General features: G+C 42.7%; 4 protein-coding genes and 2 pseudogenes across 8 annotated transcripts in view; 4 read left to right on the forward strand and 2 right to left on the reverse strand.

The window, feature by feature from the left end:
- Positions 1-836: 836 nt before the first annotated feature.
- Positions 837-17,568, reverse strand: Ckap2 (cytoskeleton associated protein 2). Of its 3 annotated transcripts, none has more exons than XM_052162181.1 (9): positions 17,431-17,567; positions 9,427-9,508; positions 7,792-7,864; positions 6,914-7,704; positions 5,932-6,136; positions 5,190-5,360; positions 4,418-4,487; positions 2,106-2,346; positions 837-1,228 (listed from the first exon to the last, which is right to left on the reverse strand). In XM_052162181.1, the coding sequence occupies exons 1-9, from the start codon at positions 17,537-17,539 to the stop codon at positions 985-987; spliced, it is 1,986 nt and encodes a 661-aa protein (XP_052018141.1). In that variant the 5' UTR covers positions 17,540-17,567; the 3' UTR covers positions 837-984. The 3 variants fall into 3 exon arrangements, with proteins under 3 accessions (XP_052018141.1, XP_052018142.1, XP_052018143.1); XM_052162182.1 differs by lacking the exon at positions 17,431-17,567 and adding an exon at positions 17,134-17,247; XM_052162183.1 differs by lacking the exon at positions 5,190-5,360 and having other exon boundaries at positions 17,431-17,568.
- A 5,935-nt stretch (positions 17,569-23,503) lies between these two features.
- Positions 23,504-49,501, forward strand: Vps36 (vacuolar protein sorting 36 homolog). 2 transcript variants are annotated; one of them, XM_052162234.1, is made up of 14 exons: positions 23,504-23,654; positions 30,036-30,104; positions 33,235-33,305; positions 36,975-37,089; positions 38,069-38,158; positions 39,107-39,193; positions 41,527-41,559; positions 41,647-41,724; positions 42,581-42,715; positions 45,016-45,081; positions 47,027-47,091; positions 47,634-47,718; positions 48,698-48,774; positions 49,310-49,501. In XM_052162234.1, the coding sequence occupies exons 1-14, from the start codon at positions 23,559-23,561 to the stop codon at positions 49,401-49,403; spliced, it is 1,161 nt and encodes a 386-aa protein (XP_052018194.1). In that variant the 5' UTR covers positions 23,504-23,558; the 3' UTR covers positions 49,404-49,501. The 2 variants fall into 2 exon arrangements, with proteins under 2 accessions (XP_052018194.1, XP_052018195.1); XM_052162235.1 differs by lacking the exon at positions 23,504-23,654 and adding an exon at positions 32,278-32,410.
- An 8,055-nt stretch (positions 49,502-57,556) lies between these two features.
- Positions 57,557-87,904, forward strand: Thsd1 (thrombospondin type 1 domain containing 1). 2 transcript variants are annotated; one of them, XM_052162580.1, is made up of 5 exons: positions 57,557-57,774; positions 66,270-66,412; positions 68,655-69,614; positions 78,639-78,797; positions 84,980-87,904. In XM_052162580.1, the coding sequence occupies exons 2-5, from the start codon at positions 66,355-66,357 to the stop codon at positions 86,356-86,358; spliced, it is 2,556 nt and encodes an 851-aa protein (XP_052018540.1). In that variant the 5' UTR covers positions 57,557-57,774; positions 66,270-66,354; the 3' UTR covers positions 86,359-87,904. The 2 variants fall into 2 exon arrangements, with proteins under 2 accessions (XP_052018540.1, XP_052018541.1); XM_052162581.1 differs by lacking the exon at positions 78,639-78,797 and having other exon boundaries at positions 57,558-57,774.
- A 38,462-nt stretch (positions 87,905-126,366) lies between these two features.
- Positions 126,367-126,832, reverse strand: LOC127668529 (ubiquitin-40S ribosomal protein S27a-like; annotated as a pseudogene).
- Positions 126,833-137,635: 10,803 nt separating this feature from the next.
- LOC127668976 (non-histone chromosomal protein HMG-14-like) lies at positions 137,636-137,987 on the forward strand (annotated as a pseudogene).
- Positions 137,988-140,620: 2,633 nt separating this feature from the next.
- LOC127668977 (phosphatidylinositol 3,4,5-trisphosphate 3-phosphatase TPTE2-like) overlaps positions 140,621-144,179 on the forward strand; it is a 79,183-nt gene continuing 75,624 nt past the window's right edge. Inside the window, exons 1-2 of the mRNA XM_052162869.1 lie at positions 140,621-140,628; positions 142,952-142,999. Coding sequence (XP_052018829.1) covers positions 140,621-140,628; positions 142,952-142,999 — 56 coding nt within the window. The remainder of the gene's footprint in view (positions 140,629-142,951; positions 143,000-144,179) is intronic.

The raw sequence follows: 144,179 nt of genomic DNA on the forward strand, positions 1-144,179 counted from the left end.
CAAACACGGAAAGATACACAGAAAGTTAAGCGTGCTTGTTAAGCAATTGCATCCATTTTCCTCTTTAAACAGCTCTTAGAAGCTGTGGACATATGCCTATTTTTAAAAACCCCTTTCTTTTCGCCGAAATCAGCTCTTACGAGCTTTGGGCAAATGCCTACCAAATTCCTTCCCCATATTTCCCTATCTTATCAACCCAAGCAGTCCTGCGCTGGGTCCACGCAGTATGCTTGAAAAACTGTATCCATTCCTGCACTCACAACCATAGACACGAATTCACTAGCGCTAGTTTTGCCCTCTATGTTGCTTACCGTGCGGACACCATTAATTTTCACCTTTTCCACGAAGCTTCGCTGGATAGGGCTACCTCAAGAAATTCTCTCGTGCCAGGTCGTCCCACGTTCAGCGCCACTATGTAGCCGCCAGCAGCTACATGTAAACTGGGTTACCTGTTGAGAGAATTTTGGGGTCATAGGGAAGAGCGGCGAAAAGACCGTACGGCTAAGTCAATGTTCACTGATCAAAGCCGTAAACTTTAATGGCGCCGGACCTTTTAACAGTTTGGGCAAACCCTCCCCCCAGACTCCAGGCTGAGTTCCGGTGGAAGTTGTCTAGCTTCTCTTGGAGGTCTTCGTCTTGACTGCTCCGGCAGCTGGGTGGGTCACCTGTTTAATTCAGGAATCCCTATGCCTGGAAGAACAATGAACTTAACCTTTACTACGTGCACTCCACCCTAGGTGGAGCAGGATCCTGGCATTCTGGGAGAAGTTAACCTTGACCAAAGTCAAACTCTGACCAAGTGCAAGACTGCCCCAATATGGCTCTGTACATGACAGCTAACCTTACATTTTAAAAACACAATAAACAAGCTAATGAAGTTCACCTGTGCCATTCTTAGGCCGTGGACAACCTGAGACCTACTATGAAGCTGTCCACATGCACGGCACAGGAGTAATGACCGTAACTGCTCAGGATTTGGGACTGCTACTCCTCTTCTGCTGCCTCGCTCTCAAAGACCAGCGGGCACAGTGCAGCATTAGGACGGCAAACAAAAGCATCGCCCCCCAACTCAGACAACTGCTCCAGGGACGACACAGAAGGGTCATGGTCTTTTAACATGGCTGGCAGTTGCAAAGTCTTGTCTTGAATGCGCCGTGAACGTCTCACTGGTGTCAGAAACTTTAGCTCTTTAAATGTGGAATTTTTACCATGTTGCATCTTTTTCATACTGAAAAAGAAAACACAAAATTATTCAAAAGCATGTTCAAATTTATCTTACACTTCTCATAGGGTACTGCTATGTGGGACCCAGTGACAGGCTGTCTTATAGAAAGGGAGAGGGACTACTACAAGTCCCTAGAAGTAAGCAACCCTTCTATTTGCTGTTACAATCTGTGTTACAATCTGGACATGTGAGAAGCTCTAAAAAAAAAACCGTCTAATTTCTTAATTCCAAGCCCTCCATCCATAACTATACAGCAACAAATATAAACCAAAAATGTCTTAATCTTGAAAATGTCTGCAGGGAAGGACCCAGGTTTGAGTCCCAGCCACGACAGAGCAGCTCAAACTGTTCACTCCAGTAGCAGGGAAATTCCACACTCTTCTGGCTTCTGTGGTCACATCATTCATATGGTGCAAAGACACACACACACACACACCAAAATAAAGATACACACCCACAGGCACACCCACACACACACATCAAAATAAAGATACACAGGCACACCCACACACACACATCAAAGTAAATCCCAAAAAATTTACACAAAGCAATGCCTGGGAAAAGTGTTGGGTGGCACAGATGGCACATGGTGGGAACCCAAGGCTGGCTTTTGCAAAGGGACACCATGCAGGAAAGAACGAAGTCAATGCAGTAAGGGAAAGGTCAGGCATCGACGGCCTTTTCTCACACTGAAGCACGGTGGTCTGGGTTAGACTTCCATCCACAGCCATCTGCCTGCCACAGTCTCCCAGTGTGATGCAGTTACCCATGAGCCATCATATTCAGGGATCTGAGTTTGACCCTTAGCATTAACTTTTTTTTTAAAACAAAATTATCACTGGAGCATGAAGAAAGATGGCATTCTATTTTAAACATTTACCTTTGCAGCAGTGGTGTAGAAGATACATTATATCGAATTATGCAACCTGCTTCAGTTTTTGAGTCTGGGGTTGTTAAACCATTGGTTGGATCTTCTGTTTTGTTATCTTGATTGTCTTCACAAACCTCAACTTTTTCATGATGTTCACTCTCCCCTTTTGGTTTTCCTGATCCTGGATTAGCTTCAACATTTACTTCTTGGATATGTTCCTTGGTTGTATGTGCCTCTTCAATATTTTCTCCTATAGAAAAATTGAAGATTTAAACTATTTAAACACAATGTCAAAATGTCAGAGCCAAACTACATTGCCTAATCATTGTTTCCTATCTACACACTTCTGCCAACAATTTAACAAATATTTAATATCCCTTGTGCAGATACAAATTTAAGAATGGAACCATTCCAGTTCTTAAAACTATGCCATGAAAGACACAGATGAAGAACAATAGCCTATTAAAAGAGATAAAACCGTGTAAGCCAAATAAGAACAAAGGGTTGCTGGAACCTATAAAAAGGAATGAACGAGGCTAGTTTTATGTCATTTTGACACAGGCTAGAGTCATTTGGGAAGAGGAACCTCAACTGAGAAAATGTCCCCATAAAACGGGTCTGTGGCAATTAGGATGCAGTGAGAAAAGACAAAGTTTAAAGTGAAGCAGACTAGATTTAAAATTAGAGCCTCACTATTTAGCCCTGGCTGGCCCAAACCTTGCAATTTAGATCAGGCTGGCCTTTGTTTCCCAGGTGCCAGGATTATAGGTATGCGCCACCATACCCAGTTACACTTGAAAATCTGTTTGATTTTCATGGGTTTTTTTGTTTGTTTGTTTGTTTGGTTTGGTTTTTCAAGGCAGGGTTTCTCTGTGTAGCCCTGGCTGTCCTGGAACTCACACTAAAGACCAGGCTGGCCTTGAACTCAGAAATCCACCTGCCTCTGCCTCCCAAGTGCTGGGATTAAAGGCGTGTGTCACCACTGCCTGGAGATTTCCATGTTTTTAAGATTTACTTTTTATTTTGTGTCTGTGTGAGTATGTATGTGTCTGTATATATGTACATGCATATGGAGTTGCCTGTGCAGGCCAGAAGAGGAGTCAGATGCCCTGGAGCTGAAGTTATAGTAGAACTGAGCCACCTGACATGTGTGCTAGGAACCAAACTCAAGTCTTCTGTGAAAGCAGCTAATGCTCTTAATCGCTGAGCCATGTCTCCAACCTCAAGATGTAAAATTCTTAAGAGATATTGTATTGAATTCACTAATATAAAAAGACCTCTGGCCTTAATTATCAAGAAAGTTATTAAAGGTTCTATTCAAAGATATGTGGCATGCTGTGTCGCTAGTGTTTAGGAGGTGGACACTGAAGTAGGGAAAGGGACATAGAACTCTGAGACACTTGTACCCAGTACATAGCAGGCACCGCATCAGTACATAGACACAATGGTCAGGAATATTAGCCACTGCCTTTGCCCAAGTGCTGGAGCTGGATGGAGAGAAAGTCAAGAGAGAGAACATGATACCAAATGTGCAAGAAGGTGGGAAGGATCTAGAAGGAGGTGGGAGGGGAAGCCATGAAAGAAAAACTAGTCCAATATTTCTGCTGTATATATGTGTGTGTGTGTGTGTGTGTGTGTATGTATATATACACATATATGCATATATATAATATACACGAATATATATATACATATATACATGCACACATATATACATTCATATATATACATGCATACATACACACATGTCCTATAATGGCTACTGATATATGGATATTAATATACATGTATATGAGCAAACATATTCATATACATATACATTATTGATATGCTTGTATTTGGGTTTCTATGACTTCATGTTTGTAGTGCATTAAATTTTACTTATATTTAAAGTAGCCGATTACATACTTATTTACATTTTCTGTAGTAATACAGACATTATTTAATCACTATTTTAAAATCTTTTATAAAGCAACAGGAAGTACATGGTAGAAAGTGCAGCCATACTGAATTGGAAAGCACTCATACAAACCCAGTTGGGAATGCCTTGGGAAGAGGAAATCCAGGTGAGTTAAGAAATTATAATCAGGCGGGTAGTGGCGGCACACGCCTGTAATCCCAGCACTCTGGGAGCCAGAGGCAGGCGGATTTCTGAGTTCAAGGCCAGCCTGGTCTACAGAATGAGTTCCAGGACAGCCAGGGCTACACAGAGAAACCCTGTCTCGAAAAAAAACTAAAATTCAAAAAACCAAAAAAAAAAAAAAACCAAAAAAAAAAAAAAAACCAAAAAAACAAAAAACCAAGAAAAAAAAAAAACTTACCCGAATTGACTTTTTCTTGATTCTTCGTTGTTAGAATATCTATGATTATATGTCTCATTTCTTCAATAGGCTTAAATTTTTAAAGTGTTTTTAACAAAGAAAGAAATTTACATAGTCAAAATTTAGGTTATACAAATATTACAGTGAAAAGTTTTCCTATTTTAAAACAAACATTTGTTGTTAAGGTTGAAAATGGTTATGTCTTTCAACTTAATAGAGAAAGAAAAATGAACTTAAAGGACAGAATTTCAGTAACAATAAAAGTCTCATAATTTTTAGGCCCTTGATAACTAATAATGTTTGCTCAATACAAACAAAGGTAATGAACAGATGGAACATTATCATACATTCAATAGCTATTCATATTATCTAACAGGGTCTTTTAAGTTCTAGTTGTATTTTATGTCTCATACTATTCCTATTAAATTCCTATCTGAATATCTTTTTTTTAAAATGTATTTGTATAAGTACTCTATCTGCACATACACCTGCATGCCAGAAGAGGGCATCAGATCACACAGATGGCTGTGAGGAACCACATGGTCACTGGGAATTGAACTCAGGACCTCTGGAAGAGCAGTCTATGCTCTCTTCTATGGTCTCAGAAGACCATGTGTCTTCTGCCCTACTACTCAAGTCCTTCTGTTTCCTTTAAGTAGTCATTAGAACCACACATAAGATCACAACTGCATCAAGCTGCACTATTATGTGCTCCAAAATAACTTGGAATTGTAAAACTGAAGATTTTGATCAAAAGACATTTTGATCTTACCTGAGCCCCTGCCAGAATGGCCTTCTCATAGATTGAGATAATATTTTCAATAGGACTTGTGACTGGTTCAATACGTACAAGACATATCCAATACTTGACAAGTTTTTTAGCATCTGGAATATTATGAATCAGGTCATTCAATGTAGCTAAAATTTCTTCTTTGGGGCATCCCTAAAATACCAAGAAATAAAATGTGAGCTACAAACTATAAATAACTAATAATCTGACTATAACCAAGAATAGTGAACAATATAAAAAGCTGACAGAAGGAGCTGGAAACAGGGCTCAGCAGTCAAGAGTACTTGATATTCCACGACAGTAACCAAGTTGGTGGTTCTTACCACCCACACTGGGCAGCTTCACAACTGACATTATATAACCTCCAGATTCGGTGGACCCAACACCTTCTAGCCTCTGCTGCCATCTGTATATATGTAGTATACATAAACTTATTTCAGTACATAAATAAAATAATAATAATGTTAATTTAAAAAATCATATGCAAAGATAAAACTCTACCAAGAGGGCTGGAGAAATGGCTCAGCATTTAAGAGCATTAACTGTTCTTCTAGAGGATCTGTGTGCAATTCCCAGCAAACACATGGTGGCTCACAACCATCCCTACTTCCAGTTCCAGATGCTCTGACAGTATTTTCTGGCATCTGCAGGCACCAGGAATGCACATGAACAAAAAGCCAGAGACAGTAAAAACAAACAAACAAACAAATGAAAAAGGCTCTACCTTATTAATGAGGTTCAGGCATTCAGAAATTGTTTGGTTTACTTTTTCCGTAAATAATCTCTGTTCATCTTCTTCTGCCATGGTAGTCCAAAAGGACCCAACTGGGTTTTCATTTTGTCCCTTTGGCTCAGCCTGGGTGACCACTGAATGAGGAGGCCTTTTTAACACCTTTCCCTTGCCAGTTTTCCACTCGGTCATCTGAGCTCTACAACCAGAAACAGCACACAAGCATTCCTTAGATTCTGAAGACAGCATTCTGCTAAGAGGTGGATAAATATAGTTCAAAGCCGGGGCTGGAGAGGCAGCTCAGCAGCCCCAGCCACACTTCCAGAGGCCCTGGTTTGATTCCTAGCACCACATGGTACATTACAACCATTTGTAACTCCAGTTCCGGAGGATCTGACATCCTCTTCTGGCCTCTGGGAGCACCAGGAACGCACAATGTGCAAAGACACACATGCACATAAACCACCCAAGTCAATACATAGTTGTAAACGGGTGGAACCTATTTGTTTGCAGTGGTGAACTCTTGAACAAAACAAGACCATATGTTGGAACTGGGGAGACGGCTAAGGGATTAAGAGTGGTTACTGCTCTTGCCAGAGGAACAAGGCTTGGTTTCTTACACCAACATCAGGAGGTTCACAACCACCTGAAACTCCACCTCCAGGGCAGCCAATGCTCTCTCACACATATACAGAGGATAATAAATAACACCTCCAAAAGAAGTCAAGAATGTATTTTTAAGTGAATAAATTTTAAGTATTTCTCAACTATTTTTAATTGTCCAGCTGAGATCAAAAGCAACCAGTAAACCACAATTAAACACATAATTTTTTGGTCTTGCTGTTGCATACATAAATCTGCCTGTGAGGCAGAAAATAATACAGAAATTCTAATACGTTCAAGGAAGCTACAAGCTAAATTCACAGATGGTATTCTAGTGAAAACTAAGAAAACAAAGTGAGCTTCATCTACTCACTTCCTCTGTGCTGTGGCGTCTTTGGGCAGAGCCACTCCTGCGATGGTGTATCTGCGCTGGTCAGTATCTTTTGACTTTACAATCTGTCTGGTATTAGATGAATTAGTCCTGGTTACATCTTTAGATGTTATGCTTCTTGATGGGGCCTTGTTGTCTCTTTTTGTGTCCTGAGAAGAACCGGTTTTGACAACAGACACAACTGGTTCGGATCGAAGTGACCCTCTGCTGACACTGGCCAGGGGCCTGCTGAGGCCCTGTTTCGCAGTGCCATGGGTCCCACTGTGGAGGCTTCGGATAGGTGGTCGCACAAGTGCGCTCTTTGACGAGGTGCTCGCAGACTTAGTGTTGGCAGACTTGGTGGCAGCAGCTGTATTTGAGGCTCTCACACTGACAGCGTTTGCAGGCTCACACTGAGCCTTTGTGGCTTTAGACACAGTAGTGGGAAGTTTCTTGGTTGCTGTAAGAGTCTCGCCTTTGACATTTGGAAGCTTTCTAAATGAGTTAATCTTAGACTGAACAACCTGGCCATGATAATAGCCAAGCACTCGTTTTTTAGACATGTCAGTGTCTTGTTTTGGCTTCTCTGCAGTCATTTGCATCTTTTTATTGTCTTTATGGTGACGTGCCTGGTCTAAAGTCACAGTCTGGCCTGAGGAAGCATCTCTCGTTGACAGTAACTGCACAGCTTGAATATTATCCTTCAAGTTATGTATTTCCGAGGTGGTTACTTCTCCAGCTTTTAATGGAATGCAGTTTTCCTCAACTATACTTCCAATATTTTCTTTATCAGCCTAAAAGAGTTAAAAGAAAACAATATCTGAGAACCCATCTCTTCATAAAGAGTGTTGGAAGGTCTGAGAGCTAGACACATATCTTACCACTTCTGTTTTGAGTTTCACAACTTTTTTCCCTTCTTGGACCTGATCCTCAGATGTAATCATTTTCTCATCTCTATTGTTAAAAGAAAAAAAATTATTTCAGTACAAAGGAAATGTGCTTTTAGGGAAGAGGCAAGAGTATCTAATAACTAATTTCCGAGCCCTCATGAACAAACTAAGCAGATGTCCATTACTAAGCTCATTCAAGGCCCCATAATCTTAAATTGTAAATTGAAGCATAAAATAAATTAAGATTTGGTTATTCTAAGCAAAATATAGTTAATGGAGTAAACAAGATGGGTCTTAGCCCAATTTTTTTAAGCTATAGACTAGTATAATATCTGACTAACCTTAGCAAAATGATACCAATTGTGCATAAAAATCAAGGTAGGAAATAAAATTCTGTCAATTAGACACTCCAGTAATTCTAAAAGAGTCACAAATTCAGTGTATGCTAAAATGTGTGTATAGTGTTACTTGGTAGAACTGATAAAAGCTGTTATTTTTATAACTAATAAAACTTTAATTCCTACTGACTACAGAGTAAGATTAATATCCTCAAACTCTGCTTTTCTATTGGATGAAATCTACCCACACGGAGGGTTACCTGGTGTCCTCAAAGTCACTGATTCAAATATTTGTCACACCTGAAAGATTCTTGTTTTGTTTTGCTTTGCTTTTGTTTGTGAGACAGGGTCTCTCTATTTAGAACTCAGCTCTGTAGACCAGGCTGGCTTTCAGCTTACAGAGATCCTCCAGCTTCTGCTGAGTGCTGGGATTAAAGGCAAGTGATAACCACTCCAAGCCTTAAAAGATTCTTTTGCTGCAACATCTACACTACTGCTTGACCAAACAACTAGGCAATGTAGCCTGAGAGACACATGGAATTATCCATCTCAGCTGCAGTGATGCCACCCCATGATCTGTACTTGGGGAAAGAAGAAACTCAAGTTTGAGACTTGAGTGTTTAGAATGCAGACTTTCAAAACCAAACACCAGTGTTGACAGCACAGCATAGGTCCTAAGTCAATATTTCAGTACACATATATACACTTTGCTCTAAAACTCTTTCCTCTTGGACCTGTGAGAGGGCTCAGCAGAGGCAGGTGACTGCCACAATTGCATTCACCGAGCACACACACCTGAAGGCTACTTTGGCCTGCACATGTGTACAGTACCTTGAATACTGGTAGTATTCAAGTAGGTGAACAAAAATTAATTGCTTCCCTTTAAGAGTTTGAACCTATATGCAAAACAATGATCTAGTGCATCACCCACATAAACTAGCCATTGGTACAAACCGAGATGTGCTCAAAGTGCTGTCACACACCAGAATTTTGAAGACTTGATACGGAGAGGGAGGGCATAAGGCCATAATACTTTTTCTTTTGAGGTGCCGAGGGGTAGCAAGCATTCTACTACTAAAATACATTTCCAGACCAATTAATACTTTTAAATATCACATGTTAAAAATGATAATATCTGGAATCATAACTGGGTTAAGTGTTAAAATTTATTTCATTTTAAAGTTAAATATGGTTAGTAGGAAAGTCAAAATTACAAATGGGGTGCATGTTAGGTTCTTGGTCCACAGCTCTAATGGAGTTCTCCAGAACTAATTAAACTTGACCTCACCTGGATATCTGATTTTCTTGTTGGTATGGAAACATTGTTTTTCGTATTAACAGATATTCCTTGAGTTTTTGTTTTCTTTGTTCTAGAAAGGAAGGAGTAACAAAGTCAACTTTAGTTAAAACATCAACTATTGTTAAGTAAAAGGTTATTTTTCTTGGGAAAATTATTTTGAGGTAGTGTTTTCTATATTGATATTGGTGAAGAGAAAATTCAAAATAATAGAACTGATGTTATAAGGATTTCTAATGGATTTGCTTAGGAGACATTAAATCATACAAAGTCCTGGTCTACCACACAAGTCCCTTGTCCTCTAATCCGTGAGAACATAATTCTGCCAGGAGGGCAAGACGACTCTCGGTAACAACTATTGAGAAAAAAGAAAAAAAGCGTACTTAAATAGTTCTAGCAAACTCTTTGCTGTATCAATCTCCCAGTAGGCAGACTTACAGTCTTTCAGTTGTTAAGCTGGAGCCAAGACCTGAGCCAGATTTAACAATGACAGCATATATAAAATGCACTAGCCTACAGGGTATTTAAGTTGTTGAAATCTTCTCTTCAAAGCCAGTTCTTCTTTGGACATCAGTCAGAGCTGGACAAGTGCTATTAAGAAGCATTCTCTTCATTAGTCCCTAGGTTAGTACAGAGCGATTCCTCACTGGGAAAGCAGGTTATTTCTATAACAAATATGCAGGTTCCCAGTGTGCCCTTCTACGCCACCCTCTGTGCCACTGGAGAGGAGTCCTGGGAGAGTGCTGCCAACCTGTTTCTGCACTTCCTGAGGGCACTCCAAACTCTCCAGACTCTGATCTGCAGCCCAGGCTCTTTCAGAGACAAAGCTCAACAGGAAGCCGGCAGGATACGGTAAAATGGCAAGACTGGCCCCCAGGTCTCAACCAGGCCCCAACCAGGCCCCGCCCTATAGGGGAGAAGAGGGCTCAGAAAGCCCTAAGGAAGCTTCCTAAGAGGGCTGACGGTAAGGTTTCCCATTAAGAAAACAGTGGAGTGCTTTTCAGATGGCACTGACTGCTCTTCTGAAGGTTCTGAGTTCAAACCCCAGCAACCACATGATGGCTCATAAACATCCTTAATGAGATCTGATGCACTCTTTTGGAGTGTCTGAAGACAGTTACAGTGTACTCACATATAATAAATAAATAAATCTTAAAAAAAAAAAAGGAAAGGAAAGTTAACAGTGAGAGGGAATGGTGTGCCCTTGGATTGACTGTGTGAGGGAAAGGGCTGCCTCTTCTGCAGCCAGGGGAAGTCTCCTGCAGAGACCCACTTTTTCCCCAGGCAGGGGAAGAACTTTCTTTGACAAAATCAGCTGCCTGTTCAGCTGGATTGTGCCACATAACTAGACTGCAAAGCCGCCTTCATCCTGGAAGCCTGCTCCATCTGTGCTCCCAGATAGGAGCTCCTTCCCGGCCCCTCTCTCTGGCACAAAAGGTGCATTTAAAACTTGAGGCTCCCTTCATAGAGAGGAAGGAGTTCTGAATCTTGCTCAGAACAAGAAAATGGCTCTGGGTTTTTTAAAAAGAAAAGGAAGGGCTCCATTGGTAGGTTACTCTAATGGCCCTTATAGTCTTCTCCACTGAGCCCTACCCGGGCTAAATACTGGCTAAGACCCCTGGCAGCCTTGCCAGCCAGGGCCGCCCATCTCAGAGTGGTCTCTCCAGCTTTTCTGCGCTGCAGAGCCCTTTAGCTGTGGTCTCCAGAGGGAGACTGAAGGTCTGAAGGCACTGTCCGCTGAATCTCCAAGCCTGCTTCCTCTGTTTTCTACAGACACCTACGAAGTCCTTATGGGTATAGAGTTCACTGGGCTCCTCTGGCTTAGAAAGAAATACCTTTTGGGTATGGGTAACGTTGGAAAAGTCCCAAACTGGCTCTGGGGGGTGAGATTTGGCCTGCGCACTTCAGGCTAGCCTCTGACTCTGTGACAGGAACAGGGCAGCCCAGGGAAAAGTCACTGTGTGCTTGAGAACAGCTAAAAGGTAAATTATGTCCCAAAGAGGCTACTATTATTAATTAGCTCATGGTAGGAAGGTACCTATAATGAAATAGATAATGGGAAACATACACACGGAGAGGATCTCTCACTAGTAACTCCAGCAAGACAGAGCTCCCTCAGCTCCATTCTGTCAGAGGATGTGAACATGAAATTAAAGCCCTGTATACTGTGTGAGTCATAAAGGCTTTACGTCTTATGTTTTCTGTAAGGTTTGCCTGGAAATTTACGGGGCCTAATGTCTTAACAGCATGCTCACAGGTAGCATTAATTTATTGCATTCTCTATGTGTGTAGTTTGGATTCAACTTTCCTTTATTAAAGTGATGATGCATAATGCATTTTAGCTAAAGGACAGCCATCCTCAGAACTCCAGCTGTGTCTATTAAAATAATCATGACTGGACTTGTTAAATGTTAACATCCCTTCAAGAAGATGGTCAAGGTCAGTGTACCTCCCCTGAGTATCCAGGCCAGAACAGCATGAGGCCTGAGGTTTCTGGAGATGGGGTATAAGGACTGGGAAAACCTGTGGGGGGGGGAGGCGAGGGGGGCACTTAAGGAGCTTTGGGAATGCTGCTATATTTAGTGGGTAGGCCTCAGGGGAAAATAGACACCCACACATACACACACCTCTTTTAAGGAAATTTTCTCAGAGCAAATGATAAGTTTATTTGTTATGATTATGCCTCACGGTAATTTCTTGCTTGTTTCTTTTTTTTTCTTTCTTTCTTTTTTCTTTTTTTTTTTTTTTTTTTTGGTTTTTTGGATTTGGTTTCTCTGTATAGCCCTGGCTGTCCTGGAACTCACTCTGTAGACCAGGCTGGCCTCGAACTCAGAAATCCGCCTGCCTCTGCTTCCCAGAGTGCTGGGATTACAGGCGTGCGCCACCACCGCCCAGCTGATTACAATTTCTTAACTCACCTGGATTTCCTCTTGTTTCATTTTGATACAGGGTTTCTCTGTGTAGCTCTGGCTGTCCCATAAAAGTCCAGGCTAGCCTCAAAATCAGAGGCCTGCCTCCACCTCCCAAGAGCCAGAATCTAAAGGTGTACACCACCACGCCCAGCCTGAGGTTTACATTTTTTTAAATTGTCTAGTCTAGGTGACAGGTATGTAAGATTTAAGATAACTCAGTGTTCCCAATGACTGTAAAATGGTTTGCAGTCTAAAACTACAATCACAAATGCTTAGCCCTCTGAGAACTCTACCCCCTTGTCTGACATTATTTATAGAGAGTCTTCTCTCATTCAAGGTTATGGCTGTCTCTAAAATTCTTTCTCAGGATCAGTGAGATGATAAAAGAAAATATATAAATTTGAAGTTATATCTCTAAGAAAAGGTTAAATTCTTTTAGATAGAATAAGTCAAATAAATAAAAAGAGACAAACCATCAAAGCTTAAAGCAAAGTCACAGTAGGCCTGACTATGTTAAACCGGACTTATAAAGGATGACTTAAGACAGGATACTCAATGGTCACAATGACTGCTCCTATAGACACAACAAGGTCTACTCACATTAACAAAAGCTGACTTAGAGCTGCAGGTCGTGTCCCGTGTGTCTCTGCTCGTGTGTCTCTGCTAACTTGGTTAAGCTTTAGATATCTGAAGAAGCTGTGGTAAAAATTAACTGTACAACTTTTATTCTCTTGTGACAACCAATCCTCCTGTTCTCCGCTATAATTACTTTTGTGATAAAATAAGTTTCTTAATATAAACGGCCTTATAAGTTGACTTAGATTTTTTTGTTTGTTTGTTTTTTGGATTTTTTGTTGTTTTTGAGGCAGGGTTTCTCTGTATAGTCCTGGCTGTCCTGGAATTCACTATATAGACCAGGATGGCCTCAAACTCAGAAATCCGCCTGCCTCTGCCTCCCAAGAGTGCTGGAATTACAGGCGTGCGCCGCCACCACCCGGCTGACTTAAAAGATTTTTTTAAAACTACACTATACAGTTTCTCCATGGACTGTACTTATCATATAAAGTATGTTACCTTGGTATTTATTTAAAGGGCTTCAATTCAAAAAATTGTCATTTTTAAGGCTCAGAAACCTTAACAGATAAATTACCTTAGCTTACAAACCCTAATTTTGTGAGAGTTGCTAATTTATTATAAACTGTTAAAAACAAAAGTAATCTGGACATAAAAGTCGTAAGAGATTAAATGGCGGGGTCATAACACAAGCCTTTAAGCATAGTGTTTTGGTGAGGCAGGAGTTCGGTGATCAAGGCCAGCCTGGTCTCCAGAGTAAATTCTAGAACTGCCAGGGTTATGCTGAGAGGCTGTCTCAAAGTAAAATAAAAAATAAAAAAGTGATTAAATATCTTTTATGTGTGCAAAATTGTGTTTGTAGTCACACTAAATACAAATGTAATTCAGTACAGAGACAAAAGGGAGGGACCAATTTATATCCCACATTACAATATCCCACATTACATACGCTTCTGTAATCTATTTTCAAAATTAAACTTGAGCAAGTAAAGCAAAGAAAGTTTAATATAAAATATTCAAAATATGTACATAAAAAAACAAACAAGCCAGGCTGGTGGTGCACACCTTTAATCCCTGCACTTGGGAGGCAAAGGCAGGCGGATTTCTGAGTTCAAGGCTAGCCTGGTCTATAGAATTCCAGGACAGCCAGGGCTACACAGAGAAACCCTGTCTCCAACCCCCCCCCCCAAAACAAACAAATTAGTTATGGAAAATTAAATGCTCAAGTAAAATGGCTTAAATCGAGCGGACACTTGCTGGTCAGGTTTGAGGGGACTTACTGTGAGGGTGGTCACAGCAGGAGTTGCAGGCTAACCTCATCACCGAATATGGATGCGTGGGGAAGTAAGACGTGCCAGAGTCTGCAGCTCACATCTCCCAGTGTGCACACCAGACCAGGAAAGTCTCCTCCCTATCTACTCCACATGCCTCACCTGACAGGCAGATGAATTCTCTCACCCAAAGGAGGGTCTTAAGAGTCTGCACCTACATCCTAACTGTGTCCAGCAAAGACGACCACATTTCACTCACTGGCTCCCGGACTGACAGAGGGTGCTGAGAATGGGGGATCTTTTACCTATGCCAGCCGGCCAACTGGCATGAGACCCGCATGCTAGGTCAATCTGCCAAGTCTTCTACCCTGGCTTGCCGTTCTCCTCTTAGCAGAGGTTGAGAGGCCAGGCTGAGAGGCCAACGCCTGATTGTGTGAGGTGTCCCCAACCCCAGGAGAGTTTAAGATAACATGAGGCAGAGCCTCTGTCACAGTCAACGCAGCAGGCTGAACGCCGGGCACTTATTTAAACAGTAAGTTGCAGGTGCGGATCCATGGCGCCAGGGTAAAGAAAGCAACACGTGGCTGGAGAGATGGCTCAGTGGTTAAGAGCATGGACTGCTCTTCCAGAGGTTCTGAGTTCAATTCCAAGCAACCACACGGTGGCTCACGACCATCTGTAATAGGATCTGGTAATCTCTTCTGGTGTGTCTGAAGATAGATACAGTGTACTCATATACAAATAAATAAATCTTAAAAAAAAAACAAAACAAAAACAAGCAACAATGTCAAACCAGCCTCTCAGAGCTGACAGAAAACAGCTCTTCAGCCCAGTTCCCACTGCAAACCCGAAAACCAGGACACACAGTAGAAGCCTGAGGAATCCCACAGGAGACTTCTGGAGATGGGAATCACAAAGCCCTGCCCTCCTTCTGGATTCACAATAATACTGGCCATAGGTTTCCCCCAGGGCTAGCCACCAAGGCTCCCCAGGACTGAACTCTGACACAAAAGAGTTTTACTAGCTCTGTCATATCCGGTAAGAATAGGTTTGTAAGCAGTTTTCTGATTTCTTTAGTGAGTTACTAGTTGATAGTTCTAGATGACATCAAATTTTTCTGAAAATAAATAGAGCTTTACAACTCTGTAAAAGGCCTAAATCTACACACTGCAAAGGGGGCAGGTGTCTATCTCTCTATTTGAATAAAGAGTGCTGTTACCACAGTAACAAGCCAGGAATAGTTAGAAGCACAATAAAACAGGCAAAGTTTCAAATGGCTACTAGAATTAAAAAGCCTGGTTTATGCCTTTAACAGCCCTCTTCCTTCTGATCCTATCAGGCCTATCATTTCGACCAGGCATTCTGAACTTTAGAGACAATTTGCTGCCCCTCAGGCAGTGGCCCTGGGCTGGGTGGTAAAGACAGGATGACCCTGAGTGCTCAGAACCCTGTGACACAGAATTTTATTTTCTTTTACTCAGGTTTTCAGAGACAGGGTATCTCTGTGTAACCTCGGCTGTCCTGGAACTCACTCTGTACACCAGGATGGCCTTGAATTTAGAGATCTGCCTGACTTTGCTTCCAAGTGCAGGGACTAAAGGTGTGTGCTACCACGCCTAGGAAAACAGAATTTTAAACTGGAGCTTTAATAAAAGATTCTTAAAAACTCTAGCAGGTAGGGTGTGTGTGTGGGGGAGGGGGGGAGATGATGAGCAACAAATATTCTGAAAAGAAAAGCACTGGTAATAATTCTGACAATATCTTTGCTGTGTTGACCACGTGGCCAGACTTACTAGTCCTCCATCTCTGTTTAAATTGTTCAGCGTGTAGCCTGGGGTGGGGCCTAAAGGAGACTGAAGGATGAGAGCAGTGTGAAATGCACACTGCCTACCTCAGGAAGCAGAGGCAGGCAGATCTCTGAGTTCGAGGCCAGCCTGGTCTACAGATCAAGTTCCAGGACAGCCAGAACTATGGAGAAACCCTGTCTCAACACAGCAACAAAAAAACAGACAACACAAAAGCACCAGTCTACAGTGCATCTAGAGCTATTGAAATCCTTTAGCCAAGGTTAGCCAGAAAGGACAACTGCCACTACAGAGCTTTACCTCCAGGAACCACTAAGGGTGTGGAGTGACTCCTCCCTGGGAAAATATATTATTTCTCTAATGACACAATAGGAAATGTCTCAATTTAGAGAAATGTTCCCATTAATCAGGAGTTACACACAAGGTGCTGTTCTAGGGTTACTATTGCTGTGCTGAAACACCCTGACCAAACCAACTTGGGGAAGAAAGGATTCATTTACTCACAGTTCCATACTACAGTTCATCATCAAAAGCAGTCAGGGCAGGGACCTGGTGGCCATGAAGGAGCGCTGCTACAAGGCTTGCTCGGTCTGCTTGTTTTTTTTGTTTTGTTTTGTTTTGTTTTGTTTTGTTTGTGTTTTTTTTGTTTTTTGTTTTTTTTTTTAGCACTCAGGACCAACAGCCCAGGGGTGGCACCGCCCACAATGGGCTGGGCCCTCCCGCCCCCATCAATCACTAATCAAGAAGATGCCCTACAGGCTGGCCTACAGCCTGCCCGATCTTATGGGAAACATTTTTCTCAATTTAGGTTCCCTCCTCTCAGGACTCTAGCCTGTGTCTCTAGTCGACACAAGTTTGGCCAGAGTGACGCTCACAACCGCTCTGCAATAAGAACGCTGAGGCTATAGCTCAATGACAGAACATTTCCCTAGCATGTACAAAGTCCTGAGGTTCATCCTCTCAGATAAATAAATAAGTACATAAATAAATAATCAACAAACAACAAGCATCAAACGTCCTAATCGTGTGAAAATCGCAAGGAACAACATTTCAATACATGGGTCCAGAAAGTCGGTCTACCAGAAACAGCTGTGTAGAGATGTGATACCAGTCACAACCGAATTCTGACCAACTTACAGAATTAGGTTGGGTGAGAAAGTTTTCCATATTATTGCTGCAGACCATTCAACTCCAGTTTTCCAAAACGTCCAGGACATCATGCAAACAGCCCCAAGCCTCACCTTCCGGTTCCAAGCTCCGAGAAGGGAGAACCGGCGCGCAGGCGCAGTCGGGGGTCCGGGCAGCCCCGCCCCCGCCCCATCAGACCCCGAAGATAAACCGCTGCCCCCGTAGGAGCCGGACCGCGCGCTACCCTCGGCAGCCACCCAGGCTCTCAAAGAGAGTTAGCGGCCGAGGCCCCGTGCCGCCGCTCACCTCTGAAGGCCGGCTGGTCTCGCTTGGTCGGGGGCAGCTGCAGATCCCGGGGCACCGGCAAGGATTTCCTCACAGCCCGGCCAAGACAGCGTTTCCTGGACTCTGCCATCTCTTAAGTCGCGCGCCTCAGCGCCGGCGTGGATTGAACTGGCCAATGAGCGCGGAGGGGCGGGGCCTGGCCGAGGGGCGGGGCTGTCCCAGAATCTGTAAAGTTGGCAGCCGGCGAGAAATTTCAAAATCAAACGATGCTATTCCAACTGGATGGATGACGCCGTTGGAGCGGGCTTGTTGAGTCCTCAGGAAGTAGCCGGACTAGAGTTGACAAGTCAGGACATGTCTGTCTTCAGACACAGCCCAAAGGAAGCCAAAGGACAGCAGATGGCTGCACCTGTCAAAAAGCTGGTGGGATCCTTAGGGATGAGGCTCAGCGCGTTCCAGAGGACAAGTTTCCAAATGATCTTTGGCGCTGTGTAACAGAATTAGGTTGCGATTATATCTCGCAAGCGAGATGATGAGCTCAGATGTCAGGTGTCTCATGTTTGCACAAAATCTTAAGTTGAGATCTACCTTTGTGCTGTTTTTATTGTATTGAAAATCTAGCTATGTAGCACAGGTAGGCCTAGAACACGCTTACAATATTCCTTGGCCTCCTGAGTGCTAAGATTACAACTCTCTGCCCAGATCTTTCCATGCATTTATATATGCATTTGTGAAATGCAAACAAGTGTAGGAGACAGTAAAAGAAAACTGAGGATATAACCCTCTGCTCTTTCAAGGCAGATATAATTCTGTGAAGATAAACCTGTGGTACTTTATAAAAAGATAAAGGAGAGAAGGAATATGTTTTGGTGGATGTGTCGTCAGGTATGGGGGAAGGGGGTGCCTCCGCGGGCCCATCGTTATAGAATAGAATAGAATTTATTCAGAGGATGGGAGGGGAGTTAAGAGAGTAATAGAGACAGAGAAAGGCAGAGAGAGAGGAGAGGAATAGAGGAGCAGAGGTTGGCCATGAGCCGTGAAGAGAAAGGGGGAAGGGGTGAGAGGAAAGAGCAGGAGCAAGAAGGCAAGGCGAGCAGCCCCTTTTATAGTGAGTCAGGCTTACCTGGCTGTTGCCAGGTAACTGTGGGGCGGCGCTTAGACAAAATGCTAAGAAAACCAACTCTCGTTGGACAATTTGCCCTTGTTTGTATATTTAGGTGTGCTGCCATAATCTTTCACACCCATCATTTAAACATGTCACCAGCATAAAACCCAGACACACTGACAGTGGCGGTTCACTCCTGTACTCCCTCAGAAAGATGACCTGTGCGAAACATTTCTAGGAAAAAGATACATCTTCAAACTGATTAACTCATTGGAACCTCAAAGGTTGTGGAGAGGTTGGGATGTTGCAGGACCAGGGCCCAGATACAATTTATCTTGGGCTATCTGTAATCCATTAAATAGCCATCTCTTGCCAATCTCAAGATAGCAAACTATATCAGCCAAACCTCACCCCAATCCCCCACCTCAGACTTTAGGACACCATATTGGAGGCCATGCTTTTTTTTTTTTTTTTTTAAAGTAAGGGAGAAGAACTGGAGGTTGGTCTGGTGCTGCTAGGTATTCGAATGCTAAATACCAGCTCCCAAGATCTGGTCGTACCTAAATGTACACCCAGAGAGGCTATGTAAATCTTGCTCCCCAATTTAAAGTTAATAAAAGACTAGAGCCTGTGATTGGGCTGTAGAGAGAGAAAGACGGGATATGAGGATCCCGTGAGGGGGTGTAGTCTCAGGAGAGACCAGGAGAAGGAGAAAGGAGACAAAGGGAGGAGCAGGCCACCTTGAGAGGAATGGCCCGTGAGGACGTGGCCAGGAGAGACAGCAAGTGACAAAGGACATGTGGCTGGGGTGTAAGTTAGAATAGCACCAGACCTGCCCAGGCGCACAGCCTGCAAAGAAAACACCAAGACTTCGTGTCTTTAATATGCTGGTTAGAATGTCTAATTCATTTTACAATATCTACTTCCCATTACTCAGGCCAGAGGGCTCTCAGCAGTGAGCAGCTTTTCTCCGGTTCTCCCCTTTCTTTTCCTCAGCATATTTTGCTAATGTTTTTTTTTTTTTTTATTCTGTGCCAGGGTTGGAACCCAGAGACTTATGAACAGGTGCTCTACCTCTGAACTACAGCCCAACTCTTCCATGGGGTTATCATCCTTCCTTCCTTCCTTTCCTTCCTTCCTTCCTTCCTTCCTTCCTTCCTTCCTTCCTTCCTTCCTTCCTTTCAACTTTTGAAATATTATATTTTAGTGTAGCTTTGCCGACTTCGGGAGAAGCCACAGGTAAAGAGCTCTCCTTTTTAAAGGCATCACTGCTGCTCACTCACTTGCGACAGACAATGCAGCTGCTTGCTAAGGTCCCCTCAGTAATGACTCATCTTGGTTCTTGGCTTGACTGCATCTGGAACCAGCTAAACCCTCGGCAGCTGGGCATGCTGTGACCGGTTTTCTTGTGTAGTTCTTCTGAGGTGAGAAGCCTGACACGTTTGGTGGTAGTTCACATGAAAGCACATGAAGGGACCGGTTGCTTTCTGCCTGGCTGCCCTCACTCCCATTGGCCAGTTCATCTGTCCCGCTGCTGATGGCATTCCTTCCCTGGGATTAGAATTCCAACGTAGACAGGACCAGCAGCCCTCTAAGAAGCCTCCAGGACTCCAGCACCAGGTCGAAACTGCTGAGACACAGTCTCACGGGCTGATCAATGGCCAGATTTCTTGGACTTTCCATAGGGAGACCCTTACTGATATTCGGCCAGTTATGTTCTTTAGAGATATTTTGGAGGGGGGTGTTTTCAAGACAGGGGTTCTCTGTGTAGCCCTGGCTGTCTTTAGAGAATCTTGATGGATCCAACCTGACAGTTAATCTGTGATGGTGGGGGTCGGGGAGGGACATAGTTTGCCTTGCAAAGATGAGGACCTAAGTTTTGATACTTAAAACCCAATTAGTTTTATGTCTGTAAAATTCACTTTAATAGTTTTTTTTGTTTGGTTTGGTTTTTCGAGACAGAGTTTCCCTGTATAGCCCTGGCTGTCCTGGAACTCACTCTGTAGACCAGGCTGGCCTCAAACTCAGAAATCCGCCTGCCTCTGCCTCCCAAGTGCTGGGATTAAAAGCACGTGCCACCACTGCCCGGCTTTTAATATTTTTTTTTTAAAATGTCCATAGTTAAAACAAACAAAGCTAGAACAAAACACTAAACCATGGCGATCTCCATACACTGACACAGGAAGGAAACCTTTTTCGATTACTAATTTTTTTCAACATGGCAATTTCTCTGAAATTTCCAGATGTGCCCACTTCAAGAACAGCTTTTTTTCTTTCCCTTTTCATTTCTTTTTGAGATAACAAAATCACACAATTCTCCTTTCAGACTCTACCCTCTGTCTCTCTCTGCTCCATTTTGGACATGCCAAAGCGTATGGTAGAAAGCCCAAGAGGTCCCAACCCTGCACATAAACAGCTTCTTTTTAAACACATATCCATATGGTGCAATCATTCCACAGTGTTGGGATGTAAGACAAATTCCTTTCTAAAAGTCCAAAGAAGACTTCTTTCAAAACAAGTCATTGTCAACACAGCTGTCTATAAACTGTACACATATGATCATTGTTGTCAGCTTTGCCTGTGGGTACATGACACAAGGAACATGCTTGTGAGAGAACAGGTGGGTCAGTCCCAAGGACACAGTTATGAAGGGCTGGGAAAGAAAGTGACACACAGGGGTGACCCTGCAGAGACCCGGCAAGGTTGGTATTGAAAAGAATCTCACAGGATTCAGAACGTAGGAGGCGCTGGCAAAAACACTCAGTGGAAGAGCATAACAGAAATTGCAGGAACTAAAGAACAATATACGCTTGGATCAGAAGGCCCTATAATGTTATTCCAACGACAACAAAAAATGCAAAGCATCTAGAGTCAGCAAGTCAACCGTGAAAGAATATCAGGTTAGAGCAGGAACCTGGGTCTGTTTACAAGACGTATAGAACCATGATGACTGAGACAGAGTCTCATAAAGACAAGCAATGGAATACAGCAGATTTCAGATTGACCCTGCCTTATCTCCCCCGCTGATGTTTACAGTTTCCAAAAACAACTTTTGACAAACATTTGTGGTAACTGAATTTCAACACGCAAAATGCTAACTTGATCTTTACCTCAACTTTATACAAAACAAAACCTAAGGTGAAACATATACCTGAGATGATAACGAAAACTACAGAACAAAAGAAAATACAAGGAAAATGCTTTGACTGGCAAAGATTCCTTTTTTAAAATTATTTTTTATGTGTATGGGTACTTTGCCTGCATGTATATCTGTTGCATTAAATGCATGTTCGGTGCCTTCAAAGGGCAGAGGCGACTTCGAATCACCTGGAAATGGAGTTTCAGACAGGTCTGAGCTGCCATGTGGCTGCTGGGAATTGAACCTTGGGTTCTTTGGAAGAGCAGCCAATGCTCTTAGTTGCTGTGCCATCTCTCCAGCTCCAAAGGTTTCATCAGTAGAAACCAAAAACAACAACCGTAGTTCTCCTACCCCTCCCCACCCACTTCTCTCCTTCAATTCTTCCTTTCTTCCTTCCTTTTTCATGCGTGTTTTTTGCTGTTTGTTTGTTGGGGTTTTTTATTTTGTTGGTTGTTTCGAGACAGGGTTTCACTGTGTAGCCCTGGCTGTCCTGAAGCTCACTCTGTAGACCAGGCTGGCCTCCACCACCTGCCTCTACCTCCCAAGTGCTGAGATTAAAGGCATGCACCACCACAGTTCCACTGTTTTTTGGTTTTTAGGGTCTTACTACATATCCCAGGCTGACCTGGAACACTCTCTTTGCCTTAGAGTTGGGATTACATGTGTGTAATACCTGGTTTAAAGAACAAATTATGTAAAAAAATTACATTAGACAGAATAATAATTAAAGCCTTTTGCTCTGCCTGAGCAACAGGCACGGATCCAGTGCACAGACATACGTGTAGGCAAAACAGCCATACACACTGAAGGGTTAATGACCTAAAGGCCTCAGGTGGGCTGAAAGACTGTAGACAGAAAAGTTGACCAATGGCACCTGTGGAATGCCGGGATGGAGGAAGTCTCAGATATGATCAGGAAGTCAACCTCCATTGGCAATCATCACAATGAGACTGCAAGGGAACACGCCTTATGATGGACTCTTTCATCCCAAAAATTCCCTCATTTCATCCCTATAAAACACCCCTGTACTATGTGCGCAAAAAGACTGATCCCTTCGTTATCCATTGTAAAGGTCAGTATACTTGAAGCTGGTTAATGCTTTATTTCTGTCTCGTCCATCGATCTGGAGCTAATTTTAAAAAAAGATTTATTTATTCATTTTCTGGAGCTAATTTTAAAAAAAGATTTATTTATTCATTTTAATGATGTGTGTGAGCTTTATTTATTTTATGTATATGAGTACAGTGTAGTTGTGTTCAGACCCACCAGAAGAGGTCGTCAGATTCCATTACGGATGCTTGTGAGCCACCATGTGGTGGCTGGGAATTGAACTCAGGACCTTCGGAAGAGCAGTCAGTGCTCTTAACCACTGAGCCATCTCTCCAGTCTAGCTAGTTTATTTTTTTAGGGTGGGTGGGTAGGTGGATGAGGTGGTGTAACTGGTTAAGGGCGTCTGCTGCTAAGCCTCATAACCTGAGTTTCATCACCAAGATCCACGTGGTCAAAGGAGCCGCTCTCATTAAGCTCCTCCCACAGGCTAGCCCTTGCATGTTCCCCGACCCACACACTCATAAAATAAATAGAATGTAATAAAAAAAATTAGACTAAAACAAAAACCGGAGAAGAGGGTATTACATAATATACCGGTTAAAAATATATTAAATAAAATTCCTGCTGTCAACACTTATTTGGGAAGGAAAAAAGTCCTTATTTACAATTTTTAACAAGCATGTCAAGTCTGGCAGTGACAGGGAAATAAATGTGCACGCGTATAGCCGCCGCCAGGGGACGCTCCATCACGCCGCCTGTCCGTGTCGGGGCGCCCCACCCCCGCCGGCCACCAGGGGGCGCCGCTCCGCAGCCTGGGAGCACCGGCGAGCGGCAGAGGCCGGCCGGGTGGCGGCCATGGACCGCTTCGTGTGGACCAGCGGCCTCCTGGAGATCAACGAGACCCTGGTGATCCAGCAGCGCGGGGTGCGCATCTACGACGGCGAGGAGAAGGTAGGGCGGAGGCCGCGCCGGCCCGCGGGCCCTCGTGCCGGGCAGGGCCTCACCCTCGGCCCTGGGCTGCCGGCCTCGGCCCGCCGCTCCAGCTGCACAGTGGACGGCGGAGCCGGGGCGCAGGCGAGCGGAGTCCGGGACAGCGCAGTTCCGCCTTGTGGCGAGCGCGCCACCGGAACGCCGTCCCCACCCTCCTGCTGGACCGGTGATGATTTGTTCTGGGCTGAGCCGGGGTCCGTCTCCCGAAAGGATTTCCGAAGGAGGCAGCAGGGTCCAGCCCCTTGGGGTTTTCCGTTTGCTTTGTAATTACTTTAGGAAGTGGGCTTGGGGCTTCGTTTTTGGTCTATGAAGTAATGCAGTAAGCCCTTGCCTTGGAATGCAAGCTTAAATCTTAAGAGCAGGGCTCGCAAAGGATAAGAGAAAACATCTAACGCAAGCATTCTGTACCTGGAAACCACATACCATCTTGTTCTGAGTAAAATGTGTGTGCGACCTGAAATCAAGAGTGGGAATAGAGCTCGCGTCCCGAAAAGCACTTTTAATTTCCAGTTTTCACTTCTTTCTCGCTGCTGTGGAAGTGAAGCCTTCCTCTGTAGTATGATACACTTATTCCTGGTCCGTGCTTAAGGCTAACCCAGGTCCCCAGACTTCAGGTATTTTCCTGTGGACTGTGCTATTGTTGTTTTTTGAGGCAAGCTCTTATCCGTGTCTGCTTCAATAAAGTTTGATTTACTTTTTAAGTAAACTTAGATTGTTCTGGGTTTGAGTCGTAAATATAAACCAGCCTAACTAGTCTGTCGGGTATTATTGAGTTAATAATCCACAGGAGACCCCAAAAAGGAACGACTGAACAATCTCTTCACCACAGCAACAGCCTCTCACATTTCCTCTTGCTCCTTGACACAGCAGTGGTATATGCTCTGGCTTGAGCCTTAAATGTATAGCTTTGATTTCCAGAAGGTGCAATGGTTCTTAGCCAGAACTGTGTGATCTAAGGGAATGTCGTGCACTTTCAAGTTAACATTTGTTTTGGAAATGTGAATTTTCACTAATTGACAAAAAAGGAAAGTCTTACATTTAGTCCTTTGGTTTTGTGTAAATCAGATGGGCCGAGACACTTAAAAAGTTAGACCAAATTACATGCTAGAAACACTTGAGCATCACTTCTGTTTATTTTAAGCATTTTCCTCGTTTTTTAATTACGCGTCTGCATATGCGTCTGTAAGAGCAGGTGTCAGCCTAGCCCAGAGGGCTCAGACTCCCTGGAGTTGGAGTTAAAGGTTGTTGTTGTGTGTTGCTCTGTGCCTGCTGGGTCCTTTAGACCAGGAAGCAAATGCTCTTAACTACTGAGCCATCTCTCCAGCCGCCCTCATCCCCATTTTGAGACAGGGTCCTTGTATGTAGCCCTGACTGTCCTGGAACTCTGTATGCAGACCACGCTGGCCTCGAACTTATAGCGATGCAACCTTTGTTGCCTCCCAGCGCTAAGGTTAAAAGATAGCCTTTTACTCCTGACCCATAGGAAGGACGACACAGGACTTGGAAAGTATTTTCTCTGATTTGTCTTAAGTGTTTTGATAGAATATGGTGCTGATCTGGGAAGAGGGAACTTCGATTGAGAAAAGACCACCATCCGATGACTCTGCCTCAAGTCTGTGGGGCATTTTCTGAACTAGTAATGATTGATTGGGAGGACCTGCCCACTGTGGGAGGTGCTGCTCTTGACAAGTGGTCCTGGGCTGGTATAAAACAGCAAGCTCAGTACCCACAGGGGGCAAGCCAGTCAGCCAAACTCCATGGTCTCTGTCTCGGTTCCTGCCTGTAGGTTCCTGTTATGAGTTCCTTTCAAGATGGAGCATAAACTGTAAACGGAGAGAAAACCCTTTCCTTTTCAAGTTTCTTTTGGTCATGGTGGTTTTGTCACAGCAACAGAAACCAAAGTAGGAAAATATTCTTCACAGAGTGCATTTAAACTGATGATAGATCTTGTTTTTAGAAAAAAATATGTTTAAAAATGTGTGTCAAAGTGTCAGTTGTTATATGTGGTTTTAAAAGGGTATGTTACTGTATATGCTTGGTTTAACATAAAAAGTGCATATACTTCAGCGTTGCAGGAAGTTATGTATGTCAGTGGCAAGTTCTTTTGTTCTTTTTCCAAACAAGTATTGGTTAAGTACAAGTTTAAAAAGTAAAAAAAAGAAAGAAAGAAAGAAATTTGAAATAATCATTAGCACCACTATCCAGAAGACTTTTGGCATAGTACATAGATTTGATGTAAGCATGATATGTGAAAATGTAATTTGTTTTGTTGGAGAGATGGCTCAATGGTTAAGAGCACTGACTGTTCTTCCAAAGGTCTGAGTTCAAATCCCAGCAACCATATGGTGGCTCACAACCATCTGTAATGAAATCTGATGTCCTCTTCTGGTGTGTCTGAAGATAGCTACAGTGTACTTACATATAATAAATAAATAAATCTTTAAAAAATGTACTTTGTAGTGTAATAAAATATTATGGATACCTTATGGTGTTGTTAAAACAATACATAATTTTAACTTCTATTTAGAATGATCCAAGACACAGGCAGGTGGGTCTTTGTGAGTTCAAGACCAACCTGGTTTATAGAGTAAGTTCTAGAACAGCCAGGACTACACAGAGAAAGCCTGTCTCAAAAAGCCAGGATGGCAGGGATGACACAAGGCCAACAGAGTAACTCAGTCAGGGAAGGCACCTGTCAACTGCAACCTCAGTTTGACCCCCAGGTCTCAGATGCTGGGAGAATCAACTCCTGGAAGTTGTCCCAACCTTTGGCTGCGTGCTGTGGCCATTGGCGTATCCACACAGATGTACACAGTAAACAAGCAAATATGTAGTAAAAAAAAAAAAGGTTCAAAGTGTTATAGAATGATACTTGATAAGTCTCCTGATGGCTACTTTTTTAATACGTGTTTTCCTGTTTGAGAATTTCTTGCATGCATGTAATGTATTGATCAAATTCCCTCCCCATCCATTCCTTCCCTACTCCCACTATCACTTCTCCTTTCTCATTTCATGTTCTCTGGTTTTTTAAACCCATTGAGTCCACTTAAATGCTGCCAGTATGAGTATGGTTATAAGGCCATCCACTGGGCCTGTGGGGTCATCCACTGGGGCTGTGGGGTCATCCACTAGGACTGTGGGGTCATCCACTGGGCCTGTGGGGTCATCCGCTGTGGCTGTGGGGTCATCCACTGGGCCTGTGGGATCATCCGCTGGGGCTGTGGGGCTGTCCACTGGGGCTTTGGGGCTGTCCACTGGGGCTGTAGGACTGTCCACTGGGGCTGTAGTTCTGTCCACTGGGGCCGTAGGGCTGTCCACTGGGGCTATAGACTAACCCATCTACTGGAGCATGGGTAGCCTCTCAGGGGCCCAATCCCTGGAGAAAACTACTGGCCCTCTGCCTGGAGCAAGTTCAGCTAGAAGATACCAGCTTCCTGGTCCCACCCATGGTCCCACCTATGCCACACCCATGCTTTGATTTTGTCTGGGTTATGACAAACATTAAAGCAGACATTCTCAACCACATAATCTTAAACTGAGAGGAATTCTGTCCTTATCTGTAATGAATGAATCCTTACTAAAATCTTTCTTCATAAGTGTGGGGTGTAAGATAGCCTTGAAAATAGGTCCAGCCTTGTAACTTTAGTGATAACTAAACACTCCTGGAAATGATTCAAGCACGCCTTATTTTATAGCAAATTCTGATCTCTAGTGTTTTGAGGAATAATAACCTCCAGCATATATACATATGAATATATACATGTGTGTGTGTGTATATATATATATATATATATATATATACATATTGTGTATACACTTATTTTAACATAATTGAAAGGATTTGATTTATTAATCTCTTGAATCCTAACTCTAAATTGGTTTATTGTCTAATTTTCAGGAATAACCACCCATGAAATTAAGACTTCTGTCATAAAGACATAATGACATCTGTTTCATGATTGTATAACAGTATTTTTATTTTTTGATTTTGGAGGGAAGTAGGGAGAGCAGGGTCTTATGTGGCTCAAGCTGGCCTCGAGCCTTCTGCTTCTGCCTCCAGAGTGATGGGCCCACAGGCATATGTATCCACGACAGTCTTCGTGATGCTAGGGGCCAGCCCTGGCTTCATGCGTGCTAGACAGCTAGCTAGCTTATCAACAGGTACATCCCCAGCCCACGGTACAGTTTTTAAAACAGCTCAAAAACTCCGAAGTGTATCTTATTCAATTGGGTTGTTATAATACGGCTACAGACTTGGTGACTTACACACAGAGGCCTAGGCTCAGAACTTTCTTTCTTTCTCACGGTCTGAAGATGGACTGTCCTAGGTAGATGCTGGGAGCTTTGGGGCTTTGAAGCTCCTCTTCTTGCCTTGCAGACAACCACTGTCTCGCTGCGTGCACCCCGGCCCTTCCTGGTTTCCTGCCTGCAGAGAGAGCTTGCATCTGTTGTTCGTACAAGGACTCTGCTCCGTCACTGGGTCCCTATGCCATGACATCTCCAAGCATAGCGCTTTCCAATGGCTCTAACCCAAAATACCATCACATTGGTGGCAATAAGCACACACACACACACACACACAACCAATATATATGCATATGTTATGTATGTATGCATGTATATATATATGAGTTGAAATACAGTGTATAATTTTCAACTTTCTTTTTTTATTTAAAAAGTCAGTCTAGAGACTCTGTCACATTTATTGGTTCTCTGTGTACCTTTCACATTTTTACTATTTTGAAATCTGGCTGACTAGCCAGGCATGGGGATGCATATTTTTGATCTCCCTCTTGAGAGGCAGATCTCCGTGAGTTCGAGGCCAGCCTGGTCAGCATATCAGGTTCCAGGACAGCTGGGGCTACATAGTGAGGCTCTGTCTCAAAAACAAACAAACAAACAAACAAAAACCAAGAAAGAAAGAAAGAAAGAAAGAAAGAAAGAAAGAAAGAAAGAAAGAAAGAAAGAAAGAAAGAAAGAATGAATCTGGATGATTTCTAGTCAATGACATCCTATCAGATATGCTTAAATGCACAGTTGTTTGCTTTATTGAATACTATAAGTACACAGTCTCCTTATTCATTTTCTTTAAAACCTTTAGATTTATTTAGTATATATACATATATATACATATATATGAGTATACTGTCACTGTCTTCAGAGACACCAGAAGAGGGCGTCGGATCTCATTACGGATGGTTGCGAGCCACCATGTGGTTGCTGGGATTTGAACTCAGGGCCTTCAAAAGAGCAGTCAGTGCTCTTAACCACTGAGCCATCTCTCCAGCTCCCTTAGTTAGGGTTTTACTTCTGTGCAGACACCATGACCAAGGCAACTCTTCTAAGGACAACATTTAATTGGGCCTGGCTTACAGGTTCAGAGGTTCAGTCAAGGTGGGAGCATGGCTGCATCCAGGAGGAACTGAGAGTTCTACATCTTCATCTGAAGGCAGCTAAGACAAGGGTATTAAAGCCCATGCCCACAGTAACATACCTCCTAATAGTGCCACTCTGGGGGGCCAAGCATCTTCAAACCACCACATGTGTTTACATGTATTTCTGGATTTCCTTTTATACAGATATTTTAAAAAATCTAGTCTCATTGTAAAATCATCCACTCAGTTTTGTAGAACAAAGCGCTCGGGGTGTGGAGGGGGGCGGGGAATGGTGGAGAGATGGCCCAGCAGTTGATAGCACACACTGATCTTCCCGACCAACCATGACCAACCGCTTGCCACGTAACTCCAGCTCCAGAAGATTCAATACTGTCTTCTGGCCTAGGCAGACACTGGCAGTCATGTGCACATGTGCCACAAGGACACACACTCACACGCCCACATTAAAATAAGTCCTTTAAAAATGGACCCTTTGCCTCTTTCCCTCCCGTTTCCTCATCCCTTTCCCACAATACTCACTGTTAACCGTGCACTCGTTTTAGACTGGTTTTGGTACTTAGATATAGATGTGTATACACACGCATAGAAAACACATTTTGTTGAAGAATTTAATTCTGTGTAATATATTGTAAATTCTTTTTTACCAGCCAGTTCTGTCTTAGCATTCCATGATGACATATGTAGCTCTACCTCGTTCTAAATTATGTTTTTTCATAGAATTTTCCATGGCTCTATACTATATATATGTATATATGCACATATATGTATATATCTATTATGGAATTATATATAGCTTATATTTATGAAGTGTATAGCTTTGCTTTTTAATTTGTGATAATCCTCATTCAAAAATGTTTAATAATTTCATATTGTATGCTTATTGAGTAAGGAAATCTGGATATTATGGAGTGATATTGATATTTTTGTAACGATATTATCGTTTTAGATAAAATTTGATGCTGGGACCCTTCTTCTTAGCACACACCGGCTGATTTGGAGAGACCAGAAAAATAACGTAAGAGACACGTTCAGCATCTGCTCCAGGCTTTGTTTACTCATCAGTGCAGAGTGCCAGCGAATCGGCACTGAGTGCGAGCGAATCGCCACTGAGCGCCAGCGAATCGGCACTGAGCGCTGTGACCCGGCCGAGCGAGCGCTTGCTTCATCACGCAATAACCACTTAGCTACCCCCCGCCCCATTCAGGATTTTCAGCTTGTTTTCTCTTGTTTGTATTTGTTTTGTTTCGAGACAGGGTCTTACTCTCTAGCCTAGCCTGACCTTGAACTTGCTATATAGACCAGTTGGGCCTCAGAAGAGATCTGTCTGCCTCTACCTCCTGAGGACAACGGTGCTTGATTCGTATGCTTTCAAACACCAGTGAGTCACTTTCACAGCGTGGCTCAGTGTAGGGGAGAGAAATCCTCTCATCAGCCGTGAGGATCCTTAAAAAGATAGTGTGCCTTCTGAACAACCAGTTGTACCAGGTTCCTCGGAAGCTGGAGCGTTCAGCTGCAGGGGAAATGCATGTCTGGCTGCTGAGAAGGCCTCTCCTATATCACTCGGGCAGAGACTCCTCACCCTGACTTTATAGCTTTTAGAGAGAGTAAGGTGTATGTGTATAGAGCTGATGTCTTCATTCCAAAGAGGTTTAACTTGGAAGTTACAGCTGTCAGCAGGGTAAGATGTCTAGTCTAGAATCTAAAATAATCTTATTGTTATTTTTCCTAATCATTCCCCGGCTCCAGCTGTGTTACGGGTTTTGAGTGCTTAAGTCTGTGCCATGTGTCTTTAGTACCCACGGAGGTCACAAGAGGTCTCCGATCTCTTGGAACTGGAGTTATAGGTGGTTGTGAGCTGCCACATGAGTGCTGGGAATTGAACCTGGGTCTCCTGAAAGAGACCTAGTGCTCCCCGCCACCCCCGCAGGGAGTCCTTGGGGCCGCGCTTCCCCGACTCTTAGGCTGTTCGCTCTTGCATCTCCAGCTCTCATGACACATCTTCCTGCCTCCCATGGCTGCGATTCTAAATCCTTCTACTTCCGGTGGTTTCCTTGCCCAGGAAATCTAAAGTTCTACCTCTCCCTGCCCAACCACTGGCCCCCAGAAACTTTATTTACCAATTAGAATGAGCTGGAGACAGGGACCCTCAGCATCTCACAGCAGATGTGGGAATTCCAGTGTAATTTGGGAACTCAGTTAACCTAATATAAGCAATAAACGAAATCTACAACAGAAGAGTGCCCACTGCTGCAATATCTGCCTTCGTCCTTTAAGAACCATTTTCCCCTCGTGAGGGTGATATTGCCTCCTTTGATGCTGCATTCATTAGTCTGCTAATGTTATATAATGATTTTTAAATTATGTGCAGGAGAAAAGTCTTTAGATGATGATGAGGTGCCCGGAAAGTGGATATTGATAAATTAATTTTGGTGTAACCCTTCAGTTACCACATAAAGAGGCTGTTTAGGCAGGAAAGGGAGGAGAAGGTTGCAGGGAGGGAAGGTGGGCATGATTGGTAAGTGATGTGTGCACATATGGAAATGTCAATGCGAATCCCTCTGGGACCATTGAGATGCTCAGTCATGAAGACGCTTGCCTCCAGAACTGGTACCCGACCTCCATCCCCAGACAGCACGTGGGAGAACCAGAGAACTCGTGTTTGCCGTCTTGACCACCACACACAACCATGGGGCTGCAGCATCCTTGTACATGCACGGTAGTGCACACGCATGCAAAATAAATTGTAAAAAAAAGTGAAACCTATCAATTTGTACAATTAAATATTAATAGAAAAGAAGCCAGTTTTGAATTCTTAGACCTATTATATATCAGTCAGTATAATGACTTAAATTAAATTTAACTAATTTTTTTTACAAGGTTTTATTGTGACACCTTGCCTAACCTTTAACTCAAGTCTTCCTTTTTATTCTCCCAAATAACTAGGATTATAGGCGTGTGCCGCTACAAGTGAACTTATAAAATATTGTAAAATTTGTAGTTAGTAATAACAAAGCTACATTAGTATTTTTTTAAAAAATGTGTGCACATCTGTTCATACAACCTAGCTAAGGTAGGGAAATTATAAAGAAATAGAAAATCACTCATATAAAATGCATTCCTTAGAACTGTTTTGTTTTTATTTTTCATATAAGAAATATTTTTTATTTTTTCATTTTTTTTCCATGCAGCTTCATTTTAACTAGAAGTTTGAACAGTACAAATGGTGAATTTACATTGGCTATGGATCTTATTTTACAAAAGAGATATTCAAAATTTTTCATAAATATTACTTGAAAAAATAGATCAACAATAAAAACAAAGGTAGTTTAATTATTTTATTTTACTTATAAATAATTTATTATTAGTTTATTTCTTTACACGTGTGTACTCACATGTCTGTGCATGTACTCATGTGTATGTGCATGTGTGTGCAGATGCCCAAGGAGGGCAGAAGAGTGCATTGGATTCCCTGGAACTAGACTGACAGGCTTTAGTTGTCCAACATAGCTGCTGGGAACTGAACTTTGGGCTTTTGCAAGAGAAGCAAATGCTCTTAAGTGCTGAGCCTTGCCTGTAGCCCCACCCACTCATATTTTTTAAAACAGGGTCTTGCTGTATAGCTCAGGCTGAAGTCTGTATCCTCCTGTCTCAGACCCGCAAGTACTGAGGTTACAGATGTATCACTACCTGGGTAGTTACATCTTATGTATTGTTTGTGTGTGTGTGTGTGTGTGTGTGTGTGCACCACTGTGGACACGTGGAGGCTAACCAGCAGATGGTTAGCTTGCAGGCTGGTTCTCCCTCGCGCCACATGAGTCCCAGGGACTGAACGCAAGTTTAAGCTTGGGGACAGGCACTTCTACCCACTGAGCCATCCTGTCAGTCCTGCCCTTGCCTTTAAAACTCTTCTGTCTTCCCATGCACCAAATGCCAGCATGGAATTTGATTTAAATTCTCCTGACGGTTATTAAAGCGATTGGAGGTGTAGCTGTGGTAAGCGATTGCCAGGCCCGTGCCTTCCCGTCCAAGCAGAGAGGGAGCAGTTTCTTTAAGGATTACAGCGTTGTTTTTAAGTACCTCACAGGGAGCAGCTCTCTGTCTTCTGATGAATGTGACACAGCTCTTCTTCTGTTGGTTTCCTCTAGGAGTGCTGCATGGCCATTCCCCTGTCTCAGATTGTGTTCATCGAGGAGCAGGCGGCTGGAATCGGGAAGAGGTGAGGTCTAACAGTCTTCATTCTTAAGCCATTTCCTGTCACAACCCTGGTCAGTAGGCCCCCTAAGGGTGTGTTTCCACCTTATGTCCATTTCGAAGTCTGAATAAAGTAGTAAGGCCTGCTGTAATATCCTTGTCATAGTAAATAATGTGGCCCTGCTCTTGCCGTATGTATTTCCACAGAACACTTGTGTGTGCATTATTCAACATTTAAACCCAGGACCCCTCATCCGAGGGAAAGAACTGTTGTTGATGTTGATAACTTGCAGATAACGCAGTTCCCTTAGGGTTATCATTCCTTGTTATGGCTCCTAGGCTAAGAAGAGCTGGGTAAGGCTATGGTTCTCAGGGCCAGAGCTGGGTAGGACGATGGTTACTTCCTTAGAATGTCACCTCTGGACCATGACCTCAGTGGGAAGGAGGTTTTAAAGTCAGAACCACCTTGGATCCTCCAGATTGTATGTCTGAAGTGTGTGGTGTTCTCAGCAATAGGGACTTAACCTTTCACCTCTGAGAGACAACCAAGGGCAATGACAATCGCCTAGACTGTGTGGAGTCACCAGGCAGCCCTGAGCAGCCACCCAAAACAGAGCTAACAGGGCTTCTCAGGGCCGGAGTTGGGGTTTTTGTTAGATCGTGTGTGGCTCTGGAGAGGAGAATTGTCACAATTTTCTTGTGACTTTTCAGACATCCTTACTGGTTTTTTCGTACCCCACCATCACCTTTTTTTAATTTATCTTCTTCTACATTCCTAATTAAAAGCCACCCGTCTCCCCCTCCCCCACCCCCCATGGTCCCTTTCGCTTTCCTGGTTTCTGTGGTTACTACAGGAATCATCCTCGCACTAGAGAACCTGAAGAGGTTAAGAGCCTCAGATGAGAGAGCACATGTGACATTTGTCTTTCTGGGATTGAGTGTCTTTCTGGGATTGAGTTTCCTCCATCAATATGATCATTTCTGCCTCCGTCCACTTACCTGCAAAGTTCCCGATTTCCTTTATCCTTCCAGCTAGAGTACTCCACAGTGTGTGTGTCCCACGTTCTCATTACCTGTTGACTGACTGAAGGGCGTTTGGGTTGTTTCCATTTCCTAGATATTATGAAGAGAGCAGTAATGAACACGACTGAGCAGGCGTTGGTGAAGTAAGATGTTCAGTCCTTTGGAAATGACCCGGAGTGATGTATCTGGGTCAGATGGTAGATTGGTTCTAGCTTCTTTAAGGATTTTCCACTGCGCTGGATTGCAATCCCGACAATGGTGACCAAGGCTTTCTTTGTCCCTGTGTCATCTCTAGCATTAGTTATTGGCTGTTCTGTTACCTTTGCCAGCCTCACTGGAGTAGGATGAATCTCAAAGTTGTTCTAATTGCATTTCCCCAGTTGCTAGGGAAAATGGACGTTTCCGGAGGGTATTTCTTTGGCATGTTTTTTTTCTTCTTTTGAGAATCTCTGTTCGGATCCCAAGTGTGGTTTTTGAATGGGTCATTTGTCACTAGAGGAAACATATAGAGAAATAGAGATATGTGGAGATAGATTGTATCCCTCTGTCAGGTGTATAGCTGGCAAACATTTACTCTCATTCAGTGGGCTTCCTGTTCACATGAGCGATTCTTTTTTTATTTTGCTTTTTTTTTTTTTTTTTTTTTTTTGAGACAGGGTCTCTCTGCTTAGCCCTAGATATCCTAGAACTTGTTCTGTAGACCAGGCTAGCTTCGAACTCAGAGGTGCGCCTGGTTCGGCCTCCTGAGTCCTGGAATTAAAGGCATGTACCACCACCGCCTGATTCTTTAGCTGTGCAGAAACTTCTTAGTTATCAATTGTTGGCCTTGATTCCTGGGCAGTGGAGTCTTACTCAGAGTCCCTCACTATGCCCATGTCACAGAGGGCACTGCCTATGTTTCATCCAGCAGTTCACGTTTTATGTTTAGGTCTGTGGTCTGTTTGGAGCGAGTTTTCTAACAAGGCAAGGGATGTGGTTCTCAGTTCATTCTGCCTGTGGAATCCATGCTTCCTAGCATTGTTTGCTGAAGATGGTTTCTTTCTTTTCTTTTTTTTTTTTTAATGTATATGAGTACAGTGTAGCTGTCTTCAGAGACACCAGAAAGAGTATTGGATCCCATTGCAGATGGTTGTGAGTCACCATGTGGTTGCTGGGAATTGAACTCAGTACCTCTGGAAGAGCAGTCAGTGCTCTTAACTGTCCAGCCATCTCTCCTGCCCCTGAAGATGTTTTTTCTTTTTTTTCTCCAACTTATGGTTTTATTTTTTCTATGTTTTTTTTTAAAACATCTTTGTCAACTATTTAATCACTGAAGTTATATGTACTCATGTTGGGGGTCTGCAGTTTTGTTCCATTGGTCTACATGTCTGCTTTTGAGCCAGTACCGTAATATCTTTCTTACTGAGACTCTATAATATATATTGAGATCTGGAATGCTAACCTCTCCTCTCCAGAAGGCTTTTTTATCTCCTCTCAATATTTTTTTTACTATCTGGGGACTTTTTTGGTTCCATCTGAATTTCAGGGTAGTTTGGTGCTTTTGTTTTGTTTTTCTGTTTCAGTGAAGAGTAGCATGTGGATTTTGACTGGGACTTTGTTGAATCTGTAAATAGCTTTTAGAAAGGTGGTCCTTTTCACAGTGCTACTTCTACCAATCCACAGACATCGATGTCTTTCCTCATCCTAATGTCTAGGTGTGGAGCTTGCGGCAGGGTGCATGGAAGGGAAGACCAGGTGTCCCAGGCTAGACCATGGTGAGGCAGGCCTGGGAGTATATGTAATGTGCTGAAGGCGATGCTATTCACGAGCATGATGGGAGCTCAGCTCCCCACGGCCGCTGTATTTTGGGAGCGTTTCTCCTCTCAGGTCTTCTAGGTCATTGCTGCCAGGGTGGTGGTTTCCAACCAATGGCACTGTAGAATGCTAGATTTGGATGGGTTTTTACAAAATGGCAACCAGCCGGTGTTGCAGATAACTTTCCATATGTTGATCTCAAGTAACTAAGGCAGCGTGCTTCGGGAGAAATCATCACACCCACATAAACTCAGGGGGTGACTGTGTAGGTGGGAAGCCTTAGCCATAGCTATACACAATGTCAAGAACTTACTTTTAATTCATTTCTAATAGCTGTAAGTTTGTTTCATTTATATTGCCAGTAACGGCTCATTCTTTTTTTTTTAACTTATATAGGAAAGGGTTTATTTGAGACAGGAACTCATACAGGGCAGGGGCCTGGAGACAGGAGCTGATGCAGAGGCCACAGAGGTGCCACCCACTGCCTTCCTCCTGATGCCATGCTCAGCCTGCTTTCTTTTTTGTTTATATCTTATGAGTTTTATTTTGGCTTTAATGATCCTGAATATAAATTAGAAAAGAATGGTCTTTTAGGAAATTCAGTGTTTTTACATAAATTTAAGAATCACTTGAAACATAAAAGAAGCTTTAAAGACAGTGCCTGTTGTAGCGGCTCACACTTTCCATCGCAGCATGCGGAGGCAGAGGCCTGTGGATTTCTGTGTTGGAGGTTAGCCTGGACTACAAGCACGTTCCAGGCTTGCCAGAGCTATACAGTGAGATCCTACCTTAATGCATAAATAAGCAAGTAAATGAAAAGTTATAAAAAACAGAATTAGAGATTTTAAAGTGCCTAACATATTTGCTGTTTCGTTAGCGCCAAAATCGTGGTTCATCTGCACCCAGCTCCTCCTAACAAAGAGCCCGGTCCGTTCCAGAGCAGTAAGAACTCCTACATCAGACTCTCCTTCAAAGAGCATGGCCAGATTGAGGTAAGCGCCCTCCGCAGCGCCGCTGGATCTGAGAGTCCGTATTGTGGGTTAGTGTGTAGTGTGGCAGAAGACAGTTTATGAAGCAGAGCAGATCTTGTTTAACAAAACAAAGCAAAATTTGTGTTTCGATCCTTATGAAAACTGACAAGCAGGAGGGTGTGGTGACATCTGAAGCTGGAGGCCGACTGAGCAGTGCCCTCCACTGCTAGTGGAGATTTCAGTGGTTAGTTGATGAACGTGTCATGGGAAGATATTAAGTCGACACACCTGAAAGCTCACCAGCAGGCAACTGGTGTGGTTAGCTCTATACAGAGAATGAGCAGTAGGAGGCCCCAGTGTCAAGGTTTAGAGGATCTAATTAGGAAGTTGCTGGACACTTGTTTTTAAGGCAAATGCCTCAAGTGACTTCGCCAAAGTTGTTTTCATTGTACTGAGAAAATATATTTGATTTTTTTTTTTGAGCTTAGCCACATTTTGTCCCTGATATTGGTTTTGTTTTATGGTTTTTTTTTTTTTTTTTTTTTTTGAAATAGAGTAGATTGTGACCCATAGTGGCCTTGAATTTGTTATATAATTGAGGGTAACCTAGAACTGATCCTCCTACCGGGATTTTAGGCGTGTGCTTCTGCATCTGGCTTGTCCCTAATTTTGACTTTATCTCCTCTACTGTTTTTGTGGGAGAATGGTTGAAAGTGTTCCACATATGCAGGACTGCTTAAAGCGAGGGCGTTCACTTCAATATCTCCCGTGTGAGGGGAGAACCCCCGCTCTGTGTAGAAGGCTAGTTCCTCTGTGTGTGTGTGTTCTGATTTCTTTGTTGTTTCTGAAGCTCATCCTAGAAAACAACTTTTGACTTCCTTTGGTGTCTAAGGGTCTAGTCCTGTTCCTGATGACTGAACAGAACCTTGTAGTAAAGGAGTGTTCACAGTCTGTGTGCCATGGCTGCCACGTGACTCAAGTGTTTGCATTCTCATTGCAGTTTTACAGGCGTTTATCAGAAGAAATGACACAGAGAAGATGGGAGACCGTGCCCGTTTCCCAGTCGCTACAAACAAATAAAGGACCCCAGGTATATTTTTAAAAGTTATTTGTAAGTGTGGTATCTCCCTTTTTGTTTGTGATCTTAAGACGGGGCGACCTAGAACTTGTGCATAGCCCAGCTGGCCCGGTCTCGAGTGGGGTCCTTCTACCTGAGCCTCCCAAGTGTTGGGGTCATGAGTGGGAGACACAGGCTCAGCTGGTACAGTGTTTTCATCTCTGGACCTACGTGGACCGTAAGATGACTCTGGCCATGTGGTGGCATCCACCTTCAGTCCTAGTGTTTGCGAGATAAAGGCTGGCGGATCTCTCTGAGTTCAAGGCCAGTCTGGTCTACGTGATGAGTTCCAGGAAAGCCAGGGCTACAAAAAGAGACCCCAAAAGAAAATCCAAAAAAAAACAAAAACAAAAGCTTGAAGAGGAGCAAGAAGAGGAGGAGGAGGAAGGAGAGGAGGAAGAAGAAGAGGAGGAAGAGGAAAAAGAGGAGGAGGAACAACTAACTCTCTGTGATCACAAAGTTGCCAAAAACAAAACAGTAGAGTTCTAATTGTAAAACAATGAATTTCCCTAAAAATTAGTCTGAACCAATCACCCAACTATGGACAGTTAAGAGCTTGTCAACTCTCAGAATTTTAGCTACAGTTTTTTATACATTTGATAAATTCTTAAGTATCTACTATATGATAGATCTCCAAAGAATAAAACAAATGAATAAGAAATTTAACTAGATACCTAAAATACAGAGAAAATATGTGTGCCATTGATTAGAGATTTAGTATTCCCTTTAATATCTGAAGGTCATTATGTGCATCCAGCGGGAAACACGAGTTCTGAAGGGAAGGGAAATGCAGCTGCTCGTTGCCTTCTTTGTGGGTCTTTCCCACCTTTGAAAACTCAGTGCAGCTTACAAAGGGTTTTGTTTCCTTCCCGTTTTGTGTGTTTTATGAGCTACTTGTTTTTCTATTGTTTTAATCCCCAGCCAGGAAGAGTAAGAGCTGTTGGAATTGTAGGTATTGAGAGGAAACTTGAAGAAAAAAGAAAAGAAACCGACAAAAACATTTCTGAGGTAATCCTTAAACATCCTCTTAGGGCTTTGACTGGCTCCATTCCGTAATTTGGAATATATTTAGCTTGCCTATGGCTCCGTGGTCTCCCGTTTCCTACAGCAGAGCTACCTCAGCTTGGCGTACTGTAACATTGTTTTCCCTTCACGGTCACGCTTACAGAGAGGGTTCGGAATAGTGAGCTGGTTTCTGTTCTTTGATTTCCTTTTTCTGAAGGTTATTGGGATGCTCAAAGTTCTTAATTTATGAAATAAATTATTCCATTTCAAGAAATAATTTCCATTTTCATGGATTCTCACACCTCAACAAATTCTCCACAGACATCATATTCTGTGCAGAGCCTGGTTTATTTAGGAAACAGTTCTTGTTATCCACACTGCAGACCTATATGAGGAGCTATGGTTACTGTGAGGGCAGAATGGGTAGACGGGCAAACTGGTGTATTGACATCAATACACATCTTTTGAGGAGAGAACTCTGGATCCAGAAGGGACCCATGACATGGCCTCTAATGTGTGTGGGGATCAAGGAAGACTTGTTAACAGCAGGAAGAGGAAATTGAAGACCCGAAAGATGAGTAGGTGTTGGTGTCACCAGGGTGGGTTAGGCAGACACCTCCAGTCTCCAGTACTGAGACAGAAAACTCAGACATGTTCGGTCATTCATGAAATGAATAAATGACCAGAGCAATGGCCACAGTCAATGCAGACGAGCACACAGGTGTCTGTGCCTTCAGACAGGTAACTTTTCTACACAAGCAAAATGGAAATTTGTGGTGTGAAGGTAGAACGCTCTGTAAACTAGAGGACATAATCCTAGAATAGGTGTGTGCGTCTGTCTGGCTTAAGTTTTTATTTTACATGCCTACCCACATTTTTTATAGTTTGTTGATTCTATAGTTTATAATAATAATAGAAATAAAAGTAAGGAATCGTTTGTGCTTTGTAGTTACTTAAAATGTTTTATAGCCAATTCCTCTAAGGCACTGTGATATTTATAATTTTTTATTGATTACAACTGATAAAGGATGTAATCTATTTACACTCAGAATTTTAGTACTTTTTTCTATGAAAATATACAACAGTAATTTCTCATACTGATTTTACTTATACGAGAAAAATAAATCTATGAACAGTTTGTGTAGTCAATAAAAATCCAAGATTGCACCATGTGTCTTTGTTCTAGTTTTGAAAACTAAGTTGGTGTGTGATTTACATGTTAGAATGGACTCCGTTTCATAGCTGGTGCCCGGAGCCTCCCACAAAGGGCTTCCTGTGTCTGCTGGCCCTTGCTGATAAGAACCCAGTGTCTAAGCCTTTGTTTATCTGAGGAAATTCCTGTGAGGTGTGTGCACGTTCCTTTTGTTTGCAGTGTTAGTTTAGTGAGCTGCCTATAACGATCTTACACAACTATTATTACACTATTCTTTGAGTAAAAGAAAAAAAAATAATCTTCAGGCGGGGGAAGTTTCCTGCAGGTTGGCAAAACTGATCAGAACCAACTATACCTCTGCATGTTAGAGCACTGTGTGGATTGAGTTTTCAATTAACGACAACCTCTTAATTGGTTTTCAAAAAAACATAGGTATTTATGCAGATCACTTAGTTGAGAAATCCTGAGGGTATTTTCAATAATCTGAAATAACTTATTAGACACTTACCTGATTGAGTTTGAAGAAGCCCTTGGAGTAGACACTTACCATAGTGATTTTGTTTGGGCTGTTTGGGTGGCATTTGTCTGCTTTTTAAAGTGCAGTAGCCACTGCATGCAAAACTGTAAGCAGCATGGTCTAATATTTGGAGGCTAAGGCTCAATCAGGTCATACCTGCTTATCAACCAAAGTAATTATGTCCAAAAATAAAAAATAAAAAGTATTCCTGCAGTTGGGTATTGTCATTTTCAACCTGGAAAGCTTTTTATGGTTTGTTTGTTTTTATCTCCTAGCAGGAAAAACAAAAAACAAACAAACAAACAAACAGACAAAAACAGTGACTTTTACTCGATGTGTGTCTGTGTCTTTGTGTATGTGTTAGCAATGGTACAACCCAGGACCTCACAGATACCAGAAAAGCATTCAGTCACGGAACCACACCCCAGGTCCAGATTTTCTTATGTGTCCAAGAGCAGTAAATAATAATCTATGAAAAGTTTGGTTGTAGTATGAGGAAGTTTACAGTTTCTTAAAGTAGATTTTTAAAATGAGTTAGAGGTGTTGCTTACACAACTAATAATAAATTGATATTTGTAAGAAAAATTTATGTTTACATTATTGCTTTAAGACATCTTTACTTCCTTAAAATGACTGCTGCATTGCAAACCTCATTTCTCATTTCAGGCCTTTGAAGACCTGAGCAAGCTGATGATCAAGGTATGTGTCGTGTGTCCACTCACGCTCAGTCACGATGATCTCGAAGGTATATTTTCTTAGGAGGCTCTTCGTCTTTTCTCTGCCCAGGCTAAGGAAATGGTGGAGTTATCAAAATCAATCGCTAATAAGATTAAAGAGAAGCAAGGTGATGTCACAGAAGACGAGGTGAGAGAGCTTATTTTATCTTTATGGGATTAAACACCAGATAGAATGCAGTGATGTTCTTGAGGTCGACCAGTTCTCTTCCCCTTCCCACTGAGCCTTGTCTGTGGTTTCTCTCACTTTGCTGTCTTACACATTTCTTTATGATTATTATTACCTTTATTTATTTATCTGGGCAAGCTGTGCCACAGCATACAAGTAGTGGTCAGAGGACAACTTAAAGAATTGGATCTCCTGATTCCAACATGGAGGTCCTGGGCATTGGGCTTGGTGACCAGGTTTGGTGGCAAGCACAGCTGCCTACTGAGCCACCTCAATGGCCCTGCTTTGTCAGTGTCATGCTTTTATTCCTCACAGGTGAAAGTTCTAAGGCAAAACCAGGTCTTACTCTTTTTTTGCTAGTTCTACAAGGACTATTTCAGTGCTCTTACTTATGGGGTAGAAAATAAAGGTATTGAAATGTCTAAAGAGTAGCTGTTTCATACAAATAAATCTGTTTCGGATGCCTGCTTTCTTAAGTTTGGCCATAACCTGGTCATATCCATTTCTCCTTTGTAAGTTTTTAGTGTTAGCATTTGGTTAGCATTAAAAATAGCATAATTATTAACTAATTTTCCTCTCACATAAAACTTTGAAAATAAATGGTCTGGTAGACTGGGGTAGAAGGAAGGAAGATAGCGATTTGTTCAAGGCACAGATGGCTAGGAACTTCACTGCCTTGGAGTTCACAGAATGGAAACAGTAGAAGACAGTTATACAGAGAAATAATCAAGCTATGTTGAGTTTATGATGAAGAATCTTGAATGTGGTGAAGAGATAACTTTATAGTCCACTGATGCATTCCTCTCCTCTCTTGTAGACCATCAGGTTTAAGTCGTACTTGCTGAGTATGGGAATAGCCAACCCAGTTACCAGAGAAACCTATGGCTCAGGCACTCAGTACCACATGCAACTGGCCAAACAGCTGGCAGGAATATTACAGGCACCTTTGGAGGTAGGTCCAGCCAAACCCCAGCATACTTTCAAAACTGTGCTAAGTTATTTTTACGTCATTAGAATCTCAAGAGTCTGTGTTTTTCATGGTGTGGTTAACATTAAATGACATTTTTTTTCTTCCAGGAATAATAGATTAGTAAACTTATTAATTAGCTTTTGATCATAATCTTCCAAATAGTTTTCAATTTCCATTTCAGATGTTTATATATGTTCTTAAAGTCTGTTTGACTAGAAGCTTTTCCTGTTTTCAAAAGATCCTTTTCTGTGTCTCTCTAGCCTATCTTGTTTGTTTTCGAGACATAATCTCATTTTGTAGCTCAGGCTGGCCTTGAACTCACCATCCTCCTACCTCTGACTCTAAAGGGTTGGGATTGAAATGTAACCACCATATATGACTATATCTAATCCTTTTTAAAAACAGGATCTTTATAGTCCTTGCTGTCTTGGTGCTCACTCTGTAGACCAGGCTGGCCTGGAGAGATCTGCCTGCCTCAGCCTCCTGAGAGCTGAGGTTAAAGGCATGCTCCACCATGGTTGGCTCCATATCTAGTCTGTATAATGGGCTGCTGATGCCATGCAGTATCCTTTGTTTAAGAGGTGTTTTAAACATATGCCAAAATAAGCCATATAGCACATCCCTATGCGCCCGCCATCTGGCTTCATCAGTAAATCAGCCTCTACTGGGAATTACTTTAAAGCAGATTCCAGGTCATCTTACATGTAAATATTCTAATACCTATAGTGATAGAGGACTCCTGTAAATAAACACAGCTACGGTCCTGCTTCTCACTTAAACACTGGAAATCCACAGTGGCAAGGACCTGGCTACTGTGCACGTTCGTTCGTTCTGTTTGCCTCTTCACATCCGGATTCTTTCTTTACCCTTGCTTCACTGTCTTTCAACTTCTGTCTCTCTTTTATTCTTTTTATTTTTTCCTTTCTTCCTTTCTTCCTTGCTTTTTCTTTTTCTTTTCTTTTTTTAGTGGTTGGTTTGGTTTTAGTTTTTTGTGCTGATGGTCAAATGCCAAAATCTTGTGTACCCTAGGCAAATATTATCTGCCTAAGCTACACCCACAGCCCAAGGGTTTTTTTGTTTGTTTGTTTTTTGTTTTCATTTTAATTCCCATCTCTTTTTGAAAAGGAAAAAAAACCTCGTAGTTTACCTTACAAGGTGTAGTTTGACAGGTTTCTTCCTTTGCTAAGTAAATGAATTAAAACATTAATTATACATTAAAATTTGTTGGCATCTAACAACCCTTCCTCTGAGCGGCTTCAAGCCACCAGGCCACATGGCTTCCAGTACCTTCTGCTCTCTTCTCAGCTCTCATGCTGACAACTCGGGGAGGTTCTCCAAAACTTTGTCACAGCCTCTGTCTTAGTCAGGGTTTCTATTCCAACATCACAAACATCATGACCAAGAAGCAAGTTGGGGAGGAAACGGTTTATTCAGCTTACACTTCCACACTGCTGTTCATCACCAAAGGAGGTCAGGACTGGAACTCAAGCAGGTCAGGAAGCAGGAGCTGATGCAGAGGCCATGGAGGGATGTTCCTTACTGGCTTGCTTCCCCTGGCTTGCTCAGCTTGCTTTCTTATAGAACCCAAGAGCACCAGCCCAGGGATGGCACCACCCACAAGGGCTCTCCCCCACTTGATCACTAATTGAGAAAATGCCCCACAGCTGGATCTCATGGAGGCACTTCCCCAACTGAAGCTCCTTTCTCTGTGGTAACTCCAGCCTGTGTCAAGTTGACACACAACCAGCCAGCACAGCCTCCGAGCACTTGCCCGTAATGGGGCAGCTCCAGGCTTATCTCCCTGCGTCTGTTGACCGACTGGTGTCACCAGCTGAGACTGGCAGACTCTCGCTCCTTCTCTGCCTCCCGCGGCTCTGCCTCATCCCACTCTTCCTGAGTTCGCCCGTGCCATGCTTATTAAAGCTTACCCAATAGACACCCATGCTGTTACTCTGGCCTCTGGGGTGCTTCCAGGGCTTATCAGTGTGGCGGTGGGGGTGACACTCAGTGCTACTCCCGGCCCCTAAGTTCTCAGATCCCTCTTGAGCTGAGTCACATGTCTGCAGCCAGAAAGACTAAGTACGCTTTTTGAAACATACTTCCCTTCTTCTCATTTAAATGATTTAAAGTCCATATATGGAATTTGAAATACAACAAAGTCTGTCAATAGGCTCTCTGTGTGTAAATACAGCTTTTTAAAGGAAAGCGGTGTTCTAATTTGTGATTTCACTTATCGTGATATCTGTTAAGAAGTGCTTAACGCCGTTGTTCTATTGAAACAGGAACGAGGAGGAATAATGTCACTCACAGAGGTGTACTGTCTAGTGAACCGGGCCCGAGGAATGGAGGTGAGGGCACATTTAGGTGATCTTTTAGCTAAAGCTCCCTCTCTAGTGAGTACGCTCTAAGGAACGGTGTGAACGTCCAAGCTATTTTCAGAAGCAAAGCGGTGAGAAAAGAAAGGTTGACCCGGGGTCCAAGGAATAGACTCTGTTCCTGGTTTTGCCAGTGACCCCCGAGCGGCCCGGCATGGTGCGCCTTGCTGTCTTGGACCTCGGTTCTGTTACCTTGCAGAGAGTGATGCCCGTCTGGGACGAATGGAGGTTTTTCTCTGCCTCCATTCTCTGCAGGGTTAACTCTTTGGCAGCTAGGCTGGACTCCGTAGATTTCCATGTAGATGGTGCAGAGACAAAGCCCCCTCTCTCCTTCGCACGTGTGTCAGCTAGAGCTGTTCTTTAGCTCCCTTAGCCAGTCACACCGGGGGCATTGGCCTCTGACACTCTTCTCTGGTCCCGTGCAGACTTGTGTAAGCAGGCATTTCATATGACTCATGGAAGTCCCATGAGAGGAGCTGTCCTCATGCCACCAGACACTGGGCTGTCCGTCGGCACATCCACCTGTTTCTTCACTTGCCCTCAGTGACTCAGTGACTCAGTGACACAGTGACTCAGTGACACAGACACGTTTTCCATCCTCACTTTGAAGATAATTTGGGGATGAGGAAATTAAGGTGTAAATAATTCGATTGAGGTCACCTGGAGACAGCGGTTTGACCAGTATTGTCCTCAGGCTTGGTGGCTCCGGAGCCAGCCCATGTGACTCAACTCTCTGCTAGTGTCGACCACAGTGCAGATTCATTCAGGCCACGTTATCTCAAAGGCCGCGGTTAACTGTGAATCATACTACTAGGATAGAGTAACCTGAGGTCAGCATCCATGCCAAAAGGTTTCGTTGTTACTATTTACTGCAGAGCCGGAGTGTGAGCCCAGAACCGACACATGCTACTCAAGGCTTCTGCTGCACAATTACAGCCCCAGCCCTTTTCTGTTTTGATGTTTATGTGGGTCCCAGAGATTGTGAACTCACACATGCGCCTGTGTTGGACAGTACTGCTGCAGTGGAGTCTTTGGCTTCTTTGTTTATCCTTCCTGCCTTATGATTGAGTTACCTGCAGTACTGGAGGAATAACACAGTTTTCTTTTTTACTTTATAAAAAGCGTTTTAATTTTTGTAATTAAAAAAATAACTTGAAAATAAAACATCACATACCAAAATGAACCAAATCCAAAGCTTGTACACCTCCAAGAGCTTTATAGTTAGAATTGGCATTCAAGATGAAAGCTGTGAGGCTTACATTAAATGTTACATTTTCAGTAGCAAGGATAGTTTATATACTTATCCACCATCAAAACCAACAATCCCAAGACAGAATTATAACTAGAAATAGTCAGCTTTTTATAACTTGTGTCTGTCACCTGCTTTGGCTCCTCCTCATCCCTTACGTTAGCCTTTCTCGTTCTTTCTCCTCCTGTTATATAGTACCCACATGTACATTTCCTCACACACACACACACACACACATACCTAGCTTCCACATGTGAGAAACCATGTAGGGTATTTTTTTTTCTGAGAATGTATGACTTCAATTAATATTTATACATTCTGGAAATCTTTTACTTCATTTTCTTTAAAGCTGAATAATATTTCATTTTAATTCCAATTTAAGTACACACACACACACACACACACACACACACCAATGTTTCATTATACACTCGTCTGCTGATGGACAAGCAGGTTGAGTCCAGTTTCTTGCTGTAGTCAATAATAAGCAGCAATGCACCCTGGGATACCAGTGTCTCGTGGAGGGTATGCAGATCCCTGGTTCTATGCTCAGGAGTGAAATGACCAGGTCATATGTCATTGCGTTCTTATCTGCTCTGGTGATTGTTACAGCTATGTACGACAACTCTGTTGATTTTCGGTGTAAACTGGATTTCTTTTCCTCACTAGTTGCTCTCACCAGAAGATTTAGTAAACGCATGCAAGATGCTGGAAGCGCTGAAATTGCCCATCAGGTAAAGGAATCTTCCCGGAAGTTTGCGAACTGTAACCATGGTGCCTCACAGAGCAGACCCGGGAGCCCACCCAAGCTTGCCACCATGCACGGCGAGCCAAAACGATGGCCTCCTGAGGTCATGCTGTCTGTGACCTGCGCTCACCTGTATCACAAGTGTCTGCTGCCCTCTTGCTTTCATCCTGTCAGGATCGGTGTGTCCTGGGACAGATCATACTCACACTCTTGCGATTTCACAGAGGGAACTCAGGACCCTTCAGCAGTACACATGCTCAATTCCAAATTGCATGTTCCTTCTCCTCAGACTGATATCACCCCAAACCAGAGAAACCTTGTCACAGAGATTGTAGCTCATGGGTTTATTGTCTGTTAATTCTGGAATTCTTGAATTCTATCATGGTTACATGTGTTCTTTATGACTTAAACGTTGCGTGACTGTCCTCAGGCCCAGGCATAACATAGAGTAGAACATGGCTTGCTTCTCCTTTGTGGTTGGACATCATAGATGCACCCACACTTTGTTCTTGCTTCTGTGTTTTCCAGGCTCCGGGTTTTTGACAGTGGCGTCATGGTAATTGAGCTTCAAACTCACAAGGAAGAGGAGATGGTGGCCGCAGCCCTGGAGACAGTATGTGGATCCCGTTTCCCTCAGTCCTTAGAGCTTGTTACAAAACTCCAGTTGCTTAGCAACTTGAGAAGCAGGATTTACTGTTGAGTTTACCTTTCCTAAAAAGTCATTCAGAGGCTTAATGGCTTGTGATTGATAATGAGGTGCTCATTTTATCGGCATCCACAGTAAGGCAGAGGCAGGCAGATTTCTGAGTTTGAGGCCAGCCTGGTCTACAGAGTGAGTTCCAGGACAGCCAGGGCTACACAGAGAAACCCTATCTCAAAAAGAAAAATCCAAAAAAAACAAAAAAACCCAAACAAACAAACCTCACAACTGCCAAAAGTACTTGCTTTTTTGTTGAGCCTCAGCATTGGGAACAGGTTCTCAAGTCACATTCTTTCCTTGACCTGATTATCCCCTCCCAAAGCATGTGATGCACAGAGTTTGCTGTGTTCCCTTTTTTTTTTTTAAGATTTATTTATTTATTTTATGTATATGAGTATAGTGTAGCTATACAGATGGTTGTGAGCCACCATGTGGTTGCTGGGATTTGAACTCAGGACCTTCGGAAGAGCAGTCAGTGCTCTTAACCGCTGAGCCATCTCCCCAGCCTCTTTTCTAGGTTTTCATAAAGGGCCTTCTTACATCGGGAACAGCCTCGTGGTGTTATGTAGCCTCTGCTCTACCTGTTCTGAGACCGTCAACTTCTACAGAATTGATCACTTTAAATTTTGTCCTGTGGAACTGGAGAGGGTTAAGAACACTTACTCTCTCCAAAAGGCACCAGGTACGAATGTGGTGTACCTCCATGCAGGCAAAATACTCATACACACACAAGTAAGTCTAGAAATAAAGAGAAGCCAGGAAAACACTTCCTGCGTGTGCTGGCGGCGTCTTCCTTTAAGTGTACCAAGCTGACCGCGCTTGCTCTGTTTGCTTGCTCCTTTGTTCATTTGGGGTTTGTTCTGCTTTGTTTTCTGCTGCATGTTGCCACTAGGTTTCGGAAAGGGGATCCTTGACATCAGAAGAGTTTGCCAAGCTTGTGGGAATGTCTGTCCTTCTGGCTAAAGAAAGGTAAGTGTTGCAGTATTTTTCCAACCCACTTACCAGGTAAAAGAAATCTAAGAAATCTCAACTCAATATAAACACAAGCTACAAGTCTAGAATTGGCGGATTTCCCACTACACTACTCTGTTCCCATCTGTTATCCCACATAACTTGCAGTTTCTCCAGGCCTCTCTCCAGCTTCTCTCCTTCCTCTCCCTCGACCCCACCCCACCCCTGTAGCTCCCTCCCTTCCCGTCGATCATCCGTAGCTCCTCCCCTTCCAGTGTATCCTTTTCTCCTCCCCCAAACTCTCAGCTCCTCCTCCTTCCTCCTGCCCAATCATTGGCTCTAGCCTTTATTTGAAAATTATGGTGGGGAGAAGGTTCTCAAGGCACCAGTATACATGATTAACTCCTCTTAGTCTGCAGCCCCTCCCAGGAGGAGTGGAATTAGCATCAAAATACAAGCCAGGGCTATACACTACAAGTAAGGCCTTGCCCCTCACTATAGTGTGTGTTTCTGAAAGAGCAGATCACTCTGGGGTTTTTCTTCTTGTTCCCAGGCTGCTTCTTGCAGAGAAGATGGGCCACCTTTGCCGAGACGACTCCGTGGAAGGCTTGCGGTTTTATCCAAATTTATTTATGACACAGAACTAAGAACTTTGTACCTGAAATACTTTTTGCATTTTGCCAAGGTCTCACGACATTGAGCTAAGAGATAAACCCAAATAAACCAAGAATGTGTTAGAACTTCACAGTATAATATAAAGCTCCTCATCTCTCCCAAAATACGGTCTCAGAAACTTACCTAGGGTGCATATAGGAAAATACAGAAAAATGAGTATGACTGTGCATTTAAAGACATGCCATACCGTGTAGAACTCCTGGCATATAACTTGAAACATAGCAGATATTCATTTGATCCTGAGTTCAGGTCCTTGGAGGAAGAAGATGTGGAGGTGCATGTTTGGATAGATCAGGAAATCATTTTACCACGCCTAAACCTCATCAAATTGTAAATGTTTTCCTCTGCATCCAATGTGCCCATTCTTGGGCTGCACATGAAGGAAGCAACGGCTACCCTGTAGCTCAAGAACCAGCAGCACTGAAATAAAAAACCAAACTGCAGAAAGCAGTGCCAGGCTCTTCCTTGGGGACCCCTCTGCCGGATCATGCCTTTGGAAAAGGAGAGGGCCAGGCCCAGCTTACGTGGGGAATGGGGAGCTCGCAGAGGATGCAGAGGCCCTGGGCTTCAGCCCTGCCACCCACGTGATGGGAGGAGGGAGTAAGGAGACCTCACGCATTTACTCCGCAGGTTCCTTTTAGTTTCTAAGTGATAATTTCATGACTGGCATTTTAAAAGCCTGCAGCAGTATCATTTTGTTACGAAATGTGGATTTTGAAATGGAATTAAAGAGCTGTGTAGACGCGCCCCGAGTTGTAATCACAGGTGTGAGAGTTGGAAAGGTGTGGTTCTGGAATGGCGTGAAATGCATAGGACCTCAGGAACGCTTCTATGTGGAAGCTAAGGGCGTGAAGTAGGAAACGGAAAGGTTAGCAGATATCCTTTCGCTTCTCACAAGAAGTCTCAACACTCGACCAGAAGCACATTCCCATCATAGGCCAGCCACGTTCCTTTTTTCTGTGCCCTACATGTTAACCGTTGTGTAGAGAAGGCCCCTGACTGTAAGTATTACTGATAACAGAACCTGTCTAGTACCACCTCCCAACTGCTGGAGCTGTTGGTAGGTTGCCCGGCTTCGTGTATGTGTATGTATATATATATATATATCTCATAGTGACATTACCTCAAACTCAGGGAGCCTGTAGGACGGAAGTTGACCGCCTCTTGGAGGCTGAGGGGGGAAAGTGGAAAGGCAATGATAGTGTGGCCTTGGAGCCACAGGGAGGGAAGTGCAGACACAAGTCTGGGAGTCTGAGGACACTTTGTCTGGACGAGGTGGAGGCTACCGCAGGCACCCTGTAGAGAAGTACCAGTGTCCTCAGCAGCAAACCAGGGAGCCCCACCCCGACACCTTCCTAGAAAGTGACAGCCACTGTCCTCCAGTATCATGAGACGGCTGTGGCCAAGGCTGCTTCCTTAATGTGTCTCCCAGTCTGACACTGATTGTGGTGACATTAGGTCTCCCCTAATCACCTCATTATTTATCTCAGGGTTACTTGAGGTTTAATTCAGTGTTGGCTACCCAAATCTTCTCGGGATTGGGTAGACCAGTGTCAGTGTGTCTCGGCTCTCTATGGGATGCACGTAGTCTATCACATGGCCCTGATGTGATAGACATGCTCACCTTGTCAAACTAAGGTTCTTAAAATCCACACGTCACTGATATCTATCTTAGCCCTTGGATTGGCTGTGAGGTTGTTGGGTTGTAGGGGCTGCTGGATCTAGCTTAAGGACTCGGCTTCACCACAACAAACACACTACATACTACATTCAGTGTGACAGCAGGTTAACGAAAGTGGAGCAGTCTGATTTGTAGATGCGGATAAAAGATGAAGTGACATAAACATACTTTGAAAAAGTCACATTGATTTAAAACAAAAAGAAACACCTTTTGGGTTTGTTGTTGTTGTTTTTAAATCACGACTTCCAGACTTTGGTTTATCCTTCTGGCTTTTCTTTTCTTGCCCAGTGTGTCGCCTTGGTCCTTCACTGTGTTTAAATCCAAACCAATCCAGCCCTGGATGCACAAAAGTCCTGCTCTTGGTGCTCAGCACTGTAACTTTTGTTGTCCTGACTTAGCTCTTAGGAGCACGAGTATGTAAATGTATGATAACAAGCATGCAAATGTATGATGTGTATGCAAATATATGATAATGAGTGTGCAAATATATGATAATGATAGTTTAGTCACTGTCAAGAAAATTAACTTACATTGTATAACTGAAGGCTGTTTTCAGGGTTAGATGGTTCGTATTGACGTATATGTAGTAAAATTATTGTAAAATTTTAAACTGATTTTTCTTATCTTTTAAAACCTTCTGTAAAATACATGAAAGTGATAAATGTTTAGTCACATTAAGCCAATATGGGAATTTTTCTGTTTTATAATTAAGAATTGCTTATTGGTTTGTCTTTGAGATTTTATAATTTATTTATCTTTAAAAAAATGGGAAACGAGTTACGAGCTTTTTTATAACTCTTGATTCAGCTGGGCGGTGGTGACACACTCCTGTAATCCCAGCACTTGGGAGGCAGAGGCAGGCAGATTTCTGAGTTCGAGGCGAGCCTGGTCTACAGAGTGAGTTCCAGGACAGCCAGGGCTACACAGAGAAACCCTGTCTCGAAAAACCAAAACCAAAACCAAAACCAACCAAACAAAAAAACCTCTTGATTCAGACCTCACTGTGGACCAAATGTGTGTGTGTGTGTGTGTGTGTGTGTGTGTGTGTGTGTGTGTGTGTGTGTTACCTTACGTTCCTGGTCACTAGACAAAGCTGGCCAGGATGTGTGCTCATCATTCTCAGAGGCAACAATCTCTGCATCTTTATGTTGGTACAGTGGAATCACAGCTTGTTAGGTGACAAGGTTTTGAAAACTTTGCCTGAGGTCAAAATCAAGCATGCTCCGAAGGACTCGAAAGGACTTTTTCATTGCCAATAGAGTTGCTTCTATGGTCGTACAGCGTGAGTCCTGGGAAATGATATGTAGGTATGAATTTATTATGCATACAGTAAACACAGCCTATGATGGTGCGCATGCCAACAGTGGACATTTGACAGTACTTATACTGTTTAGATGTGTATAGTGCCCTTTTGGCCAATAGCTGTAGTTAGACTTACATAAATCTGTTGTCAGCCCTGTCCTTTAAGATAGACCCAAAAGGCAAACTTAACAAACATGGTTTTCCTGACTTGTTCATGGGGAATATCCCAGAGTCAGGACAAGGTTTGGCACACTGTAAGCATTCAACAAATATTTACTGAATAAATGATCTTGATATATATATATATATAATGTTTGTATGTATATATACATATATACACATACATGTGTACATATATACATTTAATGATAACTAAGCTATACTTTATCTTTCTCATTCTGTTTAGTTAAAGGCTTTATTCTTTATAATTCATTTTATAATTTTATGGAAGAAACTCCAAGAAGGTGACCTCATTAGAAAAACAGCCATGGAAGCAACTCTCAGTAAAGGTAGAGGTTGCAGGTATGTACTGTTATGCCTGGTTTCAGGAACCTTCTAATTTTTTTTTGTATTTTTTTTCTTATTTTTATTAGTTCTGTGAGAATTTCATACAGTGCATTTCCATCATATCCCCCTTCTCCTACTCCTCCCAGATCCAACCCCCTTTTCCCTTGCCTTCTCTCTCTCTTTAAAACCCATCAAGTATAGTTTCTGTGCCTCATATCCTCGTGGATGTACAGCCCTTCCTGAAGGGTGATTAACCCATCAGGGGCTGTGATCTTAAAGAAAACTGACTCTCCTCCCAGCAGCTATAGATTGACAGGGGTGGGGCCCGATGCCCAACTCCCATCCCCATGCAGAGGTCTGGACTGTCTTGAGCTTGTGCAGGTCTTGTGCATATGGTCTCAACTGATGTGAATCCGTATGTGCAACTGCCCTGCTATGTCCAGGAAATGTTATTTCCTTATATCCGTCCTCTGCCTCTGGCTCCTACAGTCTTTTAGAGCCTCCCCCCTTCTGCTATGACCCTGTAACCCTGGGAGGAGGAGATATGATGTAGATGTTACATTTAGGGCTAGGAATTCCACAGTCTCTTACTCTCTGCACCTTGAACAGTCATGGGTCTCTGTTAATTGCCATCTACTTCAAAAAGAACCTTCTCTGATGAGGGCTGAGAAATACAGTAATCTACCGGCATCATGATAAGTCATTAGGAGTTCTTTAATATTGTGCCCGCTTAGTAGAGTAATAGTAGTAGGTTCTCCCCTGGGGCCAATGACCTGTCTAGCTACAGGTTTTTGAGAGTGATAACAGCACCAGGTATGGGTTTGAACTTATAGAGCAGGCCTTAAATCTACACAGAAGGTGGTTGGTTACTCCCAAGACAGTTGAGCCACTACTGTGCCAGTGGACAGGCCTTGCCAGGCCTGCAATTCTTACAGCTCTCGGGGGTCACAGCTCAAGGAGACCGGTGATTCCTTTTCTCAGGTAGCATGCATAGAACATTCCAGCGTTATGGAAGTAGGGATGAAGCTTCCAAGTAAGCGTCAGCTTGATGCCTCCCTGTTCTGTGACTCAGGTGTGTGGCAAACACCACAGGATACCAAACAGAAAGCCGAGGCCTAGAATGGCTTACCTCTTTTGGAGTCATTGGCAGGCGAGGTCCCATAGATGCCCAAACATGTCCTGTTGCCAGTGATTGCTCCCTGGAGCCCACTGCATGGATGCCAGGCTCTGGAGCTTTGTAGAAGAACTTGATAGTGATAATCTCATCTCAAAAGGCAGAACTTGCCCAGTAAGCTGAAGAGGCAGGCCCCTGAAGGCTAGCTTGTTTCTGTTGTGTGCTGCTCTGTCCAGATTTCCATTCCTTACTGATGTACCCATGATAGTCTAAATCCTGCCCAACCTTGAACCATCCAACCTGCCATAGAAAAACCTGTTTCATATATATATGTGTGTGTGTGTGTGTATAATATATATACATGTATATATTATATATAATATATTTTTAAAGCTTGTAAAAGTTGCTGTCTTTCCTATATATTTGACTCTATTTTGTCTTGTTTTTTTTTAACTTTTGCTTTGAGACCATAAGAAAATACTGAATTTCTTTAAGTTTAAAGATTGCCAATTGTCACACCCCAGGCGGCTCGGGTCCCAGAACCCTGGGTAGGGGAGGAGAAGGAATGAGGAAAGGAGACACATGCACGGATAGCATGTCCTATGAAGCACACATGCTTAGATAACATGTCCCGTGAAGCACACATGTCCAGATAACATGTCCCATGAAGCACACATGCTCAGATAACATGTCCCGTGAAGCACACATGTCCAGATAACATGTCCTGTGAAGCTGAGATCAGCTGGAGCTCTGTGTCCACTGCCACCGTCACAACCCCAGAACCTCAGAATGTGTGTTAGCACAGGAGGAGGAGTTAGTCTCCAGTCTCATCTCTTAAAGTTCAGGAGGAGGAAGCTACAGCGGCCGGTCTTGCACACGCTGCTCAGTTATTCCCAAGTCCTCACATCCGGGCTCCCGTGGAAAGCGTCGTTGCCAGTCCTCCTGAGCCTGGCCCAGATGGGTAACAGCTTTGCCAGTTTATCAAGGCCGGTGGTTTGGAGTTGTTGACAGGCTGTGCTGTCAGAACACACATTCACCCACCGCCTCTCTCCTGCCAGTCATGTGGCCCTTGCTTTGACCCCTCACTGTCCAACATCATCAAACACACACAGCACACTTCTGATTGTTAAATTCACTAAGTGACTTTCTGGTTAACAGGTCCCTCCTTCCAGGAGGTTTCTCAACCAGCTCAGCCTGTCTGAGATCGGCCCTGCCTAACTCAAATGCTAAGGCATGAGCCATACCACAGCCTGAGAGGCACTCCTGAAAAGTCCGATTGCGCACACGTAAGATCCTGATTTCTCAAGCTGTTATTATAGTGTGAAAATTGGGTCATCTGTGTTCTCCCTTGTGCCCTGATGTGAAATCGTTATGATTTCCAGACCATTGCTTATTAAAATAAAGAACATTTGTATACAGGTGGTTGTTAAGTGTATAAATTTTATAGTTGCACAGGCCACCAGAATATTTGCTGACTCACAGAGAGTTCAGTGAGTAAGGGTTAGAGTCTTGGGCCTGCGTATGCTAGGTTAAGTGCTCTTCCACAGATCCATATTCCTAGCCAGAATTCAGTGGATGGTAAAAGCCAGTTTGAGTTCAGTACTGAGGTCATACCACTGTCTTTCAGGGAGCTTTTCCTTCCTCTTATGTTTTATTTCAGGAAAGATTTTTATCATGTTTGTCTCATTAAGACTGCAATACAGGGTCTTTGTTGCTGTTTTTATGGCCGTGATAAAACACCACAACCAAAAACAGTGTGGGAAGAAAAGGGCTTATTTCAGTATGGCCCATCACTGAGCTAAATCAGAGCAGGAACCTGGAGGCAGGAGCTGATGCGAAGGCCATGGAGGGGTGCTGCGTACTGACTTGCTCCCCCTGGCTTGGTCAGCCTGCTGTTTCACAGCACCTAGGAACATCAGTCCAGGGGTGGCCCCACCCACAATGGGCGGGGCCCTCCCCCATCAAGCACTAATTAAGAAAAACGAGCTACAGGCTTGCCTATAGTGTGATTTTTTTTTTTATGGAAGCATTTTTTTTTTTAAATTGAGGTTTCAGATAACGCTAGCTTGTGTGGAAGTGGCATAAAACTAGCCAGGAGAGTCGGTTTGTCATGAACTATAATTAACATAAAAATGATGGGGCGTTTCAATAAAGCGGCTATTTTTAAAATGCATGTAAGAGTTAAGTCTTACGACCAAAGAAAGATTTTTTTTGTGTGTGTGAGAGTGTAGTTGGGAAGGTTACTACAGAGCAAGCTGCTTTTCATGTTTCACTGAATCCCCACAAAACTTTAACTATCATAGACCCTTTATAGCCGAGAAAAGCTGGGATTGAGCAGCTAAGGGCTACCTGGGATCGTCAAACATGGCGCTGAGATTTTACCCGCTGAGCTCTCCACAGGCCCTTCCATTGAGCTTATTTTATTTTATTTTCAAAACCAATTGTCCCAGTAACTATTTGATACTCACATACCAGGCATGTATTTGAAAGGATTCCTACCTTGAGCTGATGAATGAATATCTGAGCAGATTTTTTTTTTTTTTTTTTGACAGAAGCGAGAACAGATGACAGCCGGGAGCTTCCTTGATCACTTGGCTAATCACTAGACAAACTTGACCTTTGATGACATCTAAGTGACTATACTGTCTTTTAAGATCAACTTTCTGCAAATGGCATATTTCAAAACTTGAGATGAAATTTTATGAGCAAACTATTAGCTCCCCCTCACCGACTTGCTAAGCAAGCGTTCTGCTGCTGATCGGTATTGCCTCACCCACCGTCTGCTTTCAGAAACAGGCTCTCGTGCATACAGCCCGGGCTGACCAGATGCGTGAAATCCTGTTTCCCCAGCTGCTGGGATTACAGGCACATGCGCCCAATCCACCTCTTCAATCTCCGGGTTTGGCACATGCGCAGTAAATCCACGCAGCCCAGTCTTCACAGGCTTCACTCCAGGGTTCCCTGGGACCTCTTGCCAGACGCCGTCCCTCTAAAGGCTGTGCTCTGATTTCTATTACTAAATTTGTCTGTTAAGTGGTTGTTATACGCAAAAGAAAGCCTCGTTGCACATCGCTGGATGACAAACACATGTTAAACTGTGTGAAACGTAGCCTCCCGATCCTTCAGAAAGAAAATTCTTGCAGAATAGACCTTTTAAAATGTTTGTTTTTAATATAATTAACCAAGTTTTGGTTCAGAGGAAGAGAACCTGCACTTTACCTGAAGTACATTCCTTTGAAACTCCAGTGACATTTGGGGGAGCACGTTTACAAATTACCCATGCCACCTTTTGGCTCTCCTCGTGACCCCCTTCAAAAGAAAATGGGGGAGAAGCAAAAGGTTTAAGGGCAAAGCTGCTGGCTTTCCCTTAAAGCGCTGAGTTTTTGCAGCGGGAGGTGGACTGTGGGTGTGCATACTGCCCCAGCAGCGACCACACCTCCTCGCAGGGCCTCTGGACCCAGCGTTTCCTGCAGGTTTCCTCTCTGGTGGCTGCAGGGCAAGCTAGGGGCTGGCAGGAAAGGAAGATGCGCTGCCCATGAGTGAGGGCGGGGCGGACCTCTTGCGCTTGACCCCCGCCCTCGGAGAGCCCGCCTCGGGGCGTGGTCCCAGGGAGCCTGGGAGGGTGCCCGAGCTCTGGACTCGGGCGTGCAGCTGCGGGACGGAAGATGCTCGGCCAGTCACCCCGTGCCCGCTGAGGTTCCCCTCTCATTTCCGCCGTGCCAGCCAGACCCGACCAGAGGTAAGGATCCGAGGGCGCAGGTGGCCCACGACCAGGGCAGGCACCTGGCGCGGGCGTGGCCGAATGAAGGGACTCACATAGGCAGGAGTTCAGGTTGGAACCTTTGGAAACTCAGCGTTGCGACATAACGTTTGTGGCTTTCCAAAAGTATCTTTCTGGGCTACTAACAATAAGCAATGACCTCAGTAACAAGTTTTATGCTGTCTGACTACCACTGGGCTGGGTTTGCACGCGCGAACTTGAAGCACCTTTGGAAAGTGAGTTGGTGGGAGAGCAGGACTTCGCGGGGGAAGCACCACCCACCCAGCCATCCTGATAGAGAAAGCTTGTGAACAAACGCAGCTCTGGAATCAGGATTTTCCTCCTAACAAACGTTATTCCTGGATATACACAGAAGCTTTGCTTGTAAAATCACTTTGTTTCTCCTTCTATTCTTTTAGTTTCCTCCTTTTATTCTTTAATAATGTCCTGTGAATATAAATTAATTTTCCTTTATTGGCGGCTATGAAACATTTTCTTAGCTACTTTATGAAAAACATCTTTTTAAGGGGAGGCGATGCTGTTAGCCGCTGAGAATAAACACACATTCTTTTCTCCATCTTCTTTCTCAGCTGGGACTTTTACAGTTTATCTGTAAACCTTTGTGTGATGCCTCTTAGCTCCGAAGATTCAAAGGCAAGGTCTCACACATACTAGGCACACCCTCTACCACCTAGCTAAACCCCAGGCCCTATACAAGTATTTCAAACATCTTGAAACTGTTCTCAAATTCTTATTTTCTTGAAAGGATTCTCACACCAAACATTCTACTCAGCAGTTACTCAGCAGGGAACAGGGGACATGGCAAAAAAAGTAATAATCAGGTAGCGCCCCCTCCCATTTTATAATTATCATAATGCAAGTCACGATGTTCAGGTAGACTGCGTTCTATAATTCCATCTCTGCTTGGCTCTAAGTACAGATCATCGCACAAGTCTGTGTTTAACCGCCCATCTTCATAAGCAAGAAAATGTAATCACAGAATCAGTTCTGAGAAAGAGTTTTAAGAAGAATATTATCTGGGAGAAGCAGGCCATCCGAGAAAGCTGAGCTCGCGTTTCCGGAGCTTGCTGCTCGGTGGGGTCTTATGATGTTGCCTAGGCTGGTCTCAGACTCCTAGGCTTAAGCCATACTCCTGCCTCAGACTTTTTTGGGGGGAAGGGAACTACAGATGCTGGGGCACCATGGGGTGCTTCCTCTGAGTCTTTCATCTGTAGTCTCAAAGCCATGTTCCTGATCCAAATTCGAAGTAATGATTAGATCAAATCCAGGATGAGTTTGACTGAAACAGAACTTTCTTCTTTGCTGTGCTGAGGAGGGAAGGGAGCCCAATCGCTGGCATAATTAAACTGCACCCCCACCCCTTCGTCTTCAGGAAGTGCAGAGTTTCCTTTGTTCTACTAGTTCTTACTGAACAAAAGCTAATAGAGACACACCAGTTTCCTTCCCACTCATGGTGGCTTGTTTCAAGCCGCCCGCTTAATTCTGTCTTCTGTCAGAGCCTGTGTTCGCAACATTATACGCGGGCAGAGATGCGCCTCAGTGGTAGAGCGCTTTCCTGGCCCAGAGGAGGCCACAAGGAAACTGTTATCTATGAATAACAAGGGACAGTAAGCATTAAGAAAACATATATTTGGTTACACTTACTAGAACAGTTGGCTAGATTTTAGTACGAAAAAGCTGCCCTTATGTGACCCAACGCTTATTCTGTAGTACCCTAGTATTTCTATCAAAGTACAGTGTCCCTTCCTATGATTCACCGTGAACCCCAGGCCAGTAAGGTCTTCCCTTGCCCACCTACGTGGTCCGGGACGATTACTGCATGAATCAGCCATCCCCTGATGCATATCAACTCCAAGCGTTGGAGGACTGACAGGGGAGGGTAATTTTTATTTGTCTGTTTTCTCCTTAGACTACCCAAACAAGAAAAGCAGAGTCAGATGGAGTTCACATTACATTGCAATACACCGAGTATCTGTTGTTTCAGGTTTTTCTCTTTTTTAAAAAAAAACTTAAAAACATTTTTTCTTTTATTGAATATAGATTTTTCCCCCTCAAACAATGAATTCTGATTACAGTTTCCTCTTCCCCCTACTCCTCCCAGTTCCTCCCCACCTCCCCTCCCACCCAGATCTACACCCTTTCTGTCCCTCATTCGAGAACAGGCAACCGAGGAATAATAATGAGATAAAATGCAGTAAGATAGAGCAAAAAACAAATCAGAATATGACGAAACAATCAAACAGGGAAAAGGGCCAAAAAAAAAGCACAAGAAACACATACAGACAAAGAGACACACACGTTCACATTCACAGGGATCCTCTCAAAACTCAAAACCAGAAGAAACACTATATATATATATATGTATATATATATATATATAATTTTATCATACCATATGTGTATGTATATGTGTGTGTATATATATATGTATATATATGCAAAGGGACTATAAGGTTAAAAATAAAAAGAGCCATGATTTAGCATAATGAAATAGAGAACCTCCAAAGATACCATTGAGTTCATTTTGTGTTGGCCATCTTCTGCTGGACATAGGGTCTTGCCCTTAAGTGTGTTTTGTTTCCCCGGTGAGACTCCCTTGGAGAAAACTAATTTTTCATTTGCAAGCAGCTATCAGTTGGAGATAGCTTCTGGGTTAGGGATGGGGACATGTGTCCACTTCTCCTCTCAGCTCTAGAACCCCATCCAGTACAGACCTGTGCAGGCCCTGTGCATGCCGCCTCCATCTCTGTGAGTTTACATGGGCACCATCCCTCTTGGGTCTAGAAGGCCTTGATTCCTTGATGTTCCTCATCCCCTCTGTCTTTATAGTCTCTCTGTCTCCTCAAACCAACAAAATCAAAAACAAAAATCAAAACAAACAAGCAAAAAATAAGTGATAAAAAATATCCAAAAACAAAACAAGAAGCGCACACAACCCATGGAGTTTGTTTTAAGAGCAAGGGTCAGTCCTAGAGTATGGCTGATATATCCAGTGACGCTCCATTGGAAAAACCTGATTTTCCTCCTCCCGGCAGGTAGTAATTGCTAATGGTGTCTTGGTTAGCGGCGAAACTTTGTGTCCACTTTGTCTGCCTTGGGCTTGTGCAGGTTTTGTGCCTTCACAGCCTCTGAGTTCACATGTGTGCAGACCCTGTTTGAAAGACACCGTTTCCTTGGAGCCTGGCACCACCTCTGGCTCTTACATTCTTTCTGCCTCTTCTACATAGATCCCTGAACCCTGAGGGGAGAGACTTTTTTTTTTTTTTTCAAAAGGAGCTCTGGCAAACTTTTATTAAAGGAAAACTTTCTTGTTTACTTCTTCCCAGTCCGAATCACCTGGGGCAGTGATAGGCGGTGTGCATACTCTGTAGTGTTTTCCACATGCTGGGCCAATGCAGTATTATTGCCACTGTAGTGACGGACACCAGTTTTAGCCAACACGGCATAGCACTCTATTTCAGATTTCCTCAAAGCTGGGCAGTTGTTGGTGAGGATAACCAACTTCGCTTTGCCCTGTCTGATCATCTTCAGGGTCTGTTGGTACCCGGTGTGTACTGTCCACTTTTCATAGCAAGCTGGAGCCTGGAGTTGATCCACTCCAGAGACTTTTTCTGGGCTTCTTCTTCTTCTTCTTCTTCTTCTTCTTCTTCTTCTTCTTCTTCTTCTTCTTCTTCTTCTTCTTCTTCTTCTTCTTCTTCTTCTTCTTCTTCTTCTTCTTCTTTAATAATTTTTTATTTTCAATATTCTTTGTTTACAATCAAAATTATTTTCCTTTTCCCGGAAGTTCCCTAAGCCCTCTTCCCTCCACCCATTCTCCTATCAACCCCCTCCTACTTCTCTGTCCTGGTACTCCCCTACAATGCTGGAACAAGCATTTTCAGGACCAGGGACCTCTCTTTCCTCCTTCTTGGGAGTCATTTGGTATGTGAATTATGTCTTGAGTATTCAGAGTTTCTGAGCTAATATCCACTTATCAGTGACTGTATTCCATATGTGTTCTTTTGTGATTGGGTTACCTCACTTAGGATGATATTTTCCAGATCCAACCATTTGCCTAAGAATTTCATGAATTCATTGTTTTTAATTGCTGAGTAGTATTCCATTGTGTATATACACCACATTTTCTGTATCCATTCCTCCATTGAGGGACATCTGGGTTCTTTCCAGCTTCTGGCTATTATAAATAAGGCTGCTATGAACATAGTGGAGCATGTATCCTTACTGCATGCCGGGGAATCTTCTGGGTATATATATGCCCGTTTTCTCGTCTTCTTTGTGGCCACCATCTTCCCATCTGCCTTAAGTGCAGGACAACCCCCAACCAAGATGGCAGGGGAGCAAGAAAGGCGAGGGGGGAGATTCAATATGACATCCACCTAAGGCTGAGTGCTTCAATGCCTCTCACTCTTCGCACACTGCCCAGTCGTGAGCCTCAGTCTTAATTCTCTGATGGGAGCCAGCAAATCACTGATCTTGGTCACAGCAATATTTCATCAGAAATAATTCTATTGCTAGATTTCTTCAGCAGAATAATAGGTTTTTCCTTAAGACTCATGACCTATCTAGTGTTAGATTCTTGGTCACTTTAGCAGTGTCACATACGTGTTCCATGTCATGGAGAGTCCTTAAATCTAGTCAAAAAGAGATTGGTCACCCCCATAATATTTATGCCAATGTTGTACCAGTATATACTGCAGGCAGGTCACAGATGAAGGTCAGAGGGTTTGTAGTTGGGAAATATTGATGACTGATGATTCTCCTCTAGTGGTGTGCACAGTACCATAAACTCTAGTCAGAAGAGGTGAAGCTTCTGGCCAGGCACCAACTTGAATTCTCCATGTTTGATGGCATATGTAAGTTGTGCCTTCAGCAATGAGGACTCACCAGCAGGTTATGGGGGGCATCCGATAGCCTTGATAATAGTCTGTGATGTTTGGGGGACTCCTTTGGCCACAGCTTAACAGAATGTAACCTGTCTTGGCATCAGAGGTTTTACTTGGTGGCAAAAGACAATTGGCCATTGTCTCCTGCATTAGAGGGTAACTCCATTTAAATCCTTTTCATATAGGTATATAAGGAAGCATCTGCAGTAGTAGGCTTCATACAACTTCTCAAAAGCTCTCTAGTATGAGTGGTCCCTCCCTGTATTCCTCTCTTTACCCTGTTCTCCCACCCCCCTGCACATTCAAAGCTCCTACCTTCCCCCTTTATCTCTTTATAATACTATATTCTGCTTTCGATTTCTTGGAAGATCGCCTCCTCCTTCTTAGTCCCTCACTAGCAACATAAGCTTGTGGCTATTCTAAGTGAAACACATAAATCTAAACCTTAGACGCTAACGTCCACATAAGAGAAAACATGCACTATTTGTCTTTTGGGGGTCCGGGTTACCTCACTGAGAATGATCAACTCCATCCATTTGCCTGCAAATTCCATTTTACTTAAAAGGTTAATACTATCCCATTGTGTAAATCTACCACATTTTCATTATCATTCATCCGTTGCTGGATTATGCAGACTGTTTCTAATCTCCGGCTATTAGGAATGAAAGCAGTAGTGAACACAGATAAACAAGTGCCCCGGAAATAAAGTGCAGAGTCCTGTCTTAGTTTAGGTGGCCGTTGCTCTGACGAATAACGGTCAGAAGCAAGCTGGACAAGAAAGGTCTTCTATGAGTTACGTTTCCACATCCGTAGATGACCAATGACTGAAGTCAGAGCAGGAGCTCAAACAGGGAGGAACCTGGAGGCAGGAGCTGCCGCAGAGGCCACTGGGAGTGCTGCTTACTGGCTTGCTTACCATGGCTCCACAGCCTGTTTTCTTGTAGGACTCAGAACTACCAGCCCAGGGATGACATCACTCACCGTGGGCGGGGCTCTCCCCCTTCAATCACTAATACCCTAAGGCTGGATTTTTATGGAGGCGTATCTTTTTCAACCAAGGTTCCCTCCTTTCAGGTGACTCTAGCTTGTATCAGGTTGACATAAACCTAGCCAGCACAAGTCCTGGGGGTCTATGCTCAAGAGGGTGTAGCTAGATCCTGTGTTGATCAATTTTCAGCTTTTTGAGGAACTTCCACCCTGGTTTCCATAGTGATCTTCCCAGTCCACACTCCCGCTGGTCGTCAGTCAGTGAGCGTTTCCCTTCCCCTGCACCCTCTCCAGTACGTGCTGCCATTTGTTATATTGGTCTTGGCCACTCAGATGGAGCCAATCAAAGCAGTTTTAATTTTCATTCTTTGATGGCTTGGGATGTTGAACATTTTTAAAAGCGTTTTTGAGCCATGTGTATTTCATTTTTAGAGAACTTCCTGTTTCGTCCTATACCCCATTTTTAATTGCTTTGTTTGTTTTCTTGATCAGTTTCTTGAATTCCTGGAATATTCTAGATACTAGCCATCTGTAAGATGTAGAATGTGTAAACATTTCTCCATAGTCTATAGTCTGCTGCTTGGTTCGAATGATGGTATACAGAAGCTTTTTGGTCATTTATTAACTGTTGGTCTTCTGACATTTGACAAAAATTACACACTGTTAAAAGAAAAAGACAGCACCTTCAACAAACGGTGCTGGTCAAACTGGGTGACTGCATATATAAGAATGCAACTATTTCCACATCTATCATCTGCACAAAGCTCAACTTCAAATGCAGTGAAGACCTCAACATAAGGCCAGAAACCCTAGATCTGATGGAAGCAGAAGGAGGGTGACAGTCTTGAACTTGTTGGCACAGGAAAGGATTTCTGAGCAGGGCACTGATAGCATAGGCACTACAACCAACAATGAACAGGACCTCAAAGCTGAAAAGCCTTGGTAAGGACACTGTCTTAGTCAGGGCTTTATTGCTGTGAACAGACACCATGATCAAGGCAACTCTTATAAGGACAACATTTAATTGAAGCTGACTTACAGGTTCAGAGGCTTAGTCCATTATCATCAAGGCAGGAGCATGGCAGCATCCAGGCAGGTGTGGTACAGGAGGAACTGAGAGTTCTACATCTTCATCTGAAGGCTACTAGAAGACTGGTTTCCAGGAAGCTAGGATGAGGATCTTCAAGCTTCTGTATACCATCATTCAAACCAAGCAGCAGACTATAGAATGTAGAGAAATGTTTACCCATTCTACATCCACAGTAATACACTTACTCCAACAAGGCCACACCTTCTAATAGTGCCACTCCCTGGCCCAAGCATATACAAACCATCAGTGACACCATCCTTTGAGCAAGGCAGCAGCCTACAGAACAGGAAAACATCTTTACCTGTTATACATCTATAGAGAGTCAGTATCTAGGATATATAAAGAACTTAAAAAAAAAAAACAAATGATCACATGGAATGCAATCTCTGATAAGTGGATATTAATTAGCCCAGAAGCTATGAATACCCAAGGCACAAATTCCTTAACAAATGACTCCCATGAAGAAGTATGGAGAGGTTCCTGAACCTGGAAAGGATTGATCTAGCATTGGAGAGGAATATAAGGACAGAGAAAAAGGAGAGAGGTGATTGGAGAATGGGTGGAGAGAAGAAGGTTTAATGGGACATATGGGGAGGGGGGATCTGGGAAAGGGGAAATCATTTGGAATGTAAACACAGAATATAGAAAATAAAAAAAATTTAAAAAATTTAAAAAATTTAAAAAAAAACAAATGATAAAATAACTAAGTTAAAAAAAAAAAAAAAAGAGGCACTGAACCAACCATGAATTTCTTAAAAGGTGAAATGCAGTGGCCAAAAAATACTTTTTAGCCATTAGGTTCCTCAGGAAACTGGGAACTGATCAACCCCATGATCCAGGGCATAGCCAAAGGAGTCTGCCTTATTAGACACTTCCTCAGCCATGTTCACTGATGTTCTAGTCACAATAGGCAGAAATTGGAAGCAATCTCGATCTCCATCCACTTCTGAGTGGACAATGAAATCACGGTACATTTAAACAATCGAGGACTTGTTAAATATGTTTTGAAAAATGGAATATCTGTTAAAAATCCATAATTATGACATTCCCAGGTAAATGGATGAACCTAGAAAAAAAAAATCATCCCGAGTGAGGTAGTCCAGACCCGAAAAGACAAATATTATATGTTTTCTGTTATATGGCACTGATAGGTTGGAAGCCTTTGGAATGTGCAACAATCTCACTAGCCACAGTGGCTAGGTGCTTCCACCTTTAATCCTACTTCTCTAGTTTTTCCTTTATCTCTGCAGAAATATCTTCTACTTCTTCTTTCTGGGGAGAGTGGGGTAAAAGGGGAAGGGACAGTGAAGTGTTATGGATACCTTATACTATAGAAGCTCCTGAAAATATAAACATATATAAAGAAGAATAAAAATCACTCAACCAAAGCCATCTATCCAGTCCCTGGCTTTGTGGCTTTGTGAACAGATGCCATTTGTCTTTTTTTCTGGTTGTATGAATCAGATTCTTCAATTTTAAGTTTCTAATTTCAGGTGCTTTGGGAAAAAAAAAAGACCTACAATTTTAATGTGAGAAAGGACATGAGGAGTCTACAGGCCTGGGATCTTCCAGATCAGAATGAAACCCATGTTGAAAGACTTTTCAAATCTCTTGCTGGTGGTGCTCTGTGACTATGGTGAGTATGGTGGAGAACACATTGGTATCCATGGGAACCAAAGGCACTGTGGGTGGTGACCCTGCTTGGGAGAGGTGGAGTGGATCAATTGAACTCTTTCAAAGCCACAGCCTTGGTGCCCTGGCCTCTCTGGAAGTACTGTACCCTGGGGATTTTTGCCTAATTGATTCAAATTTCAATTTAAATGTATTTTCAACTTATTAAAAAACTCACTACTATGAAGCAAACGAAAGCAAACATATTACACTTTGGTTTCCCTCCCTTGCTTTTCTCTAGAGACAGAGTCTTGCCCTGGAACCCTGGCTGGCCTGTAATGTGCAGCTTATATTTCCTGATATTGGGTTAAAGGTGTATACACCATCATGCCTGGCAAAAAGAAAAAGACATTTCCATAATTTTTTACCCTTTCTTTGTTTTTATTAGATATTTTCTTTATTTACATTTCAGATGATATCCCCTTTCTGGTTTCTCCTCCCAAAAAACCCTATCCCATCCCCCCTTTCCCCTGCTTACCAAGTCACCCACTCCTGCTTCCCTGTCCTGGTATTCCCCTATACTGGGGCATCAAGCCTTCTCAGGGCCAAGGGCCTCTCCTCCCTTTGATGTCCTACCCCTTTCAAATTTAAATTAAAATGACTTTAGTGGGGCTGGAGAAATGATTCAGCAGTTAATAGCAAATACCAGAATATGTGCTAGGTGTCTCAAAACCTCCTGTAATTCCAGCCCCAGGGGAATGCAATGTGTTTGGCCTCTCTAGGCACCTACATACATACATACATACATATACACATACATACATACATACATACATACATACATACATATACACATACATACATACATACGTGCATGCATACATGCATTCTTGCTCTCATTTACATACACTTAAACATTTTTTGAAAAACAAATCTTTAAAATTTCTTTTGCCACTTAATTCCTTGTCTAGTCTGAGACAAGTGTGGGAGCCAGTCTCTTTGGTCACTAGTGGGCACCTCCCTCAACTCACATTGTCTACAGGTGCAAGGGCATCTTCTTCACCTTCTGTTTCCCCTAAATGGACAAACAAAGCAAACTTTAACCTGTTATGACTTTCAAGTAAGCATGATCAAGGATTCAAATCTATCCGAGTTTTATATATCTTATATCAGTCTCAAGGAAGAAATCGATGAGGTGCTAACCGACCTTTGTGTTGATATTGATTACACATAAACAAGGGGAGTTTAAAGATGGCAAAGACAAACAAAATTACATGAGCCTCTTTAGACATGTGCAGTGTGATATGTTTATACTATCTGCAGATAGGTATATATAGTAAGAATAATAAATTTTTAATTATGCAACTTTTTTTCCAAACCAAAAAAGGATCCTGGAAGTTCTTTTATTGCAGAATGATGTCTTACCCTACCATAGACCAGCCGATTGTTGCATTGCCAAATTCTGCCTGCTTTGATATGTATTTGGATCCTGTTCAACAAAGAAACAAAGATTCTTATGTGTCTGCAGTCTTTGTACCATTTCAGCTGCTTTGCTGGGTCTCTTCTTAAAAGATATGGTTGATCATAACTGAATGGTACTTGGGAAATTAGTAGTCATCTGTCCTATTGATGCCAGTACTGGTCACTGTCATGTCATTAAAGTTGCTAAGGATATGCCTAGTTATTTGAGAAATGTTCATGCTATTATGGGTGAGTGACCAACGAAAAATAAATAAATAGCATCTCTCATCCACCTGAAAATTCCCTAATCATACAAGTGGAGAACACTGGTAAAATTTTTTGAATGCTTATCTTTAATGTTGAACAAAGGGAAGTGAAGTTATCTTACATTTTAAGTCATCTACAGCAGTTTGAATTGAGCCATTTAGATCAAACATTCTCTAACTGTTGTCTCTTTCTCCAAATACCTGAACACCAGAAAATGATTCAAGTAAGAAATGTGAGGGACTGAGAATTGTCAATTATTCTTTTATCTTCATCGTCATTTACTGCGGTTAGAAGTGAATGCTGTGAGCTCAGAGTACCTATCACCACTCACCATTTTAAGCATGAGGGTGAGGAGAGACCAGAATACTTAGAAAGCAACAAACCAGGGGCTCAACCTCTTAGGGGTTGTGTGCCGTTCTGTCACATCCTTGGCTTGGCCGCACGTTCTCCGGTGTCTGATAACAGCTATTATTATTTTATCACTAATAGTCCTGCCCAAATGCACCCTTTAAAATCCAACTCTGACCATTTCCTTTCAGTCCTTGGAGAAGCAGAATACCTCTTCTTGCAAGAGCCAGTCCATGTGGCACTGAGTGACAGAGCAGTGTCAGTGGGTTTCCACTACCTCGGTGACATCAACGGGACACTGAGGAATGTGTCTGTCATGCTGTGGGAGGCCAACACCAATCGGACTCTTACTACTAAGTACCTCCTGACCAACCAGGCCAAGGGAACACTCCAGTTTGAATGCTTCTACTTCAAAGAGGCTGGTGACTACTGGTTTGTAATGATCTCGGAAGTGACAGACAATGGCACACAAGTTCCGCTCTGGGAGAAAAGTGCCTTTCTGAAGGTAGAATGGCCTGTCTTTCACATCGATTTAAATAGGACAGTCAAGGCAGCAGAAGGCACCTTCCAAGTGGGTGTTTTTACCACCCAACCGCTCTGCCTGTTTCCTGTGGACAAGCCAGAGATGCTGGTGGACGTCATTTTCACTGACAGTCTTCCCGAGGCAAGAACAAGTCTGGGACAGCCTCTGGAGATCAGAGCCAGCAAAAGGGCAAAACTCACTCAAAGTCAGTGGGTCGAGTTTGGCTGTGCACCCATAGGGGTGGAAGCCTACGTCACGGTCATGCTGAGGCTGTTGGGTCAAGACTCAGTCATTGCTTCCACGGGACCTATTGACCTGGCCCAAAAATTCGGATACAAATTGATGATGGCACCGGAGGTCACGTGTGAATCTGTGCTGGAGGTGATGGTACTGCCACCTCCTTGTGTCTTCGTCCAAGGAGTTCTGGCTGTTTACAAGGAGGCCCCCAAACACCCGGAAGAGAGGACTTTCCAGATGGCTGAAAACAGGCTGTCCCCAGGAGAGAGGAGAACGCTGTTTAACTGCACTTTGTTTGACGTAGGAAAGAACAAATACTGCTTTAACTTTGGAATTTTGAAGAAAAGCCATTTTTCTACAAAGGAATGCACGCTAATTCAAAGAAATATAGGTTGGTATTGAGATTTCATAGTCTTTAAACAAATCAAATCAGTGCCTTCATGTAATCAAAATTGATCGGATCTAGGTGAGTTGTGGTATTTATGATTTGTTCATTTAGACAATACCAATTAGTGTTATTGTCTTTTTCTGAAAAATTAAGAGCATATTCATCTTTCAGTTTCTGTGAGAGATTGGTTTGGAGATTCAGAGATACCAACATTGCATAGTATTCATATAATCGACACACCACTTCCCGTAAATCCCAGGTCCTCTCTAGGTTACTTATAAACCATCACAATGTAATTCTGTGTAGGTAGTTGCTATTCTGCACTGTTTCCAGAACAATAGCAAGAAGAGAGTCTGGACATGTTCGGTAGAGATGCAGTACTTTTCCTGAAGGATTTCTTTCCATAGCTAGTTGACCCTGTGGATATGGATTGTGGGATAGGTCGGAGGCCAGGGAGCCATACAGGTACCCTGGTCGTCAGATTCACATGACCTCTCCAGGTTTTCTCTTTCCCTCCAAAACTACTAACCATCAGAAGCTCTTCAGCCAGTGATGGAGGCTCATGAGCGCCCTCCACTCCATGCTGCCCAGGTAGCCACAGCTACTGTGGGTTCCTGAGTGCAGAGGTCTTGCACATCCAAAAGACACTGTCTCACACCTGTCCTCCTCACTACTGGCTCCTACATCCATCTTCCGTCAGGATGGTCCTTGACCCTTGGGGGTGACGCTATAGTTTCTTTTATTGAAAACAGATTTTTTTTCTCATATGATATATTCTGATTACCATTTTCCTCTTCCTACTCCTCCCAGTTCCTCCCCACCTTCCCTCCCATCCGGAGCCACACCCTTTCTATCTCATTAGAAAACAAACATGCATCCAAGGAATAACAATAATAAAATAACAAAATGTAAAACAAGAACAAACAAATTGGAACAGGAAAAAAACCAAAAACAGGAGAGCCAAAGAAAAAGACTAAGAGATGCACAGATGACCAAACATGGGAATCCCATTGGAACATAAAATTGAAAGCCTCAAGGGACCCCATGTAAGGTTAAAAGAAAGACCTCAACTTAACATTGTGAAACAAAGACCCTCCAAAGATGCCACTGTGTTCATTTTCTGTTAGCCATCGACTGCGGGGCATGGGGCCTGTGAGGCTTCCTTGGAGAAAACTGATTCTCTATTTGCAAGCAGCTATCAGTTGGAGTTAGCTTCTGGGTTAGGGACGGGGACATGTGTCCACTTCTTTCAGATCTGGGACCCCGTCTGGTGCAGACCCATGCAGGTTCTGTGCACGCTGCCCTAGTCTCTGTGAGTTCATATGTCTATCCATCCTGCTGTGTTCCTTGAGTCCTCTGTCTCCTCTTCCGCAAAGTTCACAGCTCTTCAAGGAGGAATTTGATGTGAAGATATTCCATTTAGGGCTAAGTGTCCCAAGGTCTCTCACTGCCTGCATATCGTCTGGCTGTGGGTCTCTGTGTTTGTTCGCATCTGCTGCAGGAGGAAGTGTCTGATGGTGGCTGAACAATGCCCTGATCTATGAGCATGGCAGAATGTCTTTAGGAATCATTTTATCGCTACAACCCTTCCTCCAGCCCACCCCGCCCCCCCACCAGGTTCCTGGCCTATCTAGCCTCAGGTTCTTGGTGACAGCATAAGGTATGGTTTCCATCTCATGGTGCAAACCTTAAATCAAATAAGATACTGGTTGGTTCATCCCCAACGCCTTGTGCCACTCTCACGTAGCAGACTTTGCAGGTGGATCGCCACTGTAGCTTGAAGGTTTTGTAGCTGCCTTCCTCCTTTGGTAATGTGCAAGGTTCCTTCCAGCCCCGAGAGCACTAGCTAGTCTGTACCAGTGAAAACCTGCAAGGCATAAACATAGGGATAGATCCCTGGGCCTTGCTGGTCAGACGGTCTAGCCTAATCGAGATGACTCAAGACCTGGTGAGGAATCATATCTCAGACAAACAAACAAAAAAAGATAAGTGGTTCCAGAGAAATGCGTTTTCAGGTTTTCACATGGATGCTGGGAAGAGGGCCTCAGGTAGCAGTACTCTACCCATAATTCCCCCCAGCCTCCTCTCAATCTCATTAGTCCTTTACTTTCTTTTATTTAAAGAGTTATTTATTTATTATATCTAAGTACACTGTAGCTGTCTTCAGACACACCAGAAGAGGGCGTCAGATTACATTATGGATGGTTGAGAGCCACCATGTGGCTGCTGGGATTTGAACTCAGGACCTTTGGAAGAGCAGTCAGTGCTCTTGACCACTGAGCCATCTCTCCAGCTCCTGTTAGTCCTTTACTCTTTATAATTGGAATAACGTGCTTATTTCTGTCTCCTCTTCTAAATATGTCTTAGGATCCTAGGATACGGCACGTTTTGGATGTTGCCAAAAGGGACTTACGGTCTTTACATGATTAGTTTGACCCTGGCACTGTCCTCAGTGCCTTTTGCGACTATTAACCTGCTCCGGCCTTACAATCCTGTAACTTAGGGTAATTGTAGTGTCCATTTTAGAGATGAGGATGTAAAGGCACAGACGACTGGGGTGATCTGCTCAGGATGGTTGGACGAAGAGTCAGAGCAGCAAACTGCATGGACCGGGATCCGGCTCAGTGGTGGCATGTCTGCCCTGAGTTCTGTTCCCAGCGCCAGGAGACAGGTGAAAACCAGGTTAAGCAGCCTGACAGTAGCTCTACCACGCTCCTGTGTCACCTTCTGTACCGCCAGTTGTTACAGAAGACAACAAGAAGGTTTTAGCTTGGAAACGATCCTCGTGGTTTTCTTCCTCACTCATCCCGGACTGTGAGGCCCTTTCCGAAGACCTGTAACTGTCTCTATGTCCTGGGGGTGGGGTAGGGGTGGAGCACGATTTGTTTAATAGAAGTGAGCCTTGCTCTGTGCAAAGAAAATCTGTCTGCTTTTCCCGGGCATCCCGGTTTTCACCAAAGTTTATAGGGTTTTCTTCTAAGTATGTTTTGTTTAGTTACCTTGGTCCCTGGAGCACTGTGTCTTCGAAATGTCAGTATTTCATCGCCATCAGTCCTTCAAATAGTCTTAGAAACAAGAATACCTTTTCCTTATTCCATGCCGGACAAATTCTGCTCATTCAGAATTGATTTCTCTTGTGGCGGTTGGAAAGGTGTTTTACCTGGCCAAAGTAGCTTGTTTTAAGTATACATGTCTCTATAGACACCTAAAGAGGACTGAATAAAATGACCCTGGATTCACAAAGAACAGCTATTTGGAGTAACGGTCATCTTGGTCTTCATGTGTGATCTGTGAACTATAGATGTGTAAAGAATTCCAATTTTAGAGAATTTTCTTCAAAGTTGTTTAATATTTTCAGGGAGCTGAGGTATAAGGCATTTAAATATTTTTCTGGGTAAATTTGAGCATTGCTTTAGTTGAGCTGAGCTAATTCCCATTTGGTTATTCGATGAAGAAATAGATTTAAGGGGGCTGGAGAGATGGGTCAATAGTTAAGAGCACCATGTGATCTTCCAAAGGTCCTGAGTTCAAATCCCAGCAACCACATGGTGGCTCACAACCATCCCTCATGAGATCTGAGGACGCCCTCTTCTGGAGTGTCTGAAGATAGCTACAGTGTACTTAACATATAATAAATAAATCTTAGGGAAAAAAAGAAATAGATTTTAAAAAAATCTGCATGGTGGTGGCACACGCCTTTAATTCCAGCACTTGGGAGGCAGAGGCAGGCAGATCTCTGAGTTTGAGGCCAGCCTGGTCTACAGAGCTAGTTAAAGGTCAGCCAGGGCTATACAGAGAAACCCTGTATCTCAAAAAACCAAAAACCAAACCAACCAAAGCAACAAAAAAATAGTTTAAATGGTTTTTTTTTGTTTTTGTTTTTGTTTTTGTTTTTTAACTTTGAGCCATGCCTTTTCTTTCAAGGGGCACAGCACGGCATCTGTATGATGGATGCCAGCGTGTGCCTCACATGTGTGTGAGGGCTGCTGGGTTTTATTAGAAGGCGCCTCTTTCTGGAGTTTTCCTCTCTCACTCTCTACCTTCTTCTTCCTGTTCTTGAACTAGGGTCTCTTACTGAACCTGGTGCTCAGTTTCAGCTGGGATGGCTGACCAGGTTGCCTCAAGATTTGCCTGCTTCTACCCATGCCAGTACTACAATTACAGGCAGAGGATCATGCCTGGCTTTTACATGGGTGCTGGGGGTGGATTTGGAGTCAGGCCCATTAAGCTCCAAACCCAGCATTTTAAAATTGTGTGTGTGTGTGTGTTTGACATTAAGATTCATGTTTTTATCAAATTGATTTTCTTTTTCTGGTTTCCACTAAGGGAACTGTTGGGTTTATCTCACAAGTGACTTTTTGTAATTAAAGAAATTATACTTATATCTACAAACATTTAAACATATTTCTTAAAACAGCATCTAGCTGGGTCACGTTTTTTGAATCCAACTTGACAAGCTCGGGCTCTTCATTGGTATCCTTAGAGAAACAAGAGGATTATTGTCCTTCGTAATTTCCATTGCGTGGTGTTAATCATCAGCACGCGAAAAGGATAAATCGGCTGTACGTTGATCGAATTTTCTGTCAGATCTTATAGTAATAGAATTCCCAGTAGATTTTTGGCGAGTAAATCCCATGAGGTGAGCACAGAGAGACTTTCATGGGAGATTCCCAGAGCTCTACAGGCACGAGGCGCTCAGTGAATAAGCAACTCCAGAGCTTGGCAGACAAAGCCTCAGCATTGTTCTTCTCCCGGACGCACTACAGTGTGATCTGAGAGGCACAGAACCAATATTGTGTTCAGTTGGACCTCTGTATGGAAGATCATTACCACATCGCAGTTGATGTTGGTCCGTGCTGCTCCTTTATAACGCTCGTACTCTTGTGAAAAATCCTCAGAGACTTAATTACCTGAAGGAACTCAGATTCCATGACTCACCCCTTGGCTCTCCTGAGAGCACACCTGCCCTACAAATTTTCCTTGTGTTTTTGTAGTGCTTTGTGTACCTGTGGTTGGGTCAGAAGCTTTTGTCCATGATGGAAGAAAAGCCATTCGGAGTACTTATAGTGCTAGCATGATCTGATAGACTCTGGGGTTGTGTGCGTACTGATAGAGAAGAATCTGGATGACTTCTCAATAAGAAATAAGTTATTATGTGTGGCAGTGATTTCGTATCTGCTTCTAAGAGAACTTTGAATTTATCAACAGCTTTTTGGTAGAGCAGTTGCCTAGCATGCCAGGGGCTCCAGGTTGTATTTCCCAGGACTGCAGGGGTGTGAAGGGAGCAGTTTGGGGGAGGATTATGTGTATTGTGAAGTTTTGTTTGTACGTGGCTCTGCCTTTAGGATTGTTAGGAGTAGACCGACTCATTTCTCCAGAGATGTTCCTCTGTATCCACACATAACATCTCAGGTTCTGTAGCCAGTTTGTCTTTGGTTACTATAGACACTCGTTTTCTTTCAGTGTTCACGGGGTTTATTTTCTTCTACACTGTTACTTTAACCTACATGCTTTTATGTATGATGCTATGATGCATATTTACATATGTTTATATGAATAAAGTTTTTGGTTTCAAACAGTACACACATGTATATGTACACATACTTATATACATGCACACACACACACACACACACACACTTGGGTCTTGTCAAAATTTTAATCCAATCTAACAATCTGTTTTTTTTTTAAATTGGCATGTTATATTATTTATGTTTAGTATTATTATATGCTTGGATTAAATTCTGCTTTTCTGGGGTTATGCTTCTTCTATTAGCTCTTTTTTGTCCTTCTCCTTTTGATTTGTGTAGATTAATTGAAAATTTGTATGATATGCTTTAACCAGGCTGTGAGTTTATGATTTAGACCTTAAAATATTTCTAGTGGTTGTCCTAGAGATTGCAATATATATCTTTATCCCAAGTCTACTTGTGGGAAGTGGTTTGGTCTTTTCTTTAATAATGTTATTTTAACTGAAATATAATTACTTCATTTCCCCCATCTTGGCTTTCCTCTCGTTAAACCCTTCTCCTTCCCCCGTACTCTGGCTCAACTTAATGGCCTCCTTTTCTTTATGATTGTTACATGTGAATACACATACCTACACATACACACACACGCGCGCACACACACACACACACACATAATAAAACCTACTGAGTCTGTTTAATATTGCTTATATATATGATGTATATGTATATGATTTCAGGGCTGACCAACTTAGGGGACTTGTCTGTGGGAAAACTAATTCTTCTCTTAGCAGTTAGTTGCCTTTGGTCCTTTTTCTAAGGGTTGGGCCCTTTAACATTTCCCCCTTCACATTACCATATGTATTAGGATTTTCATTGTTCTGGTCTTGTTTAGTCTGCAATGCTGCTGATATTGTGGCTGTGGCTTCCCTGTCTTTTCTGGGAGATTCAATCTCAAGAAGACTTCCTGGTCCTACAGGCTTTCTGCCCATCTTCCATGGTGTTTCCTGAACCCCAACAGGGGTTGTGTTGTAGATGTATCTGCTGGGGCTGGGTACCCCAATGGTTAGGTGTTGTCTGTATTTTGACCAGTTGTGGTTTTCTGTGAGGATCTCTATTTGTTACAAGGACAACTTTCTCTGATGAGGTTTGAGGTCTACACTTCTCTGTGAGTGTAAGGATAAATGTTTGGAACGCGGTTAGGAATTATTCTGTCTTACCTAAGTGGCAGCAGGAGGTTTCCTCTAAGATCCATTATTTCACTAGCTCAGGGTAACCCAGGTTAGCCCAGGGTAGGTTAAATTTCCAGTACCAGGTATGATTTCCCTTCTAATGATCAGGCCTTACATTTAATTAGACAGCCGTTGGTTACTGCCGAGATGGAGAACCACTACTGCACCCTTGGGAGCACCTTGGCATGCTGGTCATTGCTGTGGTCCTCAGTCATCACAGCTGGAAAGCGCTGGTTGCCTCCCTCTTTGGAAGCAGCGGAACACTTTTTTGGTATTCTGAAACCTAGTCCTCCGGGAGGAGCAAGCTCAGAGATAGCTAGGATTTTCCAAGTTTTCTGTCTGAAGTTCATGGTGTATTCAGCTCAAGTTATCAGGCTTGGCAGCAGGTGACTTTCCTGGAGTCAGAGCCAACTCACAGCCCTTAAATTATATATATTATATCATACCATCTCACACACACACACACACATATATATATATGTGTGTGTGTGTGTGTATGTGTGTGTGTGTGTATATGTATATGTGTATGTGTATATGTATAGTGTGTGTGTGTGTGTGTGTGTGTGTGTGTGTGTGTGTGTGTGTGTGATTGCCTGGGAGCCGGGACCCTTGTATATGAGTTCCAGCCTCCAAATCTGTTCTCTCCTTCTCTCCTCCCCCAGTGTGGGGGTTGGAACACAGGCTTCCAGGTTTCACAACAAGCAGTGCCTTTGTCCATCAAGCCACGTCAGTGACCCATGTTTCTCTGTTTTGTTTTGTTTTTCCTTTCTTTTTGAATATTTTCCTACTCGATCTTTTCTGGACATCTTGGATTTGTCCTCTAGTATCTGTGTTCATTTTGGATAGTTTTTAAGACATATCTTTTCAGGTGACTTTTCTCTCCTATTCTGTCGTAGCCTTCCAGAATTCCACTTACCCACGTGAGTGTCTGATAGCTCCCGCTATCCACAGTTGTTTGGGTTTCTCTCACTCACATCATCCCGCTTGCTATCGTAGTGCATCTGAGTCTGGATAATTTATAAGAGACTGAGGTTTGTTGCTAATTCTAGATCCTGGGGAGGCCAAAGTCAAGGAGCCTGCATCTGGTGAGGCCCTTCCATCTATGACATCAGGGGAAACAGCAGAAAAGGCGAAAGAGTGTGCATCCCAAGTCCTTTGTATTATATTGAAATTAATTAGCATCGTTCCTGTTGGCAGAGCCCTTAGGACCTAAATACTTTCCATTCGGTCAAACCTCCCAACATGTGTGCACAGGGTGGGGTTGGGGTGTGTGTCAAAATCCTACCATGTGCTGTTGGGTACGTATTCTACTTAGAGATATCTTTATGTTTCTGTTGAGTTGTTTCTAGTTCCCCGTCTTCATATTTATTTTCTTTAAATGTGCCAAATATACTGGGAGCTGGTGGAAGGCATTGTTCATCTTTATAACTGTATTTCAGGGGTTGTAGCATTTCTGTTCACATTTTCATACGCGCATATCCGTCTTATTTAGCTATCTGAATCTCAGGGGTGAGGCAGGCCTCTGTGAGCTGCAGTAGGGCAGTACCTTGGGTAGTGTGGGCTCAGGACATTGTCAGCTCTGCCCCCAAGTCAGGGAATTTCTTTCTTCCCAGTCTGTCACAGCAGTTGGCCCCAGAAAGTGCTCTCAGCCTGACAGTTTGCTGTGTTTTCCTCAGTGGCTGAAGTTGAAGAGATGGAAGGAAGGACCTGTAAGGCTGGATGTGTTTTTGTTACTGGGACTTAGCCCCTCTTCACACACACACACACACACACACACACACACACACACACACACACATACTCACACACTGTAAGGAGGTTTGTCTTGTGCTGTGCTTGTCCCCAGTCTTTCTGGTGGGATCCCTGAGGAGGAGACTATGAGTGGGTACAAATTCTTATCTTGTCCCCGGGGGCTGTGAGTTCTCATCTTCTCTCTCAGTGATGCAGTACATTTTAGCTGTGCTTGTCTGATGAGCTTGTGTGGGTGCGTCCTGGACTCTATCCCAGGCAAACAGGAGTTTGCAGCCCCTCTTTCCTCGAGGAGCCTGGCTCTCCTTTTGCTGTAGGCTGGCCCTTTAGCCCCGTGACCTTACTCTCTGGTGGGTCGCAAGAATGCTAGGAGTAGCTAAAATTTTATAGACTGCATGGCTCTTCTCTGTTTTTGAGATTAAGACCAACATAGAGTTTTACATCTGCAAGAATTTATTTTTTTTAAACCTTCTAGCCTTTTAAAACCAGAGCATTGAGTTTTGGTGCTTCATTTGGGTGCAGTTAAATCCCGATACTCAAACGAGTTAGCACTAAAAGCGTGACTTATATCCTTGCAGAAACTTGGGGACCATGGCAGCCGTGGAGCCCGTGTAGCACCACGTGCGGGGATGCCGTCCGAGAGCGTCGCCGCGCATGCGTCGCTTCTTTCCCCTCCAGACCTAGCTGCTCTGGAATGTCCTCAGAGACCTCTCCGTGCTCCCTGGAGGAGTGTGCTGGTAGGTGTTCTTGCTCTTGCTTCCTTTCGGTCACTCCTCAGAGCCTCTGTCAGCCAGGCCTGTCTGGGAACCACAAGTCTGTTCAGCGGAAGCTTGCTGCTCTGACCATCGATTCTTCTGGCTTTGTACTTAGCAGTGTCTAGGACACTGGAGCAGTCGGGACAGTAACTTGCCAGTGAGATGACAGGATCTGATATTGGAAGTGACATAGGAGTATGTCTAAAGATTCAGACATATTCAGTAATTTAAAAAATAAAAAACAGAAATCGTTGGCAGAGAGCGTCTCAAGAATCTGTTCTTTCTTATCATGTGGAGTCCAAGTGTGGAGCAGATAGTCCGCCAGTTGAGCTATCTTGCTGCTAGCAGATATTTATTTATTTATTTATTTATTTATTTATTTATTTATTTGACTAGGGGTGAGCAGATCTCACTCTGTAGCTCAGGATGGCCCTGAATTTTTATCTTGCTCCAGCCCCTGAAGTGCTCAGATTGCAGATACACCACCATGCCCTGCTAGCTGCTGTCAATTCCCCCTCCCCCCCCACCTCCCCTACCTGTCATCTCAGAGGTTGTACAAAGAGCGCATGTAAACCATCAGCTGTCAAAATGAATCAGTTGTTTCTCACCTCTGCTCAGTGGCCTAAGCCTATTCATTGCCAGCTCTATCTGGGAGGGAGGGGTAAGGATTTTTTTCCCTTGCCGTCCACAGGGACTGGACTTTTCTGCATTTTTCTAAGCATAATCAAGGTTGCCCCTGATAGGTTCTCAAAGGGCATTTGATGTGAGTGGTCCACGGAGATGATGATCTCTTGTCAGAGCCAGGTTTGCTTTCTCTGTGGAGCTGAATGGCAGTTGGTCATAGTGATGACGGCTCCTTGGTTTTCTTACACCAGTCACCCCCTGAGAAGCAGCCTGGTTGGCTGGACAACTTTTGCTGTGACCCTGACTTTTAGATAAAGTTCCTCTGCCGAGGCCTACCTTCTTATACTCTCTGTTTCCAGATTCAAAGGCATCCTGAGTTCTTGTTCTTTGGGGATTTGGAGGAACTAGATCCTTTCCTGTGTCTGGATCTCATAGAACCTTTGAGCCCAAACCATAGGCATCCAGCTGTCTTTCCCAGGGCTCTCACCTGTGTCCTTGGAAGGTCTTTCTGGTTACTCTGTCTCTTGGCCAGTGCTGAAGGCCCTGCCTCCCTTGCTTCAGAGTCTGACGAATGTTACTCTCCATTTTGTCTTCTTCTTGTAGCCCTGGCCTGGCTCTTCGTTTCACCGTCAGCCACCCCATCTTCTCTAAAAAGTCCCGAACCCTTCAAAGGACATTGCATCTAGACATGGAAAGATATTTTTCCTTTTCTTAAATATTAAAATTTTTGCATGTGCACAAACTTTTGAGTACACGTGTGTGCCATGGGACTTGTGTAGAGGTCATAGGATACTTTGCAGATATTTGTTCTTTGTGCTGTATGGATTCTGGAAGTCAAACTCAGGTTGTCAGTGCCTGTGGCAAGTGTCCTGTAAATGCGTCTTTTATTCACCAGATATAATTGTCTTCTTGGACAGTTGTGCTGAATAAGTGCACTATTTCTAGTTCTTTCTGAACTCTGGCTGGCTAGTTCAACTCAGCTGTTCTGGCTCAAAACCCTTCTCTCAGCTTCTCAATCCAGCTTCTCTTGGCTTCTGAATGAATTGCTCTGCTTGACCTCAAACTAACTTTGGCAATCTGTTCTAATTTTCTAGCCACCTCTCACTTTCTGGCATGCTCTGTCTTTGCCTGCAACCTGTCTCTGTAAAATTGTCCAGGTAACTGCCTCTGCCCCGCCCTTTCCTGTACTTCTCTCTTAAGTTGCCTTTCTTTCCCGTCTGTTCTAGTGAGAGCTGGCTGTATCCTGTCTGTGACTCGGTCTGTCAAATCTTTCACTGGTTCATCACTTTGACTGCCCCTCAATTAGACACCATTTTCAAACATGGCGGCTTCCTTCTACAAACTAACCTTACTTACATTGTTTGGGATTAAAGGTGTGTACTAAGGGTGTGCCTGTGTTCCAGCCAGCGGGGATTGAAGGTGTGTCATTCCAGCCAGGTCACACAGACCTAGGATGTCTTTGGATGTGATCCCTTGCCAGAGAAGCCATGTTGATGGATTAAAATTCCTCTACAGCACCCTCGCCTGCTGCACCATCTTGTCAGTCCTAGCCATTTTTTCTTGTCATCGTTGTGTGAACAATACAGTATGGCAACTAGTTATACAACTTTTGTGCTATATTGAAAAGTATAGTTGACCTAAGAATGTCTTCAGGAGCAAGAGGATGTGTGCGAACTCTGTGCAAATAAGACACCTGAAGAATCTGGTGTCTCCAAGCATCCAGGAGACAATGCTCAGGTACTAAGTGACTACTCCACACCCTTCACATTCCAGAGGTGCCTTGCCCAGGGTCACAAAATGAGGGATCCAAGGAGTAGAACCAACTCCATAGTAAGCTGCCTGTCTCAAATACTTTGCCTTTATATTCGTGCCAGTGTGGCTTTCTGGAAGAGGCATCAGCAAGTGGAAGTAGCAATTGTTTTGGGAGAAACGTGATTATATTTCATGTCCCAACATCTGACTTCTGTTATAATGGGTGGGGTCTGGAAATGCACATGTTCTCAGCATAGAGCTAAGAGCTGAAGGCCCCCCTTCTTGTACAGCAAGGACCTGAGATAAATGATTAGGTGGATAAAATCGACTTTCCATGTATTTGCTTTTTCCTATTCTCTGTCTGCTCTGTCTAAAGAGGTAAAGATCTACTTAATGACAGAATCATCCCCTTTGCTTGACATCTGGGAGGGGTTACATATGGCAGGGATGGGCCAGACCAGCAGCTATTTTCCAGATGTGTTTGTTTGGAAGTTTCCAGACAGTCAGAAGGTGGAGTGAAAGCAACTTGTGATGTGGGACAGGAATGTTGCTGTACCCTGTCATCGGCAGTCACAGCCTATAAAAGCAGTGACACACCAGGGAACAGACATCCACCGATTGTTGTTGCTGAATCAAGGATCCAGAGTTTTGCCTGGCTATAGAAGGAAATGCTTTGGTGTCCCTATCTGAGGGCAGCTATGGAACACTTCAGCGAGAGAATACAACCTCCCATGTGGCATAATAGCGATCCTTTTTCTATTGTTATTTTTAATAAGGAATGAATCGGTCAATTATACTAAGGTTTGTTGGACACCAGCTGTGTGCAGGTTACAGTTAACTGTGAGTAGGATTGGGAATATATTGAATTTACTTATAAGATACATCCTTGTCTTGAAATGTGATCTAGTAGCCTGGAAGGTATATAGAGAAATGTAATCCAACACAAGGCCCAGAATAATAAAGATCCACACACACAGCTTTCTATGGTAGCATGTAGGGTGGAAATCCATGCTGGGGACAGCTCAGTTCTCAAAGCAGGTGATGCTTGAGCTGAAGTTTGAGAAGGGGGACTGTACCACCCAGGAGAGCAAAATAGGCTAGGCAAGAGAGGTTATATATATATATATATATATATATATATATATATATATATATATATATATATATATAGAGAGAGAGAGAGAGAGAGAGAGAGAGAGAGAGATTGAAGGCATCAGAGAAAACAGCTTGGAGATCTGAAAGCTGCAAAGAGCTCGCTGCAGCTAGACACTGGTGTGCTAGGGGAGAATAAGATGTCCTGACAGGTCTCAAAGGTTTGAACCCGTGCTGTGGGTGCATCTTAGACTGTAACATGAATACAAATAAAAAGGGTAGGTATAGTAAAGAGTGCCCCTTAAGGAGTTTTCAATGCCCCAAGTGGCATCGATAAAGATTCAGGGAGAGGTAGGAGATGCACAACTGGATGTGACAAGTGGCAGGCATGAGGGCTGAAAGTCAGGACTCTGCCCATTGAATGGCCCATGAAACTATATCCCCTTAACATTAGGTATATCAGGAGGAGGCACAGGTTCTTGGGGGAGGGGGAGAAAGGGCTAGGGATGTGGCTCAGAGATAAGAGTCCTTAGATGTCTGAGGCCCTGGATTCATCCTCTAGGATGTTAAATATATATGGCTGTCCTCATGCTTTCCTCTCTAATAGAGTGACTGGTAGTCATTGTAGCAAGTAGGAAAGTCGAAAGAGTCACAAAATGGCAGACAGTACTGCGGGGACTGAACTGTACGGTGACTGTGAGGAGCTCACATGTGAGCACAGGGAAAACTGCACTGCGGGAGGCCAGCTAGTGATGGAGCAGCAGCATGTCAGTAGATGTAGACCTGTCTTCCACTAAGCAGGGCGGGGAGACAAGGAGCATGAGAGGCTGTGGGAGCCTGGGGGGCTGGAGAAGGTCTTTCGAAGGTAGAAAGAGTGTGCGCATGTTTCCATACGGAGGAAAAAAAAAAACAGCTGCACAGGGAAGTCACTGGGATGATTGGTCAGAGGGACGAGCCTTGGGGAAGGGCGGCTTAGAGAGCGTTGGTTGGTGGGTGAACCCACTTTTTCCAGGAGCCCCCCCTGCACCCCTCCCGCTGCAAGTGGAGAAAGAGGCCAGCAGAGGTGCAGCAGCTGCCGTGTTTATGACAGAACAAGCTCTGTGGGGACCTGAGGCTGGACATTGCAGAAGAGCAGAGGCTTGGGCCTGCACAGATAGAGTTTTCTCTATCTTTGCCCAGACATTAGGTGCGTCCGCTGAGAATTCACATGCCTAGGTCGTTTACTATTCACTCTTGCTTCAGTCTAGGGTAGAAAAAGGTTTATTTCATCTTTGACATTACAGTCTACCATTGAGGAAAACCAAGCAGAGGTCTGGAGGCAGGAACTGAAGTGGAGAACACGGAGGAATGCTGTTACCGGCTTGCAGCAGGGCTCGTGTTTAGCTGCCTTTCTAATACAGGCCAGGCCCACCTGCCCGAGGATGGTATTGCCCACAGTGGGCTGGGACCTACTACATGGATTATTAGCCAAGAAAATGCCCCCACAAATGTGCCCTAAGGATAACTGGGTGGAGGCAGTTCCTAAGTTGAGGCTTCTTCTTTTAGGGTATGTCTAGTAAGCAATCAGATCTTGGAGAGGTCTGAAGTACAGTTTCCTGTAACTCCAGCTCCAAGGAATTTGAACTCTCTTCTGACCTCTGAGGGCATCATCTCTCATGTGCATGTAGACACATATACACACACACACACAGAGTACACATACATGCACATGCATTCATATGCACACATGTGCACACACAACACAAACACACATATAAGCAAACACATGTGCACATGCACACGTACAGACATACAGACATACAAATAAAAGAGACCCTGATATTAAAAAAAAAAATACAGACCTATCCCGTGTAACAGCTTTCAGCTGAAAGGATTGGGGAGTCACTCTGAGGGGTGGACAGGCTTCGTCTGAGGTGTGGAAGCCGGATGAGGCTCCCTCTGAAGAGAGAGGGAGTATGAGGAGTTTGTAATCGGGTGTGCTCTGGAGACAGTGGAAAAGCACAGGAGAAGTGCTGAGAGGGGCTGAGGTGGTGAAGCACAGAGTACGACTGTAGAGAAAAAGGGACAGGTGGCTTAGTGGGCAGCGATGGGGGTGAGTGGGGCACTGAGGTCAGCGGGCAGTTCTGCATCGGGTCTCCAGGTGTTGGGTGGCAGTAAAGGCTGTGACTCGGGGGGGGGGGGGGTTCGTGACAGTTGAGAGCAGAATGCAAGATGCTTCCCCTCTTCTCCCATCCTTGGGAGGATGGGTTCTGAATGTCAGAAGGACCAGGTGATGCGCTCGCTGCACGGCTAAAAGTCATTGTTTTCCTCTGTGAGCCTTGCTAATTATGAAAGATTAGTTACTGTTCACTTGAATCTGGTTTTAAGTTTTATACCTAGACGTTCCCCTGCGTGCCTCTCACGGGTCACTTAATTATAGCTAGCCCATGTCCTCATCCTCATAAGTGGGGAGAGTCTTGCAGGAGTGATTGATTGGTCGTAGCTTCCCCGACAGCCTCCTTTCTGTGATTCCTATTTTTGCAGGGCTTTCGCTTTACTGCTTATCTTGGTTGCCTTCAGCTCAGAGCATGAATCCAAAGTTCGGTTCTTTCCTTCCGCTTTAATTGCTCTATCTGGGGCAACTGCTTAGGCCCTAAAACCATGCAGAGAAATCAACATAAGAGAATATATCTGTTTTTTTTTTTTTCTTTTTCAAGTTTTCCGGCCACCAGGCCCATCGCCTGTTCCACCCCAGGACCCGGTGAAGTCCAACAACGTGGTGACCGTCACAGGGATATCCCTGTGCTTGTTCATCATCTTTGCCACCGTGCTCATCACTCTCTGGAGGAGGTTCGGCAGAGCCCCCAAATGCAGCACCCCGGCTCGCCACAACTCCATCCATTCCCCTGGCTTCCGGAAGAACTCGGATGAGGAGAACATCTGCGAGCTGAGCGAGCCTCGCGGAAGCTTCTCGGATGCGGGTGACGGACCTAGGGGAAGCCCGGGGGACACAGGCATCCCACTGACTTACAGGTGCAGTGCATCGGCCCCTCCTGAGGATGAGGCCTCGGGCAGTGAGAGCTTCCAGTCCAACGCTCAGAAGATCATCCCGCCCCTGTTTAGCTACCGCCTTGCCCAGCAGCAGTTGAAGGAGATGAAGAAGAAAGGGCTGACAGAGACCACCAAAGTGTACCACGTGTCTCAGAGTCCCCTGACAGACACTGTAGTGGATGCCACGGCCAGCCCACCCTTAGACCTGGACGGCCCCGAAGAGGCAGCAGCAAGCAAGTTCCGAATCAAGTCTCCATTTCTGGACCAGCCTGGGGCAGGTCCCGGGGAAAGGCCCCCCTCCAGGTTGGATGGCATCGTGCCTCCGCCCAGCTGTGCGGTCAGCCCCAGCCAGACCCTGATCCGCAAGTCGCAGGTGAGGTCGACCGGTGGGAGGGACGGCTCTTCGGAGAGGTGCCACTCCAGAAGTTCCCTCTTCAGGAGGACTGCTAGTTTTCACGAAACCAAGCAGTCTCGCCCTTTCCGGGAGAGGAGTTTGTCGGCCCTGAGTCCTCGCCAGGTCCCCGCCTACAGCTCCAGGATGCGGACGTGGGACCAGATGGAGGAGAGGTGCCGGCCGCCCAGTCGAAGTGCCCACCTGCTTCCAGAGAGAGCAGAACACTTGCCAGGGGCAGGGCGGAGCAGCAGTCCTCTGGGTCCGCTCTCCAAATCCTACACCGTGGGGCATCCCAGGAGGAAACTGGACCCGGGGGACCGCCAGGCGGGATTGGTGGCAGGAGCTGAGAAAACAGAGTCTCACCGAGCTCACAGGGGACCGTCCCCGAGTCACAGGAGTGCCTCAAGGAAACAGTCTTCCCCCATTTCCCTCAAAGATAGCTACCAGAAAGTCAGTCAGCTGAGCCCTTCTCACTTCAGGAAAGATAAATGCCAGAGCTTTCCCATCCACCCCGAGTTCGCCTTCTATGACAACACCTCTTTCAGCCTCACCGAGGCCGAGCAGAGAATGCTGGACCTCCCAGGATACTTCGGCTCCAACGAAGAGGACGAAACCACAAGTACACTTAGCGTGGAGAAGTTAGTAATCTAGGCGAGGAAGCAAGCGCCAGGGCTCACCCAGGGTCCTTCACCCAGGTGGCACTATCCCTGCTCAAGTACTTGCGGTCGACCCGTATTGTACAACCGTGGGAATCAGTTCACCCGGAGGATGTGTGCTTAGCCACGTGGTTTAATGAATCAGGAAGAAGTGATTTATCCTGAACTTTCCTTTTTCTTATCCCGTTTCCATTGGCTTTTTACTACTAATAAAATTTAAATGGCAGGTGTATGATGCATTTTGAACACTACACTGGATATTTCCAACTTGGGACTCTGGGAGCTTTTCCCAGGGAGGAGGCCCGGGGTGGGTGGGGGCTCCCAATGCCTGGTGTGTATGCAGAACCATTGTCGGCAGGAGCTTGCTTGCATCTTGCTTCCTGGTAAAGTGGGAACCAAACAAAGAAGCCTAAATATGGGGCTGCTTCTTTTGAAGTTTGTTACCAAGGTACCAAATGGCATAATTCCTTTTCGGCCCAGTGACCTAACGACTAATCAGCATAAATAGCTACATAATCAGCATAAATAGCTACAAGCTCCTGGTGACTTCCAGCTACCACGCCCATCCTGCCTTTAGATTGATTTCCTTCTTTTAGCGTTTATCAGGATGTCGGGCAGCTGGGGGTGGAGGGGGTTCAGATAGGGGGAAATCACAAATGTAAACATGGTAGTTTCAAAAGTTAATATTTGCTCAACTGTCACCTGTGACTTTTTGTTTTTAAATTAACATGTGCTTCCTTTGGGACTGTTTCAGTGATGACTATCTGCTCTTCAGGAACTGGACGGGTGGATTGTCCAGAGCAGTCTGACAGATGCTACTCATGGATGAAAGAAGAGACGGGCTTGTTGCTCTCCAGTTTCTTTATTTATCTCACCAGAAAGCTTTATTCTTTATCCAAGTTCATGGGCCTGTGGGTCAGCCTTTGACACAGAGAGCACATAATTGCTTGTTCCAGATTTCCCAGAGATTTCCCCAACAGTGTCAGTCTGAGACCAAAACAGTTTTGGAGAAGTGGAAATTCATGAGGAACACTATGAGCTGAGAGGTTTCCTGTTAAGTGATGCTTGCTGTCTCCCCAGCCCAGTGTTCTGGGGCTCCCACTAACAGTGAACCCCTGCCCCTGAGACAGAAAAGATGCTTTATTGCCGTTTTTAATGCATGAGTTGTAGATTTCAGTAAACAGTTTTCTGTCTCTTACCACCGTATCTTCGTGTTCTAATCCCAGAATCAGGGCTCAATAAAGACAGAGTGGCCAACTAGTGAAATGCCTTAAAACCAGTTGCGGTTGAATTAGAATGATTTTTTTTAAAGATTTATTTATTGTTATATGTGAGTACACTGTAGCTGTCTTCAGACACACCAGAAGAGGGCCTCAGATCTCATTACAGATGGTTGTGAGCCACCATGTGGTTGCTGGGATTTGAACTCAGGACCTTCGGAAGGGCAGTCAGTGCTCTTAACCGCTGAGCCATCTCTCTAGCCCTAGAATGATTTTTTAAATAACACTTTACATTGTAAATCATTATAAAGGAAATTTGTTCATGAGACATTATGAGATTTCAGTTTATAGATGTCTCACAAACATAAGTTTGTTTTTTTGTTTTGCTTTGTTTTGGTTTTTTGGTGTCACCAATTTGTGTGTTTCCAAACATCCTGCGAACAATCAGTCATGCTTGGCCAGCATTTTGCTGGTTCCGTGTTTCAGATTGTCTTAGTATATGTAACTTCATCGATATGGGTTAGCCCGTCACATTTACATTATTTTCTGGGTCCCGACCAGTCATGACTGCCTGCGATGTGTCTGTGCTCCCTTTGCTGAGGAGAAATGTGCCTTCTAAATACAGTTTTTAATCGAAAATTTTAAAATTAGCATGTATTTTAGAATTAGCATGTATTTTAGAATTAGCATGTATTTTAGAATTAGCATGTATTTTAGAATTTTACACAGGTACCATAGTCACATCCTTCCGCTGCAGTGTGATGGCCCTGTCATGGGTTCCACATTTAGAGAAAACTGATCATTCCTTTTGGGAAGCTAGAAACTGCTAACAATAGCTCTTCGACTAGGGGCGGAACCTCGTACCCAACTCTCTGCTCCATGCTGGAGTTTGGTCTGGCTTTTTGTGCACACTGTCCCCACTATGAGTGCACATGTAATAGCTACCATGCTGTGTCCAAAAGATGGTTTCCTTGGAGACAACTGCTGTCTGTGAGCCTTACAGTTCTTTTTTTCCAGCCCTTCTTCTGCATTGATCTTTTGGAAGGAGGGCTGTGGGAGAGTTTATTCACTTTAGTAAACCTTCCACAGTCTTTTCAGTACCTTGGTAAGCTGTGGATTTGTCTCTGTGTCGATCATTGTTTACTGCAAACAAAAGCTTCTTTCATGAGAGTTGAGAGGTGCCTTGATCTGTGGGTATAATAATAGGGCATCAGGGATTGGTTTAATGATATATCCACTTTGCAGAATAATTAGCAGTAGGTTCTCCTCTAGGGCTTAGGGCCTATCTAGCCGTAAGTTTTTTCACCCAGCACAACCCTTTTGATTACATTTCTAAAATGTCCCTGTTCTGTCTTGTACTCATCTAGTTCATTTCACCCACAGAAACCAGAAAGTCCTTTATAAAATGCAAATCTGATCATTCCACTCACCCCAAGGAATCTCCTTTCTTTGACTCCCAATGGTAGAACTCACACAAACCTCTCAGCATAGGTCTTTCAGGACCAGGCGTATCTGCTTGACACAGCAGTTCTGCACACCTCATGGATTGTTAGCACCCTTCTTCATTCTGTTGGCTTCATACATGATGTTCTCCACACACAGGACCCTTCTGTGCTCTAGTGAGCAGTCAAGTCTGCTCGCTGTCACTCACTGGAGACGACTGCTTTGCCCTGTCTTCTTTCCCTGAGACTCTGAGCACAAGGAGGGTCTAAAGAAAGTCTCATTGTTTTTAATTCCCAGAAACTTTGAAAAAGCATGGAGACCAGAGTTCTCACTCACTCAATCCGACTGAACCACCTCACATTTAACATGACAGTTGCTTTTGTTTTCAACTGGCGATCAAATCCAATTGCAAGAGCTCTTCTCCCACTGAGCAGATAGGGCGACCGTGGTCCAGAGGTGGAACATGCCCTTAGTGGGCTTGAGGTCCTGGGTTCATTTCATACAGCTACTACCACCAAAACGCAAAACCAGAAGGCCCATAGACAAGAGCAAGATTAGGAAATTAGAAGCAGATGAGCCGTGATTTTAGTTATAAATAACAAGGGAAAATGTTTTGCTTCTGGCAGTTGTTAGTAGCAAGTCTGTCGAGAGGATTAAGGGAAAACTGAAAAGCTAGGGTTTAGCTGGGCATCAGAACCTTCACCTAGCATGGGGTTCAATCCTTAACACAACAAGAAAGGAAACTGATGCCCAGACTTGCTATAGTTAAATCCTTTTAATGGGAGAGGGGATGAAGGACTGGAGAGATGGCTCAGCAGTTAAGCGTGCTGGCCACTCTTGCGTAACACTGGAGTTCAGTTCCCAGCACCCGCACGGCCAGCTCACAACGGTCTAAATTCCAGTTTCATGGTATCGGATGCCCTTTTCTTCTGAAAGTACCGGGCATGCACATAATGCACACACATGCATGCAGGCAAGCACTCGTTCATATAAATTAATAACCAAAAAGAAAAACCATCTTAAATGGATGAAAACTGGGAGACCACGCCTTCGCTGGCTTTGTGATTCTTCCTTATGATCAGAGCAGCTGCCCTGTAAATACCTGCTGGGCGAGTGTGGAATGACTCCAGGTGACGCCATCGAAGGCAGCTCTAATGAGTTCCTGGGAGGAGGTAATCTTAAAGTTGCTACAGTGGCCAGCTGCCAGGAGTGTGTGGTGCCAGCAGAGTTGCTGGATGGTTCATGAGTGGAAGCGTAAGTCCTGAATAAATGTCTAAGAATTTAGTAAGAAAGGCTTAGCAAAGGCTTGCATAAAACAGAGTCACTACCATATAAGGTTAACTTCACTTAGCATGGTTAGGAAAGAAACTCAGGGGGAAAAAAAAAAGCTAACTGTGGCCTGAGAACAGGATCCAACCTACACACTCATTCCGAACAACAACAAAAAAAATTGTTGATTGGAATCCTCTTTATGATGAGGCTATGCAAGCCAACTTTCCAAAGTTCACATAAGACTCTATTATCTTACTCCTCTCATTAACACGACTTTCCATCCTCTTGAAGCTTAAAGGCAACAAATCCTAGGAGACACTTTGAGAAGCCAAAGTGGCCTAGAGGTAGGATTTAGTCTTGAAAACTGGCTTGACCAAGATTACTAAAGTCATGGATATCATTTGTATGTGTGGCTATGTATGTTTGTAAGTGTGTGTGTCTGTGTATGTTTGTGTGTATGTGCACACATGCATAGCTGTGTATATATGTGTGTGTGTGTGGCCATGTGTGTGTGTGTGTAGCTGTATATGTTTGTAAGTGTCTGTGCCATGTATGTGCATGCATATGTATGTGTGTCTTTGTAAGTGTGGGTGTCTCTGTGGCTGTGTATGTTTGTGTGTGTGGCTGTGTGTGTGTGTGTCTATGTATGCTCGTGTGTGTGTGTGTGTGTGTGTGTGTGTGTGTAGCTGTGTATGTTTGTCTGTATGTAACTGTACATGTTTGTGTGTGTGTGTGTTCCTTTTTCACTCTCTACCTTATTTTTGAGACAGGGTTTCTCACTTCTCTGGGATTGCTAAGTAGGCTAGATTGGCTAACCAGCGAGCCCCGGGAGCCCATTTGTCTCTGTCACTCTAGCACTGGAGTTATAAATTCTTACATCTGACCCTGGTTTTTATGTAGGTTCTTGGGAATGAACTCAGGTCGTCATGATGGTGCAGCCAGTACCTTACTGACTGTGCTTTCTCCTGCCCAGGATATTTCAAATTCATCATAAGTTAAATTAAGAATGGTGTCTGTGTCTGTGTGTGTGTCTTTATGTGCCTATGTCTGTCTCTGTCCATCTGTCTCTGTCTGTCTCTCCCTCCCTCTCTCCTTCTCTTCCTCCCTCCATCTCCTCATGCATGTGTGTGTATGTGTGTGTGTTTGTGTGTATGTGTGTGCATGTGTGTGCATACGTGTGTGTCTGTTTCTATGTGTGTGTGCATGTGTGTATGTGTGCATGTATGTGTGTGCTTGTGTGTGTGTGTGCATGCATGTGTGTCTGTTTCTGTGTGTGTGTGCATGTGTGTCTGTCTGTCTCTGTGTGTGTGCATGTGTATGTTTCTGTCTCTGTGTGTGCAGGTGCGTGTGCATGTGTGCGTATGTGTGTGTGTATTTCTATGTGTGTGTGCATGTGTGTCTGTCTCTCTGTATGTGTGCTTGTGTGTGTTTCTGTCTCTGTGTGTGCATGTGTGTGCTGTGTGCATGTGCCTGTGTGTGCATGTGCGCATGCGTGCGCGTGTGTGCATGTGTGTGTGTGTGTGTGTGTGTGTGTGCACGCGCGCGTGTTAAGACAGAGAACCAAGAATGAACCTGACTTTCTGGTTCTGCTGCCTCTGTCCTGAATGCTTCGATGTCAGGCATGTGCCATCCCACCGTGTTTATGTGGTACTGGCCATTGAAGGCAGGGCGTTGTGCACCCAAGCCCAGCACTCTGCCAGCTGGTCTGCACCACTAGCCCTCATCATAAGGGTTCTGTTTATTGCTACAGTCTGTGAAAAATGAAAAAAGGAGGGCTAATTATGAAATGTATTCCAGAAGTATAACTGAATATTTCCCTCCAACAACTAGGAAGTATTTATAACATGGGTTTTATGAACCCGTCTCATGGCACATAGGGGCATGTCACCTATGTGCACAACTGTGGGAAATTCAGAGTAAGGAATTCTCAAGAGTACCCAACAATCACTATGCAGGGGTGAGGTCATGCGTCTCCCCTCTCTCTGACATCGGTTCATGATGCAATACATGACTTCCTAGTGAACTTGGCTCTGAAAAGAGGGATAAGAATTTCACAATCTTAAGCAATCCTGATGTGCTGCAAGATTGCACTAAATTAAAATAATTAGCACTTATTGACTGGCTGCTGTGTGTTGACATTATCTCAAGCTCTTATATGTATCGAATTAATTGAATTCTCAGATCAACTCTATGAGATAGAACGCTCACTTTGTAGATGAAGAAAGAAAAGTTAAATTACTCGATTGTCTAATGCCACAGGTAGACAGTGGAAAAGTTAGGATTCGAGCCCAGTCATTTTAGCTCCAAAGGTAGCATATTAAACATAAATCACCTTGTAGTTTTTTTCCTTTGGTTCAGTGAGGAAATGGTAAATTAGACTTTAGCCTGCATCCAAGATGTAAGGAAGTAGTTCTAGTTAAAAAGAAAAAGTCAATGATTTCATCTTTATTGGTAATTTTGACAATTGATATTTTGTTATTATCTGGCCCCAGGGCACACATGTACAATTTTGGAGAGAAAGGTCTGGAGGCATAAAATATTTTGAAAGCTGATTAGGTGGAGATGGGCTTCATGTATTAGACAAACAAGGCCATGGCCATGGAAAATACACCTCTCAGCAGGAGAGCCACAGCTCTTCCAGGAAGCCGCAGTGTGTTTCTAATCTAACTGCTGACTCTGCTTCCGTTCCTCAGGAATGATTCTCCAAGTAAAACATTTAGCTCAGTCAAATCAGAATAATGTCTCATATAGATTACATTGTATCTCTTTTGAGCCATTCATTCTTAAATGACTTAGAGGAGGATGATACTTGAGAAATGTGTGTGTTTTTTATACACGCAGGTACATAGGCATGTGTGCACATGTGGAAACTAGAGGTTGATATTGCATGTCTTCCTCCATTGCTCTCTACTGTAGTTTTTAAAGATTTTGTTTATGCACTTTGTAATTGTTCTTGCTTATTATTATTTTTTGCTAAGGTGTGTGTGTATGTGATTAGAATATAATCACAACACTCCTCCCCGTCTTTTCCTTCCTTCAAGCCCTTTCCTATGCCTCCTCCTCACTCTCCTGCACATTCACGGCCTCTTTTTTCACTAATTTTTATTGCATGCATATAAGCATATACATACATATTCCGAAATAAAACTTTAGTCCATATAATGCTACATGTATTTATATAACAAGATTGAGAAACCATTAGCCAAATTAATCTAAATAAAAAAAGGATCCTAACTAATAAACTGAGACATGAAAAGGGAGATGAAGTGGAAAATTCCAGTTTCTTTGGAAAGTCAGTCATGTCTTGTGATGTTTTGCTGGGGAAGATGGGTGAGAGGACGTTTTTCTGAAGCAGACACGTAAGATGGTGTTTAGAAAGAATATAAATACAACCCCACAGTCAGTGGGAGGAAGGAAGCTGTAGCATTGGTTCGCCTTGTATCACACTGCTGATCTTCATGTGTTCTGGCTTCATCGAGAATAACTCATCAAAGAACTTCTCATGATATTCTGGCTACTTGCTGCTTCCTCAGACTAGAGTTGGTTGGTTTCAGAGCCTCTTGGTTTCTTCAGGAACAAACTGCCAGTGGTAATTGCCTAATGGACTGGATTGCCTCTGCTGATTTGCATTGGTGTTTGATAGATGTCTGGATTGCTGACAGTGAAGATTGGAATAGCCCTAAAGAAATATTTCTAAACAGGTCCACAACCCCCATCTCCTATTAACCTTTCTTTTCCACTACCTCTGGTGGGTGGTGGGCTAGAAGGGAGGTTGAAGAATTTAAGAACTCTTATTAAAGTAGGTTTTGAAAAAATCTAAGCCTACAGGAGATATCACAACAGACACTGAGGAAACTCAGAGCATCATAGGAACACACTTTAAAAATCACTACTCCACCAAACTGGAAGATATCAAAAAAAAAAAAATCAATGAATTCTAGAAATATTTGGCACACTAAAGTTAAATCAAAATGAAGTAAATAATTTAAACAGAATGGTAATATATAATGAGATAGAAGCAGTAATTAAAATTTTAGTAACCTAAAAATTCCTACTAGATCTGTATGGATTCAGCTCAGAAGTCTACCAGACCTTCTTAGAAGATACAATACTATCCCAAGGTATTTTATAAACTAGGCAAGGAACAGTTCCAAATTCTTTTTATGAAGCCAGTATTACACTGATGACAAAACTGTATAACGAGTCAACAAAAAGAAAATTATATGCCAATCCCTCCAATGAACATATATGCAAATATTCCCGGTCAAATGCTTAATGAAAAAAGAGAACATAAATTGTGTGTGTGTGTGTGTGTATGTGTGTGTGTGTGTGTGTGTGTGTGTGTGTGAGAGAGAGAGAGAGAGAGAGAGAGAGAGAGAGAGAGAGAGAGAAGGTATGTGGGAGGGGTTGGAGGGAAAGGGAAGGAAGACATTACATAACTATACCACAATCTCAAAAATAAAAGAAATGATTAAAACCTACTTGTAAACCAAATTTATAAACACATCAAAAGGATCACCTAGCATAATCAAGGCATCTGCATTCCAGAGATGCAGGGATGACTCAACTAACAGAAATGAATAAATGTAATCTATCACATAATGGACTCATGGGCAGAGACTCTAGGATCATCTCATTAGATGCAGAAAAAGTCTTTGACAAAATCCAACATCACTTCATGTTAAAAGTCCTGGAAAACTTAGGAATACAGGGGTCTGCACATAAGGTAGACAATCTCACAATCAATATCTAACTAATGGAGAGAAACTCAAAGCATTTACCTTAAAATCAGAAGGAAGAGAAGGATGGGAAGGGGGAAGAGGAGGGGGAGAGGAGGAGGAAGGAGGAGAAGGAGAAGGAGGAGGAGGAGGAGGAGGAGGGACAATGCTGTCTGCTCTCTCCACTCCTGTTCAGTATTGTACTTGAAATCCTCACCAGAGCAAAAAGACAAGGAGATACGTTCTTATGGTCGTGGTGTTTGCAGAGACCTTCACATTAACGAAGCCAGCAGGAAACTCCTACAGCCAATTACCACATTCAGCAAAGTAGCCAGGCACAAAATTGACATATAAAAATCTATTCTCTTCCTGTAAGACAAACACACTGAGAAAGAAGTCAGAGAAACAACCCTGAATTCACATGAGCTTCAAAAACAACAACAACAAAAAGAACCCTGGGGTACAGAAAAGGTACTGCTGGTTTCTATGCAGCTCTCTGTTCCATCCGAGGCACATGTGACACCGACTGAAGAAGCTGGTCCCTGTGCCCATTCTTCTAACGAGAAGCCGGATGACATGGCCGCAGTCAGACACCACTCCTTGGTATTTGAAATTAAACTTGTTCCCCATTCTTTACTTTTCAAAGTTACTTTATTATCTGCTCATTTCTTCTAGATTTCCTGGAAATACACCGAAGTGACTCGTAGAAAGTATCAAGCCTATCTCTTCATAGTGCTTCCAGTGGGAATGGCCCAGGAGACCCACAGAGGCCAATGCTTGGTCACTAGGAAGTGGTAGCATTTGAAATGATTAGGAGGAAGTGGGGTGAGGGTGGGGGTGGGTTTTGAGGTTTTCAAATGCCCAACCTGGGTCCAGTAGCTCTCCCTTCCTGCCACCTGTCGATCTGTATATAAAACTCTCAGCTTCTCCTCCAGCACCATGACTACCTGTGTGCTGCCATGCTCCCTGCAATGATGATAATGAACTAAACCTCTGAAACGAAACAAGTGGCAGTTAAATGCTTTCTTTTACAAGAAGAGCCTTGGTCATGGCAGTATTGGAACACTGGCTAAAAGACTCCCCAAAAAGATAAATTGAGATTTCAAAAATAGTTCTTGCTAAATTACCCACTGTATTTAAATTGTTCTTTACACAGAAGTTAACTTCTTAGAGTTGATGACGACAGGAGCTCATATTCCAAGATATTTTATATCTGCCCTCACCTCTGCACCTCAGGTAATATGCTTGTTTCTCCAGAGTCTGCTGTAGGGGCTTTCTCTGCTTCCCCTGTACAGGTCTGTCCTTCCCTCAGCCATTTTATTCTACTTCCAAAGACCATTCTTTGAATGCAGTTAAGATGAAACCAGGCATGCTGAGTCTGTCCTAGTAAGCCCTTCCGGGTCTGACTCCAGACACCCTCACCACCTACCAGTCTTGCCTTCAGGTAACATACTCTGTCACACTGCTTTCTTTGGGTCCTAAATGCATCCGCTCTTTTCCTCCTTCTAGCCGTCATGTTCTTTGCTCAATGTTTTGATCTTTAAACAAAAACCAATAAACAAACAACAAAAAAACAGTTTCTTTTCACTTGCTTTGATTATAGGCACATTCTAAAAATTAAAACTTAACAAATGTAATTGAAGAAGTGGTTTTGTGTGAGAGCAAACTGGTAATGGGATTGAAGCTATTTAAAAAATTCCACACTTACACTTACACACTTAGCCAAGAGAAGTCAAGCACAGGTCCACAAAACGATTTGTTCTCTAATATCCCTAAAAGCTTTTATGAGCAATGTCCTGTGGTGATTAATCTTCCTTGTCAACTACATTGTATTTATAATTTATGCTGATTATAAATGCCTCTATTTGTGTCTATAAAGGTATTTTCCAGGTTTCATTGAGCAGCAAAGACTATATATATATATATATATATATATATATATATATACATGAAGTATGTCTCAAAAAGTAACATAATGTTGAATTTTTGTGACCTGGTTACTCAAAAGAGACTCCCAAAAGAACCACATCTGATGAGTCGTGTTTTTTCTCGCTTCCTTTGCTTGTCCTGGATCATACTCAAAGCTTACAAATGTCAGCGTGAGTGGTTCTCACACACACTGCGTTCTAGGTCTAAAGACATTTATTTTTATATGTAGTTGATGACTCCCCATATCATTCCAAAGCTACGTCAGATTGGAAGATGGTATTTACTCTTACACACAGACAGGCAAGTGAGTGAAGTGTGTAGGTGCCTATCCTGACACTAGGGAGACAAAGGAACACCTGGAGCGTGACCTAAGAATTCTAAAGAGCGTGAGCTTGGGACAACAGATAAAATCAGGCATCGTGTTTCCTAATAGGTCTCATCCAGAAACCTTAAAAGTTTAGCCTGTTTTAAATGCAAGGCAGAATATATAAATGACATGTAAAGAAGTGTCTTAATGAAGTAATGGTTTTGAAACAGTGATATTAAAAAAAATAACCGAGTATTTATATGTAGTATTTTATGCTGTTTTTATTATTCAGTACTGATATTGCTGTAGATTGTAAACTACAAGGAAGTAATATTTTTTATTTTATTATTATATTTTTATGGCATATTTGCTTTATTCGCATTTCAAATGGTATCCCCTTTCCTCATTACCACTCCAAAAACCTCTTATCCCATCCCTCCTCCCCTTGTTTCCACCCCCACCCCCACTTTCCTGCCCTGACATTCCCCTGGACTGGGGAGTTGAGCCTTCATAGGTACAAAGACCTCTCCACTCATTGATGTCTGAAAGGGCCATCTTCTGCTACATATGTAGCTAGAGCCATGGGTCCCTCCATGTGTAAGGAGGTAGTTTAGTCCCTGGGAACTCTGGGGTACTGGTTGGTACATATTATTGTTCCTCCTGTGGGGCTGCAAACCTCTTCAGCTCCTTGGGTCCTTTCTCTAGCTCCTCCATTGGGGACCCTGTGCTCAGTCCATATGCTGTGAGCAGTTCAACCTTCCATGGAACAAAATGAGGACTAATGTTGAACTAAGTGGTAGGGCCTTGATGTTATGAGTAATCTATTTCAAATCTGCAATCGCAGATTATTGTTTGTCAAATTAAAAAGAAATGTATTTCTCAAAAAAGATCAGTTTAAATGATGTTTTGTTTTGGTGCTCAACGGGATATTTAAATTAATCCAGATGGGGATTAAAGCCTTTCTGTGGTAGAGTATGTAGTATTGTGGTTAAAAGAGTCACCCAAGAGTAAACGCTACTGTCAAGCAACTAAATGCAACTCTAAGCAGCTAAAAGGGGCCATATAATCCCAGCAAGTACTGACTGAGCACCGTCCCAGCAAGTACTGACTGAGCACCGTCACTGCCTGTATATAGTCTTCTTCCTGAAGAAATGATACTGAGGAATGTGCAAAGCACACTCTCCAAGGCCTTCTGGCTCTGCACACACTCCAGATTTAAGCCATTAAAATGGTCTTGCTAGTTCCTCTGGAAGCACACCGTTCTAAATGTCACCCCAGAGAGTTTTCTACTCTGCAGAGACTGAATTGTAGAAACTCTCCAGTAAGCTCGAAAACTCACCAAACAAGCCAGGCCAACCCAAAACATTCTTACAAAGGCTACCAACTGAATACACTTAGTTTTTGTGTTGAGGGAGGCTCTTCAGGAGTCAAATGCCAAGATTAGAGGAAGAGGGTAACCTCCTGAAGAGAATCTTGTCTAATGTAGGGAGTTGTGAAAAGGAAGGCGTCCTCCTGTGAGGCTGTGTCCTTCAGTTCAGAATCCTGCTTGAATTAGATGCAGGGATAAGGGAAACCCAGAGAAATAAACAGAGGGAGATAAAACTGTTAGAGGAAGTAAGCCTGGAATGTCAGACCTCGTCAAGAGAGGAGAGCATTAGGTGTGGGCGGGCGTCTAGGGAAACGATCGCTGCCAAGCAGAGTTGGTTCTGTGACTGCCAAAAGCATTCCTGGGATCCTCTCCCTACTTGCTTGGACTAGAGAGGCAGTGCGGTTCAACAATACTACAAGTACAAGCAGATGTTATTTTAAGTTACAGATTAAGTTTAAATTACCGAGTTAAGTTTAAATAGCAAATAACAAATTCATTTGTGTAACTTGGATAACCCTGGGGGAAATGGAACAAAATAACTCTTATTAATTCTGAAGGGTTATTGACTTACAAGCCTCAGGGGGGCTGAGGCCCGGGTCAGGAAGGCTGACTTGATGACACCTGTGGATGCTTCTAAGGAGGAGGCGATCCAAGCACCAACCCCGCTGGTGTCTACACTGCCAGACTGCAGAGGACCGACCTGCAGATGGACTCTTCCATCTCCAAAGCTTTCCCTTTTTCAGCCATTAAAGCCCTATGAGCCCATGTCACGTGCTCAGTCTCACTTCCGGGAGGGATTAAGGCCTTCCGCTGTGCTGATGAAGGCACACTCCTGCTTCTGGAGACGCCTGCCTTCGTTTATCTGCTCGGCTGATCCCTATCTAACAAATCCAGTTACTCTTTAACGGGTAATATTGTATTTTTATGTTCTCTAACAATTTTTATGTTATGTTCCTCAAAAATCAAAAATCTCTCTTCTGGAAATAACTTTCGGGGAGGGGGGTGGTGGTGAGTGTCCTTTCAGCCTGAAAGCTTTTGAAGAGGCTCCTGGCTCCTCACCAGTTGGGAACGGTTCTTCAGGCCTCTGCCATTTGGAAACGTAAGCAGTGGAGACGAATTGTCTCGAATACAATTTCTTGATTTTTGCCAAGTTTCCTCCCTTTTAGCAACTGCTCATCTGTGTTTGTTTGTTTCGTTGGAATAAAGCCGGAGAAACTCCTGAGTGGGAATGTCTTTGGTTCTGTGGTTCTCAAGTGGACTTGAAGCATCTGTCCCAATTCATTCTTTAGTGAGGAAACAGGACCCTGAAAAGTTAGATTTGCTAGAGCTTAAACTTAAATCAAGGCCTTAAAATTAAAAATTTAACTTAAAAATTAAATTAATTAAAAATTTAAAATTAATATTATATTCTAGTGAATTTGTAAAAACCAGCAGAACCTTTGTGTCCACCCTTCCTCTGGTTCCTGCCAACACTAACCAGCGGCTCAGCTGCAGCAGATTCTAGAACAGGGGTCATTAATGTTAACAAAATTTTGTTGCTCCAGACTTCATGCTGAGTAGTTAGAACAGGGGTCGTCAATGTTAACAAAATATTATTAAACTATAAACCTTATTTAACGGTATGCATTCCCCCTTAGTATCTTTTCCCCATACTGTTGGCTATCTTGATTTGTTTCAGAATCTCCTAGTACTATAAATCCTGTCTTCTCTAGTCTGCAAGGGGTTTTAGAATTGCATGGGCTTTCTCTCCATTTTTATTTTTCTGGACACAGGCTCTAGTGTATTCTGGACTGATCTTGAATTCAGTAGGTAGTCAAAGGTGACCTTGAACTTCTGATCCTCCCGCCTTCACCTCCAGAGTACTAAGGGTGCAGCTGTGTGCTATTGTGCCTTTTTATGCAGCGCTGGGGATGGACCCAGGGTCAGTGCACGCTGTGTAAGTAATTATTCTACCAACTGAGCTTCATTCCACCGTGAACTTTCTCCTTTATGACACTGACACTTGAAATTTACTTGATTAATTTGTGCATTTGAGCCACCCACAGGCTTTTAAAAATCAGGCCTTCTGTGGAGCAAGAGAATCTGCATAACCAAAATGCATTCACCTGGTGCTAATTTTGTTGCTCCAGACCTCATGCTGAGTAGTTAGAACAGGGGTCTCAACCTTCCTAATGAGGTGACCTTTTAATACAGTTCCTCATTCTGTGGTGACCCCACAACTATAAAATTAGTTGCCACGCCACAGCTGTAATTTTGCTACTGTTATGAATCATATTTACATGACTGATATTCAGGATATCTGATAATGCAACTTCTGTGAAAGGGTCAACCCCCACAGTTGGTTGAGAACCACTGAGTTGGAGCTAAGAATTTACCTATAAAGTAACACATCTAAAAAGAGTATAATGTGCCGGAGAGATGGCTCAGTGCATGGAAGCAGAGCTTAAGCTGCTCTTCCAGAGGACCTGGGTCTGATTCTCAGCACCAACACAGCCGCTCACAATTGCCGGTGACTCCAGTACTAGGAATCCAACACCCTCTTCTGGCCTCCACTGGCAGCAGGTACACACAGTAGTGCATACACATACATACAGGCAAAGCAACCATATATAAGATAAAGTGAAAATTAAAAATATATTTTAAAAAGAATATAACTGTCATGTGAGGTAGGCAGCAATTTTGATCTATGTATGTGTTGTTTAATGCCTTCTCTTAAAAAGTCATATACAATAAGGACAGTTTTAGAAGATAAGAATGCCTAAATACTGTTCTATAACTTTGATGAAGATCTGCTTATCAGATCTCAACAATAAATGGATAATTATATGTGCACTATCACAGAATGTATTTAATGCCTTCAGAAGTTAAAGTCAGCATTACAGAAGATCTTAATTTAAGTCTTTGACATTAAGTTATTTTTGTAAGTTTAATAAAACATAATTATATCACTTATCCTCATCTCCTTTCCATGTCTGTCCTTCTCCAATTCACAGCCTCCTCTTTTAAAATTGTCATTGTTACACAAATGACATTTTACAAAAGAATATTTTTTTAAAAAAAAATCTGTACTGCTGAGTCCATTCTGCATTGACTGCATATTTTTTTATGAGCATTGGATAAACAATCAAGGGACTTTTCCTTGGAGAAGACCAATTCTCCTTCTCTTGACAGATGTTAACTGCTCTGGCTCTTCATCTAGGGGTGAAGAGGGGAGCTTTCCCCCATCTCTGTTGAGATGGCAAAAAACATCCAAAATAACAGCAATCCACAGACATATCTTTTAATAACTCTGGCATAGGAAGTCTCAGGACTCCCACATTGGAAGTCTTTTTCTAGAAAGGAAAAAAAAAAGGTTATTTTTTCTGTTGGCTCTTTGGGTTTTGATTTGATATTTATGTTGCCTTTGTTTTTGACATATGGTGTATGTATTGAGAAACAAGCTGATTTCCTTGGACTTTACATTATCTCATTATTGATTTTCAACTAGATGCAGTGTTAAATATAAAGTATTCAATAGTTAAGAGTTTCTTTACTTACAAAATCACTGGGAATTATTAACTTGCTTTCCTTCTTAAACAGAATTTGGAAAACAAAGGCAAATGACCCCAAATCTAGTAAGTGACACAAAATAATAAAAATAGTAAAAATCAGAGCAGAGACAAAAGGAAAGAAAACAACATAAAGAAACAATGATCCCTAAGAGCTAGCTCTTTGAGAATATAAACGAGATCAACAGACCCTTGGCTCAAAAACCAAAAGAAAGAAGACTCAAATTAGCAATACCAGATATTAACAACACACACACACATACACACACACACAAAGAAAAAAGAAAAGAAAAGAAATTTAAAGACCTATATGTTTTTAAGTTAGAAAACCTAAAAGAAATGGATGACTATCTAGGTTAATTCAAATTACCAAAGTCAAACTAGGGAGAGATTAGCAAGTGAAACGGACCCATAATAACTAAGGAGTCAAAACTGATAAAAGTCCGTCTGTCTAAAAGAAGACCAACTGCAGATGGAGTCATGGTAGAATTCTACCAGAGTATCAAAGGCCTAGAAAAAAATCCTTAAATTATTCAAAATAAAAATAAAAACAGCACTTCCAGATTCCATTTAAAAAGTCAGTGTTACTTTAAGATAGGTGTAGAAAAGGACTTTGAATAGGACTCTATTTGCTCAGAAATTAAGGCCAACAACTGACAAGAGTGGCCTCATAAAACAAGGGGGGGAAAGCTGTATGGCAAAAGAAGCAATCTGTCTAGTGAGGGAACCCCCAGAGTGGGGAGTGTTTGGCAGTTATATATCTGACAGGACTAGCATCCAGAACATAGAAAGAACTCAGAATAGTTCAGAGGGGTCTGCAGAGAATGCCCAGCACTTACTGCTTTTTGCAGAAGAACTGAGTTCAGTTCTCAGCACACACATGTTACTTCACAAGCATCTGCACCTCCAGTTCCAGAGGATCCAGTGCCCATGTCTTACCTCCATGGGTATCAGGCACTCACCAGGTATACATATCTGCATACAGGGAAAACATTCACACCCGTTAAATAAAACCCACCAAAATACTAGTCAAAACAAACAAAAAAACAAAAAACAATCAAACAAAAAAACAAAAAAAACAAGAGGATCCGAACAGAATTCTCAAAAGAAGAAATAAAAATCCCTAGGAAACACCTCAGAGAGTGTTCAACATGGTTAGCAATTAGGGAAATGCAAATTATAACTATTCTGGCAGAAGGGCTGTGATCAAGAGGACAGTTGACAGCAGATTCTAGGGGACGCAGGGAAGGGAGAGCTTCTGTCACTGTCGGTGGGCTTGCACACTGGTGCAACCACCATGGAAATGACTGCGGAGAATTCTTACAATGATGAAAGGGCATCGACCACATGACCCGGCTGTACCACGGCTTGGCACGAGTCTCACACAGCCATGTTCAGGTGCTGCTCCATGCACGTAGCTAGGAAGTGGAAAGAAGCTAAATGTCCCTTGACTGAGGAGTTTATGATGAGAAAGTGCTTGCTGCATCTATGCCACAGAATCCTAGTCGCCCGTAAAGAAGAGTGAAATTTGCAGGCAAATTGATGGAGTTAGGAAAATATTTCACTGAGTGAGGTGTCCCAGACTCAGAGACTCCTCATACTCGCTGTTATTTGTGGGTCCAAGTTTAGAATCTTCAGATGTGACAGGGAGTGATTAGGCAGTGGCCAGGAAGGTGAGAGGAGACCACAATGTTTCGAGGAGGTTCTGAGAGCGTGACACGAGTGCTCTGAAGAGGGAAATGGAAAATGGAAGGATGGAATTCATCTAGGGAGGGGAGAGTGGGGCGGTAAAGAGCAAGAGAAAGGTAGGAAGGAACAAATAACACTACGGGAAAGCTGTAGGGAACATTATTTTATGTTTCCCTAAAGCAACACATAAAATGTGTATGTGCATACACATGTAAATAATTTACATGAAGTTGTGCTGTTGGGAGTGATAATGCTCCCCTCAAATGCCACAGACACCTGACATGCCCCGGTGCCAGGCACAGGGACCTCCTATTGACTTGTTAGTGGAGCTGGAGATTTCTAGAACAGCACAGACTGTGGCTGTTGCCCTTGATGGCCTTCTAGAACCTGAAGAGAAGACCCCGTGATGAAGACACCATGCTCTCCAGTCATAGAAATTTGGAGGAGCCAAGCAGGAACCTAATGTGGAAATCTCCTCCCTGAGCACAGACTCTCATCTGTATCTGGAGGTACAGTGCAAGCTGCCAAGGGAGTAGAGCAATCCATCCGTACTCCTTCCCAGCCATAATGCCTGTGAACCACAGGGACCAGAAAGGCAAGATATGCCCAAAGGTGTGCCGTAGTGGCACCATTTACTTTGGGAAAACCCACAGCCATCTACTTGGACTTAATGCCTGCCCAACAGGAAGCAATTCATGCCTGGTACCATGGGTCCTAGAGGGGACCCCTCCCTATTATTAAAACTTTCCTAAATCAGTACTATAATTCCCAGCTGCATTTTAAATACTCATCCTTATAACCACAGAGGAGTGTAGTTCTCGCTCCTTCTCAAAGAAACTTCCTTTTGCATTGGACAGAGACTACTCATGCCTGGTCAAAATGTAAAAAACATCCAACCACGGGAGTCTCCTCCCCAGTTGATAGATCCACAGCACAACGCTTGGGAAACATCAAGGAAGAGGGTCTGGACAGATTGTAAAAGCCAGAAGTCCAAGTGGTCTGCTACAAGATACTGTCTTCTATAAATGATAGGGAGACACACTGTGAATATTTAACCACACTCCTAAATAAGACCCACACAGTGGCAACACAGGTTGACATGACAGGGTGGATCAGGGAAGGGATTAGTAGTTACTAGGAGAGGGAGAATCAGTATTTCTCTAAAGATAAATCTTCTGATAAGTTATTGACTCCCAAGTGATCAGCTCTAAACATGTATACATATGAGCAACAGAAGAATGGACTTAGCAGTGTGCTTGTGCATGCCTGCATGGGTGTGGTCAGGCATGAGAGGAGTTAGAGGGGAGAGGGTGCTATCCTTGTATGAAATTCTCAAAATATAAACAATGCAATGGCTTTACATTTTTAAATTTAGTGGTGTGTCTGTACGTGTGTGTGTGTGTGTGTGTGTGTGTGTGTGATGACGCATGCATATCATGGTGTGCATGTAGAGGTCAGAGGGCAACTTGGTTCTCTCCTTTTTTCCGTGTGGGTTCTTGGGTTTGAACTCAGGTTCTCCCGCTTCATAGCAAGCACCTTTATTTGCTGTGCATCTTACCAGCCCTACGACTCATTAGCTCTATCTGGTGGGGATATTTCTTACTGGCCATGCTGCTGGTGGCTCTGTGACTTTGTATCCAGACTGGTCCTTTTAGTTTAGGCCAGCATCTGTGACTGCTTAATAACCTTGTATTTCAGGGATATGTGGGTCTCAAAGTTTTTATTAAATAGTATGTCTTTACTACTTTTCAGTTGCTGTGACCAGGGAAACTTATAAAAGAAAGCTTTTAACGTGGGAATAATGGTTTCAGAGATTTTTCAGTCCATAATGACAGAGCCATGGTGTGGTGGTAGGAACAGCTGAGATCTTAGATCTTCATTCACAATCCTATGGCAGAGAGAGAACACTGGAAAGGATGTGAGTCTTTTTTTTTTTTTTGTATGAATTTTTTTATTTATTTATTTTTTGGTTTGTTTTCTTTTTTTTATTAGATATAATTTATTTACATTTCAAATGATTTCCCCTTTTCTAGCCCCCCCACTCACCGAAAGTCCCGTAAGCCCCCTTCTCTTTCCCTGTCCTCCCTCCTACCCCTTCCCACTTCCCCGTTCTGGTTTTGCCGAATACTGTTTCACTGAGTCTTTCCAGAACCAGGGGCCACTCCTCCTTTCTTCTTGTATCTCATTTGATGTGTGGATTATGTTTTGGGTATTCCAGTTTTCTAGGTTAATAACCACTTATTAGTGAGTGCATACCATGATTCACCTTTTGAGTCTGGGTTACCTCACTTAGTATGATGTTCTCTAGCTCCATCCATTTGCCTAAGAATTTCATGAATTCATTGTTTCTAATGGCTGAATAGTACTCCATTGTGTAGATATACCACATTTTTTTGCATCCACTCTTCTGTTGAGGGATACCTGGGTTCTTTCCAGCATCTGGCAATTATAAATAGGGCTGCTATGAACATAGTAGAGCATGTATCCTTATTACATGGTGGGGAATCCTCTGGATATATGCCCAGGAGTGGTATAGCAGGATCTTCTGGAAGTGAGGTGCCCAGTTTTCGGAGGAACCGCCAGACTGAGTTCCAGAGTGGTTGTACCAATTTGCAACCCCACCAGCAGTGGAGGAGTGTTCCTCTTTCTCCACATCCTCTCTAACACCTGCTGTCTCCTGAATTTTTAATCTTAGCCATTCTGACTGGTGTAAGATGAAATCTTAGGGTTGTTTTGATTTGCATTTCCCTAATGACTAATGAAGTTGAGCATTTTTTAAGATGCTTCTCTGCCATCCGAAGTTCTTCAGGTGAGAATTCTTTAACTCTGTACCCCATTTTTTAATAGGGTTGTTCGGTTTTCTGGAGTCTAACTTCTTGAGTTCTTTATATATATATTGGATATTAGCCCTCTATCTGATGTAGGATTGGTGAAGATCTTTTCCCAATTTGTTGGTTGCCAATCTGTCCTCTTGATGGTGTCCTTTGCCTTACAGAAACTCTGTAACCTTATGAGGTCCCATTTGTCAATTCTTGCTCTTAGAGCATACACTATTGGTGTTCTGTTCAGAAACTTTCTCCCTGTACCGATGTCCTCAAGGGTCTTCCCCAGTTTCTTTTCTATTAGCTTCAGAGTGTCTGGCTTTATGTGGAGGTCCTTGATCCATTTGGATTTGAGCTTAGTACAAGGAGACAAGGATGGATCAATTCGCATTCTTCTGCATGCTGACCTCCAGTTGAACCAGCACCATTTGTTGAAAAGGCTATCTTTTTTCCATTGGATGTTTTCAGCCTCTTTGTCGAGGATCAAGTGGCCATAGGTGTGTGGGTTCATTTCTGGATCTTCAATCCTGTTCCATTGATCCTCCTGCCTGTCACTGTACCAATACCATGCAGTTTTTAACACTATTGCTCTGTAGTATTGCTTGAGGTCAGGGATACTGATTCCCCCAGATTTTCTTTTGTTGCTGAGAATAGTTTTAGCTATCCTGGGTTTTTTGTTGTTCCAGATGAATTTGATAATTGCTCTTTCTAACTCTGTGAAGAATTGAGTTGGGATTTTGATGGGTATTGCATTGAATCTGTATAGTGCTTTTGGCAAAATGGCCATTTTAACTATATTGATTCTACCGATCCATGAGCATGGGAGGTTTTCCCATTTTTTGAGGTCTTCTTCCATTTCCTTCTTCAGAGTCTTGAAGTTCTTGTCATACAGATCTTTCACATGTTTGGTAAGAGTCACCCCAAGATACTTTATACTGTTTGTGGCTATTGTGAAGGGGGTCATTTCCCTAATTTCTTTCTCAGCCTGCTTATCCTTTGAGTATAGGAAGGCCACTGATTTGCTGGAGTTGATTTTATAACCTGCCACTTTGCTGAAGTTGTTTATCAGCTGTAGGAGCTCTCTAGTGGAGTTCTTTGGGTCACTTAGGTAGACGATCATGTCGTCTGCAAATAATGATAGTTTGACTTCTTCCTTTCCAATTTGTATCCCTTAGATCTCCTTATGTTGTCGAATTGCTCAAGCTAGTACCTCAAGTACAATATTGAAAAGATAAGGAGAAAGGGGGCAGCCTTGTCTGGTCCCTGATTTCAGTGGGATTGCTTCAAGTTTCTCTCCATTTAGTTTGATGCTGGCTACCGGTTTGCTGTATATTGCTTTTACTATGTTTAGGTATGGGCCTTGAATTCCTGTTCTCTCCAAGACTTTAAGCATGAAGGGATGCTGAATTTTGTCAAATGCTTTTTCAGCATCCAATGAAATGACCATGTGGTTTTGTTCTTTGAGTTTGTTTATGTAGTGGATTGTATTGATGTATTTCCGTATATTGAACCAACCCTGCATTCCCGGGATAAAGCCTACTTGATCATGGTGGATGATCGTTTTGATGTGTTCTTGGATTCGGTTGGCAAGAATTTTATTGAGTATTTTTGCATCGATGTTCATAAGGGAAATTGGTCTGAAGTTCTCTTTCTTTGTTGGATCTTTGTGTGGCTTTGGTATCAGCGTAATTGTGGCTTCGTAGAAGGAATTGGGTAGTGTTCCTTCTGTTTCTGTTTTGTGGGATAGTTTGAAGAGTATTGGTGTTAACTCTTCTTTGAAAGTCTGGTAGAACTCTGCACTGAAGCCATCTGGTCCTGTGCTTTTTTTGGTTGGAAGACTTTCTATGACTCCTTCTATTTCTTTAGGCATTATGGGACTGTTTAGATGGTCTAGTTGGTCCTGATTTAATTTTGGTATTTGGTATCTGTCAAGGAAATTGTCCATTTCCTCCAGATTCTCTAGTTGTGTTGAGTACAGGCTCTTGTAGTAGGATCTGATGATTCTTTGGATTTCCTCAGTTTCCGTTGTTATATCTCCCTTTTCATTTCTAAGTTTGTTAATTTGGATACTTTCTCTGTGCCCTTTGGTCAGTCTGGCTAAGGGTTTATCTATCTTGTTGATTTTCTCAAAGAACCAGCTCCTGGTTTTGTTGATTTTTTGTATGGTTCTCTTTGTTTCTACTTGATTGATTTTGGCCCTGAGTTTGATGATTTCCTGCCTTCTACTCCTCCTGGGCGAAATAGCTTCTTTTTGTTCTAGGGCTTTCAGGTGTGTCATTAAGCTGGTAATGTATGCTCTCTCCATTTTCTTTTTGGAGGCACTCAGGGCTATGAGTTTTCCTCTTAGCACTGCTTTCATTGTGTCCCATAGATTTGGGTATGTTGTGTTTTCATTTTCATTATGTTCTAAAAAGTCTTTAATTTCTTTCTTTATTTCTTCCTTGACCAAGGTATCATTGAGTAGAGTATTGTTCAGTTTCCACGTGTATGTGGGTTTTCTGTTGTTTCTGTTGCTATTGAAGATCACTTTTACTCCATAGTGATCAGATAGGAGGCATGGGATTAGTTCTATCTTCTTATATTTGTTTAGGTCTGTCTTGTGACCAATTATATGGTCGATTTTGGAGAAGGTACCATGAGGTGCTGAGAAAAAGGTATATTCTTTTGTTTTAGTATAGAATGTTCTATATATATCTGTTAAATCTAATTGGTCCAAAGCTTCAATTAGTTTCATTGTGTCCCTGTTTAGTTTCTGTTTTCCTGATCGGTCCATTGAGGAAAGTGCAGTGTTGAAGTCACCCACAATTATTGTGTTAGGTGCAATGTGTGCTTTTAGTTTTAATAAAGTTTCTTTTACGAAAGAGGGTGCCCTTGCATTTGGGGCATAGATGTTCAGGATTGACAGTTCTTCTTTTTGTATTTTTCCTTTGACCAGCAAGAAGTGTCCCTCAGGGTCCCTTTTGATGACTTTGGGTTGAAAGTCAATTTTATCTGATATTAAAATGGCTACTCCAGCTTGTTTCCTGAGACCATTTACTTGTAAAATTGTCTTCCAGCCTTTTACTCTAAGGTAGTGTTTGTCTTTGACCCTGAGGTGTGTTTCCTGTAAGCAGCAAAATGTAGGGTCCTGTTTACGTATCCAGTCAGTTAGTCTGTGTCTTTTTATTGGGGCATTAAGTCCATTGATGTTAAGAGATATTAAGGAATAGTGATTGTTACTTCCTATCATTTTTGACGTTATTTTTTAAATTTGAATGCTTATCTTCTTTTGGGTTTGATGAAAGGTTACTATCTTGCTTTTTCCAGGGTGAAGTTTCCCTCCTTGCATTGGTGTTGTCCTCCTATTATCCTTTTTAGGGCCGGGTTTGTGGATAGATATTGGGTAAACTTGGTTTTGTCATGAAATATCTTAGTTTCTCCATCTATGGTGATTGAGAGTTTTGCTGAATATAGTAGTTTTGGTTGGCATTTGTGTTCTCTTAGAGTCTGCATGAGATCTGCCCAGGACCTTCTAGCCTTCATAGTCTCAGGTGAGAAGTCTGCTGTGATTCTGATAGGTCTTCCTTTATATGTTACTTGGCCTTTTTCTCTTACTGCCTTTAGTATTCTTTCTTTGTTTAGAATATTTGGTGTTTTGATTATTATGTGACGGGAAGTATTTCTGTTCTGGTCCAGTCTGTTTGGGGTTCTGTAGGCTTCTTGTATATTCATGGGCATCTCTCTCTTTAGGTTAGAGAAGTTTTCTTCCATAATTTTATTGAAGATATTTGCTGGCCCTTTAAGTTGTAAATCTTCACTCTCATCTATGCCTATAATCCTTAGGTTTGGTCTTCTCATTGTGTCCTGGATTTCCTGGATATTTTGGGTTACAAGCTTTTTGCATTTTGCATTTTCTTTAACTGTTGAGTCCATGGTTTCTATGGAATCTTCAGCATCTGAGATTCTTTCTTCTATCTCTTGTATTCTGTTGTTGATGTTTGCATCTCTGTCCCCCGATTTCTTCCCAAGGCTTTCTATCTCCAAAGTTGTCTCCCTTTGAGTTTTCTTAGTTGTTTCTACTTCTGATTTTAGATCCTGGATGGTTTTGCTTAGCTCCTTCACTTGCTTGTTTGTGCTTTCCTGTAATTCTTTAAGAGATTTTTGTGTTTCCTTTTTCATGACCTCAGCCTGTTGACCAAAGTTCTCCTGTATTTCTTTAAGAGATTTTTGTGTTTCGTCTTTCATGACCTCAGCCTGTTGACCAAAGTTTTCCTGTATTTCTTTAAGTGTTTTTTTTGCATTTCCTCCTTGTTGGCTTTTGTATTCTCCTGGATTTCTTTCAATGATTTTTGTGTTTCCCTTGCAAGGGCTTCTAACTTTTGATCCATTTTCTCCTGGATTTCTTTAAGTATGTCCTTCATGTGTTCCTGTACCAGCATCATGACCAGTGATTTTAAATCCAAATCTTGTTTTACTGGTGTGATGGGGTATCCAGGACATGTTGGTAGAGGAGAATTGGGTTCAGATGTTGCCATAGTGCCTTGATTTCTGTTAGTGACGTTCCTGCGTTTGCCTTTTGCCATCTAGTTCTCACTGGTGTTAGTTTGTCTTGTCAGTGCTGTACTCACCAGTGCAAGCTGCCCCTTCCCAGTTGGCCTCTGGTGCACAGCTTATCTCCTGCACTGCTTGTAGACAGGGTGCTTCTGCCCAGGCTGTTCAGATCCCAAAGCAGGCACCCGAGGGCTCCCGCTGGGGCCCGCTGGATTCACTGGAGCACACTGACTTCTCCCAGCTGGCCTCCCGGAAGCCCAGCTAGCCACTTGCAGGACTTGGAGATGTGGTGCTGCAGCCCAGGCTGATCTGGATCCGGAAGCGGAGGGAGTATAGCTGAGGGCTTCCGCCTGAGGCCTTGCCCCAGATTGTGTCTGTGGAGCAGATGGAGCCCGTGTGCACCCCCAGGGAGTGCCGATGGCATATGCTGCTGTGATCTTCTCTGTGTTCCGCTCACTCCGCTGGGCAGCCGATCCACCAACCGGGCTGTCGCACACAAGGTTAGCCTGGCCGCCCAGTCCCTGAGTCCAGGCAAAAGCCTGGGAGGCCAAGGTCCGAGCAAAGTTCCCCTAGGGCTATGACTGTTAATTGGGTCTGCCAGGTGACTAGGATGGCGGGCGTGCGCGCCCGCACTCCCTGAAAGCGCCGGGAGAGTCTGCTGTGCTAACAATCCCCTGGGCGGGTTGACTCACAGATGGCCCACCAAGCCGCCCAGTCCTTGGGGTCAGTCCTGTGCCTTTTGGGGCCTAGACCCCCGCTTTGTTAGCCTCAGGCTATGCCTGTTACAGGTCTGCCGGCCAGAGCTCTCTGTTGTCCTGCAGGCAAAATGGCGGCGGCGCGCGCGCGCGCAGGCCTGGGCAAAAAACCCCCTGGCTGGGTTGGCACCCCGGTGGTCCCCCTACCCGCCCAGGGCCTGGGTGCAGGCCAACGCCCGTCGGGCTCAGACCACCGCGGTGTTGGCCTCGGATTATGTTTGTGTACCTCAGTCTGTCCGATCCCTGGAGTCCGGAACCAAGATGGATGCACCTCTCCTGGCTGGTAGGAGGCCGAGTTCTGAAGTGGCCTCCGTGCAGGAAAGGCGCAGCACAACTGCAGCTGCTTGCCGCCCGGCTGGTCAGCGAAGGTCAGTGGTCGTGGGCGCAGGGCCTAACTGGTCCCTGTGTCGCCCTGGCTCCACTGCTGGTGGCCCTTCAGCTGGACCAGCTACTGCTGCACTAGGATGTGAGTCTTTTGAAGACTCTAAGCCCACTCCCAGTGACACACTCCTCCGTCAAGGCCACACCTCCTCCAACAAGGCCACACCTCTTAATCCTTCTCAAACAATTCCACCATAGTGACCAAGTATCCAAGTATGTGAGTCTACAGCGGCCATTCTCAGTCACATTACCACAAACAGAAACATCCTCTCTCCTTGATTCAAAAATAAAAACAGAAACCCTACAATTGCTGCTCAGAGATACCATGCCGGGTTCTTTAATCTTATGAAGTTCTTAACCCTTTGCCTGCACTTTTTAAGAACAGCATCTGTTTCTAATTTCCTGCTGTATGGAACCAAACTCATTTTATTTCCCAGTTCACGGAAATCTCAAGCCTGCCAGAATCTTTGGCTTGTGGTTGCCATGGCATGGTTTCTATTTACATATTAGCTTGTTTCTTAGCAACAGATAAAGACCTTGGGGTGAGGGTCTGAGCAAGAATAGTCCATTCTGTTCTCTGGAGCTGTGGTGTTATTTCATTCTCACTAGGAGAAAAAGGGGAAAGTTTTAGGGGAAGGTCTGTTGGGTGGGGTTGGGAGCAGAGAGGGTTTACTGGGGATTGTTAGGGTCACTTAAACAAGAAGGTTTGCCTTGTGCTCATCTGGGGAGAGCACAGATATGTCTCTTTCTTCCTGGAGGAACACCCAGAGCCTCGACCCTGGACACGGAAACTTTTAGATTGGCAGATGTGATGTTACCCTTGTGTCTGGCCATGAACTGACTGATTTTGTTGACTTATCAAGCTCAGTTTGGGAGAAAATTAAGAAGAACAGAGAATGAAAAAAGGAAAAGCTGTCATTCTGAAGGGCAGCAGGAGAGAAGACTGGCGGCAGGAACTGGAGAGAAGTCAGCTCCCCCTTCAGTCAAAGGGTAGCGAAGCTGTAAGACGCTAACTAGGCCTTGTGGGTCCCTCTGCCCAGCCCTGCTACAGGGTCTCCCTGAAGCTTTAGCTCCTTCTAAGCCCCAGCAGACCAGAAAAAAGCAGTGCCTTCAGGTAATGGGGTACAGGACTTGCTGGGAGGATCGGACCCCTTAGAAATCTGCCTTTGCCTGGCTCCCCCTAGTTCACAACTGTGCTACTCCAGGCAAAGCCTGAGTGGTGGTAGATTCTGCTTCTGCTGTACACAGCTGCTACTGCTGGAAGGTATAGGAACTACAGGTGGTTCTGTTGCAGCTCCCAAATCAAAACCAGCATCTTTGTCTAAATTGATCTATTTATCTTTATGTTTCAAAATTGTTGGCTGTATCTACAGATACCCTCATATTATTAACTTGGAAATATATATTTTCTAATGATTTACAATTTTCTCATATAACATAAATCTACTTGTAAACTCTGGAGCCTGTCTTTCTTTGACCTTGAATATTCTTTGACTAGACTGTTTCAGGATGAAAATATTGTAATTTATCATGTCAATCTAAAACTAGTTGGAAGCCAGGCATGCAGCCACAAACCTAACACCCAGAAGGGCGAGGCAGGGAGAGCTGGAGTTCCAAGCCAGCTTTGGCTACAAAATAACACCTTGTCAAAGCCATAAAAGAAAAAAGGACTTTATTGCACTTTCTTGTCCCATGTAGCAAGTGTAAAATCTCTAAAGTATCTTGTATTTAAACTAAAATGAAAATGTTGAACATTTAACAAGTCTGTTCCTATATTTCTGGAATTGAAATATCAAAAGTAAACAGACCACTATGACAAATTTGTACATATTGAAAATTTAAGAATATTAGAATTCCAAGACTTTAGAATTTGGACGAATAAATTTCATCTTGATTTCAGTAATATAAAATTTACTTTTAATACATTGAATATAAAATTCATATGTGCCATTTCTTTTCTTTTAGATTAATTGTAAATTAAGTTTAATCACAAGACAATACCATGCAGGAAGTCAATAAGAGCCATTTGTATCTCTGGATGGAGCACTATGGATATGACAGGTAAGTGACTCCACCCAGATGCATCGCTGTGTGCCAGTCTGCTTAAACAGAATCGGGAACACGTGCACCTCCATCCATTCATTCGCTCATTCACTTCACATTGCAATTGCAATCCCTGTCCCGCCTCTCCTCCCAGTCCTACCCTTATAAGTCCATCCCTCCATCACCCCCTTTCCCCTCTCCTCAGAGAAATGGAAGCCCCTCCTTGGGTGTCATTCTGTCCTGGAATATCCAGCCACAGCAGGACTAATCCTATCCTCTCCGACTGAGCTCCCAAATGGCAGTTCACATAGGGGAAGGGGATCCGATGCCAGACAACAGTCAGCCGAGTCAGAGACAAGCCCTGCTCCAATTGTTAAGGGACCCACATGAAGACCAAGCTGTACATCTGCTACAAATGTGTAGGAGTTTTAGGTCCAGCCCATGCATGCTCTTTGGTTGGTGGTTCAGTCTCATTGGGCCCCCATGGGCCCAGGTTAGTTGATTCTCTATATCTTGTGGGGTCCTCTACCCCACCAGCTTCCTCAATTCTATCCCAACTTCCCCACAAGACTCCCTTAGCACCACAGGATGTTTGGCTGTGGGCCTCTGCATCTGTCTCCACATGCTATTGGATGAAGCATCTGAGGAGACCATTATGCTACGTTCCTGCCTGCAATCATACCAGAGTGTTATTAATGGTGTTAGGGCTTGGTGTTCTCCCATGGTCTCGATTTGGGCCAGTCATTGGTTGGTCCCCTCAATCTCTGCTTCAGGTAGGACAAATCTTGGGTTGAAGGTTTTATGGGTTAGGTGACATCCCTCTCCCTGCACTAGAAGTCCTGCCTTCGTACAGGCGGTGGCCACTTCAGTCTCTCCCCGGTAGAAGGGTCAGCTAGGGTAACCCAACCATAGAGTCCTTGGAGAATTCCCCACTCCCAGGTAGTCCCAGAGATGCCCCTCAGTGATTTTCATTCTCAATTCCAGCCTCTCCCTCCACACCTCTCCCCATCCCCGTTCCCCTCCTCCCCTCCTCTTCTACCCAGTTCTCTCCAACTATCCACCTCCTGTTTCCCCTGATTGAGATTCACAAATTCTCACTTTGTCCCTCTTTATTACTTAGTTTCTTTGGGTCTGTGAATTGTAGCATGGTTATCCTGTATTTTATGACTAGCGTCCATATATGAGTACCTACTGTGTGTGTCTTTCTGGGACTGGGTTATCTCACTCAGGATGAGATATTTTCTATTTCCACCCATTTGCCTACAAATTTCATGTTGTGTTTGTTTTTCACAGCTGAATAGATGTGTAAATGCACCACATATTCTTTATTCTATCACATTGTGTAGATGCACCACATATTCTTTATCCATCCTTCAGTTGAGGGGCATCGAGGTTGTTTCCGGTTTCTAGCTATTACTATATCAACATAGTTGAGCAAGTGTCTTTGTGGGATGGTGGAGCATCTTTTGAGTCCAGGAGTAGTACAGCTGGATCCTGAGGTAAAACTATTCCCAATTTTCAGAGAAACTGCCAAATTGATTTTCCAAAGTGGTTGTACAACTTTGTAGTTCCCACCAGCAATAGAGGAGTGCTCCCCCTTGCTCAACATCCTCACCAGCATGAGCTGTCACTAAAATTAGCCATTCAAACAGGTGTAAGGTGGGAATTTCAGAGTCATTTTGATTTGCATTTCCTGATGACTAAGGATATTGAAATTTCTTTAAGTTCTTCTGGGCCATTAAGAGAGTCTTTTGTTGGACACCATCAAGAGGACAAATCGGCAACCAACAAATTGGGAAAAGATCTTTACCAATCCTACATCAGATAGAGGGCTAATATCCAATATATATAAAGAACTCAAGAAGTTAGACTCCAGAAAACCGAACAACCCTATTAAAAAATGGGGTACAGAGTTAAACAAAGAATTCTCACCTGAAGAACTTCAGATGGCAGAGAAACACCTTAAAAAATGCTCAACTTCATTAGTCATTAGGGAAATGCAAATCAAAACAACCCTAAGATTTCACCTTACACAAGTCAGAATGGCTAAGATTAAAAAGTCAGGAGACAGCAGGTGTTGGAGAGGGTGTGGAGAAAGAGGAACACTCCTCCACTGCTGGTGGGGTTGCAAATTGGTACAACCACTCTGGAAATCAGTCTGGCGGTTCCTCCGAAAACTGGGCACCTTACTTCCAGAAGATCCTGCTGTACCACTCCTGGGCATATACCCAGAGGATTCCCCACCATGTAATAAGGATACATGCTCTACTATGTTCATAGCAGCCCTATTTATAATTGCCAGATGCTGGAAAGAACCCAGGTATCCCTCAACAGAAGAGTGGATGCAAAAAAATGTGGTATATCTACACAATGGAGTACTATTCAGCCATTAGAAACAATGAATTCATGAAATTCTTAGGCAAATGGATGGAGCTAGAGAACATCATACTAAGTGAGGTAACCCAGAATCAAAAGGTGAATCATGGTATGCACTCACTAATAAGTGGATATTAACCTAGAAAACTGGAATACCCAAAACATAATCCACACATCAAATGAGGTACAAGAAGAAAGGAGGAGTGGCCCCTGATTCTGGAAAGACTCAGTGAAGCAGTATTTGGCAAAACCAGAACGGGGAAGTGGGAAGGGGTGGGTAGAAGGACAGGGGAAGAGAAGGGGGCTTACGAGACTTTGGGGGAGTGGGGGGCTAGAAAAGGGGAAATCATTTGAAATGTAAATAAATTATATCGAATAAAAAATTAAAAAAAAAGAGAGAGTCTTTTGTTGAGAATTCTGTTTCGCTTTGTATCCCACTTAAAAATTTTGGTTATTTGGTTTGTTGGTGTCCAATTTCTTAAGTACTTTATATTTTGGATATTAGTCCTCTGTCAGATGTAAGGTTGTAAAAATCTTTTCCTGTTCTGTAAGCTACCGTTTTTGTCCTGTAGATGGTATCCTTAGCCTTGCAAAAGCTTTTCAGTTTCATGAGGTCCCATTTACTAATTGTTGATCTTAGTGCCTGAGCTATTAGTGTTTTGGAATTTGTCTCCTGTATCAATATGTTCAAAGCAGTTCTCCATTTTCCCTTCTATTAGATTTAGTGTGTCCAGTTTTATGTTTAGGTCTTTGATCCACTTGGACTTAAGTGTTGTGCAGGGTGATAGATATGGGTCTATCTATCTTCTTTTTCCCATTGTATGGTTTTGGGTTCTTTGTCAAAAATCAAGTGTGTTCGTAGGTGTGTGGGTTTGTGTATGGGTCTTCATTTGATTCCATTGCTCAACCTGTCTGTTGTTATGCTAATACCGTGTGGGTTTTATTACTATTGTTCCGTAGTACAGCTTGAGATCAGGGATGGTAATACTTCCAGAAGTTCTATTGTACAGGATTGTTTTAGCTATCCTGGGTTTTTTCGTTTTTCCATATGAATTGTTCTTTCAAGGTCTACAAAGAATTGTGTTGGAAATTTGATGGGAATTGCATTGAATCTGTAGATTGCTTTTGTTCATTTGTTCAGTGTTAATCCTACCAATTCATGAGCATGGGAAATCTTTCCACCTTTTAATATCTTTCTTATTTTCTTTCTTCAGAGACTTGAAGTTCTTATCATACAGACCTTTCACTTGCTTGGTTAGAGTTTCACCAAGATATTTTATATTATTTGTGGCTGTTGTATCCCTAATTTCTTAGGGATGTAACTGTGTTGTTTCCCTAATTTCTTTCTCAGCCCAGTTATGGTTTATATAAAGAATGGCAGCTGAGTTTTGAGTTAATTTTGTATCCAGCTACTTTGAAGGTATTTATTAGTTGTAGGAGTTCTCTGGAAGAGTTTTTGGATCACTTATGTATACTATCATATCATCTGCAAATAGCAATACTTCGCCTCCTCTCCTTTCAATTTCTATCCCTTGATCTCCTTTAGTTGTCTTATTGCTCTAGCTAGAACTTCAAGTATTATGTTGACTAGGCAGGACAAGAGTGGGTAGCCTTGGCTCGTCCCTGATTTTTGTAGCATTACGTTAAGTTTCTCTCCATTTAATTTAAGGTTGACTTTTGTCTTGCTATATATTGCTTTTATTATGTTTAGATGTATATACCTTGTATCCTTGATCTTTCTAAGACTTTTAACATGAAGTGGTGTTGGATTTTGACAAAAGTTTCTTCAGCATCTAATGAGATGACCATGTGGCTTTTTTCTTTGTTTGTTTATATGGTGGATTACATGGATGGATTTTCTTTTGAACCATCTCTGCATCCCATGGACGAGTCCTATTTGATCATGGTGAATGATGTTTTTGATGTGTTCTTGGTTTGTGTTTGTGGGTATTTTATTGAGTATTTTTGCATCAAGGTTGACAAATGAACTTGGTCTGAAACTCTCTTTCTTTGTTGAGTCTTTGTGTGGTTTATGTATCGGGGTGACTTTGGCCTCATAGAATGAGTTTGGCAAAGTTTCTTCTGTTTCTATTTCATATTTGAAGAGTTTTGGTATTAGCTCTTCTTTGAAAATACATTAGATTTCTGTGCTAAAACTGGCTCTAGGCTTTTTCTGGTTGGGAGACTTTTATTGACTGCTGTATTTCCTTAGGGGTTATAGTATTATTTAAACAGTTTATCTGATTTTGATCTAACTTTAGTAAATGTTATCTGTCTAGAAAATCATCTTCAGATGTTCCAATTTTATGGAGTATAGCCTTTTGAAGTTATTTTGAAGTTATGACTCTTGAAACAAAACCAGACCACAAAGTTGGAAAAAAAACTAGACTCACTTTCAGAGTGGTTCTCATGTTGTTAAAAAACACACATTAGTATTTTTTCAACCTACAAATCTGATGTGAACTTTGACCGGTTGTGAATCTCTGTGTTAACCACCATCCATTGTACAGAGAAGTTTCTCTGTTGAGGACTGAGTGTTGCTATAACCTATGGATACAGGGAAACTATCAAAAGGCAGCTTATACTATGTCCATTTAGCAGCATTATGGTAGTAAGTTATACCTAGGATACATGAGCTCCCAGGCCTGGGTTCTTGTTCAGAATTACATTTCCACAATTCCCTCCTGTGGAGTAGGCTCGAACGCCAATCAGAAGTAAGTTGGTTACTTCCATAGCAGTTAGGCCAGTGTTTTATGCACGGACATACACTGCCAGTCTGGTTGTTATCATAGCTCTCACGATTCACTACCATATAACACTTAATCCAATGTCTTTAAAAGATAATTAAGTGTGTGTGTATGCATACACACACATGCAATAGTGCATGAACTTATGTCACAGAATATGCGGGAAGGTCAGAAGGCAGCCTGGTTGAGTCAGTTACTTTATACCTTATGAGTTCTGAGGATTGAACTTAAGCTGCCATGCTTTTGTGGCGCATACCCTCACCACCAAGCCATCCTACCAACACCATCGTCTCTCTATTGTCTCATACTTAAAGTGCGCTTTTCATATTTATCAAACATTTTTTGTCTCTTTATATATTGTTCCAAGTGTTGTATTTTGTTTCAGTAGTTATACTTCTCAAGTACTCAGTTACGTTGACTTATAAGTTCATATTGCTTTGAGCTGTTGACTGCTCTGTCTGGTGACCTAGTTTGGGGAAGAGCTGATGGCCTACCATGGATGTTCACAGCCTGCAGCTATTGTACAGCATGGTAGGGAAATGTCTTGGTTTAGGTGGGGAGTTACAAAGTCACCATTGTTGAAAGCCAAGACTAAAGTGCCTTTTTAAAATTTAGTTTAGCATAAGGCAGACATAGAGGGCAGAAAGTTCCAGAACCTAGGAAACACTGTAAGGTGGCATCTGTCTGGGTCAGGCTACATCCGCTTCAAGATCCTGGGAAAGAGGATAAATCCTCGGAGGTTGTCCCCTGGGCTTTGGAGATGGTGGGGATAAGAGAGCAAAGACCCGGTGACCAAAGGTCCTGGGCTTTCTCTGATATGTAGGCTTGTTTATTCCACCCTAATTCTACCTTTATTCTTATTTCTTAAAATATTTATTTCTAGCCTGTTTCTGCAGTATGGAATAGAGAGTGCCTCATGTTGGACTCTTTGTCCCCATGTAAAGGAATGCATGATTTCTCAGGTTATCTTAAAGAGAAATTATTTTGATGTTTTGAATTTCAAAATACATGTCAGTTTATGTTGTTGCAGAATTGTGTGTGTGTGTGTGTGTGTGTGTATGTACAAGGCTTCCACAACTAGCCAAATTGGCTTTTAACTCAAGGTCCTCCTGACTCAGTCTCCCAAGAGCAAGGCATATTGGCACGTGCCGCCACGCTTACGTCGTGGCATAAGTACTAGAAGGCGAGATGCCTAAAACCCAGTTGTACTCTGAAATGATGAACAATCAGACATAGTCTTATTAATTTGACCATTGAAAGATGTGTCATATGTGTGTGAAAATCTACAGAGGGGAGACTATTTTTATAAAGAAATTAAACCACCCCAAACCAGCTTTAGACAGTAGGAGGGTTTGATTGTGTATTCTATCACTGAGCTACATCTTCTGCCCAGACAAAAGCTTTTAAACCTGTCTATTTTTTCCCCTGAAAAAGGTGACCAGTAACTAATTACCCTTGATAGCTCGATGTTTGCTGCTATGACGGTTTCTTTTTCTGTTTTCCTCCATTAGCATTCGTGGGTACACCTCCTTATCGCCACACTCACCGGCCTATCTTGCCTTTACTAAGCTGATCTAGAATTGCTTGAATGACATAAAAGCGGGGAACAAAATGGGAAACCACGATTGTTATCTTTAGATTCCCCCATCCTTTTTTCAGTGATCTGTACATGCGCACAACACACAGAGGCTGCTGCTGGATTCCCAAGTCTGAATTCCTCGTCTCTTCCTTCAGTTTTTTCATAATTCCTTGTGACTTTTACTTTTTGTCCCCTGAAATCCTAAAGGAGGAAAATGTGTTTGCCTTGTAAAATATTTGGCCTACTTTTTGCCTGTGTTCTTTATTTTTTGGCAGGCCTGCAGATATTTCCATGGCATATTCTCAGCCTTCCAGAAAAAATGACAATGTGTGAGTGGGCAAGACTGGTCTGAGTTATAATGCATTAGGCGAACATAAATAGTACTAATTGTTTTTTTTTTAAGAGATTTCTTTCTTTGTTTCTTGGAGAAAATTAAAAAAAAAAAAAAGGCTGATCACCAGGGGGAAATTTATGATAATTTGTAACCCTTTTTTTTAATTTTTTTATTCGATATATTCTTTATTTACATTTCAAGTAAGTTTCCCTTTTCTGGATTCCCCCTTCCCCAAAAGTCCCATAAACCCTCTTCCCTCCCGCTGTTCCCCAATCCACCCCTTCCCACTTCCCTGTCCTGGTATTCCCCAACACAGTTGCACTGAGCTTTTCTAGGACCAGGGGCCACTCCTTCCTTCTTCTTGGGCATCATTTGATATGTGAATTGTGTCTTGGGTATTCCAAGCTTCTGGGCTAATATCCACTTATCAGTGACTGCATGCCATGTGTGTTCTTTTGAGACTGGGTTACCTCACTTAGGATGATGTTCTCCAGTTCCATCCATTTGTCTAAGAATTTCATGAATTCATTGTTTCTAATGGCTGAATAGTACTCCATTGTGTATATATACCACATTTTCTGTATCCATTCCTCCACTGAGGACATCTGGGTTCTTTCCAGCTTCTGGCTATTATAAATAGGGCTGCTATGAACATAGTGGAGCATGTGTCCTTATTACATGCTTGGGAATCCTCTGGGTATATGCCCAGCAGTGGTATAGCAGGGTCCTCTGGAAGTATCATTCCCAGTTTTCTGAGGAACTACCAGAATGACTTCCAGAGTGGTAGTACCAGCTTGCAACCCCACCAGCAGTGGAGGAGTGTTCCTCTTTCTCCACATCCTTGCCAGCACCTGTTTTCTCCTGACGTTTTGATCTTAGCCATTCTGACTAGTGTAAGGTGAAATCTCAGGGTTGCTTTGATTTGCATTTCCCTGATGACTAAGGATGTTGAACATTTCTTTAGGTGTTTCTCAGCCATTCGATATTCCTCAGGTGAAAATTCTTTGTTTAGCTCTGTACCCCATTTTTTAAGGGGGATATTTGGCTCTCTGGAGTCTACCTTCTTGAGTTCTTTGTATATCTTGGATATAAGCCCTCTGTCAGATGTAGTGTTGGTAAAGATCTTTTCCCAATTTGTTGGCTGCCATTTTGTCCTTTTGACAATGTCCTTTGCCTTACAGAAACTTTGTAGTTTAATGAGGTCCCATTTGTCAGTTCTTGATCTTAGAGCATAAGCTATTGGTGTTCTGTTCAGGAAATTTTCCCCTGTGCCCATGTCCTCAAGGGTCTTCCCCAGTTTCTTTTCTATTAGTTTCAGTGTGTCTGGTTTTATATGGAGGCTCTTGATCCACTTGGACTTGAGCTTAGTACAAGGAGATAAGAATGGGTCAATTTGCATTCTTTTGCATGCTGACCTCCAGTTGAACCAGCACCATTTGTTGAAGAGGCTATCTGTTTTCCACTGGATTGTTGTAGCTCCTTTATCAAAGATCAAGTGACCATAATTCTGTGGGCTCATTTCTGGATCTTCAATTCTATTCCATTGATCTACTTGACTGTCACTGTACCAATACCATGCAGTTTTTAACACAATTGCTCTGTAGTACTTCTAGAGGTCGGGGATACTGGTTCCCCCAGAAGTTCTCTTACTGTTGAGAATAGTTTTAGCTATCCTGGGTTTTTTGTTATTCCAGATGAATTTGAGAATTGCTCTTTCTAAGTCTATGAAGAATTGAGTTGGGATTTTGATGGGGATTGCATTGAATCTGTAGATCGCTTTTGGCAAGATGGCCATTTTTACTATATTAATCCTGCCAATCCAAGAGCAAGGAAGATTTTTCCATCTTCTGAGGTCTTTGATTTCTTTCTTCAAAGACTTGAAGTTCCTGTCATACAGATCTTTCACTTGTTTGGTTAGAGTCACACCAAGATACATTATATTGTTTGTGGCTATTGTGAAGGGTGTCATTTCCCTAATTTCTTTCTCAGCCTGTTTATCCTTTGAGAATAGGAAGGCTCTTGGAAAGAACAGGAATTCAAGGCCCATACCTAAACATAATAAAAGCAATATACAGCAAACCAGTAGCCAACATCAAACTAAATGGAGAGAAACTTGAAGCAATCCCACTAAAATCAGGGACTAGACAAGGCTGCCCTCTCTCTCCATGTTTATTCAATATAGTACTTGAAGTTCTAGCTAGAGCAATTAGACAACATAAGGAGATCAAAGGGATACAAATTGGAAAGGAAAAAGTCAAACTATCACTATTTGCAGATGATATGATAGTATACTTAAGTGACCCAAAAAAGTCCACCAGAGAACTTCTACAGCTGATAAACAACTTCAGCAAGGTGGCTGGTTATAAAATTAACTCAAGCAAATCAGTAGCCTTCCTATGCTCAAAGTATAAATTTGTAACCCTTAATAAATAGCAGTCAGAATTCTTAGGATGCTATCAGAATCCCTGTATATGACCCTGTCACAGAGTAGCACAGAAAGAAGAAAACCCTGTTGGAGCCCCCAGCAGGAGAGAGAGGGGCATAATGGATCTGAAATGTGCCTCACCTTCCAAAGCTCTGCCACTAGCATGAGTAGGGGTGGCTTCAAACTTAAAACATCAAGTTGGACTGAACTGGATGGAGAGCAGGCCTGTGGCTACCATCCCTAACTCAAGGGGCGGGGCAGGCAACACAGTGGATAAGATTAAGGACAGAGGAGCAAGACATTAGATTGGACTAGAGGGGCTCTAACAAACTAAAGCTGGACCATAAAGGGTCATTCCCTAGTGTGTCTGGTTCAGTAGTAAATAATTGTTCTCCATCTTGAATCACTCATATTTTAATAGGACTTGAATATTATTACATTCAGAAAAAGCATCATTTGCAAAAAATAGGACATTAACTTTCAAATAACTGATCTTCATTGATTTTAAGAACCAATACATTTATAATTATAACTAATTTGAACTTTTATAAAATCATGGATCCAGGAAGTAACTCTGTGTCTTATTACATACCTTTCTATCACTAAGGCACTGTTTCAGCTGAGTGCAAAACAATGACCTTATGTGGAATCACTAGTGAATTGTAAGGAGTAAATGAATAACCATACATGTGTACATACGTGTGCACATATATTCATTCATGCACATACCAACAGAGATAGGGCATGTTCATGGCAGGGACATCTAAATGAGTATAGAATTTCTTAGGTGCAGTTTCTAATGTTCTCTCATGATAGGGCTCTGCATGCAAAACCTTTAGTCTTTTAGCCTGAAGAAGAAAAGAGGTAAGAAGCCACAGAAGGAGTCTTCTTGCCCTTGGGGTTTCTTCTAATATGTTACCATGTATGAGACTCTAATGGAGTTGGCCAGTGACTGAGAGAATTCCATGTGGAGCCAGGAGATAGTGGTGAACCTGGGACAGAGGAGACAATGAAAGCCAGTGTCCTGCGAGTGTTTCTCTTCTTGCTGGGCTGCTGCCACCTGGCAAGGCTGGCACTCTATGTCTGTAACCATCATCAGACAGAGCGGAGTTCCTGCATCTGTTTTGCCCACATACACAGAGACAAAACAAGCACACATATGCATATACATACACACATACACACAGATGCAGGCACACACATCCAGGAACGTGGTTGAACTGGCTAACATCATTTTAGTTCCCCTAAGCCTTCAGTGATCATTGTATGCTCTCTATGTGTTTGTATAATTTGGCTGTTGGGTATCAGTTTTATTCTATTATGAGCCTATGAAACATTTATTAAGAATAGCCTTATGGCCTAACTATAATCTATTTTGGAAAAAAAACCCACACACTGATAGGTATTCTGCACCTGTTATGTGGAATGTTCTAGAGCTGTGTGAATTCATTTGATCTATAGGTAACACAGACATTTCTTTGTTGATGTTTTTATCTGGATATATCATGTATATGCAACATTCATTAATACTGCATTGAGGACTATTTCTCCCTTGTATAGAACATGTATAGCACGGGTTCTATAAGAGTGTATGTTTCAAAATTCAGTGCATGTATGTTTCTTTGTTATACCTTCATAGTATAGCTTCATCTTAGTCAGTATGCAGTAACCTTCTCTATCACTTTTGCCTGACATCTATTTTGTCAGATTTGCATATTAATTATCCTCCCTTTTGGATTCTATATGCTGAAGATGATTTTATTCCCCCATTTCTACTCTTACCATATACATATTTGCATATATGTTAGTGAGATTATATTTTTTCCTCTCTCTGCACTGAGAACCAAACCAGGGTTTCAAGGGCACTAGAACATTAATTACTCCACTACAAAAGCACACATTTAGCAGTGAGATAAATTTGTGGCAGACAATAAACTTTGAGTGTTTTACAAAGTCTAAAAAGCCTCTATTTTTAAATTGGAGAACCAAAGTCATTTCATTCAATAGATTATTGAAAATTACATGAATTAATTCCAGTCATTTCTTGTTTGCCTTAAATAATAAATGTCCATTTATCCCATTAGTTTCCTTAGAAGTTTGATGTCTCACGATGCATGAGTATTTAATTCTCATTTGCTTGTCTACTCTTATAGTGAAATTTCCTCTTTGCCTTGTCTTATAATTCTATTAGTTTTTGTTTTCTCTTCTGTATGTGGGATTCCTTTAAATGTCTTCTGTAATGCTGGCTAGGTGGTCATGAATTTCTGTAGTTTCTGTGTTTGATTTGTTTGATTCAGGAATCTAGGTTGACAGTTACCATCTTTTGAAATGATTTCAGATGCACAAATTTATGTTTTTCTGACTTTCAATATTTCTTCTAGGAATTCTGATGTTGTTATGACATGTTTTCTTTGTAAGGGACTTTGAGCTTCTTGGTAATGTTTGCTGTTTTATATTGTCTGTGCTTTTTTTTTTTTTTTTTTTTGCATTCTTTCTTTCTATTAACTCATGCACAACTACTTGTCTTCTGGTTTGGTGAAGCAGTAAGTCAGACAACACTTGCCACAGCACTGCTTGTCAATGTCACCCAGGAGAACCCCAGCATCAAATCCATCAGAAGGACACTCTGGACGAGGTCGGCTAACCTTGCCATTTTTACCCACCTTATAGTATTTCAGAATCACCACCATAACCTTCTTTCTCTTAGCTTATTATTCTTGGGAGTGGTGTAAGACTTCTTCTCCCTTTACTTAGCACCACCACAAAGTCTCCACACAACATGAAGGGTAGATTCCTTTTGGATGTCGTCGTCAGACAACATTCGGCCATCTTCCAGCTGCTTATCAGTAGAGATAAGCCTCTGCTGATCAGGATGAAAACCTTCCTCATCCTGGACCTTGGCCTTTACATTTTCTATATTGTCCGATGGTTCAACCTCGAGCGTAAGGGTCTTCCTGTAAGGGTCTTCACAAAAATCTGCATCGTGGCGGTGGCTCCACCCATGATGGCGGATCCAAAAGGGTTGTCTGTGCTTTTATTAGTGAAACTATATTGTGTTGTGGAGAGGTTATGTTTTGGTCAAGTCTACTTTTGGTCCTAAAATCTCCTGTACTTAGCTGTCTGTGCTTCCCTATTGTTTGAGAAATTCTCTCTTACTCCAGTGAGCACATTTTATGTGCCATTAGCCAGAACTTCCATTCTGATTCGTACCTATGTTCAATATTCACTTGGTCTTTTAATGGCATCCCAGAGATCTTGCATTTTCTATTCACTCCTTTTAAAATACTGTTTTTATTTTTACCGTTTGAATGCTCTAATTTGCCAATATTAATATTGTCTTCAAGTCCTATTTTTCTTTTACTTTGTGAGATTATACATTGAGTTATTTTAACATTTCACCTACTGAGCTTTTCATTTCGATTTCCAGTTGTTTCCCCTGCCCAGAATCCTCATCTCCTTACTGAATTGCTTTTTAATATGTTTTGTTCTCTTCTCTAATCTAATCAGCCGCTTATTTATATATTTTTAAAATTATTGATAATCTAAACAATCATTCTTTTAAATCATTTATCTGGCATTTCATCTACTTTTATATCTTTGAAGTTCATTTCTAGAGTAGTCTTAGCTTTTGGAGAAGTCATGTTGGCTATGTTATCAAACTTCTTGTGTTTCTATGTGGAGGTTTTAAGGTCTTTCTTATGAAGTAATCTTCCCTTGGAATGCCCAGGGAAATCAGTTTTATAGTGTTGAGTTTAATTCAAAATGAACTTAGTGTCATTTTGCTATTGCTCCTTTGGCAATGAGTAGTGACCTTGACACAGTGTAGCTGCGCTGGAGCCTATGTGACCATTTTCTCTGTAGGTTATAACAAGAGTGGGGACTCTCTGGAGTTGAGGCAGGTGTTGATAGACAGCTGTGCATATAGAGTGTGCCTGCTGTGTTTATTTCTCCAAACTTTCAGCAATATGTAGTCTGAAAAGTTATGGCAGTTAACAACACTTAGGGCATGTGTTGATGTTGTATAAGTAGAAGTTGTGTCCTCTCCACTGCTGCCATGGAGACCTGGCTCTTCACGGCTTCCTTCTCTGTGCCTATCTGAGGCAGAGTTAGAGAGTGGATGCTTTCATCTACTTTATTGTGTAAGGCTTGAAGTGTTTTCCAAGTTCAGTCAGTGCTATATCATAGCTGGATTGACATATGGTTTATCAAAACAGGGATGGGAATATATCTTAGTAGCAAAACACAAACTCAAATACTGAGAGCACTGGGATCTGGTCCCAGCACCTACCAGAGTGAAGGACACAAGTAGCAGAAACAATCATAATGTGTGAGCAAACTAGATAGGAAAACACAGTTACAAACAAAAAGTAGCTAATACCATTATATCAAATATCAGTAGAAGAGACAGTAGTGAAATAATGCAGAATAGGTAGAAAGTAACTAGTTCATGAAAGTAAGAATTTAAACAATCAAAAGAAACAGCACATAGGGCCAGCGAGATGAACCAACAGTGGTTAATGGTGCATTTGCCCCCTGCCTGATGATTTGAGTTTGTTTCCAGTGATCCACAGAGTGGATGGAGACACTTAGCTCTCATGGGCTGTTCTCTCATCTCTACACGCAGACTGTGGCATGACCATGCCCACATACACACATAATACATACATGGATAAGACAAAAAAGAATTTAAAGAAATTAGTGCTGAGAGTCTAAGGCTGATGACTCCATCCAATCCTAAGGCCGATGACTCCACCCACTCCTAAGGCCGATGACTCCGCCCACTCCTTTTTTTTGAGATGGATTATTTTTATTCGATATATTTTTTATTTACATTTCAAATGATTTCTAGACCCCCACTCCCTGAAAGTCCCATCAGCCCCCTTCCTTCCCCCTGTTTTCCCACCCAACCCTTCCCACTTCCCTGTTCTGGTTTTGCCCTATACTGCTTCACTGAGTCTTTCCAGAACAAGGGGCCACTCCTCCCTTCTTCTTGTACCTCATTTGATGTGTGGATTATGTTTTGGGTATTCCAGTTTTCTAGGTTAATATCCACTTATTAGTGAGTGCATACCATGATTCATCTTTTGAGTCTGGGTTACCTCACTTAGTATGATGTTCTCCAGCTCCATCCATTTGCCTAAGAATTTCATGAATTCATTGTTTCTAATGGCTGAATAGTACTCCATTGTGTAGATATACCACATTTTTTGCATCCACTCTTCTGTTGAGGGATACCTGGGTTCTTTCCAGCTTCTGGCAATTATAAATAGGGCTGCTATGAACATAGTAGAGCATGTATCCTTATTACATGGTGGGGAATCTTCTGGGTATATGCCCAGGAGTGGTATAGCACGATCTTCTGGAAGTGATGTACCCAGTTTTCAGAGGAACCGCCAGACTGATTTCCAGAGTGGTTGTACCAATTTGCAACCCCACCAGCAGTGGACGAATGTTCTTCTTTCTCCACATCCTTGCCAACACCTGCTGTCTCCTGAATTTTTAATCTTAGCCATTCTGACTGGTGTAAGGTGAAATCTTAGGGTTGTTTTGATTTGCATTTCCCTAATGACTAATGAAGTTGAGCATTTTTTAAGATGCTTCTCCACCATCTGAAGTTCTTCAGGTGAAAATTTTTTGTTTAACTCTGTACTCCATTTTTTAATAGGATTATTTGGTTTTCTGGAGTCTTACTTCTTGAGTTCTTTGTATATATTGGATTTTAGCCCTCTATCTGATGTAGGGTTGGTGAAGATCTTTTCCCAATTTGTTGGTTGCCGATTCGCCGTTTTAATGGTGTCCTTTGCCACTCCTTTTGAGAGGCATCTCCCAAGCCAGTTTCACAATGTGGAGCATTTGATCCTTGGGTTGAGGGAAACAGCACGGAGCTTTACTTCCAACCCGTGGCAGTCATAACACTTTGTGATCATGTGCGACACGACAACCAGCAATCCCATTGTCTCTGTGGCCTAGGACAGAGCGTATGGCATGCTAGTCTACTTGTCATTTTGATAGGGGCCACAATTATACAAGGTCCCATAGATAGGGGCCCACAATTATACAAGGTCCCATAGATAGGGGCCCACAATTATACAAGGTCCCATAGATAGGGGCCCACAATTATACAAAGTCCCATAGATAGGGGCCCACAATTATACAAGGTCCCATAGATAGGGGCCCACAGTTATACAAGGTCCCATAGATAGGGGCCCACAATTATACAAGGTCCCATAGATAGGGGCCCACAATTATACAAGGTCCCATAGATAGGGGCCCACAATTATACAAGGTCCCATAGATAGGGGCCCACAATTATACAAGGTCCCATAGATAGGGGCCCACAGTTATACAAGGTCCCATAGATAGGGGCCACAATTATACAAGGTCCCATAGATAGGGGCCCACAATTATACAAGGTCCCATAGATAGGGGCCACAATTATACAAGGTCCCATAGATAGGGGCCCACAATTATACAAGGTCCCATAGATAGGGGCCCACAGTTATACAAGGTCCCATAGATAGGGGCCACAATTATACAAGGTCCCATAGATAGGGGCCCACAGTTATACAAGGTCCCATAGATAGGGGCCCACAATTATACAAAGTCCCATAGATAGGGGCCCACAATTATACAAGGTCCCATAGGCGCTGCACTAATTTAATAAGCATACATGTATTATTGCTGATCCTGTATTGCTATGCCCTTCTATTTCTAGTAAAAGTGTGTGTCTCAGCCAGAGAAGCTTCTTTTTTGCAGTAAGCTGTGGATAATGAAGAGACACAACTGGTCAAAGTACCAGTAACAAGTCACTATGAATGTTCTCTCTTTCACACACACACACACACACACACACACACACACACACACACTCATATACACACACACTCATACACACATGCACATACACACACACATGCACATACACACACACATGCACACACACACTCACACACATGCACATACATACACATGCACACACACACTCACACACACATGCACATACACACTCACACACACACACACTCATACACACACACTCACACACACACTTATACACACACACTCATACACACACACATGCACACATACACACACACACACACACATACACATACACACATACGCACGCACGCACGCACGTACAAACGCATGCATACACATTCCTGAGAATGGCTCATGCTTCCACTCTGGCAATCTGAAGCCACAGCTTAAGCTTCTGCTATGTGCCTCACAATCTGTTGTATAGAACTTATTTTTGAACCCTATAGGGAAAATCATGAATTCTTTGATATTGCCTGACTTTATTCTTTATGTACATTTTATTTTTGCTTGTTCACAGAAATAAAAGTGTGGTAGTGAGTGCTTCAAGGACTGTTAAATCAAATGGCAGCATCAGGTGAGTTGACCTTTTCCACCTCTGAATGGAAAGCCATCCTAAAGCAGTCACTGGCTGTACACAGCACACAGGTCAACCATTGAGCGTCTGTGTGCAGTGTTTATGACTGAGGGCTAAGTACACAGTGATGGCCCTGAGTGAAAGACACTGATTGTTTCCTGAGAACACTAGAGCCTAGCAACCCAAAGCCTTAGTTAACCTGTTAAAATGCCTGGGTGTGCTGTTCACAAAGATCCAGGGAGACCAGAATCTCATTCAGAAACAATGGTAGGATCCGGTGGGCAAAGAAAAGCACTCTAGGGCTTTGCTTCTGCTTGAGACACACCCACTGGCATACAGAAGCACCTCCACAGTCAGGGAATTTTGACCAGATCTGTGGCATGGATTCTCTTCTGCTGAGCTGACCTCAAATCTAGTCAGAAAGCAATTGGTTACCCCCATAACACTCATGCCCTGATTGTGCATACTGCCTGCAGGTCAGTATTGTGATGTGCAGAGCCTAGCAGTGGTTACTAAGACCACTGACATGTTTTCTTCCATGTGCAACCCACGTACACCTCCTTTCACTATAAAAGTAACTCGCAGGGAGGAAGTTTCCAGTCAGTTCCAGACTGATTTTCCCCTGTTCTATAGCTAGAGTGTGTGTGTAGTTTCTTCTTCAGCAGTAGAATTTTACTATACAGATCTGGTGGGAAACCCAAAGCGAAACCAATTCCTGCATTGCTTTGGACGACCATGGGACCTTCTGAAGCATTTCCATTCTTTCCCAGTGTTGAGATTTTTGTTACATAGCCCCTGTGCTCTGGAAGCAGCATTGTCCACTCATGCAGGGTACCTCCATTTTAAAAAAAAAAATTAGCTGACAAAGCAATGGGTTTTCATAAGAATTTTCACACAGCCATAGTGTTAACCAACCCACCCAACCCCCTTCTCTCCCCTATTATGTCAATTTCATTTTTGGTTCAACCAGTTCATAAGTCGTAGAAAAATATACTGTGGTTTAAATGGTATTTGATTGTGTACAATTTTAATTCTCTAGCTATGACACGAATGAACCAACAACACTAATCACTAATGGAAGCAGGTCAGTTACATATATGTGACTATAAAGAAACAGGTATTAAGCATAGACTAGTATTTCTAAAGTACTGTACTGCCAGCTTCTGGATATCACATTCCTTCTTGTTTTGCATCTAGTTGAATAATGAGAAACATATCATGAGAAACTGCTTGTGTGAGAGAACAGACTGGAAGCTGTATTAATTAGTGACAGCTTTGGTAATAAAGCATCCCACACCAGGTAGATTAAGCAACAGCAACTTATGAAGCCCCCTCAGTGGTAGCAGTCTGTCTGCTACAAGGTGCCTGCAAGGCTTGATCTTTTTAAGGGCCTCTGTTTCCCATCATTTTCTGGTTGGGGGAACACTTTGCCATTCCTTGGCGTGTGGATTCACACTCTATGCCTCTGCTTCATTTTGTATTTAGCATTCTACGAATGGGTGACTTGTTTTAAAGTGTTCATGTGTATACTGATACCAGTCAGATTGGATTAAGACAGTTTATTAGTGAGGTCTCATCTCAGAATTATTTATGCTTTGCAATGATTGTCTCTAGATAATGACAGTGATTGGGACATCACAATTTAGTTTTGGTGGCAGCATTCAAAATGAGGAGAAATCCTACTTGGGATAAGGACAGCGGTAACAATCAAAGGTGGGGCTGTGGAGCTCCGACAGGAAAGATAGGCACTAAAAACCCAGGATAGCTAAAACTATTCTCAACAGTAAAAGAACTTCATGGGGATTCAGTATCCCAGACTAAACTTTACTACAGAGCAATAGTGATAAAAAACTACATGGTATTGGTACAATGTCAGGCGAGCGGATCAGTGGACTAGGATCAAATACCCAGAAATGAACCCACACACCTATGGTCACTTGATCTTCGACAAAGGAGCTACAACCATCCAGTAGAAAAAAGATAGTCTTTTCAACAAATGGTGCTGGTTCAATTGGAGGTCAGCATGCAGAAGAATGCAAATAGATCCATTCTTATCTCCTTGTACTAAGCTCAACTCCAAATGGATCAAGGACCTCCACATAAAACCTGACACACTGAAACTAATAGAAAAGAAACTGGGGAAGACCCTTGAGGACATGGTCACAGGGGAAAAGTTTCTGAATAGAACACCAATAGCTTATGCTCTAAGATCAAGAATTGACAAAAGGGACCTCATAAAATTACAAAGTTTCTGTAAGGCAAAGGACACTGTCAAAAGGACAAAATGTCAACCAACAGATTGGGAAAGGATCTTCACCAACCCTAAATCTGACACGGCTAATATCTAATATATACAAAGAACTCAAGAAGGTAGAACTCAGAGAACCAAATAACCCCATTAAAAAGTGGGGTACGGAGCTAAACAAAGAATTTTCACATGAAGAACTTTGGAGGACTGAGAAACACCTTAAGAAATGTTCAACATCATTAATCATTAGGGAAGTGCAAATCAAAACAACCCTGAGATTTCACCTCACACCAGTCAGAATGGCTAAGGTCAAAAACTCAGGAGACAGCAGATGTTGGCGAGGATGTGGAAAAAGACGAACACTCCTTCACTGCTGGTGGGATTGTAAGATGGTACAACCACTTTGGAAATCAATCTGGAGGTTCCTCAGAAAACTGGGCATGACACTTCCAGAGGACCCTGCTATACCACTCCTGGGCATATACCCAGAGGATTCCCCAGCATGCAATAAGCACACTTGCTCCACTATGTTCATAGCAGCCCTATTTGTAGTAGCCAGAAGCTGGAAAGAACTTAGGTGTCCCTCAACGGAGGAATGGATACAGAAAATGTGATATATTTACATAATGGAGTACTATTCAGCCATTAGAAACAATGAATTCAGCCAGGCGGTGATGGCACACACCTTTAATCCCAGCACTTGGGAGGCAGAGGCAGGCAGATTTCTGAGTTCGAGGCCAGCCTAGTCTACAGAGTAAGTTCCAGGACAGCCAGCGCTACACAGAGAAACCTTGTCTCGAAAAAAACAAACAAAAAAACGAAAGAAAGAAAGAATGAATGAATGAATTAATGAAATTCTTAGACAAATGGATAGAGCTGGAGAACATCATACTAAGTGAGGTAACCCAATCTCAAAAGATCAATCATGGTATGCACTCAGTGATAAATGGTGCCTAGAAACTTGGAATACCCAAGAAATAATCCACATATTAAATGATGTCCAAAAAAGAACAGAGGAGTGGCCCCTGGTTCTTGAAAGACTCAGCGCAACAGTATAGGAGTATACCAGAACAGGGAAGTGGGAAGGAGTAGATGGAGGAACAGGGGGAGGGAAGAGGGCTTATGGGACTTGTGGGGAGTGGGGACCCAGAAAAGGGGAAATCATTTGAAATGTAAATAAAGAATACATCGAAGAAAAAAAAAAAGAAAAAAAAAGAAAATTATTCCTAATCCACAAAAAAAAAAAAAAAAAAAAAAAAAAAAAAAAAACCTGTGCTGGCCTAATGCCCCCAGCAAAATGTACCATCATTTTAGAGTGAGCTGTTAAACACTTTCTGATGGGCAGAAAAAACACATGTAGCCTGTGATAATGAGTATGCGATGGGGAGAATTCAGAATCAGGCTCAGGCAAGGCCAGGGTGCTGTATACTGCAGTGAGTTTGAAATGCTGTTACAGCAAAAGGCACTGTTTTCAATCACTCATAAATTTATTCACTTTCTATCCCTATCGCAGCCCCCTTTTCCTCCTCTTCTCCCGTCCCACCTTCCCATCCCTTTCCCCCCACTCCACCCTCAGACAAGGGGAGCCCCCACCCCACCCCTGGGTATCAGTCTACTCTGGCAAGTTGCATCAGGACAGCCTCTCCCACTGAGGCCAGACAAGACAGCCCAGCTAGAGAAAAGAGATCCAAAGGCAGGCAACAGAGTCAGAGGCAGCCCCCCTCCTCTGTTAGGGGACCCCCATGAAGACCAAGCTGCACAGCTGCTACAGATGTCATTTTGATTTGCATTTCCTCGATGACTAAGGACATTGAACAGTTTTACAAGTGCTTCTCAGCCATTAGAGATTCCTCTGTTGACAAAAAACCCTTACACATTTGTACTAAGGTAATAGTTAAGTCTATAAATACTACTGTTTTCATAGGCATAAGATAATCTCCTGTCAGTTTAGTTTTGTGTTTGGCAGTCTTACTCTGCAGTCATGCAGCCTGTGCTCGCCGTGTAGGCTGGCCTGACACTCCTGGCAGTCTTCCTGCCTCAGCCTCCTTATTGCTCAGATTATAAGGCTTGATATCTGGCAAGATAGCATTAACATACATCCTAATCAGAATGCTATGCCAATAACAATCTATGTATTGATGTTTGAAGATCATCCAGCTAATGTTTAGAGTAACTGTAGTTTATTTTTAACCTAAAACGTCTGTAAAAATATGTTTTGTGCGTGATATTGTACTTTTATAATCCCTTAGTGTGTCATATCCAGATGAAATAAAATCGACGAGTTATACAGAGCCCACCAGTGGAAAGTGAGTTAAAATATATATACATACATGCATAAATATGTGAATAGGTATATGTGTATGTAAATGTCTGTAATGACATGCACACTACGCAAACATTAAAAGGCAGAAGTCGACCTTAAATGAAGGTTGAATGGGACATAACTTTCTCACCCCTGAAAGCTTAAGGAGCACTGAAGGAGAGAGGATAGAAAGAACGTGATGGAGGGCATGTGCTGTGCAGCCTTCTCTTCTGGGTATGACACGGTGACAGCACAGCTGCTGTCATCGCCTGCCTGGAGTCTGCATGAGCCTGTGCCTGAAAACAGTCATTCATGGGAGACTGCAGGGGGAGAAGGGCTGTGAGGTCCTGTGTTGTCTGCTGATGGCTGCTAGAGAAGGGACCATTGTCTTCAGTCCTGCAGCCACAGGGGAGAGACCCAACAGCCCATTGGCTAGTTCCGTACCCATGCCCACGTGGGTGGCCCTGGTTAAACTCAGTGTGTCACAGAACAAAAGCAAAGAGACATAGACGAGGTAAGGGGCTCATCTGGGGAGGACTGGAGGGATGGGAAAGGGAAAAGATAGGAGAGACCAGCATGCACTCTATACATACATGACATAGTCAAGGAATAACCTAATTAAAAAGAAAAAACGAGGAAGTTGAAGTCTATAAAGGTCTACCTTCAGTTATACACAGGACAGAACCCAAGTGCTTAGTTGCTATGTCTGTATAAAGAATCTCAGTGAGATGCTTTGGATGGGAGGGTGCCAGTATTTCTCACCCTAAGTAACAACCAGTACATTGGACACGATCGTATTTCTTAAATGAGACTAAATTTAACAATGCTAAAGAGAGAGAGACTTCTGTCGGAGCACAGAGAGGGAATGGTCGGCTGGCCACAGTGCAGAGCTTACAGAAAGAGATGGGCCAGTGAGGCCTGTATCCCTCACCATTCAAATTTCTCCTACGGCGTGAGGCTGGTGCCCACTGTTAAATTAGATGGAGCCACTGCCTCCCATCTACCGCCACTTCGTCCTGTCTCACGGGGAAGAGAGAAATGCCAGGGTTGAAAGTCAGAAGGTAGAAGGCAGAGTTAAGACTCAGGAGTTTAGATATGGTGAGAAAGCTGTGTGCCTGGAAAGTGTAGTTGACTTAGAAATAAGCCAATAGTACTGTTACTCTTTGGAGTTAAAGTTAATCTGAATGCATTGCTTTTAATATTTTTTTTTAGTTATTGAGATTATGTTATAATTACATTGCTCGTTTCTTCCCTTTATCACCTCCAAACTCTCGATATGTTCTCCCCACTCTCCTTCAAATCCATATCTCTTCTATTATTATTATTATTATTATTATTATATTATTATAGTGTCTGTATATATGTATGTATATGCATATATACTCCTAAATATAACCTGTTCAGTCTGTGTATTGTTACTTTTATGTATGTTTTTGTGGCTTACCATTTGACACTGGTCAATCAGTCGGTGTGCTTTTCCCTGAGGAGGACCACCTCTTTCTGTCCCAGCTCTCCTCAGCTGCCTATGAGATAGAAATTAGTGATTCTATATGCATATTCAAAAAATCAGCTACTGTATAATGACAGTAAGTATAGTTGTTTGATTCACCCAAACATAATGATATTTTACCCATATGCACTTTTTACTGACTGTACTTTTCAATAATTTAGGATATATACAAGCGCTTCGACATTATACAGCCCTGAGGGAGTTTTGAGCAACAGGTAAGTGAACTGAATTAAAAACATACACCCGGCAGTTTGCGTGGTGGCGCTGCGTGCAGCTCCACGACAGATCCAGCGTCGCATCATCACATGCGTCTCCCACCCTGTGCCAAGATGCCCAAGAGGAAGGTTAGCGGATGGTGCCTCGAAGGCGGAGCCCAAGCGCTGCTCCACAAGGCTGTCGGCCAAGCCCACCCCTGCCAAGGTGGATGTGAAGCCGAAAAAGGCCACAGGGAAGGATAAATCATCCGACAAAAAAAAATGCAGACAAAAGGGAAGAAAGAGGGGAGTGAAGGGCAGACAGGCTGAGTGGCTGACCGGCAAACCACACGTCTGCCCGCAGAAAATGGAGATCAAAAACCAGAGCCCAACCTCCGAAGAAGAGAAGCCAGGTCCGACTCAGCACCCATCACGTCTGTCAGTCTCCCAGCCCCCCTCCTTGCACAACCCAGAGGAATATTTTTAACAACTGTTTTGTAAATGTGAGTTTCTAATAGCTCTAGAAACATTTTTACAAGGTGAGGGAATCCCACCTTATCACGTTTTTTTAAGTGTAAATGGTTTTTTTTTTTTTGAAGAGGTTAAATAATTTTTTGGTTGTTTATCTTTTTGGTTCAATCATAAAATAGCAGGACACTGAATTAGGAGAGGCTGTGTCTGTCTCGGGGATCACCATAACCTTCCATAGAGAGGCTAATTTTATATCCTAGAGTACAAAGCAACTAAATGGCAGTTTGATTTCTCAGTCCTGCCTTCATGTCTGGAATACTTTCAGTTATATCTGGACTCGTGTTTCTAGAAGAACCATTTCCTAAGGAAGCCACTCCTTGTTCCTTGCCCTGTCATTAACTGTAGCATCTCTGGTCATGACAGTCCCTTTTCCTAACCGTTGTGATAATGCGCTGGGAGAGATGGAAATTGTGAGAGTGTTCTGTGTGTGGCACAAAATCGTGAGTCAGTGGAACTGAGGCCGATGAGCATTCGGTTGCTGTGTGAGGTCTGAGGATGGAACATCACTGGAATAAGTTCAAACAAAAACAGTTGCGTGGCTCTTCCCCAGGTACATGGGCACACTGTGACTCTTCAGAGTCTGGGTACAGGTGTTAAGAATGGGAATGTCTGTGTACTCTGTTCCTCCACCACTAACTAAAATCTCAGCTGTGAAAGAGTAAAAAATAACCAAAAAAAAAAAAAAAATTGTCGGGCGGTGGTGGTGAATGCCTTTAATTCCAGTACTTGGGAGGCAGAGGTAGGTGGATTTCTGAGTTTGAGGCCAGCCTGGTCTACAGAGTGAGTTCCAGGACAGCCAAGACTATACAGAGAAACCTTGTCTTGGAAAAAAAAAAAAGAGTAAAAAATATACCACCCATATGTACGCTTACATATATATGCATGTAAATACAAGTATGTTTATACACAGATCTACGAGCTTCTAGCAACCTGTTTTCATATATATGTATATATACAAATTTTCATATAAATACATTATTTATATAAATGTATGTTTCATATATATGTATACATACATATATATGAAAATATACACAAACCCATAAAAACCATGGAAGAAGTTGAGATTTGGCAAAACTACCTAAAGAATATCTTTGATATCATAATGCCTTTTTAACTGTTTCTAACTAGTCACATGGTAGGATTTGCAGTTGACTGAATTTATTTTAAACCAAACCGAGGAAGAAAGGATCCAGATAATCTGTCACCTTAAGTAGTAGCTAATCCCTTAAGAGACCAGAAAAGTGTGAGCTAAGAAAGGAGAGAATCTGATTGGGAGAAGGGAGGAACCACAGAGAGACAGAGACAGAGACAGACAGAGACAGACACACACACTCAGAGACAGAGAGACAGAAAAAGAGATATACAGACACACATACACTCAGACACAAACAGACACATACACAAAGAGACATAGATAGACACACACAGAGAAAGAGACAGACACAGATACACATAGAGACAGAGAGGCAGAGAGAGACAGAAGAGACGGATACAAAGATATATACACAGAGAAAGAGGAGACAGAGACAGACACAGAGAAATAGGGAGACAGAGAGAGACAGGGAGACAGAGAGAGACAGGGAGACAGACAGGGGAGGCGAGAGAGTCAGTGTTCCAGACCTCCCCTATCACTCTGCAGAGAGCTCTCCCAGACCAGTAGGTACTTGGTTATAATTCATGCAGCAAAGACAACGTGATTGGTAGAAGTAATGCTGTGATAATGCTCTTGATCATAAATGGAGACAAGAAGGTGGTTCTGTATTATCTGTGAGGGAAATCTGAGAAGTACAGTGGAGAAAGATTATTACACTTTGAGATTAAAGTAATCATTACTTCTCTTGGATTCTTCTCCATTTTCACAGATTTGATATCTTCAAATAAATCTCAGGTTCAAATTCATGACATATACACGAATATATCAATATTTGTTATTAAGTTATAGAACAATTTTTACCATATAAAATGTAATTTTAGAATCATATGTAAAATTTTTAATGTAAAAGAAAGCTTAGACTTGTAATTCGTGTAAGATAATGTATTTTCATATTCCTTTAGCCCGCATGCAGGTACGTCACTATTAATATTTGATGGAATCACCAATTTAATAACCTGAGTTATAAAATGCAAACAAGGACATATATAAATGTATTTATATGTTCACACTTCTACAATATGCTTGCACACATACAAACCCAAGCATTAAAACTGGTGATGGAGAGGGTGGGATCTGTGAGCTGCGTTCTGAGGAGCACTGTTGGGAAGACAGCATAGCTTTGGGCTGTTTCTAAGCACTCTTCCTGGGGTGTGTGTAGGGAACAGTGTTTTTAATTTGATTTGAGCTGAATGGGAGAGGATAGCTCACAGAAGAAAGGCTCTCTCCATTCGCGTGTTGTCATCCCGTGTTCGTAGCAGTCAAACGCTCAGTCTTGTGTGGCACTCAGACTTCTATATATTGTACATTGACTGAACATAAGAGAGAACAATTGGAGCAGGAAGGAGGAGGCAGGAGGGATCAGAGAACCTTTGGCCAGAAGAACAGAGCTAGCAGTCCTGGAAGAACTCACCAGCCTTTAGAACTCTGCCACCATGCTGAGGTAGGTACCCTAGACATAAACCTATTATGCCACTGTTCAGAGTCCCAACCCTAGGCCTTTACTCAAACTTATGTAAGAGCAGAGAAAGCCTCTACAGGCTTATAGTAAGGAGTAAATGCCCAGCTCATTGGATAGGGCAGAAGGAATTTGTACCTAGAAATTACATTTACAGTTATAGTTGAAAAAAGAAAAAAAAACAATAATAATAACCTGAAAAAGAAATCTGACACTTGGCTAAACACCAGAAAAAAATCTTTCTGAACTTTTTACCAGACAAGGTATGTCTGTTGCAAAATATATAAAATTTATTTTGGTGGAAAAGTGATGGAAGTTTCAGAATAACTGATTATGTGTTAGTAAAGGCAATTTGAAGAAACAGCCTAGGAAGTCACATGATGTCGATACTGTCACACTTCCCTGTATGAATTAGTACATGGAGAGACTAATAAATGAAATGAGAGACCTCAATATTCTGTTCTCCAGACATGGACAGGTAGAACTCAATTTATGCATGGAAGTGGAGCAGATACACAAATCCACAAACGAGTAGCTTTGGTCGATATGTCCTTCCTGTCACCTCTTAACGTGGTTGAAGTTCTGAGCAGTCACTAGCTAACTAGGCCCTAAGGAAATGTTCTGTATGCCTGTGTGTGGCACTCTGCTGGTTTGGATGAGGGGAAAGGAAGTCAGGGAGGGGCCGGCAGAAGGCAGTCATGCCACGGACAAACCTTCAGCAAAAAGGATTAGAGGTAAAGGTAAAGGTATTGGACCTTAGGTGTCCCCCAGCAGGGCACTGCCATCACAGAAGGCTGGCACCCTAAGCCCTGCCCACCACACCACAGATGGAGCTCCTTCCTCACATCCATAGACACTTCACCTCATATTTCCACCATAAATGAAACTAAGGAAGACTTGAAACTGTTAGGAAGAACAAGTGTCTATAAACTGTAGCTGAATTTTAAATAATCCCATAAAAATCCTGTTATATGCTGGAATTAACATAATGGTTACATACATATAGGTGAGTTACTGTTTTTTACAAACCCACAAGATTCATTACCACCATATAGAGATAGCTTGTTTTCTAATATTAAAACACCAAATTCTAATCGGTGATGTGCATGAATATTTAAAACTCATTCACTTCATGACACAGAACTCCTAGAATTAATGTAGTTATCTGATTCCAGAAACTATTTGTATTTATACCTGGTATCTGACTATACTTTTGAACACTTTAGCTCACACATGAATGAATTATGAAGGTCAAGTTACGTGTTAATTTCAGACAGCACACACACATGTAAACACTCACATAAGGACACATGCTTCCATGAATAAATATGTACACACATGGTACACAAAGCTTAGACTCCTGTAAAAGAAGGGAAGGTTCAGTTTTGTAAAATCCACTCTGCACAGTTTTCTTGACAAGAGAGTATGTTTATCACTGTGTCTAAGTGTGTCTGGATAACGTTCTCTCTCTTTGATCAGATTGGTTGAAAGGAGACTAGACCGTGGTCAGCATGTCTCTTCAGGTCTAGATGAGAGGAGGAGGTACAGGATTCAACCAATTTGTATGCTGTTAGAGAGTCAAAGCTAATATGAATTTAAAAGGGTCTGTGACTTTATACTTTTTCATTATTGTAATTTACTTTCAATTCTCACGAAATGACTTGATACCATTTATCTATGTTGGAATCCCCAAGGAAATGTGTATGTGTTCGAAGCTAATAAAGAAAAATATATATGCACAAACACATTTATTCATAGAAACATTTAAAAAATGAGAAGTTAATATCTCGAGTGGAGCAAGAGATGAGAAAACCTTCTTTGCAACAAAAAGAAGTTAGCAGTAGACAGGATCATTGTAACTCTTGGTATGAAGAGAATCCACGGAACTGTTGAAAGTTTAGTGTGTGTCTCACCCTCCGCGATGTCTGCCGCCATTTATAACTAGTACCCCAGACCTCAGACCATCACTGTATTGGATGGAGACACTGCCTGAGGTCTCAGCTACCTGCTCATATCTCATGGTCAGGCAATTCAGTAAAGGTGGTTGAAAAGAAGGGGGTAACAGAGGGAAGGTCCTTTATGTGAGACTGGAGATTTGAGTGCACAAAGAAGGCTAAGAGTCGCTAATGTTATGTCAGGCTTAACAGTAAAAATGAAACTGTGTGTCAGTCTTGAGTGACTCTTACAGGATTACTTGTTGTAATCGTGTAAAGCAACGTTTGTATGGGGAACGTCATATCACATTCCAAATACCCAACTCTAAGATGTGATTACATCTTGTCTGACTATGTCTGTTCTTATCCTATAGCACAACCGTGTATGAACTGAATTCCTTGAGTGAATATTCGAAAGAAATGTAAGTTATACATTATATGCAGATAGATATGTGTGTATATGTGAATATGTGTGTATACACATGTACTTGCATACACATGTACACACAAGTTTATATCCATGTTACTCAGTACCAAGAGCAGCCACACTATCGCAAGTTCCCTTTAAACCTGTTTCTAATGTCCTCTCATGAATATTCTTTGTCTTTTAACTCATGTAGAAAAAGAGAACAAACCATAGAGACAAATCTCCTTACTTCTGTTATTTGTCCCCTTTAGTTCTATGTAAAATGTTCTACTCACAAATCAAAGGAATCCTCTTTACAGCCAGGAGGAGGCAGCAATAGGCTGGGAGCAGAGGTGACCACAGCACATTAGCAGGGACCTAGGAGATCCTGGATCTTTCCCTCACTCATCTCCAGAGCTCAGCCAAGGTGGTCCTGATGCGCCAAATGTGAAACTTCCTTGCATGGAAACTTTGCCTCAGAACTTGCTCAGCACATGCAAGGTCTCGTATCTCATCCTGAGCATTGCTGAAAATAATTTAATATAAACACATATTGACATGGACATCTGAACTCACATTTACACAGAGGAAGGTGAACACAGGACTGGTCAGAATAGCCACAAGTACATACGTGACTCTATACTTTTATGTTATAATTCGTTATAAAAAATTGTGGTGTGTGTGTGTATGTATATATAGATGTAGATGTAGTAGATGTATATGATGTTTATGTATATGATGTTTATGTATATGATGTATATTTATGTGTATATGTATGTGATGTAGATGTATATGTATGTGTATATGTATATGATGTATATGATGTAGATGTATATGTATGTGTATGTGTATATGATGTATATGATATAGATGTATATGTATGTATATGTGTATATGTATAATTTCCAGAGAAAATGGCATATTTAACTTCAAATAATAGGTTTAGATAACTTTTTTTAGAGCTCAATCCTTATAAACTAGAAGTTGCAGCTGAATTTGAAATTCATTCATCAAATGCCTTTACAGTATGGCTAAGTTAATGGGAAATTGAATTTAAAGATTTTACAGAGTTAAGATATTCATAAAAGGGCTAAGGAGATGGCTCAGTGGTTAGAGTACTTGTTATTATTTCAGAGGACCTGAGTTCAGATCCTAGCACTCAACGTTGGGTAGCTCTCGCCCCACCCACAATTCCA

This window comes from Apodemus sylvaticus, chromosome 18 (assembly GCF_947179515.1).
Source record: "Apodemus sylvaticus chromosome 18, mApoSyl1.1, whole genome shotgun sequence".
Classification (NCBI taxonomy): domain Eukaryota; kingdom Metazoa; phylum Chordata; class Mammalia; order Rodentia; family Muridae; genus Apodemus; species Apodemus sylvaticus.

Bases quoted from the DNA above. Each gene is read 5' to 3' on its own strand.
- Vps36 (XM_052162234.1), top strand. From the start codon at position 23,559: ATGGACCGCTTCGTGTGGACCAGCGGCCTCCTGGAGATCAACGAGACC. The intron at 37,090-38,068 runs GTAAGCGCCCTC...TTCTCATTGCAG, and splicing joins AAGAGCATGGCCAGATTGAG to TTTTACAGGCGTTTATCAGA. The intron at 47,092-47,633 runs GTAAAGGAATCT...TGTGTTTTCCAG, and splicing joins GCGCTGAAATTGCCCATCAG to GCTCCGGGTTTTTGACAGTG.
- Thsd1 (XM_052162580.1), top strand. From the start codon at position 66,355: ATGAAACCCATGTTGAAAGACTTTTCAAATCTCTTGCTGGTGGTGCTC. The intron at 66,413-68,654 runs GTGAGTATGGTG...ATTTCCTTTCAG, and splicing joins GGTGGTGCTCTGTGACTATG to TCCTTGGAGAAGCAGAATAC. The intron at 78,798-84,979 runs GTAGGTGTTCTT...TTCTTTTTCAAG, and splicing joins CTCCCTGGAGGAGTGTGCTG to TTTTCCGGCCACCAGGCCCA.
- Ckap2 (XM_052162181.1), bottom strand. From the start codon at position 17,539: ATGGCAGAGTCCAGGAAACGCTGTCTTGGCCGGGCTGTGAGGAAATCC. The intron at 7,865-9,426 runs GTGAGGTCAAGT...TTTTAACAATAG, and splicing joins CAAGAAAATCAGATATCCAG to AGATGAGAAAATGATTACAT. The intron at 6,137-6,913 runs GTGAGTAGATGA...TTCTGGTTGTAG, and splicing joins GACGCCACAGCACAGAGGAA to AGCTCAGATGACCGAGTGGA.